This window comes from Enoplosus armatus, chromosome 12 (genome assembly GCF_043641665.1).
Source record: "Enoplosus armatus isolate fEnoArm2 chromosome 12, fEnoArm2.hap1, whole genome shotgun sequence".
NCBI classification, from domain to species: domain Eukaryota; kingdom Metazoa; phylum Chordata; class Actinopteri; order Centrarchiformes; family Enoplosidae; genus Enoplosus; species Enoplosus armatus.
Genome location: NC_092191.1, coordinates 7,464,193 through 7,607,218, shown reverse-complemented (window position 1 = coordinate 7,607,218; position 143,026 = coordinate 7,464,193). Strand labels below are relative to the sequence as shown.

The 143,026-nt window shown below is 40.7% G+C and overlaps 5 protein-coding genes across 8 annotated transcripts; 2 read left to right on the top strand and 3 right to left on the bottom strand.

Annotated features, from left to right (window-relative positions):
* The first annotated feature begins 38,456 nt into the window (after positions 1–38,456).
* Positions 38,457–50,610, top strand: rgs17 (regulator of G protein signaling 17). Its single transcript, XM_070916302.1, has 5 exons — positions 38,457–38,516; positions 44,069–44,199; positions 49,504–49,578; positions 49,677–49,908; positions 50,422–50,610. Exons 1-5 carry the CDS (start codon positions 38,514–38,516, stop codon positions 50,608–50,610), a joined length of 630 nt encoding a protein of 209 aa, XP_070772403.1. The 5' UTR covers positions 38,457–38,513.
* A 10,031-nt stretch (positions 50,611–60,641) lies between these two features.
* Positions 60,642–87,397, bottom strand: pcnx2 (pecanex 2). 4 transcript variants are annotated; one of them, XM_070915501.1, is made up of 40 exons: positions 87,245–87,397; positions 85,624–85,826; positions 84,661–84,778; positions 84,459–84,540; positions 82,265–82,791; positions 81,922–82,116; positions 80,595–81,077; positions 80,316–80,493; positions 79,935–80,085; positions 79,691–79,833; positions 79,306–79,384; positions 78,919–79,054; positions 77,760–77,902; positions 77,086–77,239; positions 76,786–76,818; positions 76,090–76,261; positions 75,800–75,910; positions 75,451–75,542; positions 74,981–75,090; positions 74,377–74,485; positions 73,741–73,833; positions 73,485–73,635; positions 72,740–72,881; positions 72,428–72,605; positions 71,675–71,783; positions 71,458–71,596; positions 70,263–70,321; positions 69,948–70,163; positions 69,602–69,855; positions 68,303–68,536; positions 67,666–67,769; positions 67,020–67,164; positions 66,619–66,849; positions 64,967–65,124; positions 64,628–64,744; positions 63,075–63,253; positions 62,240–62,406; positions 62,074–62,148; positions 61,683–61,859; positions 60,642–60,815 (listed from the first exon to the last, which is right to left on the bottom strand). In XM_070915501.1, exons 1-40 carry the CDS (start codon positions 87,395–87,397, stop codon positions 60,642–60,644), a joined length of 6,474 nt encoding a protein of 2,157 aa, XP_070771602.1. The 4 variants fall into 4 exon arrangements, with proteins under 4 accessions (XP_070771602.1, XP_070771603.1, XP_070771604.1 ...); XM_070915502.1 differs by having other exon boundaries at positions 71,458–71,587; positions 80,298–80,493; positions 80,595–81,068; ... (1 more) ...; positions 82,238–82,791; positions 84,492–84,540; XM_070915503.1 differs by having other exon boundaries at positions 71,458–71,587; positions 79,309–79,384; positions 80,298–80,493; positions 84,501–84,540.
* Positions 87,398–89,423: 2,026 nt separating this feature from the next.
* map3k21 (mitogen-activated protein kinase kinase kinase 21) lies at positions 89,424–111,272 on the top strand. Its single transcript, XM_070915505.1, has 11 exons — positions 89,424–90,216; positions 103,015–103,195; positions 103,310–103,458; positions 103,830–104,005; positions 105,545–105,785; positions 106,624–106,746; positions 107,968–108,063; positions 108,945–109,095; positions 109,707–109,792; positions 109,962–110,804; positions 110,902–111,272. Exons 1-11 carry the CDS (start codon positions 89,424–89,426, stop codon positions 111,270–111,272), a joined length of 3,210 nt encoding a protein of 1,069 aa, XP_070771606.1.
* Positions 111,273–116,610: 5,338 nt separating this feature from the next.
* On the bottom strand, positions 116,611–119,872 carry il22ra2 (interleukin 22 receptor, alpha 2). The gene is made up of 5 exons (XM_070915880.1): positions 119,809–119,872; positions 118,724–118,838; positions 117,871–118,052; positions 117,419–117,561; positions 116,611–116,760 (listed from the first exon to the last, which is right to left on the bottom strand). The coding sequence occupies exons 1-5, from the start codon at positions 119,870–119,872 to the stop codon at positions 116,611–116,613; spliced, it is 654 nt and encodes a 217-aa protein (XP_070771981.1).
* Positions 119,873–122,276: 2,404 nt separating this feature from the next.
* Positions 122,277–135,945, bottom strand: gdf10b (growth differentiation factor 10b). Its single transcript, XM_070915878.1, has 7 exons — positions 135,742–135,945; positions 128,726–128,858; positions 127,867–128,048; positions 126,363–126,559; positions 125,996–126,173; positions 125,040–125,158; positions 122,277–124,883 (listed from the first exon to the last, which is right to left on the bottom strand). Exons 1-7 carry the CDS (start codon positions 135,812–135,814, stop codon positions 124,554–124,556), a joined length of 1,212 nt encoding a protein of 403 aa, XP_070771979.1. The 5' UTR covers positions 135,815–135,945; the 3' UTR covers positions 122,277–124,553.
* Between the last annotated feature and the right edge of the window lie 7,081 nt (positions 135,946–143,026).

Here is a 143,026-nt window from a genome sequence, read left to right as displayed (position 1 = left end):
GGAAAAGTCTGGGTATCACCAGAGTCATTAGGATTCATCCTCTGGTCACCATGAACGTCTGTACAAAATTTCATAGCAATCCATTTGGTAGTTGTTGAGATATTTCACGCTGGACCAAAGTGGACAGTCTGACTAACAGATCGACATTGTAATTAATGTCATGAGAGTAATTGTAATATGTTAGTATTAACCCTTTATAGGTTTTGCACCACCACTCTCAAAAACAGCCTCATAGATAGTGCGAGCGCCATTCATAATCCTCTTGTGATCATGAATCATGTGAATGTCATACATAGCATCGCCACCTCTGCAATACTTCCAACAAGTGTAAACAAATGACACGCAGTTACTTTTTGGTTCCTGCCTACATCAGCCTGTTTACAGTCTTTGTCTTTCTGTGGTGTAAATATTGTCAAACAAAGCGAAGATTGCCGGAGGGGCATCCCGGGGTGCACATGTTGCTCTTCCTCTTCTTTCCATCAGTGTAGTGTTTCCAGTAACATGAAGCAAGACAGCACTCGTCACTTCTTTCCTCTTCACTCCTTTTCATTGGCAATTCAATTCAGGTCATTTCAGCTCACTTTAATTAGCTTCACATCACTTGTTTCTACAATGTTTTTATATTTTCAAGGCCTAATCTGATTTTTTTGACTATATAAATCTGAGATATATTCACAAAGATGATTAAAAGGTTTAAAGCTGCACTAATACATATTTTCATATTAACAATGGAGAAAATGACTGTGTGTGAAAGGGGTAAAACTCACAAAGAATTATCACCCAGCTCTGCCTTTTAGTGTCTTTCAGCTCATTGTTTTAGTTTTACAGCCGGCAACATTGCTGGTTTGGTTCACTTACCACTCTCAACAGCCTTGTTTCCAGTCAAAGCTGGCAGGCTGTTTTTAGCAGAACCTCTTATAAACTCACTGTCTTTGTTATTTGAACAAAAGTGTCAAGCCAAATTAATGTAATGTAATGCTAAGATACTATTCACCCTTCATTTTTTTACGTTGCATATTTTGCATCTTTCCTTTCAGTATACATCAAGGTCAGATCCCGCTGGATTCTTCCTGTCTCAAAACAAATTAAGACACATGATGGCAGCAAAGAAATTGTGGAATGCAAAATATGTGTTTTGACATAAGACTGTGATTTAGAGCTTCCTCTCTAAATAACTTTGTGGTCACCTTGAAGTCACTTTTTGTGAGTTATGGTTCACTTTCTCATTGAATTGCAGTTACTATAGTACACTGAAATAAGAGTCCTGCAGCTCTCCCTCTCTGAAGTAATGGTGCCCTTGATGAAGCCTGTTTCCTTGATGAATATATTTTATTTTATTCTGTGAAACTGCCACAGCCACAAGACCCAAAAGTGAGAATTACGAAGTGTTAAAAGAAGTTTATTTTATTTTATGAAACAACATAAGTCGTAGAGGGATGGTTGCTTGTCTAAAATGTCTTTGACATTTATTGAAACAGATCCCTAAAGTTGATGAAACACAGACGGCAAAATAAAGTTTGACAAAAACAGAAGCACATGAACATAAACATCTGGTGTGAACTGCAGATTGTAAAATTAACTACACCAACAATGGAGCAGTTAAAGGCAACTGAGGGAAACTGAAGATTTACTACCCTTTCATACTCTATTGCTTAAAAAGTACATGTTGGAGGCAGGAATGTGAAGCTTTTATTCCACAAATGTGTCCTTTGTTGCAAAAGAAGCTGTCTGAATCAGTTTCACCAGCTGGTTGGCTGTACAGTAGCCTTAAGGTACACAACATGGTGATGGAATCAGAGTGTAATCTTGTGAGTCCCGCTGCCGTTGTTATTGCAGGTACCTTGTGACCATGTGTCACTATTACAGCAATATTTCACTTGAGAATTACCAGTCTGGATTTAAAGCTCCAGGTAAGACATAGGGAATCTTTCTTCATGTAACAGGTGATGATTTATACAGGGGATTGTTCAATTTTAATTATTTCAGATATCAGTGTAGCCTTCAGCACTATCAGTGACTGAGTTTTAAGCAACTCAGACAAGCATCACCAGCCCTGCTGTTGGCTGTAAGACCACATCTGTCAGTCTTCCCAATTAATCCTCCTCTATGTAACAACCAAGCAATCAATTCCTGGTTCAGATCTTCTCATTCTCATTCTTCATTCTCCCGTGTGTCCACAGAATAACAAAGAAAACAAAACACAATAACACGAACAGTCTTTAGTTTAGTTTGCAGATTAAGAATCTGAGCACTGACAGTAGTAGTTTTGAATATTTTATAGATACGTTTCTGGAGCGCAGACATATAAAGTAATTAAGACCCAACAATGTCTCCTAAAATGATGTTTATGTACAACTAGTTTGCATCAACAAATGCATTTTATGGGAAACGTAATGCCTCTGTTCCCTACCAATGCAAAATGTTCAGACTGACTGCATCTTCAAACTGTTCACTGTCAATATATTTCATTATCAACTCCTCTAACAACTAAAACATGTTTTATTCACCAAATATCTTGGCTATTTGTTGAGTCTGCTGGATTGTATTTGTTCTAAAAGAAAAGGGATTTTTTTGAGAACAATTGGACATTTTGTTAAAGATTGACTTTCAAATTAGGTATACATATTTAGAGATGGAAGAGATCTAAGTGTACTGTGTTTTCAAAAATGAGGTTGAAAGAATACAGAATGTATTGAACAATTAACCATTGATGAGTTAAGGTGAAAGATTGGTTGTAATATTTTATGTTTCGTTTTTATGTGGAAACAGCCTCAGCCACCTCCCTGATGAAGGCAAGAGAGCCAAAAAGGTTTGGTGAATAAAGCATGCTGTTCTGGGAAGAGTTGTGTGACGCACTTCGCTGTGTGTGTGTGTGTGTGTGTGTGTGTGAAACTGAAACTGAAGCATGCTTAACACTGGCAGGTTGATTGGTCCATTGCTTTTTATCCAGACTGAATATACCTCAACAAATGTAAAGTGGATTGCCATGAAACGACGTACAGACGTTCATGTTTCATTCAAGATGAACTTTAACAACTTTGCTGATCTCCAGATTTTTCATCATGTTGAACTATATAATACTGTATGAACAAATACCTCCAAAACTTATGCTAACATGCTAAGATGGTGAACATGATAAACATGGCTCTGTGATGGTACAGTTCCAGGATTGGAAAAATCATAGCCATTGAGCATAATAATAATTACATTTCTACAAAACACATTTGGCAAATCACACATCTGAAACAACTGATTGGGGGGAAAAGTGTAGAGAGACAGACAGAGAGAGAGAACTGCCAATCAGAGAGAAACAAGCTGGACTTGCTCCACTTCTTATTTCAACACTGTTATACAGAGTTACACCATCTGTCTGTATCATCCCTCCATCAATCCACCGATATCATCTAGTATTCCCTCCTCTACCTCGTCCAACCCTCTCTGTATTCATGCCATCACTGCGAGGAAGTACGTTTGTGCTTTTCAGTAGTCTGTCTGTCACTTCACCTCAGCCCTGCCCAGCCCTTTATGTGCAGACACTCCAGTGAAGCCGAAGGAGAAAAAAGGGAGAATGGATGACTAATAGTCTCCATTTACAACACCAGAGCTCAGATATGAGGGGACTTCACTCACCTGATAGAGGACACCCAGTCTGACTGGATGCCTGCAATGCGTACACCTTCCTGATGAAACTTCAGTATCATTAAACAACAACGAATAAAATGGTTGGAGGAAGTCCCCGCTTCAAGTTCTAAAATGTTCATAAAAATATTAGATATTTGTACTGTCTCAGAACTACAGTGTGTTTAGTCAGACAGTGCAAAGTTATAATGGAGAGAGGGCTGGAACTTAAACCGTAGAATACACAACGGTCTTGCGGTATTAGTACAACTTTTTCTCAAATAATTTCAACTTCAACTTCGTGTCTGATTTCCTTTCAGAAAACAGTGGCCCCATCTCTCTGTCAAACCTCACACACATGCTCTTTGAAATCTTTTCATTTTGTGTAACGTAACTGCTCAAATTGTTATAACGTTGTAAAATTGTTTGAGTGTTTGTGACGCTCAGAAAAAGGAGTAGTGTACAGGAATATCCCCCTGATGGAGTCTAGACACTGGAGGTGGTGACGGTGGTGAAGGGGTGAAGAGTAAGGGCTGAAGATCTGGATGGATGAGATGTGGAGCGATCTGACGCTGAAATGACAGCCGAGAGGAACCGTTTTAAAGTTTGACAGCAACGAGATGATTGGCTCAGAGAGGTCGTGGCAAAATCTGATTGGTTTAACTGAAAGAGTGAACGCCCTCAGTCAGCTGATTGAGTTGGAAGCGGGAAAAAGAAGTGAGAGAGAGGAAATATATGAGCATGAAGTCTTCCTGATTGAACTCTCACTAAGCTTCTTGCCCAAAAATGGAAAAGTTAAAGGCAAGCAGCAAATCAGCTCTACCTGAACCAGACCAACAGCAACACCTTGTCTTGGCTATAAGCTGTCGATTCTCCCCTCTTATTCATTCATTCTACAATATGACCTTCATCCCTTCACCCCCCCCCCCCCCCCATGTTACTTCTTTGATGTCAGTCGCTCAGAGCAATAAACCCGGTGTGAGAGCTTTGAACAGCCGGGGCGGCTTGACTTGAGTACACACTAACCTGCCCACACACACACACACACACACACACACACACTCATCCAGACCTTCATCCAGCGTCTGTATTTTATTACTCTCCATACAGACTATTCTTGTCACCTCATTGGTGTTATAATCTGTAATATCTTTTTTTTTTTTTTTATTCTTCAAAAGGGAAAATCTCTGTTTAGCATCAGAGTTTCTGACATTTCAGCATCCTGTTCATCTTGTCACACTTATAACTGGAGAGTTCTTAGTATCCTATCTGACTTTTCCCTGACACGCTCATACAAACTGGGCTCAGCATGCATCCTGTATCTCATCAGTTGTTTTATAGTTTAATGCCACTTAATGAGTTTTAATTAATGACCTTTAAGAGAGTCTGTGTCGTCCTCCCAGACGTGACGCCCGCTGTCCGCAGAGCAGGAAGGACACTGTTAATTAATATCAACTTATTATGAACTCTTCATTTAATTAGTGTTCATTATATGATTCAGTTTAATGCTGGGGTTGTCATCGGGCATTGGTGGACGATGACCACACATCACACAGACCCCAGAGGGACTTCTGCAAGCCAAACAGGCTTACATTTGAAAAATGCTTCTCAAAATGGTTTTAGAAAAGTGGAATCCTCCATGAGCCCTTTAGTCAAGGTCCGCTCAGATCAGTTCATTTATATTCTGGTACACAACAGCTTTCCCAAAGTCTTTCCAAGGTAATTTTCTGCCCCTCCAAACAATTGTGTTGCAGATAAAAAAAAAAAAAACTAAATAAACCATGCCAGTTAAAAAAATCTAACTCACAAAACAAACTCCTGCAGCTCAAGGTGGCACAAAGGAGAAAGACAGAAACAAAAAAAAAGGCATCCAATGTGTCAGTTTGAGGCAATTTGTCATTGGCCAACTGGCATATCCATCTGGACCAATAAGATAATGGAACTGAGTGGCAGGCGAGCAGCTTGGCAGCCGTTTCTGTACACAGAGTAATCAGATTATTATCCACAACAACAATCAGGTGTCTGGTTAGGATTTTTAAATAAACCTTCCTAATCAAGCCTAAGCAGGAGGTCTTCACACCCAGCAGACATGCTCCCCCAAGAGTAGCTGAACAAAGGATGTCATGCTTTAACCGCTATTTATTAAGGTAAATTACAATGTTGTTGTTTTTTTACATCCAATGCTAAAGTTTTTAGCATTCTTGCTTTCTACATTATGAACGTTAATTGCGGGTCTGTGATGGGATGCCAACTCTTGCCTTCTGTGTTGAAGTCTGATCCCCCTGTCCAGCTTTAAAGAGATAGTTAGAAACGCTTATTGACTTGTTATGAGAATATTGATACCAATTTCATATCTGTCCAGCAGCACAGTTAGCTTAGTTTACCATTAAGTTACCAGGCAACCAGCAGAGACTCCAGGAAGTCACTGGCCACGCCAAGGAATAGCCACGTTTATAACCTCCAGTAAAAGCACAACTTGTCATTTTAACATTTGGATTTTTGTTCGGATTAACCGAAGAGATTTAACTTGTCCATTAGTGAGATTTGAAGGTGTTGGTTTGTAGAGGGTAGGCACATTTCTGTTACCTTTATACAAAGCAAAGCTAGCTGTTTCCCCTTGTTTCTAGTCTTTATGCTAAGCTAAGACATGAGAATGGTATTGATCTCCTCATGTAACTCTCGGCAATAAGCATATTTCCCACAATGTCAAACTATTCCCTTCAGCATACAATGACATCTTAGACAATAATGTCTTCGTGGCAACAGTTTGGAAAACGTTCCTATTTCAACATGACAATGCCCCCGTTGAGGTCCATAAAGTTTTAGTTTGAAAGATTTGTGTGGAAAGGCTTGACTGGCCTGCACAGAGCCGGGACCTCAACCCAATCCAATACCTTTGTGGTGACATTTTGACATGTCACAGTAAGACTCACTGTCACACTGTCATGGCTTACTGAGACACATGAAGACAGGTAGGTAGTGTTACTGTATAAGTAAGTAAGTAGTAGTAAGTAAGTATAAGTGTACGCCTGTGCTTGCTAAGTCAGAAATGTCACCCCCATGAATTGGACTGCGAAATCTTTTCACCTAACATCAGCACTTGACCTCACTGCTGCTCTTTAGGATAAATGGGAGCAAATCCCTGCAGCCAAAATCTTGTGGAAAGCCTCAACAAAAGATTATTGTCCATGGTTTTGGAATGACATGTTCAACAATCACATATGGATGTAATGTTTGTAATGTTGGAGTGTATGTTTGTAGTAAAAATCCAGAGAGTGTATACTTTCCTTACATGTACATGTATATTAATATTCTGGATAAATAGAGTACAGTAAATAAATATTCAATTTGTACTATAATTGCCACTTTACTCTTACCAAACCCCATTTATAGAAACCTGCATTTAAACAATGGATTCCATTTTCTGCAAACTGTTTGTCTGAATATGAAATATTCTAATGATTCATTTCTAATATGGGGAGATTTATGTTTATATATTTCTTTTCTAGAATTAATGTTTTCTCATCTGTTATTTTTTTATTGCCACACTTTCAACTTTCATGCTCACTTAATGTCCTCCAATAAGCACTTTTCTTTCCCTTCGCATCTGCAAATTCAATTTCCTCCAGACTCACGACACTGTCTCCTTTCTTTACCAAGGTTAAAGAATGATAATCAGGTATCTTTTCCTTTGAGACAGTGTTTATAAATGTCTCCTCCGAAGCCAATCTGGTGCACACATGTTGATTAATTTGCGTTGAATAACAATGACATCCTCTTTTCTTTCCAGGAATTGAAAAAGCACTTTTGTTGGGCTGAAACACAGGTAACCTTTATTGGTGAATGACTCTGAGTGAAGGAGATAAGAAAGAAATCTATTCTTCAGGTGGCTTACAGAATCAACTAAGATGATGTGGATGAAGGTCTGTCATTGTAAATCTGCTCTCACCCACAGAATGAGAGAACTATGTTAATTTAAACTATTCTGGGATCCCAGTATCTTCTATCAAAATTGAACCGCAGTTTAAGTTCTACCGCCGGTGCTGCTTAAGCCTAATCTTTGTTTAGTTGTGTGAAACCGTAGAACGATACGTCATGGAGCGCTCAGTTTTGCTTCAATCAGAAAACCATTCAACAAATTGCACTATTCTCCACTCAAGAAAATCCCCATCTCTCACCTCTCTTCACACTGATTGAAATCCTAGTGGTGGCCAGCGGATTATCACTGGGAAGGGCACTGGGGAAAATGGAAAAGAGCCGGTGATGAGTGGGTGGGCCAAAGTTATTCAATGTTTCTGGCCTCCATCCACCACCTTTTCACAAAAAAACAACTGTAGGGAAGACGACACAACCATAAAACACCTGTACAATACGATGCTTCTTAATGTAGCATCTACAGTATTTTGTGGTTATTTAAAAACAACATTGTCTGCATGGATACAATTTGAACGTGGAGTTGTTGTTTAACTTTGTGTTTACGGGGGTTCAGACCAAAAACAGCGCGGGGGGCTACGTTTGTGGAGGTGTGTTTTTTAAGGTACCAGTGAGACGATGAGTACGATCCATAAAGTCCAGTTTGAGCAACAGATGAATGCATGTTAAGGTTTATCAGATGCCAAAACACTGCACAACAGTTTGTCATACTCATGAAGTGATTTTACAACTCTGGAACTGCTGCAATTATTTTATCTTTCATCGTGAAAATCACAAGGTAAACAGTAGAAATACCATGTTCATGTTACGAAATTATCGACCAGGAATGTGTACGCTTCCATGTATTTTCCAGATGAAGTCGCTTTGCAGCAAAAGCTAGCAAAAAGGGGCAATCCTGCGTTGTTTTGTGTTGGCACCCCCGCTTTTCACACTTGGCTCAACTCAGTCTGGATGCGGTCTTAGCTTTTGCATTAAGGTGCAGATAAATTAACTCCTCTTGCCTTTGGAATATGCAAGCTTATCTTGCCAGTATGACAAGGTTCTCTTTTAGTTAATGCCGGTTAAAAAATGACTCCTGCGTGACTTTCATTTCCTGGTGGAAGCTAGCTGTACCCACATATGCACAGCGCCATTGTGCACTTCATGCGTATGAATCATTCTGATTACACAGACAAAGACAAATGTCAGGCAGTGAAGGCATCAATAAAACAGAAGATGAACAGAAGATGCCAGTTATACATCAAACCAAAGCCGGAGGTATTGAATATTCATGAACCCCAGTGGTTACAGCATGTGAACATGTATTATTGTTTGTGGAAGTGTATTACAAAAAAGACAAAGAAAAGGACAAAAAGCAGATAACCATTTGATTTCAGGGTTTTGACTTTAGGTTAGGGTGGAGTGTTGGGCATCCAGCAGGTGTTTTTGGTTATTTTGTCTGAGTGGACTTTTGCTTATGTTGGCGTTGGGTGGAGCTGCAGGAAATTACAAAGTCATCAAACTCCAAAGCTGTGTCCCATTTTGACATGTCACAGTAGAAAAATGATAAAAACAGTGGCTGAATTCCATTTAGCTGCTTCAGTTTCAGGGTCCTGGTATTGTGCATGCTGACTTACTGTCACAATGTCATGACTTACTGAGACACTTGAATAGAAAAGAGCTATTGTTTTGTGTTTTTCCTACTATGACAAGCTGAAATGTCTGCTGTGAAAAAATCTATTCGATACTTCACACTAAATGTGAGCAGATTTTGAGTTTGTTGGTTGATCGAGTGATTTGTGTGTGCTGTTGATAAAGATTATTGTCCCGCAGAACAATGCATGAAGGAAATGGCTCACAGCTGCCAAACATTAGCATAGCTTGTGAATGGTGGTGAGACAGCCCCCGAAATAATTTAGAAACAAACAAACAAATAACTACAAAATTGAATCCATAAAAAAAATATTTTGCTTTCTTTTTGTTGAGTTTAATTGACACATTCTACAAAGAAAGGGCATCCAGGAGCAGTGAAAACGCTAACGACACAATAGAAAGTAAGCTCTGGCAGGTAGTGAGAAATTAACTGCGTGTGTCCCAGATAATCAACAGGCCCCCCACTGTGGATATTAGTAACATTAGCATGTATGCTATTCTTGCTGTTTGCAATCAAAATATACCAGACAATAAATATATGCCAGATGTCATATTATTAGATGACTGCAGCTTCTACGTCTCTTATGAGAAACTGTGTCAATACAAGATTCAATAAGTATTATTGATCAGCTACAGGGGATGATAAATCAGCGATATTCTGTACATCTGAAAAATTAGAAGCGTAACACTGTGATGCATTTTCCATTCAAAGCCATCAGTCTGCACCTCTGTGAGCACTTTAAACACATTTTTTAAATTGATCAAAGACCCTGACAAACTGCAGTATTCATTAAACAGCCATAAACACTGTGAGCTATTTTACCTTAAAACACACGTCTCTTCCTCACGTGCAAAAATGTCCATCATCTTATTAAATCCAAGTGCTCTGACAACAAAATTAGATGCATACAGCTGCTAACATTTTCCATCACTTTCCGTTTCCTGCATCTTAGGGCACAAAACCCCATATATAGTAAAAATGACAAAGGTGTGTCCCACCCCCAACAGCTGCAACAAGGCTAACAGGAGAGCGAGAGAGATATAAATGTGCACATGCTCACAGTCATGAGAAGAGCTTTAATCAGCCTGCATTAGTGGAAACACCTGTGTGTGGGTGTCATGGTGGTTGATGTTAGGGTACAGTAAGTGAGAGAAAACAAATGTGTGGTAACAAACCGTGTGTGTGCATGAGTAAATGTGTCTATGCAGTAAAATGATTCCTGTTTCAAAAATAGCATGTGTGGCTGCGTGTTTCTGTCAAGTGTGTTGGGATAATAGCCCCCCTGTAATAGACTTGAAAGCTGATTCCAGCCCCCTCTGATGGTCATTGTATGTAAATAAAACGAAGAAAAAAACAACAGTGTGTTTGGAGGTAAATAAAGGAGGTACCAATCAGTCCCTATACAGAAGAATGTGCAGCTGACTATAGTGATCCTGGCCTCCACAGTGCAAATTCATTTGTCAGTGTGAAATTACAACCTTTGGTGTATGTAGGAGGGTGATAAAATACACAGTATGCATGAGTGCGTATGCATTTATGTTGGTCTTGAAAGGCTAATTTGAATAATAAGCAGTCATACAAAGTGGCTCTGTGAGTTTCAATAAGCTTCCAGTGTTGAAGAAAAATACAAACTCGGTCCTGCAAGGGGTGTAACGTATACATTAGATAGAGACACTGCACAGAAACACACTCTCACAGAGCCATACAGAGCAGCAGACCAGATGTTTTGTCACAAATTAGTGTTTAACACAAAGTCTCTACCTCTTGAGGATCATTTTTCTACAACAGCAAACAACAGATGAGCGAGACTGAACTGTGCATTGTTTAAATACTTAACTCAGCTGTCTTAATTCAGCAGCACAGTTCACTGGAAAGCACCTTATTTTCTAATTTATGATGCAATTAAATAGTAAATCTAACAGTATTTCCACATTAATCTCAGAAAAGCGAAGAGTGGAGCAGACTGGAGAGTGTTTTCCCTCTTCTCACTGGCAATGAACTGTGCTAAAATGTGATTGTGAACATTTTTAAAACTAAATCGAACTCATATTGTGGGGGTTTTCTGTGGCATTGCAAGAAATGTTTCCGGATAATGAGACAGATCAATGCTGCGGCAGGGTGCAGGAACACAAACCAAGAATCAAAGAAAGTGCGCGACTCACATTTTGGACATATTTCTTCTGTGTTTATGAAATCTTTCACAGAGTGAAGGGCAGCCGCGAAAAGTAAGTGCATTTACTTGAGTGCTGTTCTTGTTCTGTACTGTACTCTGTGTTCTGTATTGTTTTCCCCACTACATTTATTTCCCAGCTATAGTTAAGTTTTTACATTAAAAAAAATAGCTTCGGTTAAATCAGCTGGAACAATAAAAGCTTACATTTTATGAAGATTTTGTTGTTAACAATTCTGCACTTTGACTTCAGAGAAATCAGTGAGAGTGAACCAACTAAACAATGAGCTGAAACTCACTATTAAGCTGCATAAAGCTGAGCGGGGCTGCAGATTAGGGGGATAATTCTGTGTCATTACGAGCCCTTTGATTGTTTTTACGTAATTTGATAATTATTATAAAAATATAGATTATAGCCATTTTAAAGAGGAGGCATTATCCTCATTTCCAACTCTATATTTTTATTTTGGGACACTCGCTGATTACTTTACTAAAACACACAACTTTATTCACTGATTGTTGTGAAACTCGATCATATTTTATGGAGATTATTTTCTGGTTTGCCCTCTGACGTCCTCTGACTGCTCTGCCTCAACTCTCTGTGATTTACGGAGTTTCCTGATGGACAGAAAGTTTTATAAAGTAACCGCTAACTGCTGCTAACTGTAGCTGCCATTAGCTCAGTTAGCGCAGAGCAGGGATTACTTTTACATCCATTTAACTTTGGCGACGCTTAATATGTATATCCGACATTATAACATTATATATATGACAGATAATAAGGAATAGCATTATAGGTCCCCTTTAAGCAAAGGATCTGAATAATCCTATTAAACCACTGGCAGAGGATGAGAGTTTGGTAAAACAGTCACCTCTGCTCTCTGGTTCAATCCACAAAGCTACATGTAGTAAATAAGGCTGCAGGAACGCGCTGTACTTTGCACATCTGTATTCCCTGAACCAAAGTAACACTGAATGTGCAAATCTGATCACATATATGGCTGTTTGTCTGCAGACTGTATTTTACATGTGTGCAAAATCTCGTATTTACACCTGCACAGTCAACAGTCATTTTAGTAGAGTCATCAGAGCCAACTTAATTGGCTGGCTTGGCTCCACTTTTGACTGAGTTTGACTTGAGTCCCACAGAGATGTAACTCCTCTCCTCTCCTCTGTTTTATTTAATTCTACATTCCCAGCAGCTCCTGACTGTGGCACAATAACCCTTTGTGTTGTCTAATGATAATACTGTTTACTGCTCTGTGAACTCAAAACTCTCCAGATAATGAGACATACCGACATGGGTCATCTGCCCCAACAACATCCCTTTCAATTTTATGTTTGTGTATCCATGGAAACGACACTCTGCAATCTCTCAAGCTCTTTTCTTCTTTCACTAATATGAGGCTGATATATGACCTGCTTTGTATTGTGAACATGCATGTCATGGGGCGTGTGGCTTGATAAACATGTTTCAGATGGGATTTTTTTTTTTTCATTATTATTAACACACACACACACACACACACACACACACACACACAGAACTGCAAATCAAAAAGATCCCCAAAAGCTGAAAGGAAGCGGTGCTAACACCTCATCTTATTTTGATGGATCTGTGAACATGTCAGCCTGTGCTGATTGGAGCTGACACTGAGGAGAGATAGAAGGCCTGATAGGACGCCTGGTTATATTTCCACCAGGTAGACAAGTCAATTTCAACTTCTCGCAGTTCTTAGTCTGTTATTACTTTGTCACTTTCTCTTTCTTATCCTTTTGTTTTCTTGCTGCATGGACATATATTATTTAAACATAATTTCGAGGAGATGCTGCATTACAACAAAATGTTCTGCCTTTAAAACTTTACCTTGAAGGCACAGTGTGTTTACTGTTGTTATTTTGAAGAATGGTTCCTTTCACATTCTGCATTCTCGTATTAAATAAAAAATGAATAAAAATAATGCACTGTTGTAGCAGTAGCTGCAGCTTAAAGCTGTTACTGTACTACTTTGAGTTCCCTCCATGATGTCTAAAGCATAAACACTGAATTAAAAATCAAGCACATAGAGTTGATGTATTTAAAAAGAAAAGATCTGTATTCTGATGTGCATAATGAAAAGGAAAAATATCTATGAGGCCAACACATTCACACTGATAATGTTTATAATGGAGCCTGTTTGGAGTTCAGGCAGGCACAGAAGTCATTTCACTCTCTGTTCATGTACTGCTTTTGACTCAATAATCATGTGTGGTTGATATGTGCTTCCTTTCTGCTCCAGCATTTTGATTTATGTGAATTCAGATGTTTTGGGGGTTTTTTTTCACAATGTGCCCATTTTCAGTTAAGTAAAGAAAATATTGCACTTGCTCTGATTTGTTGCGTTTTACAAAACTGTTGATGGATATGTTTTATGTTCAGAAAATTGTTTTTACTTTAGTGATGTTAAGGTCAGCAAACTTAAGAGTAAACCCTGTAAAACGCAGGGTAAATGAGCTTGTGTCTGTAGTCACAAGGGCACGCTGACTCATATTTGCATATACTCATAAGATTTATGGAGACATCTGTGCAAAGTTTTATGGTGGTAGGCTTTTTTCCAGCCAGCAGCCCAACTGAAAGTTCACCAATTGATTTTGTTCATTCAGCTTCCTGTGTTTGAATACATTAATGATGATTGATGATAATGAAATATTTGCACTGCTAATATGTGGTGTGTTTGTTAAAGACATTTTAGTGAATCAAGCAAATGTGGTGTCATTTTCTTTAATGCTTGTAAACCGCTTTGCATCCACAACCCCAAGGATTCCCTTTAAGATTGTATTTGGGCAGAAATTGCTGTAAAATAAAAAGACAATACATAAAATTATTAGTGAACATGCAAGTCTGACTAATGTGTGAGGGTTAAATAACACCTAGTGAAGTGATAAACACAACTGTAGCATCATAACATTTCTACAAAATGAAATGCATACAGTAGTTTTTGTCATTAAAAAAGATATATATTAATAAACAGCAACAAACAGCAAACAGACACAGTTAGACACTAGCTGGTGAACATTGTGGAGCATTTAGCAGCTAAAGAACCAGATATTTCACCAAAACAGAGCTAAAAGTAGAGTGAATATTTGACTTAAATCCATCAGGTGTGCAGACACATGACTCCAAATGAACACGGAAATGAATGTTGGTCTTTATCTGCTAGATGTGTAAATAGGCAAAATGTTCACCATATAAACTTTATAAGGTGATAATATGTCAATTTTGTGTTTACAGCTTGCTATGCTGCCCCCAACTCGTGAAAAAACATAAATACAGGTAGATACAGATACAGATGTACACATGTAACATTTGACATTATTCTCTTCTCTGTGGTCTCTCACCATTCAGTCTAAAAAACATTAGAAAGTAAGAGTCATCTTCTCTTTCCTGAACCACTTGGGAGACCCCTTTCACAACTGGCATTTAGGTCAGACTACAGGCTGAGGCCATCAGCGACAGTTGTTATGTTTCATTTTGTACAAAACAACCATTACATGATGTCTGAGAGACGAGAGGACAGAGAGAGAGAGAGAGAGAGAGAGACAGAGCACTCAGAGAATCTGATAGACAGAAAGTGAGAGAGCCAGATGTTTCAGGGAGCTCTAATAGAGTTTTCCTGGCACCTATAACAATGTCATCCCTATATGGACAAACAACAACCCTTCACAGTAGATTTGTGTCCACACACACACACACACAGACTGACTATGTTCCAGGAAAACAGCTTCAGGGAGTCTCTCCTAATCACCTACGCAGCCAAGCCGAAGAGATGAGGGTAATAAACCTCAAAGGATGCTGACTCATTTTATTGATGAGTGTACACACAGAAACACACACACATAGACAAACAATAATAAGTGCTTCTGTCTTTGCTTCTGCTTAATCAAAATGTTTTTGCCTGCTTATCCGAACCGGTGTTGTTGAAGGTATGCAGATTTTCATCGCTGTCCCTGCAGAATTATCTGTGAATTACACTTCGAGCAACACAAATCCTGAAACAAATGGCAGCAAAAACATCCTGGCAATAACCTGCTTCATGCCAGGAAATATTTAAGAATATTTCAGGCCAGATCTTCCACTTTAAACTACTTTTATTGTTAATGAAGTTGAATTTCTGAAAATCAGTGGTGATCAAAACTAACGTTTCCATCAACTTGCAGCTTTTTTTAGTCTTTGAGAGGAAGAAGCATAAACCTTAAGACTGAGTAGATACACTAGACAACACACTGAACATTTAGTGAGTAACGACTGGAGTTCTGGTGGTGGACAACCCCGTAAATCAACAAAAACAAACCTGGACAGCAACAGCTTGCACTGTTTGTATGCAATTTGCACTGAAAATTCCCAAAAAAGGGCTCGCAGCGACTGGATCCAAAGACTTCAGATTACAATCTTTACATATCATACTGACTGTGAACACCAACAGACCCAGACTGGAACAGATCCGGTCCATTTTGGTCTAATCCCTCATCACATCCAAAATCGTACTCATAATCAGCTCAACGGTCATAATGTGTGTCCCCGCCTCAACGAACGATCAGTCGAGGTTGTAATTCAAAACAACAGTCTAAAAAGGAAAAGTTCAACAGTTTGGTAAATACGCTAATTTGCTTTCTTGCCAAGAGTTAGATGAGAAGATCAATACCACTCAGTTAGCTTAGCCTAGCCCAAAGACAGAACAGCTAGCCTGGCACCTTTAAAGCTCACCAATGAACACACTGTCTTCCTTACAAAAACAACATTTTCCAGGGGGATTATGTGCCAGACTATTTCTTGATCAATGGAGACTCCAGGAAGTTTCCAGTCTTTGTGCTATGCTACCTTAGCTGGCTTCTGGCGATAACGCCATAGTTGTTGTGCAGACATGAGAGAAGTATCGATCGTCTCATCTAACTGTTGAACTATTCTTTTAAAGATTCACAGCTCAGTGCAACTACGTAAATCTCCATTGAATCTCCATAAAAGTTCTCACTGAAGTCAGACGTATAATTTTAATAATTTACGTATAATTGTAATAATTTAAATAAAGTGATTTTTTTGAGTGTGTTTTGCGTTTAATTACATATGGAGTCAGATATGACTGAGACCGCTGTTTGTTAATTTCTCCAGTCTTTGCTGAGAGACATTCCCATTATGTACTTTTTTTCTTGATGAATTTATGAGGATTCAAACAACTTTTCTGATCTCATTCTTCTGTGAAATGTGTTGTTTCTTGCATTAAAGATGGTAATTTCAGGAAGCAGGATAAGGAAGTTCCTTTTTCTGAGTTTTCTCCTTGCCACGCTGAAGATACAGAACACATATCCTACTGAACTGCAGTTTTGATAATCCCATCTGATAACTGAACCATTTAAAACTGATTCATGATCCTTTATTTCAGGGTTTCCAGCTGACAGTCACTGACACCAATTAAAGCTCCCCTGTATGAAGAAGATTATGTGAACAAAAATTATTTTCACAGCATGAATGTGCGCGGCAGAGTATCACAGTTCACACCTTCACAAGTCTAATCTTGAGTCAATTATGGATTTCACCGCTCAGCACACACCGTGTTGAAGTTATTCATGATGCTATAGATCTTTAAACATAAATGCATATGCTATATATCACAGGGTTGTGTTGGTGCGTAATGTCTTATCAATGATAATATACTAAATCTGAAGATCTACTCCACCATCCAGATGGCCTGATAAAACTCAATTCTTCCTCCCTTATTTCCTCAGTATTTTGCTCTGTGTCTGGCTTCATGTGCTGCTCGAATAATTCCATCTCAGTTGGACTTTTTTGTCCCTTAAGTAATTTCATATTATGGGCCCATCTTCTGCATCTGCCGCTTCAGGTGACATTTAAAGATGTCCTTCATTGGCATTTAGGAGATTACAGAGGCATTTTCCATGTAGAAAAAGAGTCCCACAGTCGTTCCACCACTTTAGACTGAAATATGTCAGCAACTATTGGATGGCTTGCCATGAAATTTAGTAAATACAGACATTCGTGGTCTCCAGAGGGTGAATCCAAATGACTTATTTAGTGATCCCCTGGCTTTTCCTCTAGCACCACCGAGATGTTGACATTTGGGGTTTATACATATCTATATTGCAGTTCAGCAGGGAGTGATGGAGCTGCAGCCCAGCATGAAGTATTGGATTGACCGAGCTTTCACAGCCTGAACTTATCTGAGCACACTCACCCAGAAGCAGCACTTCAGAAACGCTATGAGCATCTCAAGGGATTCTCCTTGCCATCCATTAGCCGTGCCCGACTCCTCATTGGTTCAGATATAACACACCTGCTGATACCAACACAGCTCAGGTCCTCCAGGCGGACCCACCGCCATCTGCACCAGATTTGGCTGGACTCTCCAAGGTCCCACAGGCTTCATGCAGACATCACCCACACAGCCGTCTTGTCTGCACTTCACTGCTGTGTCTCCAGCCGCAGAGCTTGTCAGGAACGTGGACATGCTTCCCTATGTGAGAGAGTGAGCGTAGGGGTAGAGATTAGGATCAGGATATGAGCCAGCAACAATGAAACAAATGACTGAATGAAAACATAATAAATAAAGCAGATGTATTAATCAACATAATCAAACCAAATAAACTAATCAATAAAGGAGCTCTTCACCTGACTGGTGAGGGAGTGAATGAAGCTCCCTCACAGTGAGTTAATTCAGACAAGAGCAGATCGTAAAATCTGAATGTCAACTGAAATAATAAAGTTCATCAAGGATATAGTTCAACGTGTTGATAAAGTCATTAATAAGGGGTCATAAGTTTTTCGCTTTCTAGTATGCCATCAGCAAACGAGTCCTCGGTAGTTTAATTAAAGAACTTAATAAGTCATTAATAAACAGTTCTTTCAATAATCTTTCATGTCTGCAATTGTAAACGTTAGTTTGTCATTTTACAAACTATCCTTATTCATTTTCTTTCAAAGAGTTTGATGAGAAGAGCGATAACAATCTCATGATTGATAACTATTTCTTTGCTGGGCACAGTGATCAGATGTCGTCACACTGAGGTTGCCCAGGCAACCAGCGGCTAAACTGTTGCCATCAGCAAAACGTTGCATCTTGTAATTCCCTGTAAAACCACATTACATCACTGCTCTGTACAGATGAAACAAATGTATTAATTAGTGAGCTGTTGAAATGCTGGATGTTTTTTTAATAAATTTTTTTACTTTGCAGAGTATCAGGCAGTTTTTATGCTAAGCTAGGCTAATCACCACATCTAGCTCCGTAACAGAGAGAAATTAAAATGGTATTGATCTCCTCGTCTAACTCTAAAGAAAGCAAACAAGCACATTTCCCAAAATATCGAACTGTTCCTCGAATAACATGTTATGGATTGTGATCTAGATTTTCTGCAGCCCTTTTCCTGAAGTCAAGTAGTCAAACTGTCAAGTGTCTTCATAACCATGATGAGTGTCCATGCTGCAGGAGGATAAATAACAGACAAAGAACATTTTCACACCCTGGAAATTCAAATTTGATTTAGATGAATTGCCTATTTCTGATGTACAAAGCATTATGAATGTCTTTAGTTACAACTTATGAACCCTTTATCAATGGTGCCTCATTTGAAAGTGATATTGACATTTTTAGACGCAGTGGAAGGGGCTCTTATTGACGTATTTATCGATGCCCATCCTTGTCTGTTTGGACTCTGAGTGTTTCTACCACCAGAAAATCATTCCAACTTCATGTCATTTCAGGTTGCACAGATGTCTACACTCAGACTCTTGTTTTTTGAGTCCTTCCTCAAAGACTGTGAGCACTGTGACAAACCCAGCAGGTCAGTTTGAAGAGTGTGAAGGGTTTGGTGTACGAACGCGGTTTTGACTTGATTGGGCCTGTGGGAGTTGCTGTGCCGAGAGGCTGCAGCTGGCCTCTGGGAATGATGTACTCATTTCCTTTGCAGGAGATGTTTCCTCCATGAAGAAGTCAATTAGTTTGTTAGGATTTGAAGAGGAAGTTACAGTGAATACAGAGGCAGTCGCAATGACAGCTATCGACTCGGCCCCACCTCGGCTCAGACTCCCGGTGGAACGTCAGTCGGTCACGCTGCCGACAGCCTCGCCACAAGAGGTTTCTCTCGACTGCGTCTCCCTGCCTCCCTCTGCTCTGAGTGGGCAGACGGGACTCAGAGGAAGATTGTCCCTCTGGTTTTAATTAGGCTTTTTAATTACAGAGTGGAGATCCTTTTCACAGAGACTTGCAATGAGGTAACAGTTGAGCAGAGGCGATAGCAAAGGGAGGATGAAAGTGTCACTAAACCAATAGATGATTTTGATGAAAAGCAAGTGGAGTAGATTTTCTATTTCTTCTAGGGACTTTTGAAAAGGTAGAAAAAAATGATTCACTGCAGTCGAGGATGAGTTAGGGTTCATAAGGGTAACAGAAAGGTAGAGGTTATTCTTTTACATAATATCTATGCTACCTGTTTCAGAATGAAAATTCAAGTAAAGTCTCTGAGTGAGCTTACTAAAGGCATTAAACCTTCCCTTTAACACCAACACTGGCAGTGTCAAGGTCCTTTAATCATGTATGAGTCATACCAGTACATACAATTTGTTCTAATCACAAGTAGTACATTGTGTCTGTAATGGACCATGTAATTGAGTGTCCACGAATCAGAAATTGTAGCTGTTAGATACATTTCCTTCTTACTGATGTTATAAATTTTCACATTGCTCTGTGACTAACTAAATCCCTTATTTTGCTTTCACTTTTACTTATACGCAGGCTCAGTCTTTCAGATGATTCATTCAAGTTGACCATAATTCTGTGAAACTGTAGCTGCTTGACATGGCAGTAATTGCACCTGTTTCACAAGATAAAACATAACACAACTACACAGCAGGGGTAACAAACTTGTATGTAAGTGTCACGTATGTTTATGTGAAGGTCTGGCTGATCTGGACTTAAGGTACACCCCTGTGCAGTATACTGCTCACATATGGTGTGAGTGTTACAAAAGTCTACACCCATGCTAGCAGCTCTATGAAGCTGTACTAAACAGGCTGACGCCTGGCAGGTTCACCATCTTAATTTAGGATGATAGGATGCTAACATTTGCTAATTAGCACTAAGCACAAAGTAGAGATAAACTTGGTGGGAATGTTTAAATATTTTCAATCCTGCATACTCCAACACCTCTGCACACCTGGCCAGTCACTGTAAAAAAAAAAGGCAGTGATTGTTAGATTGTCTGTTTTAGAAAATTACAAAGATTTTCAGTTGTTGATTCCACAGTGAAAAGGGGGGTTCAGACGCTGTTGGGCGATTTGGCAAGCACTTTGTTTGAAGAAACGAGGCCTTCTTGATGCTGTTGTTTCTCTTGTGAGGGCAGTCTCAGAGATACTTGTGTGCCATGATTTTGTCATGTTTGTCAACATAAATGCATGCCAGCAATTAAAAGGGAATCTTGTGTATATGTGTCATTTTCATGTTTGAAATCCACTATCGAATATCATAAATTGATTTGAATTGAACACAGTTTCTGATATTCTGCAGGTGTTTTGGTGTTTAGAACAGATGACAAGACGTACAACCGTTACCTCTTCCCACCTGTTTTTTCACCAGCTGTCATTCTGGTTCACTGTCTGGTTTTCACACGTCAACCCCTTTTTGACACAGTCTACACTGTGTTACCTGTACTGTCTCAGCAGCATACATTAACAAGAATTACTTCACAGTTTGTAACAAGGCAGGAAAATGAAGAACACTGGATCTGTGAAAGTGAGAGAAGAAGAGCAGGTTGAGAGGAGAAAAAACATTATACATACAGTCGGTCTAAAAGGAAATTTCTTGTCGTGATGGTTTGTTAGATGATGTCAGAGACGGGAGCCAGAACACCTAGATGTTGAGAAATTAATGCTATCTTAAAAGGAAGGAGGGATGGGATGGAGGAGCTGGGAGAGGAGAGACTTGAAGAAAAGGGCAAAAGGGAATTTGTAAGACAGAAAAGACAAGCACAGAGACAAGAGGAGATGAAAGAGTGTGTGATAAAGGCAAAGGCAGCATCAGGAGCAACAAACAACAAATACAAACTTGCCTAAGAGAAAAAAAACACAGCTCAAACACGATGTCACATATAAATGTGAGTACCACTGAGGCTTTGTATTACATTTATTCTCTACCTCACTGGTGCACACGATGATTGAAGAGGAAACCATAACCCTGAAAAGGAAGAAATGACACTGACAGGACTCGACAACAACAAGGGCGATGAAGAAAATATACAATAACAAAACAAAATCGCCTCCACTTATGAATGTGTTTTGCTTACTGTGACTTGGAGTGTGATGTGCAAACTTGACAGAGGATGGACTTTTCCTTGAAGTAAGACTAGTGGTTACTGGTGGTATCAAGTGTGGTTTAATACTACAACAAACACTCTACAACTGATATACAACAGAAGAGCTACTTGTGTATCCGTTTACAGCTCAGCCAAACAAACTCACGTTGTTTTAATAAAGAATTTACTCAAAAATAATCTGATTTCCTGCTGCCTATGGGTCGACTAACTTTATAGGGCAACTCTTAATCTAACGTCTCACTGAGGCTGCTACTTCCTCCACTGATGGATGAATAGCAAAAAATACCTTATTTTGTTGATTGATGAACGATTGTGGTCAGTGCTAATTGTGGTGAAAAAATACATTGTGTTTCCTGTGGCTGCTTCACAATAAAAGCCAACCCGTGTTCCAACAGTTGAATGCTTTTGATGTGAAGCAGCAGCAGTAGGGTGTTCAGTTTGCATCAGCAGTAACTTAACACAGATCTTATGGAGAGTGAAAAGTAAACAGTGAGGCTGATATCAATAAGATAAAATTGTAAAAACTGTCTGCAAACATGTACAATGGTTTCCTGTCAATCCATCAGGTGTGCGAAGGCAATTTGAATCAAGCACGGGAATTGCGGACTCCACCGCGAACAATGACAACCACTATAGAGAGGTCACTCGTGAAAATCTTAAAGATTATAACTTTAAGGTGATAGTATCTTCAAGTAATTTAATTTGGACCTTGAGATCGTGTGACCAAATACACAGAGGGGGATGATGTGTGAAGGGTTCAGCTACATGATTTCATGTGCTGGATACGAATCTGACGCAGCACCTCCGGCTCCATTTTATATTTGACCTTTTGTTCATATTAACCTGCCAAAATTGATTTCCCGAGCAAGTCATTAGTGTCAGTGGTTTCAGGTGAGGACGAGATGACCTGAGGAGACAAAGGGGGAATGGAAGACTACAGTAGGAAAGGAGGTGAAAAGATAATAAGCAGGAAGAGAGGATGGAGAGGAGAGAGACAATTATTAGTTTATTGACGTGTTGTACCCTCCAGTTGGTGAGATAGACATGAGTGTAGCCATGGAAACCAACAAGGGTATGAGTCATGAGTAGCAACATGAGGGTGGGGGGATGGGCAGAGATTGAATGAGGCTCAAATTATCATCAAAGGCACCATAAAACAAGTCAGAGGGAAATTATTGTAGTTAGAATCACGAGCACCATATTTATTTCCCAAATATTTCGAACTGTGGCTCCACAAAAGTATATTGTTTTTCATCTTATTTGACAGATAAATGTGTCTAATTTTGAAATGAGTGAATTAAAAAATCTCACAAATAGAAGTTCTCACAATTTGGACAAAATGGTCTATTTGGATTCCTGTTGTTGGAGTGTTTGACAGTTTGTTCATAAGAGAGGACAACCAGCCCTCTCTGTAGTCTAATTGACCCTAAACATAAGTAATGTCACTATGCATCAAGATAACATACTGCATTACTTTATTTCCTTTCCTGTTGTCTGCTGGCAAACAAATAGGAGTATATTTGTTCATGCCCATATAAAATGTATATATAATATTTACTTTTTGGTGTTACAACAATGCTCTTTGGTCATTTCTCTATTTGTCACCTTCATCAAATGTTTTTAGAGACAATAATTAATCTCTAGATCTCTCAACCTGGCAGAAAGTAAATGTTACAAGCTGCTGTCACAGCTGCTAAAAAAATGCTGGTAATGTGCTGGAAAGTTATACTGGACACACACTCATACTGGACAATTCTGTTTTCAGGTATTATTCTGGTCTATTGCTAGAAAACATCAGGAAACTCTTGAGGCCTGGTCTTCATCAGCTTCACAGACTTAATATGATATCTGTATTAGCATGTAATTATTATGATCTCTTCTTTGTTTCTTTCTCTTACTCTATCTGAGTTTGAATATGTTTCATGTAGTGTTTTAACTGTATGTGAATATTCTGTTCTCTGCCTGGAGTCTAAATGTATTTTATTTGAGTTTAAGATCATTTCAACATGCTTGCTGTCTGTGCAGTGCTGTATGACCCAGTGCTGTGCTGTATGTTTGTTTATGTGTTACTGTCGTCAATTTCTTCTTCATTCCCCAGATGTAGACGATGATTCGATGATGGAAGGAAACTCCGCTGATACTGACTTTTCACATAATATTCTTTATTTGCATCAAAGATCAGGATCAACAGGCATGCGCATCTTGACCTGTGCAGCACCCGTAGCCGAATCAGTACTGCTGCCTCGAACACTGTTCAAGCTCGTCTTTTATACCTTTAAGCATACATGGGGTTCTACTACAACACATGAGTCTGTAAACTTCTGTTTCCTGTCGAGGGGTCAGGAAAAGAGACCTCTCAGAATGACCTTTCACATACCAAAGAAGACCACTAAACAACAATACATCTTATCTTTATGGGACCCCAACATCTGCTAGTTGTTTACCTGGAACATTGCATACATGGCAACTTTGTACTGCATATCATTTTCTGAAAAGACTACTTTTATGATTAGTATCAAACAATACACATCATTACTAAGAAGACAATGTTGACTTCATTATTTGGAGAACATCTTTTGGTGGGTTTGGGGAGGTTTTGAAAATCAAAGAAACAGTTGATTTGCAATTATGTCATTATTATTTCTACACATACAGAAATGACAAGTGTTGGAACAAGCCACTCACCTTCAAACACTTCACTTTTGACAGTGGTGATGATGACAGTGTGACATCGCTTCGTGAAGTGTGTGATCCAGTGTCACAAAAAAGGAATGCATATATTAACTGATTCCTTTATATTTGTCTCAAGGACCCGCTGCCATTCACCCAATTCAGTTTCCTTTTGTTCACAAAATGGATATGAAGTATTGACTTGAAATCTATGAATACACACTAGACGACGTAAGTAGCAGGTGAGCAAAGTGAGCGATAAAAACACTCTTCTGTCATTATTAGGATGGCTTCTTGGCACAAAATGTGATATACACCTGCTTAAGACTGAGGTGACATAACCGACCTCCGTGCAATATGACAGAAAGCACAGTTTAAAACACACTGGATGCCCAACTGCACAAATAAACACATGCACAGACATATGACGGGTGTTTTCTTGTATTTGTACAGTTTGTTTCTGTTGGTAACACACAACAAGTCTACACTATCCTTCAATATCCTTTTTGTGTCTGAATTTGTTGACACACTAACGCTGGACTTTGAGGATACTTTGAAAAACTTAAACCATTAAAGGCTCAATCGGTAATTTCTAATGACATGAATTTGAGGTATACATCCTAAGTTATAGTTGGAAAGTCTATATTTTCTGTGTTTCTTTATGCTTTTTTTAAATTGTTAATCAAAGCTTTTGAGCCATTTCTACAAAGTTTTTCATCCAGATTCCAATTCACTTTTCCAAAAAGAACATTCAAGGAAACATCAAGTCAATCTTCCAAATCACAACAGATATTGAGGAGCAGTCTTAAAGCAAATGTGTACAGAGGAAAACTAGGGTGTACGTGCAGAGGTCGGTTAAACAATAGATATCACTCAAATGTGATACAAATCAGTTTTTCCTGCACTGTCCTGCTCTCCTTTGATGTATCTGGTTTCCTCCATTTACCCCTGAATATGATATGTGGTATGATATATTCAGGCAGGAGTGCTGTAGGGAGAGCACAAGATGAATGACACAATCCATATTTGCAACGTGACAAAAAAAAATCCTGGTAAGAACTAAAGTGTTTGCAGTTCGAGGGATTGTAGAGGTGGTTAAATCAACCTTTTCAGATTCCAAAGGTCATAAGTCAAGTCAATTCAATGTGATTTATACAGCCCAAAATCAAAAATTTGTCTCAATCTGTGCAACATTTGACATCCTCTGTCCTATAACCCTCAATTCAAATAAGGGAAAACTCCCCAAAAACCTCTTTAATGAGGAAAATGTGTAATAAGTTGAATTGTTAAAGTTTGACAGGTCCAATTTTCAAACTCGTGCAGTCGAGCACTGTTGAGAAGCGTATTTTAAAGGTTTTACATTTTGGGGTATATACTTGTTTGCTTTTTCTGTCCAAATGTCTTGCCAGCCTAGCTGTTTCCCCATGTTTCCAGTCTTCATGCTAAGCAAGGCTAACCGCCTCCTAGCAGCTTCATGCACTATTTAATGGGCAGATATGAGAGTGGTATTAACCGTTTAACATCGATTGTGTCGTCGGCGACACGTTTGCTCAAGCGCACTTTGGATTATCATAATAACGTCACGGTTTGCGCTATCGGAAAAATTCCAACGGTTTCTGAAAGCTGAGACATTGTGCTTTACAGCCAATATGGTGTCATTACGGTAATTTCACTCGCGTCTCTCAGTCAAAATAAGCAAAAAAGTCCAGGCGGACATTTTGAGCCTGGCTGTAAAGTAAAATGTAACTGCTACTACTTTAAATTCTAATCAAAATCTGAAAGTTTCCAGAGATACCAAACAGATAATGCGGAGGAATGTGGATGTCAGGATGCTAAAGAGTGGAAAGTATGTTTTATTTATCTCTGAGGATACTAAATGAATCTCTGGGAAATGTAAAGACAGGCCATCTTGTTGTGTCTGTGTGTTTTTAGTGAGTTTGGAAGCATTCTCAAGGAAAAACAAGTTTCCTACTGCTAAAGCTGAATTTGGTAGAAATTAACATATCTTACATTTTGCATCTGGAAAGGTTAATCAAGAAAACTGAAACATCTCAAGTGGATATCTTCCAAATGTGGTAATCAGCCATGAGCAGATGGAAAGTCTCATTGACTTGGAAAACTGCTGGATATTATTGAGCGTCTCTTGGCTGACTCAATGAATGATGAATTTAAAGCACAGCTTCGCAGCAATGAAGATGAATTATTTAATGTAGTTTTAAGGAGGTTTGACAGGGAGACTCAGAGAGAGAGGGAGGGCCAAATAGACATAGTGTGCACGTGTTCGTTTGCAGCACCCAAACAGCGCTCTGCAGTCGACAGGTTTTGACATTTCACTGATAAATGATGAGAGATGACAGCTCCAGAACACTGACTTCTCCTTTTATAGCAGAACTGAACTTCAGGACCTCTGAAAACCTGCTGCTCTGCGGCGTAGCTGGACATCACTGGTGTCAAATGAAAAAACTCCCATCTTCAAAATGTCAACTTCTCAGAGAAAACAAACTTGTAGTCTAAGAATGATGGCTGGAGAGTATTGGTTTTGGGAAACACGTACACCACCACTGAGTTTTCTCAAATATTTACAACATGAACCGTAAATGTGTGGGTTGGAATTAATTCAGTTGGGTCTTTGTTCACTTATTTCTCAGATTTTTTTTACAAACTAAAATACAAAAAAAGTTAACCCAGCATTTGCTTTTACCTGTACATTTTCACTGTATTTACACTGTAACCTGAACAACAACACTTATGACACATAGAAAATGGTTTAATTTGTTTAAAGGATAAGGCTGAGTGTACAGCCCTATGCAGTTTGCCATAATGGTCATTTCCTACAACATCTGGGCACTGTAGATTTAAGCGAACATTACTCAAACAGGAGGAAATAGTGCATATGTTGGGGACTATTTTCAGCTGTGGATTAATACACATTTAGTGAGCTAATATTTACAGCAGCAGGACGGTGTATTGGGATTGACTCCATATAAACTACGGTGCCCATGTTCATCGTAAGGAAGAATCATGTCACCCAGTGTGGCTCATTAATGTGTTTTTTTTAGTATTTAGTAACATCAGTGTTTGTATACACAGGCAGTGCTTGACAGAAGGATCAATTCATTGTTGGTTTTGGTCTTTTTGTGGACAAGAATAAAAATATAGAAGCCGTATTCTTTAAGCTCTTCATATTTTTGTATATAAAATACATTTTACAACATGATCTTTTATAGCACTTCTGGTCAGTAATGCTCTTTAATTATTTGGACGCGCATTACAAAATAAACTTTACTAAAATGGTGGATAATAAATATGCCACATAAGGCAGATTCTTCACCAATGTTGACAAACATTTACATGTGAAACAGTGCATATTGCATTTTGCTAAACGTTCAACCCTAAATGATTAAATTCCATTAAATCCAATAAAGAAAACAAACACACTGAACTTTCTGTTCATGTTGTTTTACCACCAGCAGTCCTTTATCTGTGTGTCTCTGAACGTATCGTTTTACCAGCAGATCACGTACCTGGTTGTTATAAAGTTATCTGAGTTGAAAGCACCACTTTATTCCAGGCTGGTTGGGCACAACTGAGAGTCTGTTTTAATGGATGTGTTGACTGAGAGCATGAACCTTTAGAGAAATGTGTCCAATTAAATAAGAAACACTGCAAGGATTTATTTCCAGAACAATCAGGACTTGAGCTCTAACTTTAAAACAGCAACTTCAGAAACTCGTTTAATTTTCTAACAGTGATGTATTTTCAGCTCCCTGTACCTCAGAAACGAGATGGCTGAAAAGTGCTGTGTTCTGCCTCAACACCTCTCAGAGTAAAAACTAATTCTCCTGAGGGCTAGACAGTGACCGTGTACCTGCTGGTTCCCCGCACCTCCACATCTCCTGTTTAATTTATTTCAGTTCTACTCTGCACTTTGACAAGTCTCTAGCATCAAAACATAACAATTCCCCATAGTTTGGACACACGCTAATCTTCCTGCTAAACTCATTTTATTACTGCGTGTACTGGGAAATTCTTTGCTGATTATATCAATTAACCATCTGCTCTGCTGTGTAGTTTGATCATCAGTATAACAATAAGCTTCAGTTTAAACATGGTTGTGTCTGAAGCAGAGAAAACCAGGCTTTGTTCCCACTCAGGTTACGTTCTCCAGCAAAGAGAGTCAAGCATTTCACCTCGCTGCCACTTTATATTTTACACCTTCAACTCTTACAATGCAGAAACTTTGTAAAAGAATAATCACTGGAGGAGGACTGGAGGGTGTACGTGGAGGGAAAATGTTTTTCCGTTCCCATTTGAAAATGTGCGATGAGATCTTTTTTGATGTGCAAGACTGTCCTTTTTTATCTCCCTCTGACTGTCTCTCTCAGAAACATACTGCAAATGCATTCATATGGGAAGTATCATTCATTAAAGCCTCCTGCTCTGGGCGAACAGTAAAATAAGAAAGTACAATAAAAATGTGTCTGTACTTCTTTCCAAGCTTTACATGCTCTCTCTTTGTTGAAGAGCGTATTCACAGCAGCTATACAGGCCGTCACCATGACTCTCACATACTATAAAAATAACCTAATCTTTACTTATAAATTATAATGAAGTTTACCCTTCTCGCTGCTAATGGAAGACATGAAATGGATGTGTTGAGTCAAATAACAAAGTATATAGTCTGCAAAGTTGCAATGTAAATGCAAAGTGTTACTGAACCCAGGAAGTGGACTGAGATGTTTGATGTTTTTCTATACTATAAATAAACACCCAGAATGAACACTGATGCTATATCATACCACATCCATCAGATATAATGTAGAAATATAAAATACCAGTAATATTGCACCTGTAGCTTGGCATGCTTTTGACACATCAGCCTCAGGACAGCAGCGTGCAGAGACTCTGTGGTAGGCAGTGGTGAAATCCTGTAAAAGGGCAATTTCAGAGGTGTCACGTTGTCTCACGGAGATAAGATCCCCACCAGGTAACTGCTGCCTTCCCCCACTACCAATCCTTTTTTCTGTGCAGACAGAAGAAAGAAACGCCATGGAAACTGTCTTTAAAAGGACATGAAATTAGTTTTTAATTTCCCTTTGGACATTTGTCTATTAAAATGAAACTCTGACAGATATGAGCGGAACAAATTGTGCCTGTGATTCTAACATGTGATTTAGGATGACAATTGAAATGTAGCAGTCAGCTACTAAAATGCCATAAAACATCACATTAAAAAGAAGAACATTGACGTTTGGATTTATTAAAGATAGAGGATTGTTCAGGAGGAGGTTTAACTGTAAGACTAAGACAAAGGGCCACATTCACAAAGGCTTTTGTGCCTTTTTCAGGTGCAGATGTGACGCATTTGGTCCTGAACACATTAGGTGTGTTTATCAAACAGACGCAGCAGGCTGAAGTCGTAGTTGGCATGTCATTTGTGCGAATGTTTGCATGGTACATCTCTCTCCTTCTTACATATGCAAATAATAGGAGTAAATTAGTCACGCTATTTCCAACAGTGAGTTTTGCATGCATACTATAGAAGATCTATGGTAAACGTCCCAAAATACAACAGAAAAATGTCACAGGAACACAGAAATGACCACAGGAAATTACCAAAGGAACATGCGGTACTAGTACCACAGAAATTGTATGGTATTTTACCAAAAGTAAATGTTGAAAATGGGCAGTACCAGCCAGAAGCTGACTGCTCAATGATGCTAACATCTCTGAGGCTGCACCAAGTCACAGCGGTGTTTTGGGCTAAATTCTGTTCACAGAATATGTTTACTATTTTCACCATTGTAGTTTAGCATATTAGCATGCTAACATTGCAGCTGAGGCTGATCGGGATGTCATTCGTTTTTCAGGTATTTAGTCATTAACCTAAATATTGGACGAATTAAAATTTTGATCTGATGAAAAGTCAGGGAATCACCTAAGTCAGTAGGATTCATTGTCTGGGAAACATGAACCTCAGTACAACATTTAATGGCAATCCATCTGATAGTTGTTGAGATATGACACTACAATCCCTGGAACCACATCGCTCGTGTGGCTAAAAAGATGCACAACGAAAGTTGAATTTGTACGACCTCACGTACAGTAAAAGTCTAAGTTTGCTAAGTCACGACTCAGACAGTAATTTAATGTGCAGAGTGCAGTCTCTATGAGGGTAAATGGGGGAAAGTTGCTCAAAACTTCTTCATATAAGAAAAACTGCAGTTTTACAGCTAGGTCATGGACAGTCGGAGGGGTATTAAGCTTTATTTTATCTACCCTTCTCATGAAAAAAGTATAAAGCCTTCACACTCGCCTGGGCAGGCTTCAAATCCATCACTGAGGAAAAGGGCTGTAGTGACTATACTGAATGCATTACTGAACCGGAGACTTCGAATGTGACAGATTTGGTGGGAGGCAGCTCTTGCATCTTTAACGGCCATCTTATTTCTTTTTCATGAGGTTTTTATTTTTCAGTGTAATTCAAGAAGTTAAAATGTAGAATATGCTCGGATCTCCATGCTGAGCTAGTGAGGGGAGGTAAGACATGTGAACCAGATTTTAACTGCATATAGTGAACGCAAATAAAGTGGTATAAATACTCGTACACACCTGTTTATAGAGTAGGTCTGTGTTAGAGTTTATCAAATTTGTTTTTAAGTGTTTAATGAAGTATTACCCCCCCCCCCCCCCCCCTTTTGACTTGTTTAGTTCTTGATCTAGATTGAACTCCCTGTAATGTTGTTTATGAACTTCAACTCAACCAGGCATAATCATTGTTTTTCCCAGAGTGGCCTGAGAGCACTGGCACAGAAGAAACCAGACACTTGCTGGTGTTGTGAGTCTGTAATGCTTATGTGCATTCAGCCCTCATGATTTGTCTGTGAGACTGTCAGACAACCAGACAGCTACCATAAGTATGACTGCAGCATGTCTGCCCCTCTCTGTACGTCCATCTGTCTTTCACTTCCTGTCTTTGTGTCTGGCTGATCCTCACACACATACATAAGAACAGCCGTCAAATGAATTACCTCCAGAAAAGGCCCAGATGGCTGTCTGAGCTTGGCTCGATAAATCACACAATGACCACAGGGTGAAAGATGACTCCGCAGACACATCTTGGAGCAGAGATGGTAATAAGGTCTGCAGGTTAATGTGTGAATGTGTGATTAGCCATGCCAGCAGTGTGGCTCAAGGGATGGCAATGTCGGTCTGTCAGTTGATCCACCTCGTCGGTCCAAACTGAAATATCTAACTGTATAAAAGTTTGTACAGACATCCATGGTCTTCTGCTAATTGTGTAGTGCCACCAGCAGGTCAAAGTTTTCACTTATTAAATGTAATGTCTCAACATCTACCAGATGGATCGCCACAAAAGTTTGTACATTCATGGTTCCCTGACAATGTACCCTAATGACTTTGGTGAGCCCCTGACTTTTCTTCTTGTGCCATCATCGGGTTAAACATGTCTATGTGTCAAATACTTTGGTTTATGACCAAATACCTGCAAAAATAATGACACTCCCATCAGCCCCACATACAGTATTGTCTTTAGTGGTAATTAGCAAGTGTTAGCATTTAGCATGCTGACGTTAGCATTTATATAGTATAGCCTTACAGAGCTGCTTGCATGGCTGTAGCCTCTAAGGGTTGGGTTATGCTTGAAAGGAATTTGTTCGTAGGAAGTGTCATCCTGTCAGGTCAAAAGTTTAAAGTGTTTATAGCTGCTCCAAATGTCCACACTGGAGGGCGGGGGGGCAGCCGTCACAGAGAGACGTGATAATCGCTTGAATAAGGGGATAACAGAGTACATTTTCACACCCAAAAAGTGGCAGAAATTGTTGTGTAAAGAATGAAAAAAATAGGGCTTAAAAATAAGTTCCACCCCTGGCTCTAATCTCACCTCTGCCCACCTGGTCAATCGCCACATGAAGTGGACGTGAATGCTGGATTGTTGGTTATGGAAAGTTACAGAAATTGTCACAATCATGATTCATTGCACATGCAGAGTATATAAATTCAGATCCACAGAAATGTTAGCACTTGTAGGTTCATCCCTTAGACACACACGCTTCTCTTACCGCATGTTTGAGAGCCACAATGAAGTAGAGTCGTGCTTCTGTAGCTCTTGACCTTTTCACATGCAAATCAGTGCACCACTCGTCAGCACATGAAGAAAACAGGAGTTGATACAGGCCACTTCAGATTCCTATTAAATTAACGGTGTCAAGGAACATACACATGTTCCATCTTCGCTTCCCTCTTATGACCTTTTCACCATCCTCCCTCCAAAGAGTCCCAGATCTTCATATCTAAGCACTGAGTGTGTCGTTTGCTTAAAGATGGGCAACTAGCAGACAGTAAATCAACAGGTTAAACACATCCATTCCAGTAAAGTTTCCACGCAGTGCTCACTTCATTATAAACAGCTCTGCCTCATAAATCGATTTGAAAAGCACCAAACCTGGAGACGGCCATCTTTATGCAAACTGGTCTGTTACTTTTGGAAACAAAATGTTTTATCTGTCAGCTAAAAGCCTCTAATTGTCACTGCAGCAGTGATAATGTCCTTGTCGTTGTCTTTCATGCAGCATTAACAAGTCGATTTACACACACTCAGATATGTCCCTGCTCGAGGTGTGTGTGTGTATGTGTGTGTGTGTGTGTGTGTGTGTGTGTGTGTGTGTGTGTGTGTGTGTGTGAGAGAGAGAGAAAGAGAGAGAGAGAGAGAGAGAGAGAGAGAGAGAGAGCAGAGTTTTGGTGCCCCCCTGTGTTAACGGCGGGGAAATATAGTTTGAGCTATATCGTCACTTATGAGGCTCACAGGAGAAGATTCTCTGCTTCACGCTGCAGATGCACGTCGACTCAGTGAAACATCCAACAAAAAAAACAGAGAGACACTAATTCAAATGTTCTCAGCAATAATGATTTATTCTTGAAAATGTGGCTTCGACTGAATAGATGATACATGACTGTATAAGGTACAGAAAAGTATACTAAAGTCAGGAAAAGATGGTCTGGATCACCTTGATCTCTGATAATAATTCAAGGGGTAACTGAAATCTTGTTGGATAAATCTCTTAATCGTTTTGAATATACCTGTAGCTTGACCTCATACAAAATCATTGCCAATTTAAAACAGATTACAGAGAAGATGTTTTTTGTAATCCGTTTCTGTAGAAGCTTTATTTGACATTTCAGCATTTTCTACTGCATGAAACACAGGTCTCAAAGTGAGTTCAGCTGACTTGTTAGTTTGTGTAACAGTCATGTAAGGAAGATGTTAGAAAACAATCCGCTGTAGATGTAGATGTAGATGGACCAGACTTCCTTTGAAATCGCCTAAAATGTTTCCATATTTCTGGTCATAAATATCTATTAATTTGTAGACAACTACCACACAATATACAATGTATATATATTGAACTATAGGACCATTATACTTTATAGATGTTATAAAATATACCAAGCACATAAACATCATGATAAGCTCTTTATGAACTCACTGAATAGGCACACTATAGCCCACAGCAATGGAAGGCTATATATTAAGAAACAAGAGGAATAATTCAACATATTATATGATCTTATTGGATAAAACTGACACCCACTTTTATAAAATGCTGTAACAAAAATACACTTACGTAACATTACTGAAGTGACTATTTCTTACAGAAATTGCTCTGATGTAACACTACAGGAAGTTGTGTGTGTGAGTGAGTTTGTAGAGGCATTTAATTCTTCTGGTTTATAACCAGAGGACAAATATCCTCTAGTATGAATAGATGGCTGTCTGAGCTTTATTACCACATTATCTTTGTCTAAGACAGACGATAATTTTAAGATCTTATATGGATTTTATATGGATTTGTGTCTTGGAAACGTTTGCTATTGAATAAACTCAACACAGCGCAGTTTTGAGATCTAAATCTCGTATTTTGGAGCTTGGTTGTTGTACAGCAGAGATGTAATGTGACCCTCCGTGCATTATAGACTGTATGTGGAGCCTCAGCAGTGCATCTTCTCACCGACTGCAGCCACAGAGCAGCGGTGGCAGCGCGCCTGCGCAGTGCATCCAGGGGCTCGGCGGCGTTCGGTGCTGAAGTGGGGCGGATGGCAGAAAAACAGCGGCGATGGACATTACACCGCAGGATTCCCATTTACGATGTCGTTAAATAAACATCGGGACGTCGCGTTTTCACACCTATCACCCTAGGACACTGACAGCCCATCAGAAAGGGGTAAGATGCTGATTATTCTGCGCTAATGCTCCACACGGGCTGGCTAGCTGACGTTAGCACGGCGCTAGCTGCTGTTCAGCTGCCACCTTCTCCTCTCGCTGCGAGAGATAGCGGATCTCAGGCTGTCGGCTAAAGCTAGCAAGTAGAAAGTGGGTGGTGTTTGATTTCTGAAAAATTTCGGTGCGACAGTCAGCACTGTGCAACCCTCTCACCAACTGCGTTATCACTCCGTGGTGTCAGCTGGGAGGGGGGTCTCCTCTCCCGGCTGGTCGGACCTGCAGCGGCTGGGCTCAGATGGTTCGGGCAGCTGCAGGAGAAACCATGCAAAACACCCAGCCCAGCAGCTAGCCAGCAGAGCTAGTGCACAGAGGGAGAGGGCAGGGTCCGATGAGCCCGACTACTTCTTATCTGAAGATATGCACGAGGCCTTCAGGCAGATGCAACAGATCCAATGCTGCGACAGCACACTCCATGCATCCACCATAAACTATCTGGTCAACCTCCTCATTTTAAAGTTCATTTTGTCACTGCTTTAGACTTATTTAAACCCTTTCCCCCCTCTATTGTAATGCATTGGAAACAGATCATGTAGTGCACAGCTGAGGGAGCACCCTCACTGCAGTTTCCCATGGGTGTGTTGAGTCAGAGGAGCCCGGGTGATGTTGCTACTACATCCTGGGAGACTTCCTGATTCATCTCATTCAGCTTTTACTCCTCATTCAGAGACGAGCTGTCTTACCATATAACATATTTGAGATTGATGTTACTTGCTTGTAGAGTGGCTATATTGTACTTGAAGATGTGTACTTAAAGCATTGACACTCTACAGAGGCAGAGTTACCCAACACTATAATGATCCCTGAAGACACTGAGTGATATCCTGATTGTTCTCATTGAAACTGCAGAGTTAACTTGGCTAGAGGGCTTATTTCTTTGGTGGATAGTTGTGATGTGATGTGGACTATAAACTGCTTTATGATTCACTCTAGGGCTGCAAATAATGACTACTTTAATTGTAAGTGTGAGATTGTGTGATGGAAACATAATTGTGCAAACATAAATGTCGCATATTCTTATTAAATTACTATCAGCTTGTTTATTGCATATTTAGTGTTTACAGCAATGTTAAGTTGATGTTCCAGAATCCGGTATTTTCAACTAGGCGGCGCTGTTCATGCAGTCAGTAGTTCGACTGAGAAGAAGCCAGAAGAAGAGGAGAGGAGGAGAGGGGAGTTTGCGGGGGATGGAGAGGAGTATAATGGCTTAACGTAACATATAGGTGTTTTTGGGACTTCACTAAAGTTATGAGGAAAACCCAGAACTTGTTGGACTGATTTATTCCTTCTCACACCCACGTCGCTTACATTATTATCGTCTCAATTACTTGATCTCTGGTTCAGCCTTAAAATATCATGCAATAGTAAAAAAAAAAAAAAAAAAAAAAAGAGTCCAAGGTGACATCTTCAAATGTCTTGTTTTGTCTGACCAACAGTTCAAAACCCAAAGATGTTCGTTTATGGTGATATAAAGCAGAGAAAAGCAGCAAATATTCACAATTAAGAAGCTATAACCCATTTTTTTGTACTATTTTTGCTTAAAAAACGATGAATTGATGATCAAAATAGTTCCCAATTATTATTCTGCCCATCGACCGATCGATGAATCGTCTAATTGTTTCGGCTCTAGCTCAGACGTAACGCAGACCGGCATCATAAGGATGCTGCCCCACTGCTGTGTTCGCTCTCCCAGCTCCTCAGCAGTCCAGACACTTTCATAATTCTCTTCTTCTTTTTTTTAGGAAGCAATGTTACTAAAGTTACTCTGTGGCCATCTTCCTCCTGGGAACAGCCGGTTCAAACTCAAAAGTACAACACAAAAGCCTTATCTTTGCACTCAGCTATGCAAAATCATTCTTCATAGACTCTGAATATACAAGGGACACTTTTGTTTTCCAACCATGCTGTGTCATATGGGAGGGATGGTGGATAAATGTGAACTCTTCGTTTTGATTTGTGCTACAAGCTCTCTCACTTGTTCAGGCAAAAAAATAGCTGAATAGACTAAAGACAAAAATCTGTGAAACTCAAGTAAGGTATCACAGAAACATAATAGGCTGAGAACCTCCTATAAATACACATTTTTAATGTAGTTTAATTTTAAATATCACCAAGTTGTTCACTGTTTTTCAGCATCTTTTGCTAATTTTAGTCACTGAGTTGCAATAGACTAGTGATAGTTTACAACATACAGAGTCTCCAGTGTTGAGGTCAGCATGTGAACACTTCTAAGTTGCTGTTTATAAGTGAGCAAGTTGTTAGAACAGTAATTCCTATATGAAAACATGCAGCATGAGAGCAAGCTGGGAGGCTCTGTAGCCTTTAGTTTCCTTCAGGGAGAAAATCCAGCAAACAGCATCTGACTGTGATTGAGCGCCGGGTTGTGGCCCCAATGATGGGTTTAATCCTTTCCATGATGAGTGTTTAAACTAAATGTAATGATGAGGACAGCATCATCAATCATGTACTGCATTTTGTTCATTTCCTGATTTGATTGATTTCATCTTGTATTGACCACATCCCTTAGCTTATCACAGATATCAGCGTATATATGTCGGCCGATAAGTAACGAGAGGCTGCCGTACAGAAATGCTTAAGGTAGTTTAGAAACAGTATAGGGCTGCAACAAATTATTGTTTTCATTTTTGATTATTCTGTCATTTATTTTTCAGATTAATCTATTATACATGTAGTTTAAATTTGAGAAATGCCCAATTACAGTTTTCTGGAGCACTTGGAAATGTCCATTAAAATAAGTTGAACCCAGAGATAAACGAACACATTTTGACAAGCAGGAAACAATGGAGGAAATCCTAATGATTAATCGATTACCTAAATTGTTGAAGATACATTTTTTGTTGATTGTCGACTATTTGATTAACTTATCAATCGTGGCCATCACATAGTTTTTCCACCAGAGAGCACCGACAAGTTTATTTTTCAACTCTAAAGTGTCTCGACCAGTGCAAAGTAGGGTTGAGCGATATGTTAAAATTTCCCAACCGGTATTTGCCTTTATATTCATTCATTTGTGTGTGTGGCGCAGTCCGGGGGGCGGGGGAGTCCCCACTTATTCTGTTTGAATAAATTTGCCTTCACCTTATCCTCTGACATCCACAGTCTTTAATGTGAAAATCGAATTCTACTGAAACGTCAGATGAAGGACGAACAAACAGGTATGGATAACGTAACTATGCTGCTAAATGATCAGTGTGCACAACTGCACATACACAGCCCAACTCCAACTGCCAGTTACTGTTCGTGCACACTTTTAATACCATTAAATTAGTCAAATAAAATGACAAAAAATCAGCTGGCGATGGTCAATATATTCATCAGTCGCCCAACCATACCACATATACAGTTATTCGTCCGTTATTTTACTCGGTGGATAAAATGATTGTGATTTTGACTGTAAAGCCTGTTTGTGTTTGCCCCGTGTGTTTTCCAGATGCCGTACCTTCACCGCTCCCTGTACTCTCAAGTCCATAAATGACCCTTTCACCGACATCCGAGGAAGCCTAGGAGGCGACGGCGAGTGAAGCAAGAGGAGCAAGTGAAATAAGGAAACCAGGACAGGAAGTAGTTACGTTTCACCTCAGCTCTCGTGTCCCTTTCTGTGCCCCGTCAGTCAGGGATGGTGAGAGCAGTAACCTCTCTTCCTTGTGGTGAAAAGAAGCTCCTCGCCTTGCCCCGCATCTCCAGCCAGCCAAACAGACGCTCAGACAGTCCACCAGGCAGTCACTCCGTCAACCAGCCTGCTATCGTCCAGCAACCTATTACCTCACACCATGACTGCTCTGTCTGACCTGTTTTTAGGAACTCACTAATTCATGGTAAGTTTGACAGCCTGTCCAGTATGATTGTGTGCTTTATTGTTATTAGTCTCCAACTTTACGTTGTTTAAATGAGAGGGAAATAATAACTTGTATTCAAGTGGGCCACATGTTGCGTTATTCGACTGGACTGCTCAGGACTACTCTGCACTAAACTAAAGTTTTTGGAGGATGTTCAGAATGTCTAAAACGGCTTGTTTCAGACAGGTTGAACTGAGGGGCTGCATAAAGGGCCAGTATAAGATAAATAAGGACTTTTTTGAAATCGTGAATCATGCAAAGCTACTCTAGTGGAATCCCAGAATAAAACTATTGAGCTAAAATTAGCTAAAATTAGCTTTTACACCCCCGATATAGCCTAAATGATCAGATCCTGTATTATAATAGTCACCCCCCCCCAAATTGCCTCACAACAAAGGGTGACTATTTCTACAACTCTGATGCTCAGTGATGTTTCACTTATTTAAAGTTGAAAGCTTTTGATCCCACAAATGGACAGACATTTGTAAAAAAAAAACAAATGCGTCCGTTAAAGTGCTTCAAAATTATTTTGTTGGAATAAACTGGTCATTCACATTCACTGTTGAGAAGATATACATTATATTTTTTATTCTTTTGTTCTTTTCCACTTCCTAAGTAAAAAAAAGAGAAACAGAAAGAGGGAGTGGATGTTCGTTATCTGCTTAATATCACTTCACTGCAAGTGGAAAATGGGAAAAATTGTCTCAAGTGCGAAAATTCACTCTTGACCTTAACTAGCAATTTACCAATAACTAGCTTTTTTAAGAGCTTTCAACTGCATCTAGCAGTCTTTCTCAGTGGACAAGAGTTGGCTTAGTTGTAGAGATGTTCATCTCCATGACAACTTTATAACATCTCCATGACAACCGAGCAAACTCTTTTACTGTTGCTCAATAGAAAATCCACATGGGGCGTTAGAGTAGCATGTACAGTGCAGACTCAAACATATTCACGTACTTTGACTTTTTTTTTCTTTGTTTGATAAATGTAACCATATTATTTACATTTGTATTCAGACATTTTCAATTGAGATTAGATGCATCCTGTTTCCTCAGATCATCTTTGACACACACTTGGTTGAAGTTGATCTGCATCAAAGTCCATTGATTGGACATGATTTGTAAAGCCTCACATTTCACAAAGATGTCAGCAAAACCCGAGTCATTAAGCACAAGCTATTACATCTGCTGAAAGGTGTAAAATAAGAAAAAACCTGTTGAGCCCCACAGTGCGTCTGCTGTATTCCCCATTAAAGGGCTTTTTTTAAATACACTTGTTCACAAGATTATCTGTCCTCACAGTGGAGCTCATGTTAATTATTTGTACTGAACAATAAACTAAATAAATGATGACTCTAATATTTATGTAACAAATTCAGTAGTTAAGAACCATATGTTTTGCTAAAACAGAAAATCCAACTGAAGAAGCTTCTGTTTTACGTCTCATGCGACTGTTAAAGTAATTATTATTAAGTATAAGTTTTGAATAACTCTTCTTCTTCTGTTATTTCATTCCGTTAGCCGGATGTTTTAGGGTATGGAGTAAAGATATTTCAACAAAAGCCGTCACTATACTCAGCTAATAGATGGTGCCTTATGTTAAACAGATCGTTAAGGCCTTTGAGGCAAACTTGTGCTTTTGAGTGTGTATGAATAAAATCCAAGTACTTTTTTACATGTAGCCTCGTATGCTGCTGCCTATAATGTTTGTCATTTACTGTGATCATGTTGATATGGAATATTGCTGATAAACAAAACAAGTTGGCTGAAAAATTGTGTGATAGTACTTAAAATGGTCATTCTTCTGTCACTTAAATACTCAGCCCTGTTGCTTCAGACAAAGGTTGTACTCAACAACAAAAAAAGAAAAACCCACCAGGTCGTATATTTTCTTTGATAGGGAGATAATCTTTTTAGACTTTTACTTCTCGCCTGTGAGAGAAAACCGTGGCACAAACTGTGTTTTTCTGGTAAAACATGAGACGAGGCAGGTTTCATCGACCAGGAGTCCTGACGACCAGAAGTCCGTAAGTGGGAGACTATAAATGAATGTTCCATCTAACTCCCTTAACTAGTAGCCAGTGTTTTCCGCTGAGTTGAGCTACTTTTTATTTACTTGGACGGGTAAAAACAGTTTTGGGTGGGTTGTGATAATGTGGACTACTTTTTGTGCCATTTTGGGTGTTTTCTGCCTACAAGAAGTTATAGGCTGTATTCCAATCAGTCACTCCTCTCCTCTGATTAGTTTGATCTGAGTTTGGTCTGAAAATTGCTCTGAAAAAAACCTTTTAAAAAGTTCATATAAGTGAAGACTTTTAACTTTTATTGTAATTTGGATTTAATCGTCCAAAAGAATTCGATTCGGTGGATACTAGGCTAATTGTGTGCTAAACAATACAACAGTGTTTTTAGACTGTGTGTAGTTACACTTTAACAGACTTAATATTATTTAGGGCTCATCCCTTGGCTAATAATGTGATGGTGAAGCAAGGTGGAGGCTTCCACCCAGTAGAGCTAGTTAAATACATTGGATTGTTTTTGGCTGACATGACGTCCTTTATTTTGGTAGTTCAAATTTCTGCCTCGTCAAGCATTTTTAATTCATGTCTGAATTAATAAAATGTGTGAGGGGCGTCATCTGAATACTATAATAAGCCAATGCATGTATGGAAGATCTTGTGGCTCTCTTTTTTCGTCATCTCTTTTTCCTCTCATCTCGGTGTATTTGTATTTCCACTCCATATTTGCATGTCCTGTCAATGCGGCCTCCTTCTCCGGGTTTAGAACAAAGCCGTACCCTCGCTGTCGTTTGCATCTAGCCGCCTGTTTTTCCACGGTCGCTGCCTGGTCGCTGAATAACTGATGGCCACTCCACTGGCCAGGCGGCGATATTTGCATATCAGGCAGGTCGTCTCAGCCTTACCTGCCGTGTATCCTGGTTGTAGTAGATCGCATGTGTGCGTATGCAGAGGGAACGAGAGAGAAGAGAGAAGGCTCCTCTGTTGGTACTGGAGCGCAGCTATTTTATTTGGATTTTTAAGTGTTTAATGAGGAGTTTAATTTGAACCATGGCTCTAGAGGTAAGAGTTCTGTTTCATTTATCGTGCTTTCGATTGCCAGACTACAAGACTGCAATTAATTAGTGCATTTTTCACACTACATCCCTTGGTGAAATTAAGCTTAAATGCCCCAAATTGTGAAGTGGAGTCTGTGTTCATTATTATCTCATCTATCTGGTAACAAAAGGAGAATTAGTTCTGACATGGCATCCTCTTCTCAGTTGATCTTCGTAGTGTTGTGAGAGGGCTGTTATACTTTAAGCTTGCTGCACGGTGGGATGAGGGCTTTCCCGGCCTATTTAGCTCATAAGAAACCTGCCTGTGTGGTTTATCTTCCGCTTTGAGGAAGATGAAAAATAGCATTACTAGACAATACTGTATGTTATTACCTCAGGCTTTAGAATGAGTTATTTTTATGTAGAGTAGCCTAAAGGGTTGAAACGCGCTATCGGGGCTGTTGTGTGATGTTAAAGGGGTTCTTCTACCTGCAAGGCAGAAGCCACTGGCACATCCACCTTCAAAGCCTCTCTAAAGGCCAGGGAAGACCCCAGGATTGTCCTCAGTGACTAAGGGAGAACGGAGCGGGACTATGTAGTTGTTAGGTGCACTTGTTACTTGAGGCTTATAGGTAAAATTAAAGCTGTAACGGTTAGCTAGTCAATTTATCGATTAGGCGATTGAAAGAAAATGAATTGCCCACTAGCTTCTTAAATGTAAGGATTTGCTTCTTTTTAATTTATGATAGTAAATGAAGAGTCTTTGGGTTCTAGACTGTTGGTTGGACAAAAGAAGCATCTCTTTGGGCTCTGGGAAGGTGTGATTAATCGATAATGAAATTAATGGTTAGTTGCAGCTCTAGGTAAAAGCATGCTTGAGTGTCACTGCAGTGGCAGAGAAATGGCTCGTGAAGGTCTTGCTAAACTGTTCAAAGAGAAAGTTTTGAAAAGAAACTCAAACTCAATGGCTACAGCTCTGTCTGTTTTAATCAGGAACATTTCTTCAGTAGGAAATAGTCCCAATGAAAAAATGGTGACGATGAGATTAGCCGATTAATCACTTCGACTGAAAAGCTAATCTAACTATTTTGATAATCGATTAATCATTTCAGTCATCTTTTAAGCAAAAATACCAAACATTCTCAGGTTATTTGGCGGTCAATTGAATAGTTTAAGGTTTTAAACTGTTAGTTGGACAAAGCGACTTAATTGAAGACATTACCATGGCCTCTGAGAGATTGTGAATGCCATTTCTTCCCTTTTTTTTACATTTCATTGACTAAACGATTAATGGATTAATCGAGAAACTAACTGGCAGATTAATCGATAGTACAAATAATTGTTAGTTGCAGCCCTAGTAAGATTCATTAGAGCATCAATTAAACTATAGAACATGTTTAGATTAAACCCAAAGGCAGTCAGTTTACAATAATATGGAGACAAACGTCACATTTGAGAAGATTCAACAATCAAATACTTTTAGCCAGGTTAGCAGCTCGGCTCTACGTCAGTCCACGTCTTTGGTCCAGATTGGATGGATTGGCATGAAACTCATGGTCCCCAGATGATGGATCCTAATGACTTTTAATCTAGCACCATCATCGTCATCATCATCATCATCATCTAACATGCTAAACTAAGGAGGTGAACATGGTAAACATTATACCTGCTAAACAGCAGCATGTTAACATCGACACTGCGAGCATGTTAGCATGCTGACGTTAGCAGCAGAGCTGTGTCTAAGTGCAGCCTCACAGCCATGCCGACTTTTGTCTGAGGTGTCACCACATACTGCACATTTTCTTGACATGTTTCATTCATTACAGAGCAACAGAAACATCAAAGCATTAGCAGAAACCACATGACTGTGTATCTGCAATGGAATGATGAGCTGGTCTCGTTTAAAACAAATTGAAGCCCTTCAGACAACAGCAGTACACAGCGGTATAAAAGAAGCACCACATTATTTAGAGGTTTGTGGTGTGTCCCTGTTTAAATCCTCATCTCCTGCCTGTGCAGAGGATGTTGCACGCTCTGAGGCAACAACAAGCCGGACAGAAGACGAATATAAAGAGATCTGGATGGGTTAATACGAGCGTGCGCGTGTGTCTGTCCGTGTATGTGATGTGTAGACCTCGTTTCTCTGTCTGCGCCCATTGAAATGAATGTGTAGTGTCTGTCAAAGCCAAGTGAAAGACTTGGCTTAATGCCAAAAACCTTTGTACCGTAAAAGGAAGGGAAATCCTCTCTGTCCTGCTCGAGTGCTCTCCCTCTCTCTCTCCCTCTCTCGCGTCATCTCTCTTTCTCACACACACACACACACACACACACACACACACACTCTTATAAGATATATTGCCGGTGAGCCACAATTCAAACATGGGGAACAAATTTAAAACGGCACACTCTCTGTTATATTATTATTCATTTGAAGGGTATGTAACTGTGTTTATTTTCTGCGTGTGTCCACTGTGAAGCCCCGTAGTGTGAGTGGAGTGGAGATGAGAAAAAGGCAGGCGGCACACATCGAGGCCCCACCCCAGGCCCCTGGACAGCCCCGACCCAACACCTGCTGCCTCTGCTGGTGTGGCTGCTGCAAGTGTCTCTGGTAAGAAAATACTGTACCACTATACTACATTATACTATACACTCCTGTCTGCAGAGACACATGTCACCTCAGTTTTTTTATCATTTGACTTTCAGGTCGACTGTTACTCGGGATAAGAATACTGTACTTAAAGGGGTAATAATCAATGTTTTTATAAGAAAAATGTATCAAATGACGATGTGAAAACAATGTGAAAGGGGTCGCTCGTAGTGATGAGCCTGAATCTGCAGCTCCCCTCGGCTTTACTGAGCTTTATAATGAGTTTCAGCTCATTGTTTTTCTGTCCGGCTGCAATTTAACTGTTGTGGTTCACTCTCACAGCTCTCATAGTGTCATTAGACAGACACATTTAGTGACCAGCTGCTGAACATAGTGGAGCATTTAGCAGCTGCAGAGCCAGATGTTTCCCTCTGGAGATGGTGGAGACCAAAACAGAGCTAAAGGAGAGTGAATGTTGGACTTGCAATTAATGTTATGCCATGTGATGACTACAGTATAGCTGCTTTATGAAGAGCTTTACAGAAGCAAGGGCTTGCAGGCTGCTGCTGACTTTTCTGGGCCTTTTTTTCCTATCTTTATTCAAGAGCGTGGTCTTTCAATTTGAGAGCATGACTTAATGATTTCACGTTCAGGTTTTGTAATGCTCTCCCTCAAAGCTTTGCCCTCGCACTCAAACAGCCCCTGCTTGCACTTAGATTTGCTCTGCTTCTGCTCAAACTGCGTGCTGTGTGCACACAAAATTCCAACAATTCCCAACCAATAGAATGCCAGATGTAGTTTTGACCAATGAAATGATGCCTGCCTCATTGCAGGCTCGTTCATCCACTCTCACCCCCCACAGCTTTATTATATGTACTTCCCTTCCTTTCTTTACGACTTTTGGAATAAAAGGACAGTTAATATATGTCAGTCTGCAGGTCTTTGAGGGAAAGCATTACAAAATCTGAACCTGAAATCAATAAATTGACCACACTCTTGAATAAAGATTGGAAAAAAGCCTGATCGACTTTAGGCCAGTATTGTTTTTTAATTGGTGAAGAATTGGCAACATTGCTTGTGATGCATTGACTGGAGTTGGTCTGAAGCTGCCTTTAAAAAAGATGGGAAGAACGATCGTTTTTAAAGAGTGTTATTAGGAAACAGAGAAATACCCTCAGTGCCTGAGACAACAAACAGTTGGTCCTGCCCTTAATCCTGTTGTCTAATCTGTGATGTTACACTGAGGTTGAGTTCCCTTGAAATTGGAGACTACAGACTTTATACTGATAGTGACGCTGGTGCCTGATCCAGTGCCTGGCGTGGGGAGCCAGTAAAGCTTTTTCTACAGACCAGTCCATATTTTAATAGAGATGAACAATGAAGCCAGATGACATGGCAATTACATTTTATTCAAATAAGCCAAAATCACAAATTTGCCTAAAAAGACTTCCTCGGTTTAGTTCAGGAAAAAAGCCCAAAATGACGTCGGCGTTCCCTGAACAAAACACAACAATGGCTGTGGTGGATCACGTCATTTGTAATATTAATGTTTACGCAAATAAAACAAAATGATACATGTTGTTAAGACCATAGACATCACCTGATTCCAGCCATTAAAATGGACTTTATTCTTTGTATATCACTTTTCACAGTGCTGTTTTTGTGTTTGCTGCAGTCGCTATATTTTTCTGTCTCATGATGGTAATGGACAATGTTGGGTTAATATAAAATTGACAGTTTAAGGGGCCATGCTGGTGATGTTGCAGGCAGAGAACCAGGTTTTTGGTAGTTGAATGTTTGGAACAGTGTTTGGTACAAGAAACAGCTTGTCTGTGGTAAAGGTGTGTGTGAGAGGTAATTATGGGAATATACAGGATGATTTTAATATTTCACTGGTTGGGGTTTCTCCATTACTGTAGATCAACAATGTTGAAGTACTCAAGCCCAGTGACATTCATTTTAAGAGATGTGCTTTTGGGGGGAGTGAATGGAAATTACTTGAGGTGTAATGCATTTGCCCAGTTGCTTGCAAAAGGAAACTTCAGCAGGGCGGACACACAGGCTTCAACCCAGCACCTTTAGTTCAAGGATTGCCTGTCTCCTCGCTACTCCACCGCTTCGCAATCATTTTAAGTGTTTGAAAATCTTTTCGGCATGGCAGGGTGGTTGGTAATGCAAATTCTATGTGAAAAAATGCAAGGCAGGTATTTCCCTTTTTTATGTCATAATACTGTATTTAAATAACTACAGTTCATGCGTGAATAGTAGGAGAGTGACACACATTTCATTGTTTTAGCTTGAGTCCATTGGCTTTGAAACTGTGACTGGTATGTTCAAGTGCTGACTTTTGGGAAATGTGTGTATTCGCTTTCTTGTTTAGAGTTAGATTAGAAGATAAATACCACTGTTAGCCAATTAAAGACTGGAACCATTGAAGGAGAAACTGTTCGCCTGGCTCTCTCCAGATTTTAAAAATGTCATATCTTTTGTCATATCTTGTTTGTCTAATCTGTGCACAAACAGAAAGGTAAAAACTAGTTTGGGTTTTACAGGGAACCTCTAGCTTCATATTTACCGTACAGATACGAGAGTGGGACCAATCTTTTCTACCTTTTCAGTGTATTTCCCAAAATGTCAAACTATTCCTTTAAGGGTGTCTGAAGTATTTACACCCATACTGGATGATTACTGTACCTGTGGCTGCAGCACAGGTCAGGTGTCTGGTGGCGTTTATGGGTGGTACACTTCAGGCAGTCAATGTGTAAAAAGGGCTGCAATTCCTACTAGAACTGAAAGGACTAGCCAGTTCATTGATTACTGGATTGACAATTTTGATAATCAATTATTCTTTGAATCTTTAAGCAAAATGCCAAAAATTCAGTGGTTACAGCTTCTAAAAATGTGAATATTTGTTGTTTTACTTAGTGCTCTATGATTACAGTATAAACTGAATATCTTTGGGTTTTGGAAGCAAAAGCAAAACGAGCAATTTAAATATGTCAGCTTGGGCATTTGGAACAGTTCATAAACCAGGTCAATTGATAATGAAAAGCTTTAATTCCTTGTTCACCTGATGTGCATGTAGAGTTTACAGCCAACATGACAAAAAAAACTGTGTCCCATATACTTACAGGCTGCACTGTGGGCCAGAAACTTGCACAAAGACTTGCTGCACCACTTTGCCCCTGAGCAAGGCACCAAAACCAGTAACTGCTGCGCGGTTCCTACAGCTGCCTCGCTGTGGCTGCACTCTTGCCGGGAGAGAGGAGTGAATGAAACATTGTTTTCAGGCAGTGAATGGTGAATGTGCTGCTTCTTTCACACCACTTCATCTGAAGTGGTGGCAGCTTGTGGACCGGGCCCGTAGTGAGTGATCTGTGACTCTGCTGTGTGTTTTTCAATCAAACGCTGGTGTCAGATCTCCAGAATGAGCCTTAGAAAGCTGTCTTCAGGAGCCCGATATGTTTATTCATTTTTGGTGTGAAGGCTGGGAGGGATAGTACTCTCTGTGTCACATTTTCTTTTACTATCATGCCGAGTCAAGCGGTAGAGATCTGAGTGTGAGTCACAGGAAATCTCATCTGCCGCTGTGGTCAAGATTTAGAGACTGAGGGTGAGCGTGCACGAAAGTGTTAATGGGTCACGACATACTGTTACATTTTGTTTTTTATCCATCCTCCCTTTCTCTCTTCTGTACTTTATAACTCATACCCTCTAACCCCTCCTCACCCGCCCTCACACAAGGCTCTTATCTAGTTGGGATGCCTTCTATTTCTATCCACGCATCACATGCAAAACAGCTGTGAAGAACAGCCTGTATATTTAGCTGTATTGTGAGGGCGCCGGGAGGCTGTGGCTAGCTTAGCCCATTACTGCCGCACAATGGGGACTTTGACAAGAGACAGCAAGAGGAAGGAAAGATCCTCCATGGTGGGACCAAAATAGACAGCTCAGTGTGTGTTGCTTTGTGGACTCAGCAACTGTGACTGAGCTACGATAGACAGAGAGTCTACCGTGTGTTTCGAGTGTTCACATACAGGCTTTAACTGAAGCTTTATTGTTTCATCAACTTTGAATATGTGGCAACGTTTACTTTACATTATTTTCGTCGGTTGAAGCTGACACTGATGCTTCCCAGTGTGCGTATAGCTGCAACTAACAAAACACTTTCATTATTGATTTATCTGCCCGTCTTGATCAATCGATTAATTGTTTGGGCTACAAAATGTTTGAAAATTGCAGATTGCAATTTCTTTCTGTGACATATGACAAATAGATGCGATAAATCCTCAAATGTAGAATCTGTTACTAGATACTGTTTGTAAAATTGCTTAAACAGTTAATTGATTATCAAAATGGTAGCTGACTTATTTTCCATCTGTCAAATAATAGTGCATATGGGGCTGTGGATCAAAACCTTTTTGGGTTGTGACCCCTTAATTAAATATTGCTGACTTGCGCCCCCCATGACAGGCTGCATATGGTGTCGAACAATTTCAAGGGGTGCTCCAACAATTTATTACTGCACTTTCAGAAAGTTGCCTGTGACCAATGAAAAAGAGGATGGTCAAAATTGAACTGAGATATTTTCACTTTTAGTCTTTAATATGGGTCAAACTCCAAATACACGGGATCCTACATTTCCCATAATGCACCTCAGTAGACCCTGCCCTTTCAAACTTGACATCCCCAGTTTGTAATGCAGTGTTGCAAGCCCAAGCTGAGGAGATGTCACTTGAGTCATTTAGCAATGGTTTCCAATGGCATTTTGTATTTTGAATGATATGAATGGAGAGTGAAGTTACCTGCTGGACCGTGGAATATTTAAAGTTTGTTTATTAACCCACAGCTGCTGTCCTTGCTGACAGTCACTGGTGCATGTTGTCAGTGTGGATAGAATTAATTGAAACCCCTGGCTGACATTTATTTGCTCGTTTGGCTCTGTGGGTCACCTGCTCGCATGCTGGGCATTATGAAGCGATTCCAGGGTTTTAGCATTAGAGTGCAGTCGGGCATTTTGACAGCTGGTGTACACATGGAACTATAGACGATCAGCCCTGATACTGATCTTATTGATTAGCTCTGGACCTCCATAGTGTGAGGAGAAATTAAATTGTTTGGATATAGTGTTTTCTTTCTTTTTTTATTGATTCCAAGTATTGTTGCAGCCTTAAGTCTCCGTAAACAGTGACTTTAATGTCGAATATGAAAATTAATTCTGATGTAACTGGAACTCTTCATCTACAAGTGAATCTAATGGTAACTCAAACGTATCCATTTAAACTGCCAGAAACGTCCACATGTCTAATAATTTTGCCGATCCAGGAATGACGACAGGATGGAGAGGAGTGAACGACAGACGTGCACCAAGATGGACAGTATTGAAGCTGCAGAAGAACAGTGAGTCTTGCATGTTTGTGTCAGTATGAGTGTGTGTTTGTGTGCCACCGTCAATCTCACTCACAACCCTCTTTGGGGGTTTTTATGTCCGCCTGTAGACACCCCAGTCTAGAGGAGTTGCTGTCGTGGTCACGGAGCTTTGAGATGATGCTGCGTTCGTTGGAGGGCCGGGAGATCTTCCGAGAGTTCCTGCGCTCGGAGTACAGCGAGGACAACCTGCTTTTCTGGTTGGCCTGTGAAGAGCTGAAAAAGGAGATGGATCCGACAGTGGTGGAGGAGAAGGCCAGGATCATATACGAAGACTACGTGTCCATATTATCACCCAAAGAGGTACTGGCTGTATTTGTGTTCATTCAGCAGAAGCGAGCCACCACAGAAGTAGAGCAAAATTAATTTAACCTAGTTTTCCTCCTCGAGGACAGACATGACCAAAACACATGAAATCAGGACCTTGCAGGGTCACAGTCCACCATTTTGGTCCAGAATCAAATATCTCAGCAACTATTGGATGGATTGCTGTGAAATGTGGTACAGACATTCATGGTCCTCGGATGATGAATCCTAATGAATTTGGTGATCCCTCAACTGTTCATCTAGCACCATCATAAGGTCAAGTTTTCAATTTGTCCAATACTCACAAAGCTGCTACCTTGGCTGTAGACTCTCAGTCTTTGTAAGAGCCCAAATAGTGATCCGCCAGGCTGTTTCTAGTTTAACCAAATGTATCTGTTAATGTTAGGCACATCTGTAGTTTGTGTAGTGCCTTAATAAAGCCACTGATCTCTACAAACCACTTAAAAAGCCACCGTGGTTTCTAAATCGAATTTGTTTTCCTTACCCCAGGTGAGTCTGGACTCGCGGGTCAGAGAAGGAATAAACCAGACCCTGGTGGAGCCCAGCAACCTGATGTATGAGGAGGCCCAGTTCCAGATCTACACCCTGATGCACCGCGACTCCTACCCCCGTTTCCTCAACTCCTCCGTTTACAGAGACCTCCTGGCCAACAGGAGGCGCACCTGCCTCGACACCTAGACCCCTCCGCCCTCCCTCATCGCCATCGTACGCCAACGAGACTACTACTTAAACTTCAAATACTACTATGGTGCCAGAAGTCGGGTTTGAAAAATCTCTCCCTCTTTTTTGATTGAAAAGACTCAATGACATCCAAGATAGCTGGTTGTTTTTTTTATTTATATTTTTTAAGCAATTTATATCCAGTTCTCCACTGGAGCCAGGTCGGCCTTTACTGGTTGGTTATTGGTCAATTTAAGACCATTAATGCTGGCCAGTGATTGTTTTGCTAGCAATTTGTGCTGTTTGTTGCGGTTGACTGGCCAACCCACGTGTCAGCTATCGGTTGAAGTGGCCAACCTGATGGCCGGTTGTTGGTTAACTGTGGACAAGGACTCCTCAGGCGGTGGGGACAGAAACAGAGAGAGAGAGAGACAAAAAGGACAAGCCAACTGTTCCTGTACTGTAATATTTAGACCTCATGCTTTCTACCCTCACTTTAATGCTCTCTAACTTTAATCACTCTCTTTCATATTTTTTTGTTTTTCTAATTCTGTCCCATTCCTCAAACGTGTTTAATTTTGTTTTGTCATTAATTTCTTTACTGTCCAAACATGACACCTAGTTGTTGGTGGGAGTTGGGGCATCTCTGCCCATTTAACCAGTAGAAGCACTGGCTCTGCATGTAACTCTCTCTCTCTACAGTAGCTTGACGATGTAAGCCGTGGACTGCAACCGTTTTTTGAATATTGAGATGTGTAAAGACAGGGGACCTGTCTCTCTGTCCAGCTGTCTATGTTCAGTGAAGGGAAAAAGTACACTTCTGCCAATTTAAAGCTTACTGCAGTTTTTTTATTGAGGAGATTTGATGGCTTCTGCAGCAGCAGCAGCAGCACCTACCCATCCATCCGTTCATCCGTCCAAGCACTTTCCTTCTTTAGGATTCTTTAACTGGGAGAAGTAAGGGCTAGAATTGTGGTTGGGCAGCTACATGTATTACTATTACTCATGAACTTTAAACAAAAAATCTCTCCACTGAGAAAATCACAATGCCTTTACATGTAAGAAAAGGCAGCACAAGTGCTGCTGGAGTTTTTCTGGAAAGCAACCACAGTTTGTCCAACGATCCCTACCTCCCACCCCCCCACCCCCACCCCCCTCCTCCTCCCTCCAACTCAGACCATCACAGCCTGACAAGCACAGGTGTCCAATGTGGGGGGGGAGAAAACCACCGCTGGAGAAAATAAAAACAAACCCACATTGACTCCAAATAGTAATCTACATTTTGAAATTCTCAAGCAGAAAAAGAGGGTTTACCTTCTAGTGTTTAACAATGAATTGAGCATTATGAAAAGCTGGTTCTGCTCGGAGAACTTAAGCAGATGCGGCAGGCACTGATGTAATTGAAAGGGTTATTGAGCCCTGGCCTTTGTCTGTAAGGCTTTAGCTTTAGATGCTGTAGGTAACATGACTGTCCCTGGAGTTGGATGTCCAATATCACGCTGCAGATTCGTGACCCGGGTGCCAAACATGATGTCAAAGATGCTGTGAAGAGATATTGGATGTGACTTGTCACCAGGCTGTAGAGTCTCGGTCAATCCGGTGCATGTCTGTTTCTCCAGCAGGTGAAGCTGGGAGAGTGTATGGTAGTCCTTCAGTTAGCTACTGCCCATTCAAGACACTTGTTTTTTTTACCAGAGATAGTGAAGAGGGTTGGTATGATAATGCTAACATGCTACCGTAGCGGGCTAGTGAAGAAGTTTGCGTAGTCATGCTACATGCTAGCCCTTTCAATAAGGCTAACTAGGTTTCAGCATGCTGTAGGCAAGCAGTTAGCATGCTTGTGCTAGCCATGCTAACCCTCCATCCCACTGCCAGCCCTCACACACTCTGGTTTGTTTTTCTAATCTGACTTTGACAGCATGCGATGATAATGGCTATGTGTGTGTGTGTGTATGGTACAGTTACACACTTAACAGAACATTTAAAAAAAAAAAAAAAAAAAATTAAAGGGTTCTTGCCAAATGTCCCACTAACATTTTTAGTGTATAAAAGGACATTTTGTTTTTTTGATGATGTGAACATTTGAACATGAACTTTGTTCCTGGCCTGTGGATGTGCAGTAGAAAGTGCATGAGTGCAGTATATGCAATTCATTTTTTTAATTAACTGGGCCTCCAAGTATATTGATTATATCACATGATGGATAGCAGACCTCTTGGTGTGGTGGTTACTGCAGTCTTAAAGTGTCAATATAACAGTGCCACTCCTCACTGATAAATGTAGGCATCCACGTTGCCACCTCCTTTAACTACCTGAAGTTCACGTGCCAAGTTTGGTCTAGATTAAATTTAAGAGTAGACGGTGCAGGATGTCTAGCAGACTATTGAAGTGCAATTGGATGTAGTTAGTGATTATAGATTGGAGTCTATTTGAAGCTGTGTCCCACTATGTTAGATTGGTTTTGAATTGTCAGAAGATTATCTTCTAAATGACTTAAGTACTACTACAACTGCCTCTAGTTAACAACTTTTACTAGAGGAACTAAATGAGGAAACAGGTGATTCAATTTATCTTAAAAAGAAATAAATAAATGCCTCTGCTAGAGCCTAAATGGAAAAGTGCTACCTGGATAAAGCTGCCAGTTCAAAACCAAGCTATCATACGACCACAAAAGCTTTCAGTCGTGAAGTATTACAGGTTACAAATCTGTAGAATTGACACTGTAAAGTCAAGAAGGCAAATCTAAACCAATAATCATGTTCCGTATTGAAAATGTAATATATTTAACATGTGGCAATACAGTACTCACATGCAGACGACATTAACACCTGTAAGGACTTGATTGATATTGCTTAGCTGCTTTAATGAAGAGCTGTGCATGCATGCGTGCAGTTTGTCAGAAGCAGAGGAATACAGAGTAATTAACCTATTCTGATAGTGAAGGATCAATTTCCACACTCACTCCTCGGATTTCCAGGAAACATAAGCATTTTAGACGTTGTATTTGGACAACTCTGTAACTTTTTGACTCAGTAGAAGAATGCCTGTCACTCATAAAGCTCTCTCGCAGACAAATCCCTCCTCTGCACAGTACAGCTATGTTTCCTTGTCGCTGAGTCTATACAGTAATCAACACGAGAATGTTTCACCAAGAACCAGATAATGAAATCATGGTGCAATTAAACCAAGTTTACATTTATAAATTGTGAGATGTGTGTACTTTATTAAATACTCGTAACAGTGGGGAGCTAACTGTCCCCAGTGTGAGCAGAGAAGCCAGCAGGTTTGCGGCTGGCGTGAGACTCTGCCCTGTGCTAACTCTGTTAGCACTTTACAGGGTTTACAGGGAGGACAGACACAGCAGAAACCCAGGTAACAGTGTTTTACAGGGAGGACAGACACCGCAGAAACCCAGGTTCTCTGCTTACGTCCTTTCCTCTTAATTTATTGTGACTTTTACACAGTGGGGAAAAGTACACGGTTGTTTATTTTTAATAACTGCATTTCAAATGTGGATTTTACAAGCAATGATGATGATGTGAAGTGATGTAGTGTCATCGCTGAGTTTAGAGTTTTTGTCTTTAAATTTCCATGGGTACCAAGTGAGTGGGCTTTTGAAACGTGGCTGTGGTTTTATTGACTGAAAAAAACAAAAAAAAAAGGTTGAGAGCTGAAGTGTCCTGATAGGGTGGAGGTTTGCGAAGCTTTGGCCTTACTGACGCGTTTTATTATTATTTTTTTCCTTTGTATAAAAAAACAAAAACAACAACAAACGTCTCTGTAGGCTTTTCACTACCTCTCATGTTGGTTAATTTATTTCACATCTAGTTGTCAATGTACAAGTTGTTTTTAGATCTACTTGAAGCCTAACACTGTAAACAAAAATGTGCACAGAAAAATGACTATGTATATGACCAGAGGGGTTAAAGAGAGCTTGGCCTAGTCGACATTATTATTATTATTTCTTGTTTCTATGTATGTTTGTTTTAATTCTGTTGAGCTGAACTAGATTTTGCATCTCTGTAAAGAATTCAGGAATCCACTGTCTAAGGGCTAATCCCATTTTTGCCTATGCAAATCTGTTACTGTGGGTGAGTTGGGAAAGGGCGAACTACCGCACCTTTCACCTGTGTTAGATGGACCATAGTTTACATTGCCCTTTGCTGATATTCTTCAATCTTATTCAGCAAAAATGTACGCTTATTTTTGTTTCTATATAAATATTATATATATATATATACACATATATATATATAAAACAAGTAATATACAGAGGAAATAGTATATGCCTTCGTGATGATAAAAAAAAAACCTTGCTGAAAACAAATAAATGTGTTGTTGTCTGACATCATGTGGCTGTGTGCTGGAGTCTTGGTGAGATGATATAGACGACTGGAATTCAACTGACGGTTAAGCGACCGACTGAAGAAAACTCTCATTACTCAGGCTACGACACTAGTAGCTGACCCTGTGCAGTATTTCCTAACTGAGGGGAAAACTTTATTTATTTAAGGAGAAACCACATCACGACTTTCTGTGACAAATGTTGTCGTCCAGCCCCAGCCTGGGAAGTAAATGAGGCGTTCGGTCCACCCAGGACGTGTCATTTTTCATTGTAACGTTTGGTCATTTTTAAAGCAAGACTATGTAACTTTTGCCAAACAAAAGTCTTTGTTGCCACCAGAGACAGTTAAGGGATAAGGGCAAATGATAAAATGTGTAGAAGTTGCACAAATAGAAAAGAGACAAGTCATAAAGTCAGCAAATTGATTCAGCAAGTTAGCTAGCATTAGCCACCAGACGCTAAGGCTGCAATGCAAAAACCTTTGAGCATATTGAACTGAGCAAAAGCGCGTCGGACTGTGTTATCTCTTCATTCAAAAGTTACGTAGTCTCACTTTGAAGGGCTGAGTCGGAGCAAACCTGGAAACAAGCTGAGTTATTAATGGTATCCGCCTCTGTGATGTGCACTGTCCATATGTGAGTCACATTTTTATAACCAGTAATTCACTAATGAAATAAAAGAAAAATTCCACTTTTCCATGAAATAGTTAACATCTTATCGTGATTATCTTTCTGTTGTTTGTCAGTGAACACGGCACAGCTGTTGTGAACTTGTAAATTAAATGAGTGCAGTGCCACATCATCAGCGAACAACAGCAACTTATTTTTCTATTCTTGTTCTTTTTGTAGCCACATCCAGTCAGACTATCACTGTGTTAATACAGTAGCGTTGATGCGGAAACACATCAGCAGAAGTGGGTTTTCTGTTTTTTTTTACTTATCTCAATGCAAGATGTAAGAAAAGTCACTAATAAGTTACTTACAAGATCGTTCACTCAGCTCTCAGGAGCCTCTTTTAGCTTTGAGTTGAGGTCTGATTTAGGTCTAATAATTAATTTTTTAACTCTTTATTTGTACAGAAATGACACAATTTAGCTCCTGAACCTGAATAAGAGGGTTGATGTTGTATTGATTTTCCCCCACAATTCCTCACAGTGCTTGATGGCTAAAGAAAAGACAGGTTTATCGACTGATGCTGGTTTGAAACCTGCTTTGTGTGCTCCCTCGGTTGGATTTGGTGCCTCTTTATGCTTCACAACAGACCTCAAGATCTCTCTCTGTCTCTCTTCTCTCTCTCTCTTTCTCGGGCTCTCACTTCCTCTCTCTGTAAAATCACACATTCGACACTGTTAATAGCAGTTAGAGCAGAGACGGCCCCATTTTACAGCAAAAATCTCACTGATGTTTGTTCCTCCTACATGAATACTGACACCCTCATGTTGTCTGTTTTGTACCTCTTCCAGAGGTGTTTGTGCTACTTTGGGAAAGAGGTTATGTTTGTGCAGGTACTGGTTGGTTTTCAACAGTTTTAGGCAATCACTTTTCTCTTTATTGATTTAGATGCCTAAGCCTCTTGGTTTTTGTCATGCCTTTGTAGATAGATCACAGTCGTCGAGAGATGATCCGCAGGTGAAAATAAAAAGAATTTTACTGTCACTTTAGGCGATAAAAAGTGACATTTTTTCTATTCAGCATGCTTTTTGCTAAATAAATGAAATAATTCAGTTATTTGCTATAAACGATACTGTATGAGTATGTATCCAAGTACTGCAGTATGCAGACAATTAAAAATATCAGAAACTCTTTTGAGAGGTTCATATTTTTCTTCTAGTATGTTTCACTAATATTGACGTTATGGGTTCTTAATTCTTGTTTTGAGTGTCTTATGAATTGCCAGAATGACTAAATGACCCTCTTTGTATGAACAAATATAGACTATGGTTGGTTATTTCCACATGCATGACATGCAGAGCAGTTTTACCAGGACAGTGGTAGTGTAGCAGGCTTTTAACCACGAGTTTGGTCAGTTGACCTCAACTTTTCACTGTTTTTCATTGGTTTCTTGACAATTTGTGATGATGACTGAGATGCTGACTGTTTTATTTACATCAAGGCAGGTGACATTTTATCCTTGTGGTCACTAATGGTCAACAAGTCTGTGTGGAGTGAAATATAATTCCTTTGCAGAGCATATATTGCCACACAAAGCAAATGTGACCTCTAGCTTTCAGATTTAAAATGCCGAGATGAGAAGATGTCGAGTTGAGCTTCAGCCAGTAAGAGTGAGGTCAGGAGTTCAATAGATTGTGCAACTTCCTCAAAACATCTCAGAGCACTGTGTCCCTAACCTTCAGCGTCAGGCTGCCCAAGGATCTGATTGCTTTTCATCATGACTTTGAATTTTATCAAAGGAAACTGATCATCAATCCTTGATCAGCAGCCGCTGTCAAAAGCACCCTGAGATGCAGGAATCCCTCAAGTGTAGCATTGAAAAGACTTTCATATCTTATTGGTCCAACCTTGACAAAACAACCTCTGTTGTAGAAAAGCACAGGAGGTGCTCGTCTCATCTAGCCTCGTCTTACAAGGATGTAAATCTGCACTTCAAGACAGAGCTGCTTCAAATTTAACAGCACTGAGCATTAGGGAATTTGTACATTGTGAGAAACGTTTAATTATGTTGGTTTTGGCAATTATAGTACAATACAGTGACTGTAGAATCAAGGTTAAAGAAATATTTTCACCCAAGTCTAGTTTAGAAAATGTGGATTTATTTTCTTAAAGACTCAACTTGGCTCACAAATTTACAGTAACTGTGTAAAACTGAAGTTAAAATGTGGCGGGTGTGGAGAGTTGTTAAAGTAGTTCAACATTTTTGGGAAATACACTTATTCACTTTCTCGCTGAGAGTTACATGAGAAGATCGATACCACTCTCAAATCTGTGCGCTAACTATGAAGCTACAGCCAGCAGCCAGTTAGCCTTAGCTCGGCTAGGACTAGCTTGCTCGTGCTAACAGGGTGAAACTGCTAGCCTGGCTCTGTCCACTTCTAAAACTCACAAATTTTATCTTGTTTGTTTAAGGCATACGACTAACAGTAAAAACAACAATGTATTGTTTTATTGTTTTGCTAAGCTAAGCTAACCGGCTGCTCTGGCTCCAAGCTCATATTTATCATGTAGATGTGAGAGTGGTATCGATCTTCTCATCTAACTCTCAGAAAGTGTCAAACTATTCCATTTTTTTTTTTTTTAAATGATTAAAGAAAAATGTTATCAAAGAAAAAACAAGGGTGAATTTTGCCTGACACAGTGGTCATTGCAACTGTCCCAGTGAGTACAACGATGCTTCTTTGGTGGATAAAATGTGCCAAAATTATAATCTATCTTTTGTTTTAATGTGAAGGGGTCAAAGGAAATGTTGGAATATGAAATCACATGTTCTGTTGGACTCAAACTGTTCCTTATGAAAACACATTTTGTTATTTGTCTTTTCACGTTGCTGTCGTGGGTTTGTGTCATCTCTCTGAATCATCCACATATGATCTACGACGTCATTGACATGTAACTGACCTGAAGACTTTGTAAACAGGCACTGAACATTTTGAAGCGTTACTGATGTGGATTTCTAAGCAACCATATCAGGTCCAATGGAAATTCTAACTGTGTCACAAAACAAAAGCTGTTCACTATTTTTAATTTGTTTTGTACTGTTTTAATTTATTTTAAAAAGACACAAAAATAGTTTATCTTCATATGAGTTACCATCACATTGACGGCGTGTTCAGTCGTGTTACATTTTGATCTACGGTTCAGTCTCGTCTTTGTTTACACGATGACATCTTGCATTAAGAGAAAACTCCAATCTATGGTAACTGCCCTTGAATATCTGTAATTTAAATAGTGCTGCTAGAGAAAGAAAACTAAATGTAACAACTTACAATAAATACTTAATAGATTTTTGCCAAGTGTGACTGTGTCTTTCTTTGACTGGAGGTGTGGGAGATAACCAGCAGATACAACCTTTTTTGCACAGACATTAATGGCCCCCGCAGGACGAATCCTAATGGTGATCCCGACCTTTACCCTGGGAAATATCTCAATATATACTTCATTGATTGGCACAAATCAATAGTACTGCATATATGATAGTGACTTTGATCCTTTGACTTCTCCTGTGGCACCACCATGAGGTTGACATTCATGGCTTTTAGTGAAATCTCAGGAAATATTGGATGGGTTGACATTAAATTTGGTGCAGACATTCATGTTCCCCTCAGGATGAATTGTAATAACTTTTCATCTCGCACCATCATCTGGTCATGATTTTAATCTGTCCAGTACTTTTGACCAAATGCCTGCAAAACTAAAGACACTCCCATCAGCCTCAGCTGTGCTTTGATTAGTGCTATTTAGCAAATGATATCTGCTAACACGTTAAATTAAGATGGTGAAAATGGTAAACATAACACTTTCTAAACATCAGCATGTTAGCAATCAGGACATTTAGCTCAAAGACTCGAGACAAAGACTTGGTCTTGTGAGCAAATATTTGAGAAATGGTAATAATAGATTTTGTTAATAATAGCGAGCATTAAGTGACTTAAATGCCCTGTGTTACGAGTTCAGGGCCAAAGCCAGGATTTTAAAAGTATGAGGTCATAAGTCCACCGCTCAGAAAACTTGATCTTATGGATCTTTTTAAAGTACTTGGATTCTTCATAATTTATTCATTCCGTTACTCATTCAGTTATACTTTGTGTAAATGTTATTTCCTAACTTATTTCAGAACTGATATTTTGTGTAAGGTTTTAATCATACATTTTCTGCAGGCCTGCAGGGGTCGATTAGATTTTTTTTTTGTAGCGGCGACCAGCAGCTCTATCGCTCGCTCTGTCTGACAGATTTCACCCTAGGAGGCATGCATAAACGCGTGGATGCATGTGGTCGCAGCTATTGCAATTCTTTTTCAGTTTCAGTCATCCACAGTGTACATTTATTGATGTTTATATTTGCACTCTTTCCTACTTTGTACTGCAACTGTTGCACAATCCCTCGGGACAAATAAAGTTCTGTCTCATCTTAACTATTCATCACAAGTATGTAGTCATTAACAGTGTTTCCTTTGCCTTGGGTAGAAGTGGTTAGAGGAGACAAGGAGCCCTGAATGCTGACTGGAGAGGCCAAAAGGTCTAAGGGATCACATGCTATTCTCAAATAATATATAGATCATCCTGGAAAGTTCCTGGAAAGCAGAAACATATACAGTCCTGTTTGTGGAGGGTTTGCTTTGTACTCTTTGAAATGATACAGGATGATTTAAAGTGAATTGTCCAGAAATCAATGTGACAATAAGGCATCATCCCAAGTATGAACCTCCCATCACAACACACACATTACCCTTTACCCTTAACCACAGGTGACATCACCAGCCTCATTTAAAAACGTCTTTATTTCATCAACCGGATCCAAGATCATGTTTTCAGACTTGTTTACATTCAGACAACAGGGAGAGACCACATGCTGAGGACAGGAGAGGAGGCAGGTTGGTGTGCATGGGTGCTCTCTCACACAAGCCTCTGTATGTATGTGTATATGTGTAACTTTTCATACAGTCCTCTCTGTATATGGCCATGTGTATGGGCACTCTCGTGTGTGTGTGTGTCTGTGTGTGTGTGTGTGTGTGTGTGTGTTCTCTCTCGCTCTCAGACAGTCTTTTGATCCGTCGCCTCCGGAGCTGTTGAGGCAGATGCTGAGTCCTCCTGGGTCTTGTCTAATCCCTGGCTGCAGCCTCGGTCACCTGACTGCACACCGTCTTTCACCGTGATGGCGGCGTTGGAATAGGTCGCGTCTATGCTCTCATATGGCTCTGATGTCCACTGAGAAAGAGGAAGAGAGAGGAGGCAGAGGAACAGGCTTAGAAGAGGCACATTTGAGCAATATTCTTTGTTTCATAGCCAGTACTTTTCAGTACTTACATCATTCTGCATCCCAAGTCAAATTAAAAGAACAGGGAGGAGGATCTTTTTTTAGATTGTTCCCTTCCCATCTTATCCTCTCTGTTATATAACAACTTTTACTGCTCAAACTTTCAGATGGTGCTATTAATGAGATACAGGTGCCATGTGACATGTCTGAACTTGACAAGACTTTAAAGTCTGAAGCCCCTCCAGTGCCCCCTAGAGGCTGCAATACTAATTACACCTCACTACTAAAATGTTGGCTGGAACTAGTAACGTACTACATATATAAGTATTCATTTAATAATTTAATATTTGAAATATTAAATGTTGTCCTGAGGGTTTATCCCCACTTGCAATTTGATTAAGAGCCACTGTAATGTTGGGTGACATTTTGGCCTCAGAAAATATGAAGCTATAGCCGGGACATGGTTAGCTTAGCTTAGCATAAAGACTGGAAGCAAGGGGAAACAACTAGCCCGACTCTGTTCATAGGTGGTGCTAGAAGAAAGGCCAGGAAGTCACCAAAATCCGAAAAAGATGTTTCCCATAAAAATGGAACAGAGAAAGTCAAGTTTTCATTTCATGGGGACCTTAAATGTGTTTTTAAATTTAATTAAGACTATTTTTTATCAACACATGTGAACTTGCTCTGTATCTCTTAATGCTGGCCTGAGTGAAGGTCATGTTGTAATGAGAGGACCACACTGTATGAGGAGCCTTCAGACAGCACTGTGTATGAAGAGGCAGGGACTACATGTGTCCACCTGTTGACTTGTTCCCTACCTGCGTGGCCCTGCTGCTGGACCTGTGCGAGGGTCCCATGGCGATGTTGACGCTGGACGAGGACTGCGTATCGGTGGTGTTTCCTCCTTCAGCAGCAGACAACCCGGAGATAACCAGGCCACTGGAGAAACTACGCTTCCCAAAAAGCAGGCTGAGAGTGGATGAAGATGAGGAGACCTGGGGAGAGGCACCACAGAGGAAGAAAATGCATATAGTAGTGTACAGTAAACATCTGCATTCTTTATTTGTTTGCTATAAATCAATTATTAAAGAAATATGACAGAAGAGGTTTTCTTAAATCTTCTCAGTTGTCAGTTTTGAGATCTTCATCTGTCAACCATGTGTTGGCCTACATAAAGTGTGTATGTATAAAAGTGTTGCAGGCTCCTACCTGGCTGGAGCGCTGCTGATGCTGCGCTGCCTGGAGCTGCGAGCTGATCCCACCTGCTCCTGAGAGACGAGGGACCTGAAGAGACAGAAAGATCCTCTTATCGCTTTATTCTCCTGGTAACATTGTATGTGTGTGTGTGTGTGTGTGTGCGCGTGTGTGTGTATACCTGGGAGAATATAGAGGCTATGGATGTGTTAAAGGATAGCTGACTGTTGGACAGACGCTGGACAAGCCCGTGGGTGGAGCCTGAGTCCAGGATGGGCCCTGATTGGCTGGTGACGGGGGGACGCTGACTCTGAGGCTGCACTGACCGACTGCGGTACTCTCTCCTGGCTGCTTTTTAAACAAAATTACATGAAATCAGATTAATGTTTAACTTCAATTAAAGGTACTGAAAGTTTTAAAAGTAATTATGGTTCATTGTCTGTCTTACACAGTATCTACTGCAAACATATTCAATACCAAACTGCCTTAAAAATACCACTACAAGTAGCCAAACAAGAACTGAGACATAACGGATAAGTCACATGTTATTCTATGTTTTTCTTACTGTCAGTGAATATGACATGAACAGAAATGTGTCACAAATACATTGTTTTGTTGTTTTTGGTCTTATCGTGGGATTTGTTGAAAAAGAAAGAATATCAGTATCTTTCAAAATGTATGTAGTCTCACTTTAAAAGGTGAATAAAAATGGAAAACGAAACAAAAAACAAATAAAAACACCCAAAGCTAGAATATCCCTGCTTATATCGTAGTACCTGTTCATGTGCCGGCATTGTGTGTTGTGTGTGTGTGTGTGTGTGTGTGTGTGTGTGTGTGTGTGTATTCGCCCTTGTTCATATCCAAAGCTGGTAGCCCACTCACAATGTGGGATTGCGGTTTGAACAACTAGGTTCTGGTTGAGGTCACAATGAGGGACTAGAGAATAGGAACAGAGATTTTCCCACAAGGATAGTGAGATTGTGTGTGTGTGTGTGTGTGTGTGTGTGTGTGTGTACCTGCGTTGTGGTGTCTGTGGCTGTGTGTCGTTCTGGCTCTATGCTGGTAGAGGCTCAGGCTGTTGGATGTGACGGAGGATGGACGGTTGTGGCTCAGCGAGGACGAACCACCGGCACCGCAGTCCACATCCTCCATGTTCACACCACTGTTACAGCTGGTCAGGTTGTCCTTACGCACCCTGCAGAACACACACACACACACACAGCTCTGATTTATTTATTCATGTCCGCATCAGTGCAAGGGACACAAACTGGCAAAGGACCATCAAAAATTTAGCAAGCCTTGACTATTCCAGTTGGTTAAGCACACACACACACACAAACTTACACTGAGAGAGAGAGATGTTACGCAACTGTGCTAGCATATGTGACACACACTAGTGCAGTCTTCCTCTTAAATTAGTTAAATATGTTCTGGCTGACGAGGCACGGTCAGTCTCTGCGGCTCCTCGGCTACTTAGAAAAATTAAGACAACACCTTTAACTCAAGGCCGATGAAACAGGATTAACAATCTAATCTAATTTGAAAGGAAAACTCCCTAAGAAGCTTAGGAGAGAGTCACACAGTCACAAACACACACACACACACACACACACACACACCCCATTAGCTGACCTGCAGAGGTTAATGCAGAGCCTATACGATAAGCTATGCAGAAGGTAATGTGTAAGAGAGAGGATAGAGGGAGAGATGGGAAGAGAGGGAACTCTGCCACTCTCTTTCCCTCAAGTGTGCACTCCCACTGTCGCTGCACATGTATTTAAAACTACATTAAGTTGGCTCTCCCCAGCACTGGCTTCCATCAACTCAATATCTGTAAAAATCCACAGAGAAGCGCTCACTCAGCAGGCAGCCGGAGCATTACACTCGCTTTTGCACCTCATCCAGAGGGATCAAGACCAAATACAACCAGCTGAATAAGTGAACCTGAGAAGTTACCGTCATCTCATGTGTCGCCACAACTTTTTTCCTCTTAACCCTAATGTTGCCTTTTGTCCTTTCTTTAACAGCTCAACAAACATACACAGCATTGTTTTATCTGCTAAACTAACCACTGTGGATGTGAGGGAGATACTGTGCATTACATTGCGTGCAGGAAGTTATATTTTGTCTTCCCCGCTACATCTTAGCTGCACAAGACGAAGGATATTCAGAGCAATAACTCTCAGCTGAAACTGATTACAGATGGCCTCGGAGGCTTGATGATTGTAAGAAGTTTTTTTAGTGTAAGTTTGTGTTCTAAATAATGCCAAATAAATTAAACTGAGCCTCTTATCCAGAGTGAGGATGAGAGGCAAGGACCCCCAGAGACTGATGGTTGCTCCAGGAACTGAACCCACGACCTTTCAGTTACAGCTTCGTCTTTTAACTCACCAGACTGAACTCAACAAGAGGTGATGAGGGAGTCTTTAGCAAGTAAAGAATGTTAATTGAAGAGCACAGGGAGAGTTTAAGCCTGGGGAGGCAAAGAGGAAAAGACTGTACTCTTGACTGAGGTGGGAAAATAACGTACGTTTTTGAATATGCAGAAATGTATTTATTTTAAACTGACCGTAACCATTTAGAGCAGAGCCAGGAACGAATGGCGTCCAGGCTTAAAGCCCCTCCTCCAATGCTGCGGAGCGTACGGTGTGTTCCTGCGTATGATGTTGTTAGTGGTGACACATACCTAAAAAAAAAATAATAGAAGAAATGTCAGCAAGAGGGGACACCTGCAAATAAACAAAACTGTTATGATAAGAAACTTAAATACCTCAATTAAAACAGTGAGTAAAAGGTTTTTCAAGTGAGCAACAACACAGACAAACTTTAAAATCAGTCCTAAAACTTTGAGATGTTAGTGCCATGCTCTACTCATCTGGTCCTGACAATAGCTGTGAATGACACATACATAGGGTAGCCCAGCGGCTGGTCGCAGGACGAGTTGACCATGTTCCTCAGCGCTTGCTTTGAGTTCTGGATGCTGCCGCGTTCCGGGTTTCGGTTCCGTAGAAACACCAACTCTTGCTGCTGGCCGGCCCATAGACCTCGGACGCACTCCTTATTGATCTGCAGGGAGAGACAGATATGAGAGAGGAGATCACATTATGCATGAGTTCATAGTTAAACAAGAGGGAAGAGGAAAGCCCAGGAGAACATGACGGTAAAATTACTTTTTAAAAGACTTTTAAGCCATTTCTGTTTTATCAGTCTCCATTGGAAAAAGAATTATGGCAATTACCCGGTCTCTGGCACAGCTTATGATAGCATGTACAAAACTCCCAATTCTAATAAAGTTACCTAAGAGACTCAGTTGAAGAGGTAACATATATCCGAGAACCAAGCAGAACCACTTTATCATCTGCTTTTTTATCGTCATCCAGGAGGCCGGATGTTTTAGATTTAACATCATCCTGAATCATCACTGAACTACTGCGACTGTGGCAGAGGATGAGCAGGAAATGAGTACACTTAACAAACTAATTGCAGAGTAACAAAGATTGATCAACAGCCCTATTAAAACCCACACAGATAAAATATGGTCACTTTGTGCAATGGGTTGATAAAAACCTTACTTAAAAGAATATTTTATAGAACAGTAATTTGCTCTCTAGTTGAAATATGAAGCTACAGCAAGCAGGGTTTTACCTTAGTTTAGTAAAACTCATTAATTAACACGTTGCATCTCGTTTGTTTAATCTGTACAAAAAGCGATGAAGTGTAAGAATGACACGTTGTGGTGTGGCGTGATAATTAGCCAGCCTAGCTGCTAACCTAAGTTAGCTGGCTGCAGGCAGTATAGCTTCATATTCAGCGAGAGATATGAGAGTCATATTGATCTTCTCATCTAACTCTTGGCGACAAAGCAAAAGAAGCATATGTGGGACTATTCCTTTAACATCTTCCTCTAGTGTTGAATAGTTTGAACTTTAAGTGCTGAGAGTTAAGCGGAGATTTGAGCTCTTAAAGTAACTTCAGAGTCAAAAGTACTGATCAACGACAAACCCTGTTGTGGGCATTTTCTGCCACAGGTTGATAAAAACTTTACTTAAGGCATCTGCTAATGTTAAGAAATTAAAATTCGCAAGCCTGCACTTTTCAGGAGACGCCCTGCTTCACATTTTCAGGCAGGGTGCAGACCCACCATCTTGTATCCAGACATATTCAGTTGAGTTTCCAGTTCACATCAGAAAGCATCTGAACAGGATCTCAGGTGACCACTTTTCACTTTTCTGTTCAGATTTGACTTAGTACTGATGAAACTGCTAACTTCTAAAACAAAAAGACACATTCGTGCTCAGTCACACAGCTAGAAAAGTGACTGTGGTGGTTGTTTGGTACCACGCCTCGAGGATGAGCTTCAAAACCATGTCCAAGTTGGTACAGGCAGGAGGTTTGTCATGCTATATGCACACTACCAAGCTGACTAAACAAACCTCACAGGCAGTCAGAGACACATCTGCATTCAAATTACACCACACATGCGCTCTCTGGCATTTCTCACATTATTCATTAATTTTCCAACATGTTCCGTCTCTGTGCCAAAGCCAAACCCCCTCTTACCTTGATGACCTTGAAGCTGAGGTGACGTTTGTACAGCATGATGATCTTATACTCGTCCGTGCCGTCATCGATCATGTGTCTCAGCGTGAGCAGCGTGTCGCGGCTGGACAGCACCGCCTTACGCCAAGCGGGGTCACTCTCGTGGCAGATGACCAGGCTGCTGCGGTAGTTTGTGATGGCTTCGTACAAGATAGATGCCTCCTCGGTCTCCTCCAGACAGGTGAAGTGATCCTGAAAGGGCAGCAAAGGCATGATGGAGCACTGGAGAATCAATGTCTAGTCCCAGGATGAGAAATGGCCATTATGAAGATATTATTAAAGTATTAAAGTATTTACTGAAGAGTAGAATTAGTTAGACACACGAAGACAGCACAGCCATTTGAAAGCACAGTTCATGTTACCTGATGCAGTTTGAGGCTCATTCTGACTGCAGGAGCCACCACCTTCTGCAGGAGGTCCAGATCAGCAAAAACCCACTCGTCCTTGGTGGCGATGCGGAAGTCGCCTTTAAACAGGGTATTGAAACCGTACAGAAATGATTCCAGACTTTGTGGAGGTAAAAAAAGAGGGATGAAAAGACAGAGAAGAGACGTTTTTAGAATACAGATCACACAAAGACAAAAAGTCATGAGTGCAGAGACAGAAATCTGGATATGGTTTAAGATTTAGCTGCCGATGCCCCCTTCTGGTGTATCTGTCAAACTGCAGGTCAATGTCTACTGTTACTGATAGTTTCACCACCTTTGCTCCCAGTAAAATTGTACAATTATGTGTAATTTTTGCATTTATATAAATAACATGAAACAGAACATATTTCTGAATGCAGAAAAACCTACAGTTATGTCACTGCCCTCCGCCATGAACTTCTCATTAATCTTTTGTTTTACTGATAGAGGGACAAATTAATATTCGTATGATTGCTTACTAGAATTCATTAGTCAATAGTGAGAATTCAACACATGCAGCTGATCTTCCCACATGACTCATTTCAGAGAGCGATTAGAGAACAATCTATTTATATTGCTCTTTGGCTTGAACAAGGTTTACCTGTTGGACATGTTGTGTGACGCCGTGCCGAGGGATCTCCTCCCAAGGACGGAGAGAGCGTAACACAGAGTCACCAAAGGAGAGTCCTCATCACTGTCCACAGGCTGCACGCAGGTACAAACACAAAGACAGGGCAGACATGAAGAGACAAGGATGGCAAATAAGTACAGATTCCCCCGTGATGCTTTTATGGTGATAAAATGTTGAGTTGTTCTTATGAGAAAAGGGTTACAAGAGTGCACTGTAGTGCAACTTTTGCTTTCCTTTTACTCATTTCACATTACTGACTAAATAAAAATATTTATTCTTTCTTTCGTAACAATAATTTGTTACGAAAGAATGTCAGAAATTCTCAAATGTGGATATTTGCTGGTTTTCTTACCCATCTATGACAGTAAAGTAAGTATTTTAAGTTTGAGACTGTTGGTAAGACAAAACAAGCTATCTGAATATGTCAGAAAGGGATCTGGGAAATTCTGATGGGCATTTTTCACTATTTTCCGACACTTTACAGACTTAACGATGAATCCCTAATGAAAATAATTCTCAGTTGCAGCCATGACCAACAGCAGTAGAAAATCCCTCCGCTGCTCCGGCTCATAATGAGGTTTGATAGAATAATCTTTAAGTGATGTACCGTCTCCATCTTCCCAGCGCAGTACTGGATCCACTCCAGGTAGACGTTGCAGAAGCTGGCGCGCGTCACCCCCTGCAGGCAGTGCACGTAGTCTTCATCGATCTTCACACTAAAGACCTGTGGGTCACGCTCGATGTGGTGCCACTTGGTGTAAGACTGCAGCGCCTCCTGAATGGCGTCGTCCTTGAGCCACGTGGACAGTTTGGGAGAGTGGACCAGGTAGTACATAATACTCTGAGAGGAGAGGGGGAGGAGGGGAGGGAAGAAGAGGGACGGTTTGTGAAGGGGGGACAATCAGATGAAAGCAAAACACAAGGACAACAGAAGACAAAGAAATGTGCACTTGTACATGATATAGCTGCTGACCACATCTGGAGTCGCTATTGGCAGGCGGCCATTTGTAATTCTGATTAATGCATAAGATACTTTATCTGGCAATCAAACTGTTTAAGCTTTTGGCAGCAAATCCTTAAGAGCCTGTTGAGACAAGTGGAATATTCAAAGTTCAGTCCGCCGCTGAGGAGAGGGTGACTCAATATATCAAAAGCTTATTAAAGCTGCGTAGGGTGCCTTTCCATACCAGTGACTCTTCATATCAGTGTAATAAAACATCAGCTGGACTGCTCTGTCATGCTTAAAACCAGAAGAACAATATGTACAGTAATAACAGGTTTCTCTGGACTGTGTGAATTACTTGTTGCTGTTTAGTTCTGGTGAGAAAACATATCTCAGGTTCTTCACTAAATTCCAGAAAAACAAGACCAAATGATCTAAATTCAGCCCACTTTTTCTCGGCTATTTTCACAATACAGTCTGGCCTTGAGTAGCTTTATAAGATTAGTGTATACACTATTCTGCCAACAACAATTGCAGCCATTTAAAATACCCTTATATGCAAACGGTGGAATGACGACATGTACAGTAGAGCATGATGATATGGAAAAATATAAATGCTGTGTAAAAAGTCAGACATCTTCTCATACCAATATGCTGTATATCACAATTTCTGTTTCAGTTGTAAAAATGAGATGTCATTTCATCAGTTAATGCTGGACACACTGGAATAACCATGGCAACAATTAATACAAAATAAGACATTCTTCAGTACTTCAATCTGAGTACGTAACCACTTTGCAGCGTTAATTTCAACAACAAAATTGTGATTCACATTGAAAAAAAAGTCCAAGATTGCCCACTTCCCTGGTAAAGAGGAGTTTTGCATACTGTTTACTGCAGTCATACAATTTCATAATCTGTAAAATGGACCTCCATAAACTGATACACACAAATGAAACGTACCTTCAGATAGTAAGTGATGAGTAGCTTTCGGAGGTCGTACACTTGCAGCATCGTGGCGGCGTTGTTCTCACTGATGCTGTAACCTTCCAGCAGGTACTTGGTGGCCATTACCTCCCAGGCCAGCCAGCGCAGGTTGAAGGCCGCATTGCAGGACAACATGTGGGGCAAGTGACCCGGCTCGCAGCAGCAGCACGCGTCGTCTTCCTCCACGCCCTCAGTGATGGCCTCCACCTCTCGCTGCTGGCAGTATGTACCTGGGATGGAGAGAGATGGAGGTGATCAGTCATTCATTCAGAGAGAAGGATGGAAAGAAGGTATGAAGGAGGTAGAGATGGTCGAACCGTACCTCTGAACTCCAGACCCCTCAGCTGGAACGTGACCAACCCGTTGCCGATCTCGATGAGGTGGACCAGGGCATTGAGGTAATCAGAAGCCAGAATGAAACAGTCTCCGGCGCTGTAGTTGCCCCATCGGCCCAGCATAAGGTCTCCACACAGTGAATGCTGCAGCGAGCGAGTCAGATACTCGTAAAAGATAGAGTTCAAGTTGCTATCATCACACCCTGAGAGAAAAAGGGAGAAAAAAAGATTTAGAAAGGACAGGAAATTTAAAAAAACGATGCAGCCTGTAAGAGACGTAAGTGTAGTGAGAAAGAACTCACCAGTCTCCTTGTCCACTTGGGACACCAGTCTGCTGTTCGAGTTGTCAATACGCTTTGTGCTACAAGAGACGGGAGACAAAGACAGTAAAAACCATATAGACTGTTGAAGAAGTGAAAAGGTACCACATTTATGAAATGGAGACAAAGTGTTTGTCATGTAATTTTGTGTCAAGCAATCAGAAATTTGGTAATGGCACCCTGAAAACTGTTAATTCACGATGCATCTTCTTGTAATCCTCCGTGGACTGTATCACCATTGTAAAGTCTCTCAGAAAGACAGCACTGATCCAGAACTAGTCCTCTTGAACATCTACAACTGTATTTTATTCGATGCATACTACAGCTCACTCTAGTTGTAAGTGAACACCTCCACATCCAGCTGACACACTTGAAACTAAATCTTTTAAGGCTGTTGTCTCAGTTGTAGTCCATGTTGTTATTTGTTTTGTTGTCTTGTTGTCTTGGTGTTCACATTGACAACCTGCACAACTACAGCCTACAACACCAAGATCTGACTCCAGCACAGATGATGCTGTCAGTGACTTTAAAGTCCTGAGTTTCAGTTCTAACACAGACAACAGCGTCTAAATATAATCACAGGCTGCTTCACTGAAGTTTGCACAACAAAGCTCCAGGAGTATTTTTGGAGTGCTCTCAGCGAGCCGAAGTACAAACAGTCTCTCACATCAATAAGTAAGAGGGAACAGAGGGTTACGTTGTGTAAGGGTGAACGAGACACAGAGAGAGGAGGAGGAGGAGGAGGAGGAGGAGGAGGAGGAGGGTGCCTTTCTGCTAATCTGCCTCGCTCAGCTCAAAAGGATGGGATTGATTTCTCCTTCAGCAAATTAAAAAACAGAAAATTATACACTCAAAATGTTGATGTTATTGTTACAATTCATAAATGATATGAAAGAGTCATTAGTCCATTTATTCTGGACTATTTTCAGCAATACACATTATTTACAGCACAGGAAGCTTTATCAGACTTACTAACAACTTACTAACTCACATTGCATTGTTGGTTTTAGTCTTTTCGTGGGATTCGTTGACAAATTATCAACCTTTTCTTCTAACTAGCAGCTTTTCAAGATTTCCTCAATCTGGACTCACATTGCAATAAATCATTTTCACACATCTCCAGACTGTTTAACAAACTCACTCCACACTCGCACACTCACTTCGTCGAGGGCCTTACTTGTAGTTTCGCTCCCAGAACTTGATGGGTCGCGGATAGGAGGAAATGAAGATGGCGCTGCCCAGGAAGGGAGCCAGAGGTGTGTAGAAGACGGTGGTGAGCAGAGTCTGGAGCAGCAGCATGGCTGAGTCTGGACACACACACCAGTCAAGGAAAGAAAAGCAGGTGCTGATGCACTCTCACACACACACGAACACAGGTGTTAGAGAAAGGATACGAGGCACAGCGAACGGCTGAGCGAAGGCATGGAAAGCGCTGCCCCAGGCGATCTGCCAGGGAGCGATGTAAACCAGGATGAAATGGAGCTTCAGCAGCAGCTCACGCATCTGGACGGCAGCAGAAACAACACACAGTCAGTCCCCAAATAACAGACCTCAACACAACAGTGGCTCTATTAAAGGGAAAAGTGATACCTATTACATTCCTCCATCACCATAAATGTTAATAAACCCTCTGTGGTCAACTGCTGGCATATTAAATACATTTATTCCACTATGTATGCTAGTGGCACGTACATTCAACAAACAAAACAAAAGGAAATTCAGTTAAAAAAGTCATATTTCATGTTTTTCTACAGTAACATTTCAGTCCAGATCCTCGAAAAAAAGACTTTGGTGTCAAAAATATTCTGTTGCTTTAATCAGCTCACAACAGCAGGCGGTTTTCAGTACTGATCCATTTTGATCCTCCTCAGTGATTCAGTGTGGCACATCCATAAAGTTGAGGTACTCAGCAGGAACAGAAACATGCTGGATCCTACAATTCCCATAATGCAACTGGATAGCATCTTTTTTATGAGACCCTCCCAGACAGTTGACAGTGAAATAATTAAATAACTTGAAAGGTCAGTCAAGTGACATCTGTCTGCTTGTTTGATGGAGTGTTTGTATCCGAGTATACACAGCATACACAGCACATTAGCTTATACACACATACTGTCTCCAGGTATCATCAAACCCCGTTCTCTCACCTTGTGGAAAACAATAGACATGATGAAGAAGTCCAGCAGGAAGCTCTCGGAGGCGCGCGGACAGTCGAAGTGGAAAAAGACGAGCGTGAAGAGCAGAGTGAGGAACTGGAAGCTGGGGTTGCAGAAGGATGAACGCAGGAGTTTCAGACCAGCAACTGTCGTCAGGAGAACGTCACAGCTGGAGGCGACATGAACAAGAGTTCATACAACAGATTCAACGGGTGGTTCACTACACACACTCACGCATGGAGACGCACACTGGCAGATATCTAGAAATGAGGGGTGATGCTGTGTGTTTGCGGCTCCACTCACTGGATTCCCAGCTTCTTGCGGTGACTGAGGGCAAAGCCGTCATTAGTGAGCGCGCTCAGCACGATGGCGGGGTACACCACGTACTTCTCAAAGCACAGGAGCCCCACGTACAGTCGCTCAAACCACATCAGCACAGCGTCCTCTGTAACATCAGCAAGAACAATGACACCACAAAAGCAGATGAGAATCAGAGCTTTCTAGAGCACAGAGAGACCTGGTTCGAGCGCAGTAGTTCCTGTCCTCTCTTAATTTTTTTATTATTAAATCACTATTCAGTCAGGGAAGTCACACCTACATATCATATGTCATAATCTTCATGACAAGATGGACATTTTAGTCATTTAGTATTCTCCAATAAGACTAGAGTCAAGAGTCCACGGCCGTGCTAGCGGCTCTTTGAGACTCTACTTAGTTGCTATGAGCAAAATGCTACTGTAACATGCTCACACTGACAATGTTAACATGCTGATGTTTAGCAGGTATTAGTTTTACCATGTCCTTTAATGTCTTTAGTTCGGAAGGTATTTGGTAAAAAAACAAAGTATTCAACAATCTAGATTGATTAAACATTTCTAATCCAAATACTACATTTAGAGAACTGTATGGCCCTGGCGTGTGTGTGTGAGTGTGTGTGTGTGTGTGTGTGTGTGTGTGTGTGTGTGTGCGCTCTGATAGTTTTGTAGCTGAGTTTTTATACTTAATTATTAACAGACAACTCTGGGCTATACACAGCAGGCGTGCTGACCTCTGGGTTCAAACTGGTGGTACTCCTTGGTCTTGAGGACCGGATGGGAGATCCACAACCAAGGGTGATGCTTCCTCAGCTGGGGGATCAGGTAGTGGGTTACAAACCCCACCGTCCCCGCCAGAGCGTACAGCACGATGGTCACAAAGGGCTGGAAACAAGTTATAATGAAAGAAGACATGATGAAAATTAAAAAAAGGAAAAAAAAAAACGTCAGCGGCTGCGTATATAAAGGGGAGACAATCAAGAATCTCACCTTGAGAGACAGAAACACAGTACTCGCAGTGATGGCGAAGGTTAGGATGTAGGCGACAGAGCACACGACTACATCCGACAGCAGAATCTCCTTCTGCAGAGCACAAGAGGGAGAGAGAGCTGCAATCTTTAATAATCCACACATTGATTTGTCAGACTCGTTTAGGTGTGTGATTATTTCTGTCTAATCATTCTGAGCCTTCAATTTTCAAAACAGCAGCCTGAGAAGAGTTAAGAGCTTCACAATCCCCATTAATACTGTAAAAGGCGGCAGGAGGCTTGTTTTCTCCGATGCATAATTCTCTGTAATCGCACACAATGATCGACAGCAAACACTGTTTTATTAACTCGCTTGCAACACCGAGTTCAAGACTCTCACAAACTGTATGCATGAATTCCACAACTCAGGCGCTCAGCGTTAATGAGTATTGATTTTCTGATGATGATTATTGTGAGCTGACATGAGCTTCAAATAATCCACAGAGGGGTGAAATGAACTCTGGGAAAGTGTGTTTATGCATTCACAGAGGTCAGTTATCCAACTGATAATAACCTGCACCATTACTCATCACCTTCCACTAACAACATTATTGATGAAAACGTCCATTTATTTCTATATATAATCATCTTTAGTCACCATAGAGTTCTGCAGTTTCTCGGGCAGTGGGTCTTTACTCTCCGTGTCTTCCTCCTCCTCTTCCTCGCTCTCAACCAAAGCGGGCATTATCTTTGACTTGATCAGAGATCTGTAAATGAAAATGTGTAGAATGAGAGGATCTTATTTGTTGTCTAAAATAAACAGACTTCCTGTTACAAAACCTAAAGCAACAAGCAAACTGGAAAAACTTGAATATTTTAATAAACTATATTTCTTCCTTACAACAAAAAGATTTTTAGCTTTTTATGTGTTAATTATTTACATTTTCTTTTCTTCTTTATTCAGCTTTTAACAGCTTACTATTTGAGCCGAAAGGGTGAACATGAAAAATAATGTTTATGAAGATTATTTTGACTTTATGTTCACAATTAACAGTCAGCTTGGATGAAAATTACTCAACAAATACTAGAGTATCATCATCTCAAGTAGAGTATATACAGTAGTAACCATCTGCATTTGTTTCCTCACGTCGATGAATTCAGCTCTCTTTTTTCCATGCATCTCTCAAATCTTTAATTTAAAGATTATTGCAGAATATTAAGTGTGTGCATGCAAACACACACACACACACACTGATACTCACAGGAGTACAGAGGGGTCACTGCTCTGTCGGCTGAGGTGGTAGGAGAAGACCACCAAAAGGCCACAGAATCCAGAGAACAGAGCTGGAGTGTGCTGCTCATCCCACGGCTCCTGCAAACACACACACAGACACACATGAAGCGGTGTGAATCACACCATCATGTACCTTTTTAAGCCAGAGTCGGCTGCTTTTAGATCTTCACAGCATAAAAGCTTCTTCCCCGCAGCTGTAATCTTGTAGTGACTTTTGAAGGATGACTAGCTACACTTTGAATTTTGCTGCAGTTCCATCAGTAAAACTGCCCGGCTGCACACTATTTATAACTGAACTCTCCGTCTTCTTCTAATCCTATAACCAGGAGGATGACCATGAACACAAATTCAGTTCAAAACTCTGAGAAAAAAAGAGAGGAGAGGAGAAAGGGCTATATTCACATCTCCTGTTTTGTTTTATATCCAGTTAATTTGTACCTTGAGAGCTCCAAAGCAAAAACCGTAGAGCAGAGACAGAGCGACCAGACTGCGTAGGATGCTGTAGATTGCAGAGATGAGACTCGTAGCAGCTGAGACACACACATTAGAGAGAGAGGGTGAAAATACATGCAGTAGTATTCAACAAGGACAAACAAAGCCAAGCATGCACTGCAGTCTTAGTTTTATGGTTTTTAAATCACTAGGATTGACCTTTACTTAAAGGCCCTGAAAACAAATGCATCCAGAAACGTTTACAGCAACAACAGAAAATTAACATCCATCTAGGATCTGGATTCATGAACACAAGTGTGACTGAAACCAAAAGGTTTGAAGCAGTTTTGCCAACCTGTCCCTCCAAAAAGGTGCATGTCAATCTGCTCCAGCAGGTAGATGGTGAAGGTGTTGATCTGAGGGAAAAGGCCCACCAGGAAGGTGATTGGGAAGCAGTAGGTAAAACCTGTTTTATGCATTAAACAGAAGACATTTCTTAGTATCATTCAGAGACAAATTATTGTTTTGAAAGGGGAAAAACAAATAACAACAAATAAAATAGGTCCTGTCTGAAGCTCAATTGAAGGCCATATGTGTGTCACTGTGCATTTTGTTATGTGTCTCTCCTGGTACATTCATCCCTACCCACTAGCAGGTCTCGTATGAAGTGCACTGCGTCGTGGCAGACGATGGTGACTCCGTACAGGGTGGAGACGGGCAGGTCCTTCCTCCTCAGCAGCTGCTCCAGCACCCAGATCAGAGCGCAGAAGATGCAGAAGTAGGCCGCTCGGCTGTAGGCCACCAGCTGGTTGTGACCCTGGAGACACACACATGAACACACACGGGTTAGGATGTTAGATAAAACAGCAGAGGTTCACCCTGTTGTTAACTGCTAAACACTGCACGATAATACCAACATCTGATGGAATCACAATTACAAACACGACTATAAAGTTGGCTCATATTAGACTGAATGCCTGCATGCACTTTTACGTGTTTTCACAGCAACAGGAATGTGTTTTATCAGTTCACACAGTAACCTCCAAAGAGGTCATATCCTCTGAAGCCACATTGCTGGTGCGCCAGTCAAACCACAGCAAAATGATTAATATGCATAAGGAAACTGACATCATCTGCCAAAGACTGACAGCATGCATAAATTAAGAGGAACAGCTGTCACAAGTTGGAACTGATCAACAGAGATCTCATCGATGTACACAAATATACGTTTACCAAATACTGGTAATTATGCCACATGACATAATCTTTTCGAGGAGTTTGTTTGACTTAACTCTGTAATATTTCCTCTGAGATTCAGTAACAAAGTGACATTAAACTCACATGTGTGGGCGAAGCTGCATCTGGTTGAACACTCTGGAAAACAAAACACACAGAAGCCAATATTGAACCACCTTCTGTAAATTAACACGAGAACAATTGAAAACTGTTGTCGTTACGACTGAGTTCACGGAGAGGAAGCGCATGGGAGCAAATAGTAACTGACAAGTATGAGGTCAGTTTTCCTTTTCACCTACATTATGTCACACTGAGCTCACACATCCTTCATTCCTCAGTGCAAGTTGGTTTTAGTCATGAAATGGTTTTCCTTAGATTCCATTGATCCTTTGATTTTTTTTTTACCTTCAGTAAGGAATACTGGCAGCTGGCGATAACAAGGCAGAACTGGAAGACCCAGAAGTCTTTGAAGCAGCCGTGGTTGAGAAGCACAAAACCCAGGAAGGAAACCAGAAAGGCCATGAAGACTGCAACTAGATTCTCCAGAACATCCTGGTTTCTATACGACAGCAGCACATAGAAAGGCATATACAGGTTACAAATGCATGATTAAACTGATGATTAAATTGAAAGGACATGATATGTTGGATCAAACTGAAAAAAACGACACAAAAAGTGGCCAAATTGACCAATAATTAATAGATATTTTAGATATTGATGAAGGCTTTTTGAGCCGAGCAGTGTTTTAGATTTAAAGAAACAAGACAACAAACATCCAGCGACTGGCAATCTTGTGGGTGAAATCAGCTTGTTTATCCGAATTTGGAGGAAAATGTAGAAAATCATGTAAACCACTAACAACACAAACATGGCAAAATGTAAAACAATGCAGTATCTAAATCTGAAAAATATATCAATGTCTCTAAAACGTTTGTGTTAAATGTAAATAATATAGTGTGAGCTGTGTGTGAATTTCCCAGCTGAATAATGTGTAAGATGTTCGATTTCTAGACTTAGGACTTCCATATGTGTGGGCACAACAGTGGAAAGAGTTTGCAGGCAGGTTTTGTGTGTATTACCTGTCCAAAAGGGCAAGCAGGGTGAGTCGGTCATATAAAATGTTGATCCACTTCCCAGGAAACAGTTTGAGTTTGTAATAAATCTTCCTGGTCGGTTTCTCCTGAGTGGAAGTCTCTGACGACTCATCCAAAGAGTCCTCTTCCTGACACAAACACAAATCATTTATATCTGCATGAATTCAACTGCAATAAACCAGGAAACAAAAATAATCTCACGTTTTATATCCACACGATTTCCCATGTAGTATAATTCAAAATCATCAGATCATTGTTAAGTCCACACACACACACAAAGTGGTGCATTAAGGATTCATGAGATTATCATTTATGTCACCCTCTGGGGACTTGTTGTTTAGCATTTTAATTCCTTGTTTGAAACCTGTAATTTTAAATGTATTTGTGAATTCAACTATTTGTTTAAACTGTGATCTATATTTGATCTATTTATTGTTTGATAATTGGCAGTGGTTTACAATGGTTGTCTATGAATCCTTTTTTAATTTAACCTATTTATTTGATGGATTAATTCATTCATTAAGTCTTCTATTAATCCCTGATTTGTTTTAGTTAAAGGTACCATGTGGAGTTTTTTGGGGGGGTTTGTTTACATTCACTGTTTTTCACCAAACACATCACGTGTATCCTTGAGGTCTAACAAACACGTTTAAATAATGTCCGTCCTCATAAAACACTTGCAAAACCGATTTTTGGGAGAATTTGAGACCTACGTTGTTTACATCCCGTTCACTCCCTGTTGTTGGCACATTGCTACATTTCTTGGCACGTTACCACCACCAACTGTCGATCAGTGAAACAGCATGACACCATCAGGACATCTGGTTATCATGTCACCCGTGTGCATGTGGGTCCTTGTGTGCAAAACGGTGACCCACTCTAAAAAACATTGATCCATAGGACTATTATAGACAATTAGTTGCCCACAGGGTATTATAGACAAATAGAAACCCACAGGGTACCTTTAAATAACAGTTTTACAACCATTTGGAAACCCCCGACTCCATACTTCCAAGCACATGCATATCTTAAGCAAACATAAGCAAATGTACATTTTTATTTTCCTGTCTTTAGTCTTAGCAAATCATGTTTAGTAAATCATGGTATGCGGAGCAAGAAAGAAAAGGTGAAAGCAGACGGACACCTGGAAGATCTCAGGGTGCGTCCTTCGCGGCCGAAGCCTGTGTGCAGGGATGATGCGTCGCTGGAAAGGGCAGTCAGCGTGACCGCCCGCCAGGCCGTCCTGACACTCTGAGTTTGAAGAAGTTGACAGCAGGTCACTGAAGACACACACACACACAGAGGAAACAGGCTGATGTTAATATGTGGATCATACAGGCAGTGATGATAGTTTAGGAGGAGATGGAAAAAGGCAATAAGTTAAGATGAATCACATGGTAGCAGCGGAGGAGAACATGCAGGTAGATGAAGCAGGGAAAGGAGGAACAGGGGATGAAAAAATGGTAGAAAAAGATAACACGTAAAGGAAGAGATGATGAAAGAGAGTGAAATAAAGATTTGACAGCAGTACCACATGTTGCCAGTGATGAGCTCTGCTCCTAGCGGCAGGTTGAGCGCTCTCTCCGCGTACAGCTTACGAGGCCTGTCTCCTGGTGAGACGAACACACACATAAAACTTGTGAGACAAGTAATGTCCAGTAACTGACAACCAGACTGAACTGTAAGAGAACAGCTGAACATCTTGGAGCCATTCCTGAGCCTCCCACACATACTGTATGTTTGTTCAAAAGATCACAATACTACCGGACCGGCCCAGCACAAATAGATTCCTCAAACTGATCAAGGACCCTGCCTCTGACTACATGTGACTTATCTCATTTCCAGGAACCAACGGCAAATATTATGAAAATACTACAAACATGTTTCACTAATTCTATTCAAGGGTAGCTGCTTACTGTGTACAGTGTGGAAGGTGTAGGCCTCTTCTTTGTTGGTAGCCTCTGGTCTGCAGATGACCTGCAGCATGGAGCTCTCGGACTGAGACGTTTGCGAGGGCAAAGAATCATAGTCTGGATCCTTCTCTCTGTCTGTCTGTGGACTGCAGACAGGAAACACAATCATCTGGGGATCCTGGATGCTAGGTGCTCGAATATATGTGGATATTTTTATTGAAGCATGTGGGTGTAGAGGCATGTGTACCTGTCAGGGGAGACTATTGGGATTTGTGTGGGTGGTATAGCCTGTAGTGTGTTGGTAGGCAGACTGGTGGGTGGTTTGGGTCTCTGTGGTTTGTTGTCCGTGTTGGTCTCTGTTATCGTCTCATCTGGTCTGGAAGTCACACTCTGACTCTCTGCAAACAGATCAAATGGAAATGTTTTTTGGTTAATTTTTGTTTTTATAAAATTAAATGTAATTAATTCTTAAAGCCCCAATTCATATTTCTTTGCTCTCATGCAACCACACATGGAGCTTTAACCTTACATAGCTGATGGGACCATGCACCACATATGTATACCCTGCATAGAACATGTAGATAAAGGAGGAGGGGGTAAAGGAACCAACCCTGTCGCTGAGATTCACCTTCCTCTGCAGCTCCCACCTCCTCTTTGCGTTCTAACCTCTCGTCCTCCTGCGTGCTGGCACCTCCCCCTCTGGTACTGAGGGACCCCAATAAGGAAACAAACTCCAAGAAGTTGGATTCGTTGGGAATCTGGCCCTCCTTTGCTTCCAGATCTGATTTGGAACTGGTCATGGTGGTCTGATAAAGAGACAAATGTTTGTATGTATGCATGGGCAGATGGATGGAGATGACGAGAATAAAGATACAGAAATAGAAAGAGAGCTAAACTGCCAACATACTGTGTTATTTGAGCGGTCTGAAAGCAGCACGGCATCTTTCCCACTGTCCATGCTCAGCCCGCGGATGTGAGTCCTTCCCCCGGGCCCGTAGCGGCCCAAAGCTGGCGGCAGACGCAGGAAACCTTGTGAATCCACATTAGGATCCAGAGGATCCGTGTCATCAGGGTGGGAGTTGACATCAATACCTGATGAGCTGTTGTCATTTGTCAGCTGTGGGCTCGGTGTGCTGTCATTAGTCATCTGCAGACCAAGATGTTCCTGGTCTGGATCTGGACACTCTAGTGTGGTGAACTCAGAACTGGTTGTTTCTCTGCACAGGTGAAACTCTTCACTTTGGCTTGTTGTCTGTTGCTGTTTCGGGGTGGGGTCGTCCTCTGAGCCAGTCGCTTCTTCTCCCTCCTCCACCTCCTGCTTCTCCTCCTCAGGGGAGTCGAAGGTGATGACCGGGATCTTGATGTGACACTCTCCTGCATCCTTCTGAGCCTTATAGGACAGACAAAGACATTGTCACACATAGACAAGAGCAGCAGTCACGGAGAAATGCGCTAAACTTCAGGACAGGTGTGCTAATTTCTCCTGCATGGCTACTGTTGGTTCACATATTAGACTCATACACTGCTGATTTCAAATACTGTATGTGGACTTCCACATACACTTGGAGACTGGCAGCCTCATCATGTGCCTGAAGACGTCAGGACCATGCAGCCTACCAGAGTGGCATTCGTCATATCCATGGCAACAAATGAGGACTAAATTCCCCCCTCATTGTACATTTAGAGAGCAGAAATAAAGTAAAAGCTTTGTTAACAATTAACAAATGCTGTCAGATAATCTAACATTATGCATCAGCCATTTTACTTATCTCAGAACTTGTAGTAATTAAAGTAAACCTAGCGTGAAGCTGCAGAGATTTCAGGATTTAGCAATGTAGTCATTGCAAAGCATTTTCAGAAAACAAATGCACATGACAGCTAAACTCATAATAGTAAATACAGATCATATTTCAAGCCTATTAAACCCAACTGACCTGCTGGAGGGTCAGTCATTACAAACTCATGGTGTGCTGCCTGACATTGTTCTAACACACAGAAATGTATAATATATAAATTGTAGTGGAGATACCAAAGTTTCCAAAAATACCAAATATGTCTGGGCAAATTGTGTGGAAATGTGTATAAAATTAGAGAAAAGACATTTGACATTTGATGAGATGATTCAGGCGTAAAAACACAGTCTTGATACAGATATCAGATAACACATATACTGCCAGACTGATTTGATGATGTAAACAGATTTAAAGCCACTTAAAGGGGAAATCAACATCAACCTGTGCATTCTCCAGAAGACTCTGCTTGACGCTCTCCTCCAGCTGAGCAGCAGTCTGAGGGTCACAGCTCATGGTGATGATGATCTTGACCGTGTCGCTGTCGTCCAGGTGAGCCAACACGGGGCCCGGGCCAGAGTTATCAACCAGAACCACTTCAATCTCATCAGAACAGTATGTCTCCTCCACTGGCTCAGCCTGGGAGACAACACAAAGGGACAGACAGAGGGAAGACTCCTGCCTATGATGTTCAAAATAGTTTTGTTGCTTTCTATTAAGATACCCTTCAAATTCAAACCTCCCAAACATAACAAATTACTCCTGTTTCTATATGTGTATGGCTTACCTGTGCAGGAGGTTCTGGGATGTCAATGAAATCATGCTGGTGGTCCTGAGGAGTCTCCAGTGAGTTATTGTTGGCATCTGGGGGCTCTTTTTGCCCTTCACTCTCCTCCTCGCTCTCATCTTCACTTCCCTTGGACGGAGGCAGACCTTCATCAGCTGTTTCCCTGTCTGCAGCCTCTTTATCCTCACAGTCTTTCTCCTCTTCTATTCTGTCCTGCTCTGAGTCCTTCTCTGCTGTTCTGTCCTGCTCCGATGGCTCTCTGTCAGTCCCCGTCAAAGAGCTCTGAACGTCCATTCCTTCTTTCACAGCTCCGGTTTCAATTATTTCCGCATCCATTTTCCCTGTCCCACTTGCAGATCCAGGACGCGTCTCTTCTCTTTCAGCTCGGGATGGGGTTCTCTGCTGGGCCTGCAGCAGGGGGGCGGCCTGGTCGGGATTGGGGCTGGAGAGGTCATCTGGAGAAGGCTCTGGGCTTGGGTGCAGGCCTCCCTCCACTGGCCTCTCCTCTGCAGCACCCTCACCCTGCCCTGAAATGAAATGAAATTCAAATTGTTTATTTATAGTGTAATAATAATAAAACTGCTCTAATTCTAAAATTCCTGCCAGGAAAGTACCTTTTATTTGGCTGCAGGGACAACACACAAAATTAACACTATTGTCTACAGAAGTATTTGCAGTGGCAGATAAATCTTTCCATTGCAATAAAAAGAACTGCAGAATGAGGACCAATCCTACTGCTATTAAAAACACAAACCAACATGTTTTTTGCAATTGTGCAATCATCTGTTGCAACATACCACGGCACAGAAGCTGACTTTGCTCTGACTAAACACCAGTGCATTAGGCCATACATTTACTGGAAGCAGTCATCTTGTTGGCTGGCTGCTGGTTCTGTGCTTGTCTGAGCTTATTTACAACAGTGATGTGTTGCAGAAAAGGAAGTTGTCAGCCTACATTGTCTAAGGAGCCATCGAGTGCATTAGGGAAGAGGAACAGAGTGGGCTTCCAGCACAGACTGATTCGGTCATTACACTAAACAGAACACTTGTTTCCCCAAATTACATGCAAGGCTCATCACTTAGTCATGTTGCCAGTGTCATGTACCATTCATATGTGCCATTGTGCAAGGCTGAATATTTCTGCTGGTTATAAGGAATGCCAGCAGCCAGACTAACTCAATGTCAAAGGAAGATTCTACTTTTACAGGACATCAGTAATCCAATGTTTGAAATACAAATGGGGGGAGGAACTTGTTTCCCTATTTCTCCACTATTTCAAAATAAAAATACACAAAATGTGACCAGATGTTTCTCCAATAGTCAAGCCACTTTAAGCCATAGTAAATTCAACCCCTTCGGTCTGGCATTTCTGTTTTTATTTCTGAGGTCATTACCTCTGATCTAGAGTCAGATCCTTTACTAATCAACCTCAGCTCTTTTGAATCAGTGGTGAACAGCTCAGAAATCATTCTTTCTTATTCCCTCATCTCAGAAGAAGACATTAACACTCATATTGCAAGAAAACTACTGTACCGAGCTAAAAATGTGGCAGACAATTAATACCCTACATTTAGAGAGGATTTGGTATGCTTCAAAAAACAACCTCTCTCAATCTGACAACCCCTAATTAAGTATCTAGAAGCTTGAAATTAGACGACTACACTTTACACCTTCTTTCACAGTATCATACAAATGTGAGTGAAAGATATACAGGGAAAGAGAGATTATCTGGGCTGTTAAATGTACGGATAGGAAATTTCATAAGTAATACAATTAGGTCAATTAACTATTACAAAATGTAAAATGCACTCTTGTTTGCAATTATGAGTAACAGCACCTACAGATGGGTGACAAATTAAAGGAAAAACCAACATAAAGTGTCTTGGGCCACCATGAGCAGCCAGAACAGCTAAAAAAAATTAATTTACCCACAATCATGGCAAATTAGTCCTGTAAGATAGTCAAGAACTGCATTATCTTAAGCTTTGTGCAACATGTGAATTTAGACGTCTATCTGAAGTCTGACTATTAGTTAGATCTAAGCTATAGTCAAGGCCTATCTTTGTCAAACTGGGCCCTGGTAACTTTGAAGGCCCATCATATTCATACTCACATCAGCGCCACCTCATGCCCTGTATAGCAGCATCTGCATTTGTTATGTTTCTGCACGCATTTATTTTCCCTTTAATAGTTACCCATCTGTATCTCAGTCAAACCCAGAGAAAGACCAGCATCACCTTCCACAGTCTTCACCAACTCATCTGACTTCGAACAGTCCTGCATGGAAGAGAATCCAGAAACACGTGATTAAAATTGGGACATAATGTAGGTCAACACAGTGTTTTTCTGCACTGCACGTTTATACTGGCAGGTGTCCATCTTTTAATTGTCACTCACCACCCCGATCAGTCCCGGGTCTGTTTCAGTCTGCTTCACTGTCACCTGGATCACCGGACTGGGGCGCTTTCGAGCCAACATCGTCATGGCAACACTGTCGGGGACTGTACTGCTCTTCCTGTTAGACAAAGACAAGAGACGGGAGAGAAATTAAATGACGAAGAGAAAGAGACAGAGAGATGGGGAGTCTGTGGAAATCCATGCATCAATATGACACATTCAGAAGAAATCACCTGACCCTCATTCCCAGCCTCTCATGTTTTGAATACTAAAATAGTGCTAAAAATACTTGTGTCTGGACTGGCTGTTTCATCTCCCCACAAGAACTTCAAAGATTATAAGAAAGAAATACAGTCGCACGGGGAACAGGAAGTGATGGATTTTTCTTTTATTAGTCTCCGTGCAGATCAAGTGTGTCAGAGCGGAGTGGCCAACTGAAGATCGCTGACCTCCCCTCATTAGCTCGCTCATTCACCAAAGCTGTACTGAGTCTTTGAAATGAAGTGGAAAGAGTCCGTATCCCACTCTGAGACACTTGATCACGAAACCAATCTGAGCTCAAAGAGAGAGAGGACTGGGAAACATACAGATACAGAGAAAGAAAGAAAGAAAGAAAGAAAGAAAGAAAGGAGAGAAAATTGTTAAAAAAAAGATGTCAAGCATGGTAGGACACCTAGTTATACTTAGTATACGTGGCTTTATTCTGAATGGATGTCTCAGGCCTAAATGTACAATTTTGTGTTAATAATTAAATTGTATCATTAGGGATTAAGCCATCTGGCCTAGATTTTGTAATGACTAACCTAACAGGGGAGCTTGAAGCACAACGAGCAATTTGAATATATATATACTGTATACCTCCATGAATGGCCTCCAATACATCCATGAAGTGAGCTACTTCAGATTGACCCATCTGACTGTAGTTTCAGGATTATAAGTGTGTCTGTGGGGGGGGGGGTTTACCTGATGCTGGCGGGCAGGCAGGAGTCCGAGCCATTACTTTTCTTCTCCGGAGCCTTGCTGAGGTCAGAGAGGCTGCTGCGGACCACCGCCTCGCCCTCGTTGAACATCAGGTGCAGCCGATAGTTGGCCAGCTTGATGAGGATGAAGAAGGCGGTGATGGAGGTGCAGTAGATGCTCAAAGCCATGGTGGTAGGGGGCAGGGCCTGTGGAGGGGAGAGGAGAAGAGCTTCGTCATATTCATTCATCTCCTGACTCAACCAGAACAGTGCTTCATTTAATGCTTCACACCGTAGCAGCCGGAAAAAGGGCCAACTATCTCTTCTCATCTTATTGCAAGTAGGTGAAATTCTGCAAGATTTAAAGCTCATTCGGTCACACAGCCACACTGTCCCCCAAGTGTATTACAGGCTCAGTGAACCACAATATCTAATTTGATTAACTGGTGGATGAATGAAGTTTATTGATCCCCAGGGGAGGAACGGCCCATAGCAAGGAACAGGAAGACAGATTAAAGACAAAGCATCTGCATCATGCTGATACATGAGTCATGGACACTTATTAATTAATGTCTCCAAGTACACGTTTGTGCTTATATTTGATTGTTCCTCAACTTCCTGCCATCGTGTACCTCGGGCTGTATGTTGTGTGTGCGACCTTTAGACAAAATGCTAATAAACTTGAAATTCGAAACATCTCTCCCAGAAGGCTGGTGTTGTTTTTGCAGGGGAAGCAGTTGGTGTTTTCAAACAGACTGTGAAAACTGTCGGCAACAACATTTTAATGCAGCTTTAGTGGCAAAGCTCAGAAACGCCTGAGCTGTCACTCTCTCATCAGGATCTGTTACTTTGCCTTACTAACTCTCCTTCATGGACAGCCACCTGAACACACAGTAGACTCACAATTAGCCCTGGTTGTTATGAGATGTGGGGGGGGCAACAATAAGAGAAAAGCTGTCATGCATGCATGTCAGCTGTCTGTGCTTGTAGGGTGTGTGTCCATGATCATATCACAACGTGTCAGCGCTGTGCATGGCTGTTCTTGCCATCGTAACACCTATTAATTTCAAGAAGTAAGAGAATTCAATGTGTTATCATTCATACTTCATCGCTAAGGTCAAGGTGTTCCTCTATTCATGCCACCATCCTGCTGTGTGACTATGCCCGTAACAGAGGTCCTTCCTCCACATCTACTGTGTCTACACATTTACCTACAAGGTAAACAGCTGCAAATAATCCCACATGGAAGTGCCCCAGTCAGGCTATTATCACTGAGCAATGCAGCCTGTGTTGCACCTATTTCAAAGGCCATGACATGAATGAGTGAACCCACAGTTTCACGCTTCCTGGCTCTCCCACTGCCACATCCAGGAGCAGCCATGCGTTCCGTCACTACATGCGAGGAAAAATACTGCGACAGTGCTGCTTTCTCTAGCCCAGTATCTCCCTCTGTAGCACCCAGACAATGAAGGATGTGATGTTGTTGCAGAGCCACTGCACGTTTATCCAAGAAAGGATGAAAAGGGCGCATGACCAACAAAAAAAAAACGTTACCTAAGGTTACCGTGAGCACCTCACACCCCCTTCGCGGCCTTGGACGTCATGTTCCCTAATAAAAGACTCACCAGATGGAGAGACAGGGGCAACATCAGGAGAAATATCCACAGATAGAGGTGGCAGGAGTTGTTGAATTTGTTCTGGTCCGGGTCGTGGTACCAGCCCCCGGTCAGAGATGCCCAGACTCCCTGACGCAGGGTCTGCACAACCTGGGAGCCCATCTCTCCTCCTCCTCCTCCTCCTCCTCCTCCTCTCTCCTCCTCTCCGCTCAGGTTGGACGGACGGATGATGCCGCTGCTGCTAGGCTACAATGAAATGATCTCCTCTAATGCATGCTACTGTCGCTACGCCTCCATGTTGGGGCGATACAGCACGTCTCCTGAGCCTTCTCTTTCATGCTTCATCGGTCTTCCTCGGTGTTGTCCTCTCGTCTGCCTTTTCCCATCCCAATGTCGATTCGTCCATTGCTGCTGCCGTGGTCCTCATCCTGTCCTGTTCGTCTCTCTCCTTCTCCTCCTAGCTGCCTGTACAGATGCGCAGCTCCGACAGCCTCCCCTCCCTTCCCACTCCCCCTCTCCGACTCCCCTCCCTCTCCATCATTTCCTATTATATGATTCCCGCACCTTCAGTGTTTATCTGCGCACAAACGCAACCAAGCGGTTTGCAGGCAAAATCATAGTCATACTATCAAGCCACGTTGTGAATAGTATGTTATATGCAAGCCTATATGTGCATGTGTATACAGTATTTATAGTATATTTAGAGGTAATGTGTACATGCATATGTAGACTATACTCGCATGTATATGGATATATAGCCTAATCCATTATGCATTTGTCAGACATTATGGTATATATATATATATATATATATACACATATAGGCTATATTATTGTTCTTATTGCATTATTATTAGTAGTAGCCTAGTAGTAGTATATGATTATATATGTAAATTCCTTATATGCCTAAATAATTGGTAAAAAATAGTAGTAGTAGAAGTGCTAGCAGTAGGAGTAGTTATATTTTCAGTCTAAAAGTACTTTCTTGATCACATGGCTGGTATTTGGAGAGGAGAAAGAAAGTCCGTGTGTGTGTGTGTGTGTGTGTGTGTGTGTGTTATCCTATATGGTCCACTATTTCCATAATTTCCCTGAAGGCGCGCTCTCCTCACACATTCCTATAGTGGCTCCTCCCCCCTCCCCCCTACTGCTGCGGCGGTCACGTGTCATAGAATTGACCAATCACAGGGCAGCACAGCCAGCAGCGAGAGCAGCAGTAGCGTCCCCCTGATCCTCGGTACAGCCACTGCTGGGTCCGACTTCGTCCGGCGACAACGGCGATGGGGGGGTTGTTTTGATTAAAATTGACGGATTTTTTTTCCCTGTTTTTTAATCCGGCATTTTTGCGTCGAAATCCAGGATGTTTGATGTACTTTGTAAGTGTTCAACCATCGTTTTTTCTTCACGGGCCCGGAGGAGAAACAAACTTGGGAATAACCGATTTTAAAGCTGAGAGGAGCAACTTTTCTAACTGCCTTACTAGTCAACGGGCTGACCTATGCTAAGCTAACCCGCTAGCCAATGCAGTTGAAATTCCTGTTAAAAGTCCACAAACGAGCAAGCGAACTTTACATTTCGGGGTTCGGTGACTAGATGAGTTTTACTGGCGACTCTCAAAGACAAACCTGTCCCTCGGAGCCTCGCTGTATTTGGTCGGAGTGGACGGTGCAGGTGCACCTCTTGCGGCACCTGCGAAAACTTGGTAACTTAGCTCCATCGGTAGAGAGCTAACTTTAGCTTGTTCACGTTAGCATTAAGCAGACGCAGGGACCAAGTTGTGGACTAATGCTTTTCTCGTAACTGAGATTATGTGAGATTTAAAACATTTATTGTTAATTCCCAACTTTATATATAACCGCCAGCCCAGAGAGTGGTGACATTAGCTAAAAAGTATTTCGGCTAATCTTAGCCAGCAACCTCGCTGGCTAGTTATTGACCCTAATACACTTTTACCGGAGTGGCGACGTGGATAACGTCACAGGCTTGTAGACTCTCTCTCTCCCACAGGACTTTGGACACGGTTTTTAACCCTGCCGTGGGCTGTGCGGGGAATTCCCCTCTGTTATCAACAGCAAGTCCCGTAGACGTGACAGCATGAGGATTTCAAAAAGTTACCTTTTACGGTTTTAAAGTTTTCATTTTGTTCTAAAAGCTCTGCACCCTATGGTGCCGCTACGGCCACCGAGAAATGGATGTCTCGCAGGCCGCTTTCCCAAACGGTGAAGGGCGGCCGGGCGGCGGTGGGACCGGGGACCATGCCTGGACAGATTCCCCCACAGTTCGGGCGTGGGCTCACTCTGCCCCGCTGTGCCCGACACGGTCCCTGTGGACAGCCGCGTATGACTACGAGGCAAGCGGCGAGGACGAGCTTAGCCTCAGACGAGGGGACGTGGTGGAGGTTCTGTCCAAGGACGCAGCGATCTCCGGGGACGAGGGATGGTGGACGGGTAAAATCAACCACCGGGTCGGGATTTTCCCCTCCAACTATGTCACCTACCAGCCCGCTATTTACCGTCTGCCCGCTACTAGCGGGTCCGTGGGGGTACCAGAGGGAGTCCCGAGCTCCCCCGTCCCGATTCCCTTCAGTGAACTGGTACTAGAGGAGATCATAGGCGTGGGTGGATTTGGCAAAGTTTACCGGGGCACATGGAACGATCAGGAGGTCGCCGTGAAGGCGGCTCGGCAAGACCCAGACGAGGACATAACAGCCACTGCCGCCAGTGTTAAACAAGAAGCGAAACTTTTCTCCATGCTGCAGCACCCCAACATTATTAAACTGGAAGGAGTGTGTTTGGAGGAGCCCAACCTGTGCCTGGTCATGGAGTATGCCCGAGGCGGGACACTGAACCGGGTGTTGACCGGAAGGCGCATCCCTCCACACATCCTGGTCAACTGGGCCGTGCAGATTGCACGCGGGATGCTCTACCTACACGAGGAGGCCGTGGTACCCATTATCCATCGTGACCTGAAGTCTAGCAACAGTAAGCAAAGATTGAAGTGTGTTTGTTTGAAACAGAGAAGTTAAGATGAACAACCTAACTATTGGAGGACCACGAGAGAGCCATCCACCTGTTGCACATGCAGCCCATCCTCCTTTAGTTATGTATAGTTATGTTTTGGTCGCAGTTCAGGTCTGCTTGAGTAACTGTGTTAGTGTTAAGTAACTCTACATCCTCTCCTAAAACACTTATTTTAAGACTCTTCTACCCCAGACAATCTCTGAATTCAATTGGGCAACTGCACATGTGTCAACCTGTCACACAGATAATGATTGTTTGATATGGGATTAATGAAATTGGGTATTGGGAAATGTTTACCTCATGCTTACAGCTTATTAAGAAAAATAAATTGGCAAAATTGAGGTTGCTGAAAACTCATAATTCACACATATTTCACAACATCACGGATACAGCTCTGCCCTTTACTCAGGATGGATTTAGAGAGGTGTAAAAGGTCTGTGGGTGTATGAAGAGGTGGGGGATACCATCGAGAGGATGTGAAATAAAGTCAGAGTTTGCTCAGCTGGGCTGCCCCCCCCCCCTTCCCTGCACTCACCCCCCTCATCCTTTAAAACACACACACATACACAAACACCTTCCCAGCCCCCTGTCCACCCCAAGCTGAAATGTTGTTCAAATAAAGTCAGTGATTTACCAAACACATAACTAGGCACACTCGGTCCACACTGTCAGGCCATGTGCTTGACCAACCAGAGCTAATACCAGAGGTCAGAGGGTAGAAAGAAGCCAGTCAGAGGACCTATCAAGGTATATTATTAGAGACAACCATTCACTTAGGGGGTCACTTTTGAGTATCTTGGTAACTTTGCATGGTTATATTGTTGGAGTTGGTTCAGTGCAGTAGGCCAACAAATGTGCTAGTTTCTCCACGGGCTCGTAATTGACAACAGGCCAGCAAAGTTTAGTTTCCCAGGAATGAATAATGAATGGACAGGACTCAATGAGAAAAAGTCTGAGTCATGCTGTATACCCACTTACACAGGCTACCCACTCCCACTCAGGTGTGTTTATGTGTGTAATATGACTCGAACACTATTTCTCCCTTTGTGGATGGAGAGTCTTATCAACCGGAGGCCATGTGGGGAGCACCTCTGGCGTACTGATGTCTGTTTATCTCCAGCTGTGAGAGTTAATGTGTGAAAGTAGAGACAAAAAATGTGAAATGTACACAGAGCAGACCCTCCATGACCACCAGAGCAGACCCTCCATGACCACCAGATAAGACCATGAAAGAATCTGTGCATGCAGGTCAAACACACATATTCCTGGTGATCACAACATTTATATGCTGCAAACATGACCTGTATACAGTACGTGGTTATAGTTTCAGTTAAACTGCAGTGATTAGTGTAAAATCTTTTACTATATTTTACTTATATTCACAAGAAAAAAGCAGTATTGTAAGTAGAAATTTAGAATATATTGGTAATACAGTATATCCATTAGAGTAAAAAAACCTTCAGTTGATAAATAGTTTTTCCAGCATAAGAATAGAACTGATTCACTCTCTAAAAGAAAAGAAAAGTCGGAGAGCCCAACCCCCAGTCTTATTTGAGATAGAAGATTTGTGTTAATTATAGGGCAGATGGAGAGAAAGGATTTAACTGTTTCAGCTAATCGGATGTTTGGGGAACATGCACAAACAAACTCCCCCGAACAGGCACAGTGCTGCGAACACAAGTCAATGTGTGTTGTTCTGCCACTTCACTGTGACCTAGAGACAGCATAAGCTTCAAGTAAAGAAGGAGAATTTAAACTTATGAGAGACCATTCACAATGTGCAAGAGAGGCTGTGGGCTCTAATGAAACCTGGGACCTCAACATTTTACTAAAGATAGTAGGCTAGTGGTTTTTCTGAATTAATTCTTGATTTCCAGTGAACTAGAGCCCACTGCTGAGCTGTTAACCACAAAATGAGACCAGGAAATACATGAAGTCTACCAGTTGGCGTTAGCGCTGTTACTAGTTGCAGGTAGTTGGTTGTCCCAGGGTCAGAAGTCTGAACATCTGTAGTCAATATACACTCTTATCTAAATAAAGAGAGAATGAAAGAGCTGTATGTGTTTGCTTTGAACCAGGGCATTGAGTTCACAAAAGACTCTCTCCTACACACAAACACACAAATGGCACCCTGTGGTGTGTTGGGTTGTTTTCCCAGTAAAAACCTAGAATAATGCAGCTTAGAGAAGTTGTTGCATCTGCTAGTGTGGGCCTGTTGTCTGTTTGTCTTGGCGTTGTGTGTGCATCGGTTCAGCCTAAATGGATACAAGCAGTGAGAATTATCTACACAGAGTAAAAAGAAAATGGATACATTGCCATAAGTGGTTGTTAATCAGCAATCTGTCACTTTTTAAATATTTAATGAGTAAAATGTTTGTGGGTGTGGCTGTATCTCTATTTCTGGTACATATATGGTCAAGTTATTTCACTCCAGTTTTTTCCTCTCAGGGTAAACCAGGACATAGGCGGGTATTAAATCAAATCAAATTACTTTATTGCCACCATGTCAACACAGTTGATAGAAATTTGCCTCAGTGCAGCTCTTAAAAACAGACAAAAAACACACATACGTAAATGAAGTATATAAACAAGAATGTTATCACATTTAGATATGCACATTCAGACAGATGCATACAAGTCCTAAATTGCAGTGTAAAGGAAGATACAGAAGTAAACTTCTCCATCTTCACTCAACTGCTCAGCCTGTCATTTATCAACTTGCAGTGTACACATGCTTCACACAGACAAACATACAGCTATTTGATCAATGATTAGCCTGTAAAGTAATATGTTGGAAGTCAGCAAGATTTGTCCAATCTCTTTTGTGTTTTTCAGCCTAATCTGTAAAATCCCAGCCTGCAGGGAGGAATGTTGCTAATGAGGGATAAAAGCTTAACATACGTTTGCACAATGGACTGGTCAAGCAGCGGTTGCTAGGCTACTGTGGCCAGAAGAATGGCTAGGACTCGGAGGGTCTCAAAGCCCTCGTTTTGTTTTGTTTCGTTCATATTTAATCTCCCAGAGAGCAGCGGTACTCTTTTATTGCCACAAACTGAGGGGGTTTCCCTTCTTACTTCGTTATTTTTCTCCTTTCTTACCTTCCCTCCCTTGTTCCTCTCTGCTCCCTCTTGCTCCTTCTATTATTTTTCATGTCTACTTTTTGGCCTATACAATCTTCAAACTTTAAAGGATAATGCTGGAGTTACTTTTTTCTTTTTATTATTAATCAGCAATCTTTCTGAACACATCAAAACCAAATACAGCACATAATTGACCTTGCACGCAAGTATTGTCTGTGTAGCTGCAGCCTGATATAGCATATGCCTGTGTGCAATAGATCTCCATTGTCATCCAAAAACTACAGTTTACTAATACTGCTGTATTGATACATTCATTCATTCATTCATTAAAATAAGTATGGGCAAAATATAGTTTGTTCTGGGACAACCCTGGCTCCATGTCAGGCAGACATCACTATGCATGAGCAGAGCTGTGGTTCCATGTTTACAATGCTTTTGCTAATTTTACAAGCTGAGAGGAATAAACTACACTTGAAATGTTCATTGTGAACGCAATAGCATAGCTCTTATGTGTTTTTAAATGTCCTATGGCATGGATGCATAACTTAAACCAGGCTCTGGGAATGCACACAATACTTGCTAGCAGGATATGTTTATTATTCATTTTGGTCTTTTCAGGGATTTGCTGATAACAGGCTTTTAAGGAATTTGTTGTTTTCTATCTTCCTTTGCTTTATCCACATCCTTTCATTGACCCTTCCTTCTTTCCCATCTTAAAACTTTGATTTAAACGTTCTCCCTCAAGGTAGGAGCGTAGTATTCATAGAGCAGCAGATGAGAGCAAGAAATCACACTGAAACCTGGCCCTGAGCCAGCACGCATAACCCACATTAACTTTGGAGTTTCGCATCTCGGTGCTAGCCACAGTATGCCAGGAATGTGTGCTTGAATGCCGCTGAAACTGATGGAGTTCTGTTTGGAGCGTGTGCAACAGCATTCTCCCATCAATCTTAAGCTATTGTTAGACTTCATCACGCTGTCCCTGTGCTCCCCTCCCTCTCCGTGTCTCTCTCTCGCCATTCACCCGTCATTCTGTAGATCTGTGAAGACCTGGCAAAAGTCATAGAAGCACAGAAGGGATTTCCTTCTATGTCAGTGCACAGAAATTAGTACAGATGAAGATAAATAAGTGGAGAGAGCATGTGTTGTATTCAGAGTTTAGAATGATAATCATCACAACATTAAAGGGCCCTATTTTGACCAAGTAGTCGCAGCAAACAGGGCAACGTGCTAGCATGTGCAGATGACAAGTGCACCTGTTTCCATCTCTATATGTGTGTGCAAAAGTAAGTTTGAATATAAATAGGAGGGTTGTTGTGATGAATCATTGTCTTTTAAAAAAATGAAAATGATCCAAGTAGTCGCAAAATAATATTGTTGTGGAAAGTGACAAATGCACTTTATATAAGTCACTTTGGACAAAAGTGCCATTGTAAAAGTCTACGCGATTATCCACAAAGTTGGATCTCCATCTGCCTTTATTCCTATAATAAGTTTTCTTTCTCACTGTGGCTGAATTAAAACAGTCACACAGCCATGACTTTGTTCCTATTGCAATTCAAAATATGCATTGAAAAGATAAAAATTAGGGGTGCACCTGTCACATATTTTCTGTCCTGATACCCAAATGAAGAGAATAGACAGACACTGACTACCAGTTCAATACCAGTGCTAGCTAATTTGCATGCATCTCCCATTTCATTTTACTGTCTTCCCATCATTGGGTATGAAAATACTAAACATACCTAGTTATCTTTATCAGAATCAGAAATACTTTATTGATCCCCGGGGGGAAATTGTACAATTGCTTATAGATTTGTGTTTCCCTGTGAAGCTCCCTACTTCTGTGGGAACAGCATTGCAAAAGATTACCTCTTAAACCCTGTTTTTCATTACCAGGTCATAACAAGCTAACCATAGGAGAGAAAACTGTTTATAAAAAGTTTCCCTTACAGAATCCTTCTTTTCCTCCTATAATTTTTCCACTTCTGGAATTAGCAGAATCTGAGAGGAAAAGTGACCAAAGCTTGACTAGGTGTTGCAGGGCAACTTTTCTCAGGCTTCCCACAATTACCCCTGGTGACACACAGACAGTTACTGCCTGTCTTTTCTCTGACGAGAGAATGGGCAGAGGGGAGAGAGGAGGAGTGGAGATGCTTTCACTGTGTTTTTTATGACCTCTCCCTGACTGCACCTATTGTTGCAGGGCAGGGTGAAAAGGAAAAGGGCCCACAGCTGAGAAGAGCTGCCTTCCAAATCAACCAATCCGCTCCGTAGCTCCCTAACACATTGATAGATGCTAATACAGCAAAAGGTTAGGGTTAGCTGTACACCTTTTAACATTTCTTATCTTTTAATTAGCCCAGTTATGGGTTAATTTAAGCTTAAACTGACAAAAACTAGGAGAGGAAGAGGACAGACAAAGAGCAAGTGGCCCGGAGAGACGTGACCATGATAGATGGATTTAGCCAGCCATTAGCCCTGATCCTTTTCCCATCAACCAGAATGCCTGGGGGCACTCTCATTTCAACAGGGAGAGACAGACCAGTCGGGGAATGTTTAGCAGCCTTGTTTCTGCTTACTACAGGAAGCCCTCTTGCTCTCATGCTTAGTCTGTTGGCACAGTTACGAAAATACTGCCACGTCAAGTTAGGAGGCTGCAGTTTTACAGAAACCACGTTACATCAATGCTTAGTTATGCCACTAGAAAATAAAAGAGAGCCTCAGGATTCTGCGGGATGGAGGAATGGACTTCTTTAGTTGTAGATTTGTTTACCGCATCTAATTTTGTTTTTAAAAGTTGTATCATATTGTTAGCATCATAAGGAGCCGTGTTGCTGGGGAGACAAAGAAATTAAAAGATTTAACTGGCTTTGTAGTTCATTGCTCTGTACTGCTTCAAGGCTTGCTGTTGTTCTTGGCTGTGTATGTTCAGAATCAGAAATACTTTATTGATCCGCGGGGGGGAAATTATACAGTACCGGTGCTCCCATTCAAGAGTAGAAAGTAGCATACATTTAGAAATGAGAGTATGTACAAGAATAAGATACAAAAAATAAAAAAATATACACAGTTACAATATTTAAGTAAAAAATATATACAATAACAATGTATATGTATGTATGTATATATATATATGTATTGCACTGACATTTAAAGAATAGTGTCTTGACACTCAGAGGGAGGAGTTGAACAGTTTGATGACCACAGGCAGGAATGATTTCCTGTGGCGCTCTGTTGTGCATTTGGGAGGAGTGAGTCTCCCACTGAATGTGCTCTTGTGCCTGACCAGTACATTATGGAGAGGATGTGAGACATTGAATATATATATATATATATATATATATATATATATATATATATATATATATATATATATATATATGTATGTGTATGTATATATATGTGTATGTATAGTATGAATATAGATATATGTATCATGCATGAAATACTATAGGTGTGGATGTAGGCAAATTGTCTCTAATACAGTGTACAAGTACTGAACACCTCATTTTTGTCAGTAAAAAAAATTTAAGACTATTTAATGTCTTACTAATATTATTGAAAGTACAGAAGTTGCTGCAGCTGTGCTTTTCATTTATCATTGGTTTGTAGACTTTCAGCTGCTGCAGAGTTGCAGGGAGTAAAACCTGAGGTATTTTTAGTTTGTTTAAGAGAGAAGAAATGGTCATGTTTGCCCAAAGTCTATTTTTTTTCTTTTTACCTTGAGGGGGGGAAAGCAATGGGAAGAAGCGTGGGACCTGCTTTGAAGGCAGCAGCTCTGCTTCTGATCTTCCCACTGTTCCATCATGAAAGATGGGTCTGCCTGGAGATCCACTGTTGGAAAGGGGAATTAAATGGGGGTTGGACTGAGGGTGGGGTCTGCCTTGGAGGCATGTCCATCTCCAATTGCGTTGCACTGTTGTCCGCTTCAAAACATTTTCTTTTCAAAAGAGTGAGAAAATATAGACTGAGAAAAAGAAGAAAACAACATGCGGTCTGAGTTAGAGCCTTTTCAGACATGACAGGATTTTAGGACAGTGTTTGCAAAGTATGACAGGATGTTTCTAACAGTTGAGCAATTCACAATGAGAAACACAGATTGCAACAGATCAGAGTGTCCATTTAAATGTTTTTTATCTCACCAAACAGGTTTCACACATCACCTGTAGCGTATGTAGCTGGCAAACTTAATAATATAACAGCAATAATAACAATTGTAGGCTACACACAGCTGCATTTATTCATGTGAACTATAGTTTACTGTAAACTGGCTATTTATAGCGGACATAAGCATTTGAAAGCATCAGCTTGATATATTTCCATTTAGTGTCCTTGCTAAATATGTGGACTTGGGGAATAAAGATGATGAGCTTTTTTGAGCCTTCATGTTTCATTCTTTGCCCATAGAAATGACTTTAGTATACCAACAAATTCAAGATGTCATTTTTCATGCATTTGCTGTAACCGTGGTGTATTTTCATTTCATTTTCACTGACATGGCCTTTATAGACGGGATTAAAATCATGAGATGCACAAGTAATAATAAGGTTACCATTACCCCGCCTCCCCATGTTAAACATATCCTATCCAAAGAAACTTTAGATTGTCTGTCAAGACTGACTAGCCACGGCCTGATTCTGTGCATCAGCTCAGCTGTTAAGGTTTTACATTCACTAACTGAACACAAGCACTGGATTTATCTCTCCTGTACAGGATGGGGTTTGCCCTGAGGCTTGACTTTTAGGATGGCCCTAAATAGAAGTCAACCAGAGCATCATCTTCTGCTTTTTGAATGCAAGGTTGAACTATTTAAATACTTTCCTGGTTACAGAAGTACAATGTAAAACATGTCTGAAACCAGAAAAATGTAATGATTCAATGAAACATTTTTTTTTAACATGCAGCTTTTTCCTGTAGGTCAGGCTTATATTACAAGGACCTGCTGAGATTAACCTTTCTTAGAAAACCTTAGAAATTAGAATAGGGTGATGGGGTCGTGGGAGGTGGACTTCAAAGAAGGCCAGATGGCATGTGTTGGCTGGAGGTGAGCCATTAGTCAGTGAAAAGGAGACCATGATAAGTCCTTGCTTAGCTTCTTACTTCCCCACTTAAGTAATTTTTCAGATTAGTCTCTCCTTTACCACCTTTATGTTATTACAGGAGATGTTTAGGTTTTGAATGCATTCAAGCTCAGAAAACATGAGCATAGATATATATATATAGTCACTTAAACATAAGGATAATATACTTTATTTCTATAGTGCAATTTGTGAATAAAATGCAACACTAAGTGGCTTGAACTCCAAAGTCCGAGGCTAAGGTCTAAGCCCTTGGGCTTTAGGCATTTTTACTTTTTTCAGACATTTTATAGACCAAACGATTTATCGAGAAAATAATTGGCAGATTAATCAATAATGAAAGTAATTGTCTGTTGTTTATTTATTATTGAATTATCTATTTTATTTAGTGAGACTATTTGATGTGCATTTATTTAACAGTGGACTCTTGGATAAAAGTGATGAGCCGAAACAACAAAAAGTGTCTAAATTTTCATTGACTGCACTGTATGCTTTGATAGATTTATATAATGATGATGATGATGATGTGTAACACTTGATTAATCACATGACGTAGAATTACAGGTTCAGTGGCTATGTAGTGTGTTTGTGTTGTTAGCTTGGTTGCTAATCGACTCCAGGAGCCAAACAAAATGACTGGCTGTGGTTTAAAGGTGTATTTTTTTTTGTAGCATAACGTCAGCATGGAGTCATGTAGACAGGGGCTAGGTCTTTTATCAGAACATTTCTAGAGGGCTGACACTGAAGTATCATGGAGCTACAAAGAAAGTATTTGGCATGATATTCTATAGGCCAATCAACGCAGACGGGTTTATCCCAAAACCACTGTTCTTCTAGGTTGTGTAACTAACCCATCATAACTCATTATACAGCTACAGAGCCTGCTGGGAGGAATCTATGGAATCACTGAGAGAGGACTTGACAACAGGAAGTCGGAGTATATCATTGGTCTAGTGAAACCTGTTTGTAATGGAATTCCTATTGTTGTAGCCTGGGTAGAGGATCCCCTCTGTGCCCTAGGCTAGTAATGGCACCAATACCCCTGTTATTAGTGGTGACCCATCGGAGTCACACTACGGTTAAAATGCTGCTTCAAATCATTTCGGGCCCATTGGAAATACTTCTGGATGCTTAGAAAAATCTTAACCCTCACTCCCTGTAGCCGTGTCTTCATTGTGTGTAAAGAAAATGCCAAACAACAATTTGTCTTTGATAGGAACTAGTTTATAAGCAGGAATTTCCATTCATGTGTTTCCTGTGTTAATTGGGATGATAGTTGAAGTAAAATCTCTGTTGTGGTAGAATGCGGTTGTGTTTGTGTTGCAGACGAGCCGAATGTACTTCGTGGTTTTAGTCCAAGTGCTACATGTAGCCTATAAATTATGCAAAATGAATGCAGACTTTAAGAATGTACGCACTTGTGAGTTAATATATCAGAGTACTAGAAATGTGATAAAGAAATAAACATAATGAACAAATGGTCTACATCACAGCATATTACATTAAACGTCAAACAGCGTGCTGTAGATTTGTATATAGAATCATGTTTTGGCTAGCATGAATTTTATTCTAATGCAAGTAATATATGTATATATTTCTGTATTTCTATATGTAACAGTGCTGTGGGAATTAGAAAAGTGTACATTGAATTAAAAATTAAGCTTACATTTGGTACATTGACTTAATGATGTGAGACCAGTCAATATACAGCTTCATCATCTTTGGCCGCAAGGAACTCATTTTTATTATGAATTCATCTGGCAATTATTTCCTCGATTTATCAAATAAAATGCCAGAAAATAGTGAAAAATACCCATCACAAGTTCCCTAAAAGCATCAAATACCTTGTTTTGTCTGACCAACATACAACAGTTTATTATCACATAAAAAAAAAAAAGAATCCGCGTGATTTAGAAGCTGGAACCTGCAAATGCATTTATGCTTGAAAACATGACTAAAGATTTGATCAATTATCAAAATATCTGATGAGTATTTTTGCACTAAAACTTTCAGCTGTAGTTGCTTCTTATCCACTGGAACTATAGTAACGATTTGATAAACCTTCTTGATCAATATAATTAAATTTAGCCTCATTAGAGTTTAGTATAGGTGTGGAAAACTGCAGCTGTATAATTTATGGCCAGTTAAGGCAGTGGGTAGTTTTTGTTTTTGTTTGTTAAAGTGCAAGCACTTCGTAAGAAGGAAAGTTTGCATGTTTGTTTCAGTTTTCTTCATAAACAGATTTTCATTGTGGAGTCTGTTGATTTTTATGCTTCTGTTCCAAGGTCTCTCAGCCAATTTCTGACCACACTATCTGTTATTGAAGTCAACAGCTGTCCTCCTCTCCTTCCTTCCTACATCTTTCATTGGATCTGGTCCAGTCTTGACACATTTGCTGTGTAACTGGTCACAATGTATTGTTAGCTAGCTAACTGAAGATCGGTGTGCTTACTGTAGGTAATTCATGTCAACTGGGTCTCAGACGGTTATAAAAGAAGTACATAAGTGTAATGTAGATGTATCTTTGTGTATGACTGTGGTTGAAAATTGCAGAAAAGGTTTGTGTGTATGTGTTTTGGCAGGTTTTAGTGTGGCACAGCTGTGAAGCATTAAGTCCAAGGTCAGTGAGTGATAATACAGCACACACAGTGCAGTGACTTCATTCAAGTAATACCCGCGCACACACACATCAAACAGCCTCAGTCGAAACACTATTTGTTAACAGTTTTCACCAGAGTAACATGTAACATTTCCAAGTGTACATTGTGATACAGTAGGTGAAGAAACTCACATGCCTCTATGTGTTTTTCAACATTGTGTCTTTATCATTACATCCTTTTTTTCCCATGGGAATATTACCAGTGTTTGTGCCAGCAACACACTCGTGTGTAAGAGTTCACACTTACAGCAAGGATTAAAACAAACACCTAAGTGCCTCTGTCAGTCCACCTAAAGGGACATTCAGAGACTCTGCTGGATTTGACACAACTCCAGCTGATAGGACATGTTCACATTGACCTGCAGTGTTGGGACGGCATGTAAATAATGAAATGGGACAGTTTGTAATGTGAGGAGATCTTGGCAGAGGCAGAAACAAATGTTGAAAATAATACCAAGAGGATCAAAGAGTCTGTTTTGGCTGTTGATACACACACTTCATGGAAAAGGCCACTTCTTGTTATCAAAGAGATAACGGGAATATCTGGCAGTTGGTGTATCAGCACACAGAGTAAATTTATTTATGACTTTATTATTGTTATATGTATTACTGTTGAAAGGCAACGGTGGACAGCAGAAAAATAAGAAATGTTACTACTAGAGCTGCAACGATTACTCGATCAAAAGAAAGCTATCAGCTATTTTGATAATCGATGAATCATTTCAGTCATTTTTCAAGCAAAAATGTAAAACATCTACTGGTTCCAGCTTCTTAGATGTGAGGATTTGCTGCTTTTACTTTGTAGCAAATGAAGAGTGTTTGGGTGTTGGGATGTTGGTTGGACAAAAGAAGCAATTTGAAGATGCCACTTTGTTCTCTGGGAAACAATTTTTGGACATTTTATAGACAGTAATCGATAATGAAAATAATCGTTAGTTGCAGCCCTAGTTACTACTCCCCAGTCGTCACCTGGTCATGGGTGGCACAGGTTCAAAAAACTTATGCTATTATTGTGCTTTCTACTTAGCATATTTAACTTTTACTCAGTAGAAACTGGTTTAAAATAGAAATTATATGCATTCCCTTTATATAAGAACATATAAGGATTAGACATGTTACCAGGAACTTTGATATTAAATGGGTGGACCAAAGAACGCTGCAAAATATGAGAGACAATTTTCAACACGATACGGACAAAATAGAACTATATAAGCATCATGTTGTATTAGTATTTATTTTAATGTTTAGAGCCGTGTCCAACATCAGATCCACTTTGACCTGAAAAGCAGAACTGATCCTCTTACAGACAGGACTGAAGAAGTTTGATGAAAATGTCTAAAATCCGGTTCACTCTTCTTGAATTTTTTGTGTAGTTATGATGTGTTTACTGTTTTGTCCTGACCCAGAACCAGTCAGAAAAATGCATGTGCATGTAAGGCATTTTCTTTTTTCAGCACTTGATTGGCGTAGAGGGTCTTTACTTCACACGTCAGTGGGTTGAGTTCGCTGTGGCAGGGCTCTCAGGCCAGGTGTAGTGTTTCAGGCAGGTTTGGAGGGCTCCGGCTGTCTTTAATGTGTTAAACAGTTTTAGGACCTGAGGACAGGTGCTTTGTGGTGCTGTCAACCTTCTGTTTCTACAGTAATAAATGACCTGCATACCTCGGTTGGCCCAGTTGAATATCGACTATCATCTCCTCGCCTGCACGGTTGTCTTTTTCTCTGTCCTCCACTCTTTGTATCTCCCTTTCTCTTTCACTCGTCTTTCTCCTTTCTCTTCTACCCCCCCTCACATTTATCACTTGCATCCCAATCCCGTCTTTCCACTTTTCCTTTTCTCTCTGTCACTCATCGCTTGTTATGCTCTTTCCCTCATGTATCTTTATTTATCTTCCTTTTCTTGCCTTCTAATGTATCCCTTCTCCGGCCTCTTCTCTTTCAGTTTTATTACTTGAAAAGATTGAGAATGACGACATCGGGAGGAAGACCTTGAAGATCACAGATTTCGGCCTGGCCAGAGAGTGGCACAAAACCACAAAAATGTCAGCAGCAGGCACCTACTCCTGGATGGCCCCTGAGGTCATCAAGTCATCTCTCTTCTCCAAAGGCAGTGACGTCTGGGGGTATGACCAATAACACACCGCTCACAGACCCAAGAATAAAATATCTACTCATTTGTCCTACATTATTCCACTTTTCTGTCTTCCTCTTTACTTTCTTTTTATTTAATCGAACAGCTATGGTGTCCTGCTGTGGGAGCTGTTAACAGGGGAGGTGCCATACCGTGGGATAGACGGCCTGGCTGTTGCTTACGGTGTGGCAGTCAATAAGTTAACTCTACCAATCCCCTCCACTTGTCCTGAACCCTTCGCCAAGCTCATGGAAGGTAAATTAACAGAGGAAGGCATACTTTTTATTTATATTTAAGTCATTTCAGGATTTTTTATTATTGTTTCATTTGACCTCTACACTATGACCAAATCATGTGTTGAATTAATATAATTATTAAGAGGGTTTTTATGTGTTAATATCAGTTAAAATGATCGAGAAGTCTTACTCCGAGGAAGAAACAGTACATGATAGACACAGAAATACAGCACAAAAGTTGTAACTGTAAATGGTAATTGATATTTTTATGTATAGTTTTATAGTTGCAGTGGTTGACTATCAAAGCTTAATGTAAATGAAACAATACATATATAAGCTGGTGACTGTTTGTTAATGTGTTAATCTATACATTGCAATGTGTGCGTCCAGAGTGCTGGGACCAGGACCCCCACGTGCGCCCCTCCTTCTCCTGCATCCTGGAGCAGCTGTCGGCCATCGAGGAGGCGGTGATGGCCACCATGCCCCAGGACTCCTTCCACAGCATGCAGGACGACTGGCGCGTGGAGATCCAGGAGATGTTTGATGAGCTCAGGACCAAAGAGAAGGTAGAGTGATGAGACACATAAAAACATCCATATATAGAGCCACTGATGTGACACCGTACACACAATATGAGGGCAGACAGATGTTGGAATGGCAGTTGGAAACCTGACAGTATATGTAACAGACCTTCTCTGCTCTTTTATTTTTTAAGTGATGAGACATGTTGACTAATCTATTATCAGGATTTCTTCTAACAATGCCGAATCGCTTGGGGCAGCTTTTATGGACTAAAAAGTTTAATTGGTTACTTTCAGTGGACAAGCTAATCGCACTTTTAACAAAACGAGTAATTAATGCCGAGATGCTTTAGCGTACTTCCCCTTGTTAAAACCTTAATCTGCTTCCTGTATAAGTCTCCCGTTGCTGGCTTAAAGAGGGGGGTTAATTAGTGTTTGTAGAAAAGGCAGGATCAGCACACTGAGCTGGGTCAACAAATGGTGAACGGAATGACACGGATACTGAAAACCCCACAGGGGTTGTTTTTTGTTTTAAGAGACTTGATTTGCTCCTCATATTTAATCATTTTATTTTCTTTGTATTATATATTTATGTATCCTACCTGGTTCTAGTCTACCAGTTATGCTAAACCATCTTTTTGGTTATGTAACTTCAAATCATCGAAATTAATCCCTTAAACGCTCAACTGACATAATCTGCACCGCCTCACTATGACTACATACTGTGAGTTTGTTTGGTATGTAAAGCTTTCATAAATCAAGAGAAGAAGGAAAAAAAGGATCTAGCTTTGAGCATTAGCTAACATTTTCCCATCGCACATTTCATAAGATTACTTGTAGAATTAGCCACTACATCAGCAGATTTCCTGTAAACATCCCACAGTAATCTGTGTCTAGGTGGGTGGCTGAAGGGGGCTGACTGTAAAGCTGCTTTATGGAAGTCATCCAGTAAGGATTATTATTACTCAGCTGAGTGCAATTAAAGAGAAAACAGAGGGAATGAAGAAAGCTAAACAGTCTTGTCTCCTCCCATGGCTTACTCTATGTAACACAGCCTGAAACAGCAGGCAGTAATCTTCTGAAACCAACTTGTAATAGACTGAGTTATCTAATACACTCCTGGCCGTCTTATAGTCTGCAAGAGCTTTTCTCTTGTTATAAGGGAATTATAAAATGTATTTCTACGTGTTTGTCTTTCTGCAATGCATTTTCTCCTCAGTCTTGAAAGAGAATGACAATTGCACAAATGTAAGACAGAAACATGACCGTAAAAATACCTCACAGATGAATAATAATCCAGAGAAGGTGAGAGTAATAGTAACTTCCTGGATCCATAAGGCACTTTGAGCAACTAAACAAGGTCAATATTATCCTATAAATGTTTGTCTGTTCATTAAACACACATTGTCACTAATGTGGCTAATGTCGGTGTTCAATTCCAGATAAGACAAACCGATGCTCTCTCTTCTCTCTGGTCCTGTGCGTCTGTCTGCCCATTTAATTTTCTTTGTGTAATTTTCTCCCCTGGGATCAATAAAGTATTTCTGATTCTGATAACCGTATCTTAATACCGTGTTCTTCCAGGAGCTACGTTCCAGAGAAGAGGAGCTGACGAGGGCCGCCCTCCAGCAGAAGTCTCAGGAGGAGCTGCTGAAGCGTCGGGAACAGCAGCTGGCAGAGCGGGAGATCAACGTGCTGGAGAGAGAGCTCAACATCCTCATTTTCCAGCTCAACAAAGACAAGCCCAATGTGAAGAAGAGGAAAGGCAAATTCAAACGTTCTCGCCTTAAGCTGAAGGATGGAAACCGCATCAGCCTGCCCTCAGGTGAGACGGAACGGATGTCTTGAGTTCACATTAAAATTGGTGGTCTTCCTCTCTGACCAGTGAAAAGAGCTAAATTGTTCCTGTGTCCAACCTTGAGTTGGAAATTACGGGCGGTTAATGTGAAATGTTCACTGACAAAGCAATGTCTGTTGGGTACCCTATATAAGCAAATAGCATTTTCATACTGCTCTAATTAGCTGGCTGTATTGCTGGCTGCATCCCGTCCCTTGTCAGAGACTGTCTACAGTATATCTACTCTGTTTAGCAGTGTACCAGCTGATTTAGAGCCTGAATAGGAGGAATTTGTAAGTAAATACTTCAATGCTGTTGTAAATGTATATGTGTATGTAAATGTAATGTGAACAGAGGTACTTTCTGGTTTTAACAGCACTGCTGTAACATCTCTGACAGCAACATCAACCCCACAACTGGACAAATCATGTTTTAAGTAGCTAATAACGGTAATAATGAATGAATGAATGAATGAAGTTTTTGTTATTGTATCATGCATACAACAATGCGACAAATGCAAATCCAGAATGCAGTGCAAAGAAATAAATCACTGACAATCCAGGCTTTTGAGACAAGCAGACTTTAACACATCCAAATTAAACAACTTTTCCAATTTTCCATACACCAGAATATTCATTTCATTCATTTCATGGAAAATTGACACTCAAATGATCAAAGTATTTACAAAAATGTAAAAGATAAGTGCTGTGCGCCCTTGTCTGTTGTTTGTGCCAGTGGTGCAACATTTGCTTTGTGTTGAACATTTTACTAAGGATATATGTTGGTGTGTTTTTTCTCTAACTGACACTGTAATGACCTTTTGCAGACTTCCAGCATAAGATTACCGTGCAGGCATCACCTTCCATGGATAAGAGGCGAAGCCTTCATAGCACCAGCTCCTCTCCTCCCAGCAGTCCCACGCTCATCCCCCGTCTACGAGCCATTCAGCGTGAGTTCAGTGTTAATTCGTTTTTCCATATGCAAGTTTTCTTTAGTGCGAGGTCTAATCGTCTCCTCCACCTCTGTGTCAGTATTGTTGTGGTTCTGTACTTGGTCAGGTGTTATTTCTTGGCCTGGATTAAGTCAAATCTAAAATATAATGATTCTGAAAATCTCTCTGAGAGTTTACTGGTGACTGGGAATATGGGAACAGTGTCCTTCACAGTGACAAGAGCCGTGTGAACAAAAGCTCCCGAGCTACAAGCAGTCAGCCAGTTGTTTGAACAGTTTGATAATGTTGTTAGTCACGCACCAACACCCTTGCAATAACTAGAGCAAATTCCTCTTGAGCATTTATGGTAGACGGCACAGATTGTTGCTCAGAATCACTGCATTTGTTATGAATAGCCTTAATGGAGATGATCTTCAAAATGGCCCAAAAATGGCCTTAATATCTGAGAGAAAGCTGCAAAAACTACCATAACATTTACAGAGTCAAAAAACTGTTTTAATGTAGTGTTAGTTTACTTAATGGCATCGGTTTTGCTGGCATGAGGTTAATTAGATAGCTTCTCTATAACATAGGAGGCATAGAAAAGACAGAATACTTTGATAAAGAAATGTATTCTTTATGTATATCTTTTTTAAATATGGACCCCACTATTTATGTCAGACAGATGATTTGAGCTACAAGATCAGATAGATGGTTTTTATTGTCCAAGATGGAAATTTGTTTTCACAGCCTGTATATTTTTCACACAGAAACATACAGATATACACAATACATGAAATATACACTTGATTAGGGATCATGCGTTTTATTGTGGATGTATTCCATGCAGACAAAAGAAAAAATTCTAAAAGATTTTTTTAAATAGACATAGTTTTATTGTCCATGGCAGGATTTATTCATGTGTCTCACATGATAAACATACAGATACATGCAATGCTCACAGAATAGCTGTGAACGTGGACAGATATACACACATACAATTACAATTCAAATCAGTTTTATTTATTTAGCCCAAAATCACAATAGGGCAAGTAGGAGACAAATATGTGCACATGCTCACAGATATATGCATCTATACAAACAACGCTCAACAAGGTATTTTATCAGGCCTTCTTCCATCTTAAGGTACTGTATTAAATCACAGCAGGTACAAGCTAGGAGCATGTCAACTACAATACTTGTGTTGGTTAGAGGTAACATGTATGTTTCCCTCCTCAGTGACGTCCCATATGCAGAGGGACAGTTTGCATGTTTACCAACAGGATGTTGATCTGACCAGCGAGCTCACAGCCTACTGTGGGCTCAGGATGAAAGGCAAGCTATTGGCGACCCACATGCAGCGTGGGTGCGGCTAACGGCACCAAGCGCTACATGTGACGTTTGGCTAACTTTGGCAGTTGAAAGGGTTTGATGCCTAACAGCCTTCCATCAGTGGGGATCATATGTGCTGATTGACAAGGTGTTTCCTGATGTGTGGATTGTAACAAGAATTTGGTGTTTGCTGCTGGTTAAAATTGTCTTACAGGTACTCTACTTAACCTGAAAATCAAACGAGTTATTGACAGTGATTAGGTTTATGCCACAGACTTGGGCCAGTCTGCTGAACCATCTCTATTATTAGGCTTTAATTGAATAATTGACTCTTTTAAAAACATACTGGTAGTGCTTTTAATTAACACATTTTCCTAGTTATGGGAATTGTGGCCCTGGTCTGTTGCCTTGACGTCTTTGCTGGATCTCTCACACCTTCATAACAACTTCACAATGACTAACACACACCTATAAGAAGCTTTTATAACAACAACCTTTGGGGTTTTGGTTTCTGGTTTTACTTTGTGGAAATGAATATACACTGGTGATATTTTCTAGTATGAACAGGTTAAATAGTCACTCTGAATCTTCCTGAATCAAACTCAGTCACTGATATAATTAAAGGCTTATATCCATCCAGTGTTGAATGGCCTTAAAATCCCTCAACTTGTAAGTGAGAACACCCTTGAGATATGTGGTAATTTACACTTTTTGACTACTCTACATACAATAGCCTACCATTCTAGAGAAAGATTACTGCTGGGATTTTACAGATGGCATAACTTTATTAACATGTCTACACCCTGATTTCCTGTCAGCGCTGACAACAGCTTGCTGCAGTAGTTTGAGTGTGTGGTAACACATGTGGTCTCTGTCTCTAACAGTTACTCAAGATGAGAGCAACCGTACGTGGGGCCGCAGCACCCTCTTCAGGCCAGAGGAGTTTGATGACGTGAAAAAGGGAATCAAGAAGAAAGGAAGAACTTGGGGCCCCAGTTCAGTACAGAGCAAAGAAAGGCCTGCTGCTGCTGAGAGGTATACACACACACACACACACACACACACACACACACACACACACACACACTAAAAGCAGGCTTGTAATTTTTCAATCACGCTATCTGGGTGGAGACAACAACATAACCACATCCTCATGAGTGTTGATGTTATTTTTGACTGATCTCTGTTTTATGCAACATATGTATGTACCATGTACCACAAAAAATACTTCACACTTACTACAAGTGGAAATAATTTCAGTACTGAGCGTTTAGTTATTTTCTATTACAATTGGCTACTCCCTCCTACCTTAAAAATTCTAGAAAGGTCTTTGTTCTTGTGCCTCTTTAATATGAGTTTTGTGCATTCAGATTGTTGCCCAGTTAATTGGAGAATCCCTAACGCATACACGTTTGTCTTCCTATACTTGTGAAGACCCTTATTATCAGAATGCATACCTAACCGTACCCATCACAACTAAATGCATTACCTCAGCCCTTAATCATAACCTTCGACTAAAAACAGACGGACATTTGGTTCGAACCAACCTTCAAACAGTCCTTTGAAGGAGGTTTAAAGTTGAAGATAGCAATACAAGCCCACAGACACACACAGGCATTTCATGTTTTCTTGTCTGTCGTTTTCAGAGTGCGTCCTCTGTCAGACGGCAGTAACCCCTGGTCCACCAGCCTGGTGAAGTCTGTCCCCCTCGCTGCCCTGTTTGCTGAACAAGGTGAGCTGAAAATCCATTGTGATGGTGTACACTTAAAAATTTGATTTTGCTGTGGCAGGTATATTTAGATAACCAGTGATGCTGGGATAGAGTATGGTAAAGGGGCCTTGTTTGGAGAGTCCATCAGTCATTTGTATATAAGGTCTTATCTCTGCTTCTGTGTTTTCAGCCGGGGCCGGTAAAGATGAAGCGTTCTCACAGGAATGTCCTGACAGCAGCTCCAAGCCAAAGCAGCTCAAGTTCCCCAACCAGGTGTACATTGATCTACCTCTGTGGAGGGACGAGCAGCAGCCTCAAAGCCCCGGTGGGCATTGTGGGCCGGGAGATGCTGGGGTCGGGGCAGCGGGTCAAAGTGGCCCACCAGAGACCACAGACGACCCCTACACCACCACATCCACCTCGTCCACCTCCACCACCCCACAGCTCACCCCCACCAACAGCCTGAAGCGGACATCAGCTCGCCGCAAGACTGACTCGGTGCTGTATGGCTGCGGCTCGTTGCTGGCTTCAGTTGTGCTCGGTTATGATATTAGGGAGGCTCTCAAAAACTCAGCCCCTGGCGAAGATTGCGAGCCCCAGCGTGAGGAGAAAGAGAAGAAGAAAAAGGAGGGCCTGTTTCAGCGTGCGACACGGTTCCGCCGCAGCACCTCACCACCACCACCACCACCAAGTGGTCGCTCCCGCAAAGACGAGGCATCGTCAAACCACACCTCCACCCAACCTGTCAATCTCATCTCCATGTCAGCCATTATGGAATGCAACTCCACCAAGTGTCTCCTCCAGTCTGAGGCCGTGGTGTCAGAGTCCAGCCCTGGGAAGGTTGAGCTTGTGGCTGTCAATCATCACACAGAGCCAGCCAGACCCGGCCCAGCAGCACCTACAGAGGGCCAGAGTAACAGGACTGCAGCTAACACACAGACACCAGCGCAACCCCAAAGCCAGCCACCAGAGCAGAGCAACCACAACACGGGAACACGTCTACGCAGAAAGAAATACACCACCAACCACAATAGTGAGTAACATAAAACAGGGGCAAGGAAAGTAAGCATATATATACGGTCTAAAAAAATATTTACGCTCCAAAAATCTATCTCCCCATCTGTTTCCAGCCAATGGTCCACCCACTCTGCCTCCTCCAGCCACACAGAAGAAGCAGGAGAAGGACAAGGATGGAGCGTCAGAAAAGTCCTCTGGTGGGGAGGCCTTCTCAAGGCCACGGCCGGTGTCGTTCCGGGCCAAACCCCACGCTTGGGCCCTGCTGCGAGGACGCAACAAGAGCTACTCCCTGGGCCACTACTCCGGAGGGAAGGCGGCACAAAACCTAAGCGTGGTGCTATCTTCAGAGGTGGGGATGGGCTGCTCCCTGCTGGACATGGACACAGAGGGCCAGAAACGAGACTGCACTGTGCCGCTCTGCCGCATTCAGAGTTCCCCGGGACGGGCCTCTGTCTTTGAGCTGGAGAAAGAGTTCCTCTCTTAGGAACCTTGACAAGTGATCTGCAGTGGTCATAGTTCATCCTATACAGTCTAGAGTGTTCCAGAACATACAGACAGAATTTTTGGCCTAAAACTCCTGGAGGGTTTAGAACCAGGCTGCCTTTTTTTTTTTCCTCCATTTTTAAAAAAAAAGGTTCTATAACATATAACCCAGCTTTGTCTTAGTTCTAGAACATAGTGGTGTCAGTGTTCTAGAGCGTAGCCAAGTCTGAGACTTCTAGAAGACATCTGTGTCACGGGAGTTCTAGAATGTTGCACCCTCATCTCAGTTTGAGAATGGTTTCTATGTGTGAGGCCTTACACACTACCTTGTCTCATTCTAGAACACACATACACACACACACACAGTTCTGAAACCTGAGCAGAACATTCCAGAGCCGGAACCAGCAGCTCTTCCTCTGATCCCTCGGTGCTCGACTGCCACCTTTGTTTGCTCATCTCTCTCCCCCTTTGTTACCCTCCTCCTTTCTCGTTCTGTCGGTGCAGCTAAACGTTGACCGCTGCTGCAGCTTTCGCAACACAATACCCTCACCTTTTTATTTATATATATATTTTTATAGGTAATTTAATATGAAGAGACTTTACCTTACCTTAGCAACCAGCAGGACATACATTCCATGTCAGTTTCAAAGTTGTGCGATCACGCTTTTAGATTTTTTTTGACTTGAGAATCATGCATGTACCCTTAAAATGTTGAACAAAAAAAATCATTATGCCTTGTTTGTAAATATTTCTTTTTATCCATTATCAGCCTAATGCTGGCAGTTGTTTTGTATGGCATATGTGCTGTTTTATGACTGTTTTAAAAGTCAGCGATGCTGCAGTACAGTTTGTGTTCTAGGGACAGGTTACACGCTGCATCGCAGCAGGGATGCAAGTATGTTTCCTCTCAGAATGCCCTGAAGATTTTAGAGATACAGGTAGAAACACACTGGAAGTCCTACAAAGAAAACGTGGAATCTTTTCACTTAAAAGTTGGATTCAATTTTAATTGACCGTTGTGGTCATGTGTTGCTCATATGGATTTTTTTAAGAGTATTTATAGAAAAGTTTTTTTTGGTTAATATTTCCCAGCAGAGTGGGGGAACACTTCAGCCACAAATGTTCGTGTCAGGAAAACCTGCCCCAAATTAATGAATTTATAATCCAATCCCCCCCTGATGACAGCTGTAATGACATGTCACAGCATCATTTCAGATTGAAGTCGTGGAAGGATTATTACACAGCTCGGGAGTGACCATACTGGAGAATCTTTATTTTAACACAAAATGGCGATCCTTGTACTGTAAACCAGACAGACCCTGTGCCTTCAAGTACTAAGTCATGTCCTCATTTTTATTTATGCAAACAAAGTTTTTCTTCTTCTTTTTTTTTTTCTTTTTTTTTTTAAAGCTCAACTTTTTCAAGGTTTTATTAGTTTAACATACCGGATTGCACTGTTATGTTTAATTGGTTTGACGTTTAGTTCAGTCGGGTTCTGGTTACATTTTTTAATGCAACATTAACGGTTTCCCCATGTTGCCAAATTTTAATCTCATCAAGCTCAGGAGGCTCTGGAGACATTTGAGGACAGAATTTGGCTAAAGAGAGTGAAGACACGGTTAACCTTTCATTACTATACTGTAAACGTACAGCCAGTTGAATGTCCTCCACAGGATTAGCAAAGGGTTTAATATCCCAGGTCTCCGCCCTCTCTGTGAACTTGACAGTATGGAGGTCTGACTATGCAGGAATATAAACTGTACCTAGTTCCATGGTCACTCCCGGGCCCTCTCCCTAAAAACTGATCAAATTCAAACTCAACATCAAATCTTAATTGTTAATGCTTATATTCCCCCAACTTGTTATCGCTGTCTTACTTCAGTCTGTTTTTGAGAAGTTCATTACAAAATGTGTCCCGCTTGAAGGACGAAACAAGGGCTCATTTACAGTAAGATATGAATTCCCAAATGGTGTAAATATAATTGTGATTCCTGATGTGTGTATCACTGTGGCATCTTATGATGATTTAGAATGTGAAGTCTCCCATGTTCTGTATTTTATGACCACTGACTGTCAAACCAACACTGTAAAGGCCTTACTAATCATGGAGCTGTTAAAGGTGCAGTTTACAAGCCCATTTGTTATGAATGAAGGGTTATCTGTAAATACCATAATGCACTGGTACTGAATATTCCCCTCAAAATATATCAAAGTATTTCAGCGTGAAGCTGAAGTCTGCAGTTTGTCATCACAAAACTTTGTTGGCTGGTGGTTAACAAAAAGGTTTTGTCTATTAAGGTTAACGATGACTCAACGTACCCAAATAAACATTCCACTACATTTGACAAACTGCAGCAAGAATATTTGTGATACTAGTTATTCGTATGGTGCATTTAGGCTTCTGGCTATGGGACCAAATTCAACTCTACCAGCACTAAGGCCTCTGTCTTCAGGACCAAAACCACTAAATGAACTAGCTGCTAGTGAGGAGTTCTTACAAGGAAAGCTACTCCGTACAAAAACTCAAACAACCTCAGAGGCGCAGTGCAGCGGCTGAAAGACCCGTCACCTTCCTGATCAAATAACAACAAGACTTCCTTTGAATCTGAAAGTGTCAGATTTAGCTTTGAGTACATCTGTTTCAGCGAGCGGTTTTTGTTATCATTACAGTATTGGTTATTTCACACCTGATTGATCAAGAGTATCAAGTTTATCAACATTTTGAATAAAGTCTAAATCAAGACTAATGTTGCCTTGTTGTTTTTCTTTTGAGGCTGAATTACCACAATTATTCAATGCTGTTTTCTCTTAAGTTTTAAGCAATGGTGGTAGAAGTATTCGGATCATTTACGTAAATAAAAGTCGCAATACCACAAGGTAGTGTATTAGTATTATGAGCAAAATGTAATGACCCCCGTTACTGATGTGTCATTATTAGATTATTAGTGCTAATGCATCAGTGAGCATGTAGCGTTGTAGCTGGTTTCTGTGTTTTGCTTGCTTGCTAGTAAAAATATCTCACAGTAGATAAAACTGGAGAAATGCTAGATGATTCAAATGAAGCTATTAAACTCATGCTATTTAATGACCACAGTGTTATGTACAATCCGGAGGTCAGCTATGCGTAAAGGATAAGTAATGATATTTCTCTTACTGTTGACGAATCCATTGAGAAGACTGGATCTCTACTATTGTCAGAAACACATCAGTGAGCCACACCATTGCACTTGGTGACATGTTCCTTCATTACCAAGAACACGGGCACTGTCGTTTGTTTTGAGTCAATCCTACATTGACCGCCCAACCTGCCAGAAATGTTAGCTAGCATACCAAATGTGTATTAATCCGCGACTGAAAATAGTCCCCAACAAATACACTATTTAGTCCTGTTTGAGTAACAATTGTTAAAAACGACAGTGCCCAGCTGTCTAAGGGAATTACTGTGACTGTACAGAGTCTTCAGTAGGAACCAACGGGCTTGGAGCAAAGACATGGTAGGTATATAGAGACAGTATAAATACTTAATTGATTTTTAACCTTTCATGGGATTGATTGACAGCAATGTAAACAGCGTCTGTGGCTTTTATTTGAAATGTGACACATGCAACAAATACATTTGGCACGATACATTCTCAAAGTTGTGCATCTGAATAGTGTCAACTCACTGTTACTCACTCACTTTTTAGAGAGCTCTTTGATAAAAGTTAAGATGGCGTCCATTGACCCTCGCGGGTGGATCGGATATAAAACCTGAGCGTGACTGTTAACTTAAACTACATTTGATCTTGTGCGTATGACAGAAAGAGGTGTAGCAAAACCTGCACATACAAAAAGTTATACCCTGGTCATGTATAATGACTTCTGACTAATTAAAATCCGATTTTAGCATTATTGATATCACTTAGCTCTATAGTGACAATATAGAGTGGTAATTATGATTATCCAAGTATCAGTAGACAATCCCTTAGCCATTCCCATTCAAGACATTGTTACTTTAAACTTAATTAGAAGGAAATTGTAAATCATTTTTTGGGAAAACTACACTTGTCACATTAGCCTAAATCAGCAGATGAGACTGCACAGCGTCCCCATCACCTCTGAATTCACTTGTCTCTGAACAAATGAAACTCTGGCATTGGGAATGTTCACTGGCATAACATTTTCTCCATTCACAGTAAATAAACACAAGTGTTAAGACAAAAAAAAAAAACCAAAGTAGCTGAATAGCCTCAGAGAAAGCTAAACTAGATATTAGTTAGTGTTTTGGTTTGTGTAATTCACTGATGTCTTCTCATATGATCTCTGGTTACTGAAGTCAGTTGCACTTCACTGTGCTTGTAGTGTGTCTAAAGTTCAGTTTACCACAAAACAAACTAAATCATTTTAACTCAAGGTCCACTCACTAGCTTTTTCCAGAGCTTTGAACCACATCTCATAGTCTTCATCGGCAGGTGGAGTTTTCTCACTGAGGAAAAAAGCTGCTAAGTGGACTGTGAGTTAAGACTAATTTGTCATTTTCACAAACAACATGTTTTTAAAAAGCTCTTCCTGAGTGAAACAATGCAGTTACAGCATCCTGGAGGCTCATTCAAGTCAAATATTCTGTACGCTCAGAGTTTAAACCACATGTCAGATCCTTAATGTGTTTAATATTAAAGTGCATCACTTTTATTGGCATGGATGTTTATGGCTGCAGCTGTCGAGGTAGCGATGGATAATTAAAGCTGAACTGATGGATGACGAGTCCAGTCATTCAGTGTATCATGTTGGTAGAGTTTGTCTACAGCACAATAGAAGAAGAGGGAGAGAAAGATGGAGGAGGTTAATGAACTGCACTATACATCCGTCGCAGATCTAAAAATAGTGAGAAGGGTGGGGTGAGCAGAGGTAATTATAGTCATTGTGGAGAAACTCTCCTGCTAAGATTTCTCCTCCAGGAGTTTCATTTTCCCTCCCTCTTTCTGTCTCACTGCCTCGGGCGATTGTTCTGCGACAGCTGATACTTGACTTCTCATTTGGTAATCTTTTGTTACAGCAGAGAGGTTACCTTTCACTCGCCAACGATACCGTCCAGCTGGTCTGTGTGCAGCACAGACACAATCACACAAAGCAGACACTTGTAACATACTCTCACGGACAAGGTAGCTGTTTTTTTTACTACAGCAGGACTCTGCATTTAGTCTGCGATCTGCACTGTAGTGGTCTTACTAAATCTACTTATCTTAACAAAGTCTTGCTAGAAATAATGAGAAAGAGGAGTTTATGTGTCGATGTTTCGTAGCTACAGGACACCTCAACACCATGTGTAGATACGAGTGTGTGTGTTCATACCTGTGTGATCAGAGCGTAGTGACACATTTCACAGAGCCACGATCGCTACTCCTGGTCTGGAGGGGGATCATGGTCTGGGCTTGGAGGCAGTATTTGGCCTTGTGGTTCAGATCTTTCAGAGTCACCTTGTTAGAGTCGTATTCCATCTCAAACACCTCCTGAAGAGGACAGAATAAGACAGAGGATCGGTTAAACCCTCAAACTGAGCCTGAAAGGAGGAAGAACAGTGTGTAGTTGTTATTGTTTTTTGTTGTTGTTGTTGTTCATGTTGTTCTTGATGTTATTCTTCTTTGTTTATTGTTATTGTTTTTGTACTTCTTCCTCTTCTTCCCCTTCTATTTTATAATGGTAGTTTAAATGTCATTTGTTTCTAACGTACACATTGAATAATTTTTTCCAGGCTCTAGGGATGTTAGCGCGTCTGTGATTCTTTTAGTGCTGAAAGTGTTAATCTATTAGTCGATCGACATAAAATGAATCGTATCTCGTATCATCAAGAATTCTGATCAGGCAAAAACCACCATCATTTTCTGATTCCAGCTCCTCCAAAGTGATTATTTGCTGTTTTTTTCTGTTGCACATCACAAAGTGAATATCTTTGGGTCGTGGACCGTCACCTCGGACTCATGTGATCGCAGTTTTTCATAGACTAAACAATTAATCGATTGATCAAAAACAACTGACAAACTAATCAATAATGAAAATAATTGTTAGTGGCAGCCCTAAAATTTCAATTTTACAGGTTTGTAATTTCCTAGGGAAGCTTTCGTGTTTGTGTGTGTGTGTGTGTGTGTGTGTGTGTGTGTGTGTGTGTACCTCCTCTCCACTGGTGTGTATGAGGTAGATCTTGTAGAGCAGACTGCTGCGCATCTTCTGGACGAGCAGCCTGGGGGGCTTCAAGCGAACCACAATCCCTTTCTCAGTGAGGTTCAGCCTCAGAACAGGAGGGCTGATTTTGGCTGCAAATAAGAGGATCTACTTTAGTTATTTTGTTTTTTTGCACAATGACGAAGCACAAAATCGAAGTTATTTTGTAGTTGTTAACTAAAAGAAGGAAGTTGAAGTTTTACTATGTATAGCAGAGAAATACAATCATGTAACAGTGTTTTGTTTCGTAAGAAAGACATCTTGTGACTTTGCATTGTAGCTTGGGGGGGTTGAAGTACCAGGCAGCATCTATTCTTCTGTGTGTCGTTGCATCACTTTGGGGAAGCTAGTAGACAAAGAGGAGGAGGATGAGGAGGAAGAGGAGAAGTGTAAACACTCACTGTCCCAGCGTGGGCTGAATCGCGGGGAGAGGGCCCAGGCTGATTTGCTGGAGGACAGAGAGGAAGCGTGCACTCTGGCGTAGTACCACTCTCTGGGGTCAGAGGTCACGCCGCTGAGGTCACACTGGTGCTTGTGGATCCCCTGACAGCCGTCCACATCCAACCACTGAGGCTCGCCATAACTGTCGAGCACAGCGAGGAGCGGTGTTACAAGACATCAACAGGTGAGCGTTTATTTTTCCGTGTAAGCATCACTTTAATGTTGCAGCTGGTAAACGTGGGGCTAATTTTAATTACTTTACATGCTGCTGGGTAGCTTGTGAATTTACTTATACTTAACTTATACATCGTAATGAATTGTTGATTATATTTCATATTATCAATCTGAATTTGCAGAGTAACAAGTAATTTAAGTTATCAAATACATGTAGTGCAGTAAAAAGTACAATGTTTCCCACTGAATAGTAAAAATACTTAAGTAAAGTACTTGAGGAGTAAATGTACTTTTCCTTTCCACCACTGCTTACTGATGATCTAGACTCAAATACACGTCTTAACAAGTAGTTCAGTCTCTTGTTCAACATTCAGCCCATTACGTTGAAATGATATCACTCCATTGGTAGATTTTTCTTTTTAAAAACTTGTTTAAAGAAAAGATCTCAACAACAGACTTAATGATGAAATATATATATTTTTGCAGGAATCTTTCCTATCTAAAGTCTGACACTTGTTTAATAGATTCTTCTTTGGATGAGTTCATGCATCAACAGGAAAAAGAAAGAAAAAAACACTGAAAGTTTGCACTGTTAGCTGTAGCTCTACTTCACATGTGTGTGTGTGTGTAATGTCTCACATCTTCCACTGGATGTAGTACTGCAGGGAGGTGCTGTTGGTGGGCGGAGTCCAGCGCAGGATGTTTTTGTAGTCCACAGAGTGAAACCTCACCTGAGTGGGTGGAACGAGCACATCTGGAACTGAGGAAGTTATTGATTACGAGTGGAGAAGAGCATCAATTAAGTTCATGAAAAAGAAGTGATCTGTTGTGTGTTTGGTTGGTTAGTAAAGTAATAATGGTGGTTATTATACAGCAGCTCCTTAGTAAAGATATATATACTGTATGTATATATGGTATATGAAAATAAAAATGGAGTAAAACCCATTAAGAGTTAGGAAAAAAGTGTGTTACAGCCAGTGCTCCAGCAGAAGAATACAGAAGGTGTAGTCACAGCCCAGCATTTATGCTATAAATATATAAATATACATATACACCTACATACAGCATATCTTGTAATGGTCAATCACAACTAATTTGGATTCAATAGCATCTTAAGGCTAAAATGCCTCCAAAATTTTAAACAAACTACAGTTAAATAAGTTTATAAGTTAAAGCGGATCAAATCCACATTTTCCTTGTGAAGATTTTTCAAGAACTCAGTCATTTTTTGAGACTTTGAGACTTTGACCCTGCTGCCTCATTTTAGACACAATTTAGTCCCGTCACACACCCACACTCATCACTCTCTTTATTTGATCTCTTTCCCCTTCTGTTGACTGGTGATTACTGATGACTTACAACATCTAACACCACGTGTGAGTCTTTCATTTGCTGCTTAATAAAAGTTATTCTGTTGACTTTCACGTCGCCCGGTTGCAACGTAACATCAGTAAACAAGATGTTCAGATAAGGCAGTGGATCAGAGTGTCTATCTCTTTATAAGGTCTGTCATTGGTTGGCTTTTATTAGAGACCAATACATTTAAAGTTGCACTCCTTTATTTTCTTACAGCATAAATCTGTGAGTCTCCTGTCAGCTGAGTGTCAGGGTGGACAGATGGGACAGAACTAAATCAGCGTGTCTCTGAAATCAAATCAGTCAAATCAGTCAGACAATAACAGCTAATCATCGATGCCATTAAACATGAACATATGAGAGGTTACCTTGCGCTGCGACACAGACGCCCAGGTTCCCCAGCAGCACGGCTCCGAGCAGCAGGTGAGTCATGGCGCTGATGCTGCTGCTGGTGGACGACAGACGAGCCAACAAACACAACGAGCCACACTGGCATGATGCTGCAGACAAGCCCGCCGCCTTTAACACGCCATAAACTTCCTCTTTTAAATTCCGTGATGCATTTATGGCATTTCTGACACTGCGACAGAGTTACACGGTTTGACACAGTCATTATACTTTTTTTACAGAAGTACATTTTTATGCAATTTACACGTGACAGGCTCCGTAACAAAGCACGGAGGGACCACTTATCACTGATGTCAGTAGGAAACTCTAGACTCTGCAGGCCGTTGGCAAACCTCCAACCTTACATCTCCACCTGCTTCTGGATTCAGACTCAAGTTTTATCTGGTGGAGATGGTTTGAATGAGTCTTTGTTTGTGCTCGGCTCGTCCTTTTTTTAATCTTTTTAAAAAGATTAAAAACACAAAGAGTACTGACATGTGTAAAGGTATAAATATTTGAGAATAAGCAAGAAATAAATGTGACTCTCCCTCGTTCAACACACTGAAAGAAAAAGCACGCCCCCCTCCACCACGTAAAGTAAATCCATTTTTATTAACCATTCACACGGGAAAGTAGTAGATAAAGAGCCTACTTATAATTCCATTTCCTTTCAATGCTCTCATCAGTTTCTCTGTTGTGCAAATGGAACAAAATGCGAGTAAAACCTTGCCCACATTGCCGAAGCAGCTCCTGCTACAAAGGCCTTTTTCACAGCTCATATTTTGACGTGTCATAGTAGGAAAAACGCAGGTGTTACTAATAAGATTATTCTCTGTTCAAGTGTCACAGTGAGCCAACATGAACAATACCAGGACCTTGAGATTTAAGCAGCTAAATAGAATTCAGCCATTACTAATTTTATTATTCAACCTATTTATATTAAGACGTATTTATAACAGCCCTTTGTTTGTTCTCCGAAGGTACAAATAATTACCACACTGTAGTTGTTCCAGGAAGGAGTGATAACACTCAGCTGACCACACATTTTACTGGGAACATCAACAGGTTACTGGAAACGTGTTACATAATGAACGGTTCTCCCCAGTGCATCAACCAGCTGTAAATGTGTGAGAGAGGAGGGGTGGCATCTTATCTACTTCTTTTCTCACACCTCATGTTTCCACTTTGCGTTAATTATTAATAGTATTGTTAATGGGTTTATAAATATATACAGAAGCTGCTGAGATTATATTGTTGTTGTGTCCTGCAGACCATTAACTTAACTCACGACTGTGCAATTTAAAATTCATATTATACGTTAGAGTTGGACCGTACTTTACCAAGTGTGCAATTGTTTTGAATCTAATTTATCAACTTTAATCAGATTTATTTTACTAAATAACCTAAAAGGGGGAGAAAGGAGTGCGTGAAAACTTGCCAAGTGAGCATAGAAGTCTAAACAGTTAGTTAAATGGATAGATGGTTGAGATAAATAGCTGAGAGTATTGCATAACTGTATAAAATAAAAGTAGTGGATAAACTTTTACAATAGTTATGGATGAAGTTGAAGCCGTTATGTAATAGATAGCTACAATAAACTGGTTGAAATTGTTGGCTAAAAGTCGTCTAAAAATTATAAAACAAAATAACCAAAAGTAACATAAATGCTGAAAGGTAATGGATGAATGGTTAAAAGCTACAAGTAGTGAACAAATGGTTGAAATTGTTGGCTACGAGTAGGGGATCAATACTTAAATCTATTTTAACAATATCCATCTTTACATAATTAATAGTGTTAACCTCCAGCTTAAATTCAGTTCAAATAAACGATGGGGTACTTGAGTCCGTCTGACAGTGCGGTGGGTGGGGGCCTATCAGGGAACCACCGCTGTCGATGATTGGAAACCTTGAGCTCTTACTTGCAAACCAAATAGCAATAATCAGTTGAGGACGCACACCTAATAGTGAAGTCTGTTATCGACTGACACAAAAGGTTTCCGTAAAAAAAAGGCCTCCCTACTCCCACACACATACAAAGCAAAGAGGAAGGAAACATAACCAACAGACATCTATGCAAACACACACACAAAAGAGGTCTCCCTTTTTGCTCAAATTACTGGTTTCAGAGGAAGGAAAGTGGATTGCTCAAATGTCATGAAACATCAGGACATGTGTGCTTCTTCCCTTATATAGTAACACTACATGACAGAATCTGACAGTGATTTAAATAGTGGGACAGTAATCACTCTGCTGATATTTGACTGCTTGACTACACTGAAATACCAACTTCCCTTCCTTTTATGGGTAGCATTTCACACACAATAACACAATATAGAATTTGGGACTCTGTATTTGGGGCGCAGGATGTTTTACACAAACTTCAGTTTATCACAAGATCTCTTCTTGTTTCATTAGAAGAGGACACGAAAAAAAATGCAGAAAGTACATAATAAATCAATGAATCTTTATTGAAATGGTGTAATGTTGAAAAAATGACTAAAAGGTAATATACAACCGGAAACATGCTGAGAGAGGAAAACAAGCGGCTAGGGTGGCAATGATCAAATTAGAGAACCGAGTGTTTGAGTTTAATGAGTTGGCTGCAATTCAAAATCTAAATATTAACTAAACAACATAGTGAAGCATTATTACACCCAGACAATCACTCAGTTTTCCCCCCATTTGAAATTGGTGGACTGAAACATTTTGCACAAATAAAAGCAACTTGTTTTCAGTTATTTAAGGCAAAGAAAAAACTATATACAAAACAAAAATAAGTTGTCCATATGTAGCTCAAAAACTGACACCAAGAAAAGGCACAACAAAGTCTAAAAGGACTGCGTAATGTTACCTCACTTTATCCTCCAGTGCAAGATAAATGAATGAATCCCAGGCCTCAAACTGCACTAAAAGCATTTAAAAGACGTTTTCAAAATCCTAAGCCCATGTCTGTGTGTTAATTGTTCAATTAATTTTTTTAAAATAAGCCTTGTTCTCCTTCTGATCAACCAGCTGGTAAAAGGGGGTGACGGAGGGGTCAAACAATCCTCTGCAGACCGTACTGCTCTGTATTCGATAAACCATGCTGAGTTTTTTAGTGATTCAGTCACATCTGAAGGACTTCATCAAATCACTCTTGTAACTATACCCGTCCAAATATTCCGTTTCACTTCGAAAAATGTCATATTACAAAAGTTAAAGACCATTTAACTTCCGTTTCGCCGCTTTTCCTTATCGTCATATACATAATGTTATAATATAGGATATTCATATAAACCTTTGCCAAATAATGAGGTAAATGTATCCCTGTGAACCAAAACCTGTCTTCAGACTGCTCTGAACGCTCCGTTTCCGTCTCCATTTCTACTTCTGATTCTGTCTGACGCCTCAGAGCGAACTGAGCTAACGGCAGCTACAGTTAGCAGCAGTTAGCAGTTACTTTATAAAGCTTTCTGTCCATCAGGAAACTCCGTAAATCACAGAGAGCTGAGGCAGAGCAGCCGGGGGACATCAGAGGGAAAACAAGAAAACATTTCCTCCACAAAATGATCGAGTTTCACCAAAATCAGCGAATACAGTTGTGTGTTTTAGTACAGTAATCAGTGAGGCCCCGTCCCCAGAAACACTCAGCTAACTTACTTCTTGGTCTGATAAAAAGTAAGTTCATCAAATTCAGTGCCCCTTATCTCTATTTTCCAAGCTGAGTTAATATAGCCGCCATATGCCGTCAAGCACAGCGGCTCAGTATGAAGCCGTGCGCTGTGCTCAGAGGCGTCTCCCTGCCCCTCATGGGCTGCAGGGATCTGGCCAATCGGAAGAAAGTGGGCTTTTAGGGAGGTGGGCCTTGAAGAGACGGGATCTCACACGGCTTGAGTCAGACAGAGGGTGAACTGGGGGGCTGTATTCAGTAGAAAACACACAAGTGCAAATAAGCAAGAGGAAATTCGCAGTATTTGTTAAGATGCACTATTCCAAAGTGAATACAGTATTTTGGCCTACCGCCTCAGGTGGATATGGGAATGCTTGCTTGCATGAAACAAATGCAAATATATATGTTCCTGTATGAGGGGAGAGAGGGAAGCACAGTCTCTTTGAATCACTGTATAGGATTCATCGCAGTGAAGTCTTGAAAGTTGAAAGTTTACATGATGAAGCCAACAGGTAACTATTTAGTGGTTTCTCAGTTACAATCCTGGCCACTACTTGAAGAACAGTCTTTTAACAGTGCAACAGTCGAGTCAGATGTAACAACGTCTCGGGAGGCAGTTTCTAGATTTGCTGCCGAGAAAAATGCTTTACTCCACATTTCTTTCCAATATGGCTGCTAGTATATAACAAGGCCAGTTATATGTTGATAATACCATTAAAGATTACAGATTTTATAAACAGTACACCCCATGCTGAAACTTAGCATGAACACTCCTTGATGTCTATTGTACACAAACTGAAGAAGCTTCTTCTTGTTTGTTGGGTTATTTTAAGTCACTTTGGACTAAAAAGCCTGTCACATCAATGTAATGTACCATGCTGTCATTTATCACGTTAATATGAGGCGCTCTGTCACAATTACGCCTGCAAACTTAATGACTGCAGCAGAATCATTGGCTTCAAATGAAGTGCGTAATAGATGGACAACATTACTACACTGTTAACATTTTGGTGACTGATTTGATTTTGCAATTACTTTTATCTATTAGTCATTCGACTGGTGTAACTCTAGTTGTCCTTACTCAACCACCACCGGACGTCTCTCATAACCAGAGGAAGGCTCGCTGCAGTACAGTGTCTCCTCTTCATCCAAGTTGTTGCCTTGCGTGTACCCAGATCCTTCATTATTCTCTACCTCCAGGACGTCACACACACCTTCGTCCTCGGTCGATAACGGCCCGATGCGCAGACGGAGGTCAGGCTCAGAAGGGGAGGGAACATCAAACGGACATTCTTTCCCTTCTGTGGTTGACAGTAGAGGTGTGGGTGATTTAGGCCCTAGTTCTGGCACAACGACTGGGTCTCGAACCACTCCCAGGGTCCACTGCTTCAGTCGACTCGTGAATGCCTTAAAAAAAAGAACACAATGAAGAATTGTTAGATTAGTGTTTTAAAAATTTTAAAACCTGTTCCTTCAGTGGGGATAAATTTGTCTAGCATATTCAAACCGAATAATTTAAATGAGGCTCATTGTATAAAACCAAAGTTGGTAGGATGAACATACCATAGAGCTTGGTAAAGAACTTTGGGGTTTGGTCTTTTTTCGGTACGCCATGAAGAGGACGAAAGTAATTGTAATGACGGCAAACACGCTGACCATGGTGATGTAGATGTACATGTAATCTGGACAAAACAGAAAAGTAAATGCATTAATTGACTAATAGCCCACACACACACACACACACACAGTCTGGCTTTGTTAATAAAAGCATGAACAAGTTTGATCCAATGATGAGGCTCGATAAAGACTCTGCAGGGTAAAACGTGTCCAGCTGCTGATTATTACTCCTCCAGCCTGGTGACCTGCTTTCACCTGCTAGTGTGGCGAGTTCTCATCCACACACCTGACTGTACCCTTATCCTCCACTCGTCTCTACCTTTCCCACCTTTAAAAAAAACGCAGACCCACAGTCTTGACTTTGCAATGCGCTGCACTGATTAATTACCACAAAGTGAATGCACAATGTGATTAGAGCTGCAGCGATCACTCGATTTATCGATAGAAAGAAAATTAGTTGCCAATTAATAAATGATTTTGGTCATTTTTCAAGCAAAAATGTAAAAGGCTTGCTGGTTCCAGCTTCTTAAATGTGAGGATTGGCTGCTTTTCTTTGTCTTTTGCATCCAACTTTCAAAAATAGTAACTTGCTTATTTCCAGCAGAAACCCAGAATCATGGTGGATACCAGGAGAGCTGAGGTTTACTGTTGAGGAGGCGTGTATATAAAAAGGAAAAATCCACCTTAAAGAACAGTCTTGTGGTGATGTACCTTGCTTTTCTGCCGTGTCTTCTGTTTACACAAGTTATACGTCAGGTTTCGGCTTCAAACCCTTCAAAGAGCAAGCGCTTTCTTCTAAACTCATCATTTTCCAGTGACTATCAACAAACCACATGTTACTCCAACGTCGTGCATCCAAACAATCCAGACAGGAAAAACAAACAAAACTAATTTTACTCAACTGTTTGGCTCAAGTGGTGTTTGTTCTAAAGGCAGGGCGCAGTACTCTTGTGCGGCTTTAACGAATATTTTCTGCAGCTCCCCCTTGATCTTCAGACAGTGTTTCTCCTGTGTAGAGTTCACTGAAAGCGTTTGCTCACACACACTCTCCACACAGTAGAATCTGTGGGATGGCTTCCGCTGCACACACAACAAACAGTGAGGGTCATTCTCAACAAATCTTCACAGTGATACAGACAATAGTGTTGAGTGTATGATGCAAAATGTGTAAATAATTACACGAGGAAACTTCCTCTGCTGTTATTGTTTCATCAATGTCTTAACAAACTTTAGAAGGTGCAGAAGATGTGAGACTGTGTGCTGTCTGACCTGGTTGATGATCTCAACGTCGTATTTAAATGTAGGTAGCTTTCTGCTCGACAGTGCGTTGTGGCTTTTCTTCTCCCCATTTTTGGGATTTGGATGGCCAGTCAGCTTTGGGTACAACAACCCGGGATGCGTGAAGCGGAACAGGACTTTGTTATCCTGTTGGGCAGTGACGTTGACTGATGGGAAGTCCACAAAACCTGGAAACCAACATGAACATGGCTTAATCGTTAGTTGAATCTCCATTTCACGTAGGTGACTGAGGAATACTGAGATGATGAACAGTTACCTTTACTCTGACATTTTATGGTCTGAATAACTTATCCAGATAATAACCAGATATATCATGTTATAAACGTTAAAGTCATAATTTCTCACTAAAATGCATTGTATGCATCCTTGAGGCCTAACAAACACACAGAATGTATTTCCTCCTCATACGACATTGTCAAAGCGTGTTGTTTACAGCCATATTAACATCAACTAGCAGTCTTCTTCTTCCCTGCCTCTGCGTGTTATCGCCACCAACTGTTGATCAGTGGAATAGTGTGAAACTATCATGTTACTCCATAGCTGTACCTGTGGTTAAAACCTGCACAGGGTACTTTTAAGTGTTTTAGCCCACTTTTTTATTCAATGCAACAAATTCCAGTAATGTTGGCAAGATATTTTTTTGTGGCTTTTCTTGCAACTCACATTAATATTTAGAAAGGGACGGCAAATGGCTGATGTTTTAGTGGCTGGTCCACCACTTTGGTCCAGACTGAAATATCCCAACAATAACTGGATGGATTACCATGAAAGTTTGTACAGACATTCATGGTGCCTAGAGGATCAGTCCTATTAACTTTGGTGATCCCTGACTTTTCCTCTAGTGCCACCAGCACGTCAAAGTTCACTTATCCAGCGAAATATCTCAACATCTACTTGATGGATTGGAACACAATTCTGTACAGACATTCATGGTTCCCAAATTACTTTAGGGATCCTTTTCCTGTTGCGTCACCATGAGGTTGACATTTGTGGCTTTGCGTGAAATGTCTCAACAGCTATTGTTACACACATTCATGTTCCCCTCAGGAAGGATACAATCCTTTAAGTATCTTAAGGAAACTTTAGTGATGCCTTAACTTTTCATCTACTGTCATGATCAGGTCAAAGTTTTAATTTGTCCAATAGTTTGGTTCATGACTAAATACCTGCAAAACAAATGAAACTCCCATCATCCTCAACTGTACTTTGTGTTTTAGTGCTAATTAGAAAGTGTTATTATGCTAACACTTAACTAAGTCGGTGAACATGGTAAACTGGTAAATATCAGGGTGTTAGCAGTGTCATTGTTTTAACATGCTGATGTTAGCATTTAGCTCAAAGCACCACTGTGCCCGCGTACAGCCTCACAGAGCTGCTAGCGTGGCTGTGGACTCTGTGGATTGGGTTATGCTCGAAATGTCAAAAGTTAAATGTCCGCATTGTAAGCTCAGTGAATACTGACGTCACTACTCACATTTCTGTTTTGCTGGAGAGTCCATGAAATAGCTGAAAACGATTCCATCAGGAGGGGTGTCAGCAGACTCATTTGGTCCAATCACAGCGGTTATGGTAAGGAAGTATGCATCATTTGGATCAGAGAGAAATGACACATCAGCTTGTAGAGTTGGTGGCTCCACCCAAAGCTCATTAGAAGAACTGGGGAAACAGATAAGACAAGAGAAACTTTGTCAGACAGAAAGGCCGCATTACAAACTGGGGGTAGGGAATTTGAAAGACGTGTTAACCAGCAAGAAATGAAAATTATGGGAAATGTAGGAGATCAGCTTTTTTGGAGCTTGACGCACACTAGAGACTGAAGGTATATGTTATAATCACGTCTTCAGTAGTTTTAAACACATCTATAAATCGTTTTAAGCCTGCTGTACATGTGTGTAAAAGATCAAAGAACGCTTTAAAACACACTGTAAATTATTAGGAGCCAATAATAAATATCTTGTTAAATATCTAATCAAGAATGTATGTCGGTCCATCCATGTAACCCCTGGTTTTTAAAAGAGCGCTTCACTGATTTGTCCACATCCTGAATTACTTTCCAGCAGGGTGCTGTTCGACATTGATGATCTAAACAACAAAGTCAGTGTGTATTTTCTGATGGGCATAACTGGGTATTTTATATTAAGAACCAAGGCCTGATCAAGGATTATTAAACTATATTATATGATAAATGTTTTAAAATAAAGTTTTAACACTTAGTGTAGCATACAAACCACATGATTGTATGCCGTTTGTTTGTACAGTTTAAAGCAGGGTTCATCTTATAAAATATGGATTTAAACTGGCAGCAGGTAATGTGTATAACTACAAACACAAACCTATTTATGTCAAAATTTGACACAGAACCATAGTCGATCCTGAATTTCAGCTCTGGCAAGAGCGGCTCGTAACTCCACTCCAGGAGGTTTTTCATGTTGCGACATTGCAGGGTCACGTTGGTTGGCGGCTTCACTGTGGAAACAGACACACAGATATCAGACTGCAAACACCAAAACAAAAGCATTATATTAATATCAGACAGTCAAATTATGCCGTAGGTGGACCACTCTTTCCCTGACAGAAATATTTTACCCAGAAAGATACTAGCAGCAAAATATTGTCTAAAAATGTGTTCTTTGGAAAGCCATAGTCTGAGGAGAGGAGGAGAAATCCCTCCTCTGTACAGAAGAGTTTTCATGATCATTTACAGACGCTCAGCTCAACCCTCACACAGCCCCCTTCTTGTTGATGAGTTTCAGTCTGTAAAGTAGTACCATAAACTTCCCACCAGAGGGCACTGCATGAAAACTAATACATAATATACTCCTGGTGAACCTCTGCCAGTGTATCTACGTGTTTTTCCACACACAGTCGCCAACATGAGCAAAATGTCAGGAAATATATTTTGGCTTTCTGTACAGACAAAGTGCAGATACGTATCAATCCCTTTAAACTTTGCAGTGGGGAGACAGAGGGCAGAAACTTTATGTAATGACTCTTCTGACCCTTACTTAAAGACCGAGAAACTGAGAACAAAAGACATTTCCCAACAGCCTTCTCCGTGCACATACTTCCTCAATTCCAAAGTACCTCAAGTTCCTCAAAGCAAAGCACAAAAACAGGGACTGTTTTTCCTTTTGTCCCCTTGTTACCTGATCCTGGCTTCAGTGCTGTGACTTACAGTTTAATTTAATTTTAGAAGCACTACAAGAAAATGGTTTTAATAGCAGGAAGTTATCTATCCAGTGCTCTTTTACGTAACAGGAAGGACATGCTTCATAGCACTGCACAGTTAATCTGTCACACACACGATTCTTCTGCTTGCTTTTAGTTTTCTTTAAAAAAAAAAACACTCCCACTTATATCAACTTTTTGTTTCAGAGATAAATCACAATAAAAACAAAACAAAACTAATTCATACTATATTATATAACCATAATTGTCATTGTTTTGTTGTGGTTTACTGAAGCAATACTGGCAATGCCCATCATGTTTGCACATTTATCATGCATGTAGGTGCTGTGGGACAGGCTCTCTCTTCAAATCTCATACATCTTTTAGAATACATTTCAGTTTCATTTCCTCTGTGAGCTAACATTTATGTGCCTGAGATGTGATAAGAAACACCCACGCCAACACAGAGAGGCTCAAAAACAAATTGACACGTGAGAAGAGCGAAAGAGAAATCTCAGATGGATGCATATGTAGTGTAAAAGAAGTGATAACCGCAACAGTAACGTTGGTCGCTGAGGGCTGTCACCACAAGGTAGCTCTAGACACACACACACACACACACACACACACACACACACACACACACACACACACACACACACACACACACACACACACACACACACACACACACACACACACACACACACAATGCCCCATCTGTCAAATAATTTAGAAATACTGGAGAAAACTTTTACAGCAAGGACATATTCCTGAGCGAAACTGTAGTTAAATCGACAGTTCACAATGCTCCATTACAGTTTTTATCTTAAGTTTACACATTTAAAATTAAAGTTGGGGGACTGATTTCAATCAACCAATTTCAAAAAGGTCAGAATGTCAACTTTGGGAACAAACTAGAAATGATTTACTAAACACAGAGCATGTTTATAAGTTTATAGGAGTGAAGCAGATTGTAAGTGTCACCATATAGAGACAGAAAACAGAAGCAACAGCAGCAGATGAGGCTGACAGATTTGTGCGCACAAAGCAAAAACCTTTTTCAGAAGCAGGAAGAGAGATCAGATGCAATCAGACTTAAAAAGAAGGTCACTGGTGTGCGTGACTAAAAGTTACTGAAAGAGTGCTGCTACAAATCACTTTCAAACACAAACATATACAGTGAGGTCCAAAAGCCTGAGACCACATTGAAAATCTCAAATATTTTCACATAAACCTGGAAATAATCACAAACCATTTAAAAACACAAGAGGAAGAAATATTTTGATTCTGCACTATTTTTAGGTCAGCAGTCAAATTTAAGCAAATTTGTGGCATTGACCAACTTAACTCCTTCCATCGAAGCATGCGTTCAGATGATGAATTTGATCATCATCGGAGGCTCGTTGAACTAACTCAGCTTGCAGCCGTTGTTCAGCTGTTATAAATATGGCTGTGCCTCAAGTTTCCAGCAGATCATTGCCTACTAAGTAGCATTGTGATAGTGGGAAACATGGCATCAGAACTAAGTGAAAGTGTCAGAAGTCAACTTGTTATTCTGGGCAAAGAGGGGCTTTCTCAGCGTCAAATCATGGCTAGACTAAAGGTTTCTAAGGGGGCAGTGCATGAAACTCTAAAACGCTCTGCAGAAACGGGATCAGTTGTAGCCACAGATTGATCGGGCAGACCAAAGGTGACCACACAATCAGAAGATCAATACATCAAGTTTAGTTCCCTGAGAGATAAAAAAAAAGCAACTTCATCAAAGATACAGAATTTGCTAAACAAACACCGCCAGACTCCAATCAGCAAAAGTCCTGTCAAACGCAGGTAGTGGTCTCAGAGGATGAGTAGCAGTTTCTAACCCACTTCTCAGAAGGGGAAACAAGGCCAAACTCTTGGGGTGGGCTAAGAAATACCAACATTTTACTGTGGATGACTGGAAAAAGTCATATTTACTGATGAACCCAAGTTTGAGATTTATGGCACTACCAGACGGGTGTATGTAAGGAGACGAACAGGAGAGAGAACGATACCGCAGTGTATCAAACCAACAGTGAGACGTGGTGGTGGGAATATTCAAGTCTGGGGGTGTTTTGCCCACTCTGGAGTTGGACGCCTGCACCGAATCAACTACACCCCGACCAAGGAGAAGTACCACTCCATTCTTCAGAGACATGCTAGACCCTCTGGTTTGCATCTTTGTGGAGAGGGATTCATACTGCAGCAGGATAATGACCCCAAACATATCTCAAAGCTTTGCAAGAACTACTTGAAGACCAAAGATGACCACGGAGTCCTGACTGTCATGGACTTTCCTCCACAGTCACCTGACCTCAATCCCATTGAACTATTTATGGGGGCACTTGAAGACTCAAAGCCAATCATTCTGTGAAATCACAAGAAGCCCTTGGAAACATTGTCAAATCATGCTGGGATAACATGGGTCATCAGGTTTTGCACAAACTTGTCCATGCCAGCTCGAGTGCATGCAGTCAGGAAAAGGGGGACATACCAAATACTAAGATTTTCTGAAATCCCTGTACTTTTTTCAAAGATTAAACCTTTCACTCAAAGTGTTATATTATCATTTGTAATGAAAAAAATAGTATTACATTTGAAACAAATGCAAAATAGAAGTATTTGAACTAGTTGTCTCAGACTTTTGGACCCCACTGTATATACTGTAGGTGCCCAGAGAAACGTTTAGCTATTGTGCAATGCAAAAATTATATGCAATAAAATGAGCATAAATGGTAGTATGCAATACAATAAGTTTATATTATCCCACACTTAAAAACCTGTGGTGTTTCCATGTTTTTATTCAAAGTCTGTCTTTCTTGTTAAATGTTACTGTAAATTCTTATTCTATATTGTATATTTTGGTACCTTTATATTGTTATTTTTATATTTGTGATTGACTTTGCAACTAATTGGAGATGCTTACTGCAATTTTGTTGAGAGACAGTGACAGTTAAAGCTCTCTTGATACCTGCAGTCAGAATGAGAATTCAGCTTAACCACAGCCACAGACGCTGACGACAGAAGGCTTTACAGAGGGAGTGAAAAGGAAGAACGTAGAAGAGATGGACTGGACGATATAGACATGGGCACGTACACTGTACAAAGCACAAATATATAAAGGTCACACACACAACAAGAACACTGTAGAACATCAAAGACAAAGTAAATCATGCATCAACTATTTAACCACACAGAACAGTGAGACATACAACCCAGATGTCTTTCCTGTCACTACAGTGTCTCATAGACTATTTTCAAAGCAGACATTTGGACCTAACTGACGAATAACATCAATAATGGCTGCACTCTATTTAGGTGCTCCAGGGCTCTAATGATGGCTCAGTTCCATGAAGTGTCCCAGTAAGCCATGACAGTGAGCCAATCATTATTAATGTTATTAATTACACCTGTGCTTTCTCTGCAAAATACAAACATGTTTTTTCTTTTTCCATTTAACTGACAAAACCAATGTTCTCCATTGTTACCTGTCTGAACTCAAGCAGTCACACAATAACTTTGCATAAACAAATTTAGTCTAAATCAGATAAGATTTAAATTTAAATTAGGGACTCTGTGACCAAAGAGAGTACCAACAACATTACGAATCTAACCAGACATTTGATGCCGGCTTTCAGTACTTGACAGTAGGGCTGCAACTAACAATTATTTTTTCTTTGATCTATAAACTGCCACAAAATTGATAAAGATTCCCACCATTATTTCCTAAAACTCAAGCTGACATCTTAAGATTTCTTGTTTTGTCCAATCAATAGTCTATAACTCAATAATATTCAAATTAAAATGATAAAAAAAAGAGAAAATAAGCACATCCGCACCACTGAAAAGCTGGAATTTGGTAATGTTTGGCATTTTTATTTGAAAAAAATGTTCAACTAATCATTTCAGTTCTACTTGACCGATTTCATTTTTACTCTGTGCTATGGACACGTCAGTCTTTACCGAAAAAGTAGAGCTTCGATACCCAACCTTAATTACATGTCTTGTTAACCATCAAGCTGGTAAACTGATAACTGCTCATTATTTGTTTTTTTCGTGATGAACTATTAGGTGAGACGCGACACATCTACTCCAAGGCATAAACAAAAGCAAACTCAAAGGTAAGGTGTGCGTTTTCTCAGAAAGCCCCGGTCATAATGCCACAATTTGTGCTATTGTATGCAGTGACTCATAACTATGTACAGGGCTTCAGGGGGATTTAACTCAAACATTAAAAGCATCTCAGTACTTTGGCCCCAACTACACAACATGACTCATATGTCAAGACTCTACACAAGATAATAGGAGACCATCCCAATCCAGTCCTGTTCAATGAAACTACAACTTGTGGAAGCCGCAGTGGCAAGATCAAACCCATACAGCTTGTCATCACATAGGCCTGCAGATATAGGATACAAGTATACACGACCTCACCACAATACTCAATATCATGTCTCTGAATGACAGGATGTTGATGAGCGCTCAGTCTCGCAAATTGTGTTTAGTTTCCAATCCCTCATCATGTAGCTACAGCAGTCAGCATCTGACCTAGCATCTTGTGTCCAGGGCCCGTATCTATCAAGCTTCTCAGAGTAGGAGATCACTCCTATCTGACCAAGAAATTCTCAGGGACATATTTTGGTGACACTTTTAGGATTAGGAGTAAAAGCAATATAAACTTGCCTAACATAAAGCATTTAGGAGAGCTCCAGGGGTGTCCAAACCTGCCTTATTATCTCAGATCCATATTCAAATAAATCAATGTTTACATCCTGTAATTGTGTTAGAATATGAAGAAATGTCTTAACAGTTTTGCATTTTTTTATTATTGCTATTAGTGTTATTAGAAAAAGGGCTGCAAACTAAATATTATTTTCATTAACTATTAATAAGACAAAGACGAGCAACAAATACTTGAGAAGCTGGAATGTTTGTATAGTTTGAAAATTACTTTAATTATTAATCAGTTTATCAGAATAGTTGTTGATAATTTCTCTGTCAATTAACTAACTTGAAGTCAGGGACAACTTTGTGCACACTAGACTGCTGAGCACATACAGACTGTGTGGTCTGCAAGTCAATAAATTCTTTATACAGTCTGGGTGCATTAATGCTTGTACTTAGAGCTGTTCACTTCTGATTTCATCACCAGAGATGCATTTTAGCATGAAGTCCACAGACTGCAGAGGATCAATACAAACTCACTTGATGCCTCCTTATATGATAATTGGTTATGTTCCAAAATTGGTCATTAAGGTTTTTCAATGACATTAGTACACTAGCCAAGGCACAACATCAGACCTTCTGCTGGGTTGGATTCCTATATGTGTTACTATATAATGAATCTGCTTACATCTTCATATAAAGAAAAACTGGAAAACTTTGCAGAAATACATCACGTACAACGTGCATTGGGTAATACTGAAAACTACAAAGAGGAAATAAAGAAAACCCCCAAAAAAACAGAAAATGAAGCAGTAGGCTTTGTTCAAGTAATAAGCCATATATGAGTATTTCTAATTTCACACATAATGACAATGTTTGACAGTTAATTAATAATTTTGTGGCATGTTAAAGAGTTTTCTGTAGAGGTAAACAGTGGTTTAAGAGTTAGTCTAGCCAAGATGTGAATCTCGTCCCTACAGCTCCTCTCATATCAAATTAAACCTTTTCTAGTTGTTTACATGCTCAGACATACTGTACAGTAACAGTGGGCAACGTTGGTCTTCACAATACCAGTCTTGTTGCCTGTAGCGTCTTCACATAAAACCTAGACAGAGGTTGCCAATGACACAAAATATTGATTTAAACTTCAGATACTCTTAACACAGTAGAATCAGTCCGTGTGTTGATAATTTCATGGAAAAATCCCCCACTCCCTGATAGCAGGCAGAGCGCTGTTAGCTAACTTAGCAGGGATTTACCTTTTTTTTTCCTGTGAGGCCAGTGATCCGTCCTCATTTCGCCTATTTAATACAAAACAGCAATGACATGCCGCATGCAACCCGATATTCAAATTGAATAACCATTTCTTGAGTCGTGTGACAAACTCTGATTTATTCGGCGATTCACAGCTGTGGAACCAAGCTAGCATTACGATTTTAACACAGGTTGAATTTAGCTAGGTTAGTCCATAGAGTAAATTAACGTAGGGACTTACCGTGGGCCGCTAACGTAACCGCTTGCATGCAGGCGAGAAAGAAGAAAACAGGGTGGCAACTATCCACAGCCATAACGTTACTCAACTCTGGCGACACAGTGCTCGTTGTCTGTATGAAAGTCTGTGTCACAGAGAGACTCTAACTAATCAAACATTTGATTGCGAAGAGAACAACGTCACTTCTCCCGAAACCAGCCGCCTCTCGCGCTGAGGTCCGTTGGGCCATATGCGGATACGCACTTCCCTGCTGCCTCCTTTGTCGATTACTGCATCTCCTTTCAGTGTTGTGTTTAAGATCATTCCCTCAAACGATATAACAACATTGTATACCCTTATTTAATGAATCCCCTCAAATGTATATATATATATATATATTTCGATTCGTTTGTTCGTTTATTTTGATCTTGACCTGAAAGAAACAAAACATTTAACAGTAATTTGAGTTTTTACTCATTTGAGAGGGGACGTCTTTCGCCCTGACTATTTCTATCCGTGAGATACAACATATAAAAGTAAAACAACTTCATTCTGGATGAATAATGACATAGACGTCAATATCATATTTGGTATTGGCTGAAAAGTAAAAACAACATCGAGTAGAATACTTGAAACACAAAACACGTCGTTTCAAACATCAATTGTTGACACGGCTTCTCCATTAAAGTCCTACTGTAGTTTTCAAGTAAGTTCTTCAGTATTTTTGCGTCCCTCATTCGAGCTCTCGTCTAAATGCAGATATGTCCGATAGCACTTGAATGCAGCAAAAGTAGGCACGTGTTTATATCACGGTATCGGGAAATGACCAGTTTTTTCAAGGACTTTTCCTGTCAGGACAGGCATTATTAAATTGAATTAATAAAATAATGTGTTAACGTTACTCATAGATAGATTATAAAAGATGTTCTATGCAGTCATTATGGTAAACAGGACTTTCACATACAATTTACAAAATATGCTTCTGGTTGTTTTGTGAGGATGAACATACCTGTACGGGATTTGGAAATATACATGAAATTGAGTCTGTATGTGCGAGCTGCGGTATGACAATACTTGATGTGAGCTTCAGATTCCTCTGTGGGATACTTCCCCCATCCTGACGTCAGCTGGATGTGGGATTTTTGCTCCACATCCCAGCCTCTCCAAGACGCACTCACATATCAGCTCCTCGGCAGCAACTTGAGGTGAGTTACACACCAGAAATCTGGGTAACTTTTCGGTGTATCGGTGTGGTAGCACTGATGACCATGTAGTGTACTTTATCAGCTGTCATAAATGTATGTCTGTGTCCTGCCGTTAACTCCTGTAGTCCGTAAAAGGAGGAGAAAGCCAAGCCTGCTGTATATTCTCATATTACACATAGCTTATGCATTCCTGTGTCAGTGTTATGTAATAGAAACATTCTCGCAAATCTGTTCTTATGAGAAACTGTAAAATATGTCACAGAGAAACGCTACAATTGTTTATGATGCGAGATGGACAACTGACAGATCCTCATTTCACTGTCCCTTGCCACCCTGCTGTGAACGTCTGACTTTATCCTTAGTATAAATGAGACGGAAGAAGTGGTGAACGTACTCATTTCAGTGAGTTTTAACAGGACCAGCTTCACCCCTGACCCACAAAAAGGATTCGAAAGCCTAATATTTGAGGTTTGAGTCACCTCAAGTCCAGGTCGGTGATTCGCAGCTAAGCCAGATGTGTGGTCAGACTCATTCATTTTGATCTTAGTGGGTGGAAAGTCTTCACAGCCAGGACACAGAAAGAAATGTCCTGCAGGACTGCGATATGGTCTGGACACAAGGACGTGTGGACTGAACAATTTTGAGGCCTGGCTTGAACTGTATGTTATTATCATATCAGCTCTCAGTTGGCACAGCAACATAACATCATTTATACTGCTGTTGTTGGTGGTGAAGCTATGAGCTTTGTTTCAATAGAAACTCCTTGCAAACACTAGAAGCAGTTGAGTTTTTTTTCTTAATGAAAAACAGCATATTCATCTTAAATTCTTTTCTTCTTTTTGCGCTACTTGGATACATTTTGCTTCTTGTCTTACCTCTTACAGCAACAACTGCAGCGTCAAAGAGATTATTAAAGTCATGTGCTTTTACAAGGAATAGCTCAACATTAGTAAGCTTTTTTGTTTTCTTGTCGAGAGGATGAGATGGTCGATGCCACGCTCATATCTCTCTGTAAAGGGAGCAGCCTGTTAGCTTAGCTTAGCATAATGATTAGAAACAGGTGGAAACAAAGTTGTGGTTTTACTGGCCGTCATGAGCCGGACTATTTCTTGGCTGGTAGCAGTATCAGAATCAGAATCAGAATCAGAATCAGAAATACTTTATTGATCCCCAGGGGGAAATTGTACAGTACCGGTGCTCCCATTCCAGAGTAGGAAAATAGCATAATTTAGAACTAAAGGTATGTACAAAATATAAAAATAAGAAATAGAAAATAAAAAATATACACATTTACAGTATTTAACTTCCTGAATTCTCCACTGGATATTTTTAAATATCACGTGTTATTAGTGAGCTTTAGAGGTGCTGGTGGAGTGATATTGTTACCTTTGGACAGAGCCAGGCTAGCTGTTTCCCCCTGCTTCCAGTTTTTGTGCTAAGCTAAGCTAATCGCCTCCTGGGCAGTTTGTTTACCGTACAGACCTGAGATTGACATCTCTTGTCATCTAACTCTCAGCGAGAAAGCCAAGACGAGTATTTCCCAAAATATCAAACTATTGCTTTAAAGTAACAAGTCTGCCAATGACAAAACATGCTTCTACATGTCCACGACACACAGAAGCGTTTTCTGATCTGACACCTTTATCGTCAGGAAAACATCATCTGTCACTACTGAAAACAGCATTAGTTTAATGATGTGACAATATGGTTGACTTTTTGTTAGGTTTAGGCACAAAAACGACTTGGTGATACTATTTTCAGCTGCGGATTTGTGTACTAGTGAGCATTTAAGGCAGCAGGGTGGTGAATGTGGCATTGACTCAAAATTTGATCAGATTGAAGAATTGTATTTGAATCATGTGTTTTTAATAGCTCTATGGCACATGAAGAAATAAGCTTTGGGAACACAGATAATACTTATTAGTATGATCAAGTCATTGATGTTTCTGTCTTTTCATGGGATTTGTTAACAATAAGAAAAATGCAGATTACCATTAGATTTGTCCTTTACACAACTGACCACCTAATGCACATAACATTGCATTATCATTATCTTCATCTTGTGAATTTAATAAGTTTAATAGCTTCTTTTTCGTCATTAAAAATAGTTCATCACTAACCCTAACCCTTCATACAGTATTTTATATACTGCAAGATATTTTTATTAGCAAGCAAACAAAACACAGAAAAGTAAAGAACCCTAAAAGCCTCACTGGTGGGTCAGTAAGTACAAACTCATGCACTGCAGCCCAACAATGTTCAAAACCCACAAAACTGAGTTTTGTGTATAAATGATGCACAAACCATCTATAACAGTTTCCATCTCAGGGAGCGGTGCAGCAATGAAAATCATGGCTTCTTAAATATCAGCGTAAACGTCATAGAGCTTCAATGAAGAGCTGAAACTCATACAGAATACATATGATACTCTCAGACAATGTGGAATAAGAGGATTATTCCAACTGTAAGAGGGGATGTTTAATATACTGTAGATGATAACTCACTTCTGTTTAATGTCACATAAGGCCAAAAGAAGAATGTAGTGGTCAACTCTGTCCTGGCTTCAAAATGACCCAGAAAGTCACATTCCTGGGCTGATGTTGTTGCCAAACCAGAAAATGTACCCCGACCTTTGTAAAAGCCAAGATTTCAAAACAATGTTTTCCCTGGAACCTCAAAGCGAGATCTCCACAGTTATAATTTTCTAGATTTGTGTGTGTGTGTGTGTGTGTGTGTGTGTGTGTGTGTGTGTGTGTGTGAAATTCAATGTGGCTGCCCAGTGCCAAACAATGTATCCCTAACTGTAGTGCAGGAAGAACACACCCATCCCAGTGTGTGTGTGTGTGTGTGTGTGTGTGTGTGTGTGTGTGAGAGACAAAGTACTGATCCAAACCAGCTGTCAGTATGTCAGCAGTGTGTCCACATTCCCTCTCTTCACGTCTTGGTAAGAAAATACTTACTAAATAATTTTACAAGAATGTCCTGTATGAAAGTTGACCTGAACTGAAGGAGGGTTGGGTTTGTTTTCATGAGCTGTACATTTTATGTTCATATAAACAGTGTTGGAGGAAGTATTCAGATCCTTTACTTAAGTAAAAGTATTCTGTGAAAATACTCCACTGCTGTACAAGGAAAAGTCCTGCATTCAGAGCTTTACTTAAGTAAAAGTATGTAAGTATTATCAGCAAGTATCAAAAGTAAAAGTACTCATTCTGCAGTAAAATGTTCCCTGTCAGTGTTTTACTTAAATAAATGATTTAAGTATTATAAATTATAAATGAAGTGGAGTAAAAAGTACAACATTTCCCTCTAAGATGTAGTGGAGTAGAAGTATAAAGTTGCATAAAATGGAAATACTCAAGTGAATTTGTCCTTCAGTATTGATGAATATTGAAACAATAGTGGTACCAGGAAACAGACCCCACACAATAGTGGTGACATGGAGTTTGCTTAAAGAAACAATCTTTCCAAATTTCCAAGAATTATTATACTTGAGTAAATGTACTTTGTTACGTTCCACCATTGCATATAAACGGTTCGCTCAGTCATGCTAGATTTAACCTTTAGTTGGACTTTTGGCACAAAAATGTCAAGCTATTAAGCGAACCTCACATTACTGTATGTGTTGATTTACAACAACCCTCAGCAACATGGAACAAGTTCACACCTGCTCCCTGGGGTTAGTCAAAACCTTTTGTTGTGAAAGTGGCTGAGACATGGTGAGGACAAATGCGTTACCAAAAGATAAAGTTACAACATAAAGTCCCTGAACAGCAGCGGAAGAAAGATCCTTTACTTACAGGGGAACTCCACTGATTTACACATTAAAATCTGTTTATAGGTGAGAGTACTACTGCATACGTGAAAACAGTTGTCTAAATCCTTTTGTGGCTCCAGAGGGAGCTGCACACATTTCCTCAAGTTGACTACTTCCTCATCTCTGCTGGTGGCTTGAGGCTACATTAGCCGCTACTAGCATAACGCACCTGAATCTTTGACCAAACTGTCGGTGGTCGAGTTGCATTGTGGGTAATGTAGGTGGCAGGTTGAGACTGCCAGCAGTGGCGTAAAGCATACAATATTTGACTTTATGTATAAAGTAGCATAAAATGGAAATACTCAAAGTATCTCAAAGCTGTACTTCATTACAGTACTTCCACATATGTGGCATTCAGCATCTCATGCTGATGATATATACAGTTAAAGTGTATCCAAGAGTGACAAAGGGTCAAACATCAACACAGAGACAAGAAACTAAAAACATTTACATTTGAAAGTCAGTCAGGCATCAGACAGGCAGTCTGAACTAATGAAGACAAATCCTGCCAGTCTGTACAACCGACGCCATGTCAGTATCCCTTAAAGAGCTGGAGGCTTTGGCTGATATAAAACGAGGCCTTTTATCATCCTGCCATGGACAAATGTCAAATCTCTAAGAAACTGCCAAGAAAAGGCCACTGAGAACAGTAAATAGCAGTCTCTGTCAAGCAGGATTTAAACAGGGCTGCAACTGCAAAAACCAAAGAAAGACTCATTTAGTAAACTTGTCCACACCAACATCTTACATGATAGATTTCTCAACTCCACATATGAAGTGGGCGTTTGTATTTGCAGCTGTGGCGGGCATAATAGAACAATACGATAATTCATTTGAGTGTCTGTCTGCTTCTGTCCCTTAATTAATTGAATGGGAAATTGTGTATCCAGAACATGAGCATCCTTAGCCTTTGAGAGACTGAGAGAACTGCTTGGGAAACCGCCAGTGGAGTCGTATATATGGATTTGCTTGGAAATGTTAACGTCATATCCTTGACAGAGTCAACAAAATACCTGTTAAAAACATTTGACAAGAGCCTGCAGTCTCCAGGCTCCATTTATATACTAATATAACACTCTGAAAGGAATTATTCTGCATGATGACTTTACTTTAGATACTTAAATTCTGTTTTGCTGCAATACTTTTGTACTTAGACTTAAGACTTAAACTTAAATGCAGGACCTTTACTTGTAACAGGGTATTTTTACATTGTGCCATTACTACTTTTACAAGTACTGAGTACTTCTTCCACTGCTGGTTGTCTTTGCACACAAAACTTGCCAAACTTGACATACAGTAAATGCAGTGTGATGAAAGTTTGTATCTATGAGTTTAGTGGTTTGATCATGAAGGTAGTGGGTTTGATCTTTATCTATTTTTTTCTGATATTGAATGTGTGTGTTGTCTTTTCTATAGGCTCGGGTATATGTACCTGAAGACCCCACACACACACACACACACACACACACAAATCCACACATGAACACCACTCAGCATGCTTCCTGAGACACTCCTGCTGCAGTGATGCCTGCCTTCAGCCCTCCAGCTCCTCTCCTCTGTGTGCTGCTGTGTGTGTCGGTGGCTCTGCAGCGTTCTGACCTGCGCCTGGCTTACGTGACCCACAACAGCTTTTTCTACTACTCCTGCAGCCAGGACCCACAACCCTGCAGCGTCTCATCCCTTGCAGACTGCAGATGCAAGGACATCCAGCTTTCCACGCTGCACCGCCCCCAGTCGCACTCGTCTCCTGTTTTCCGGATGAGACGTTTAACTGTTTGGTTCACGTCGCCGTTAAACACGGCACGTCTGCTCAACAACTCTGAGGTGAGGCACCTCACCCTGATCCACTGTGGCCCTGGAGGATCCAGAGGGACACCTTTTTCTTCCCTGGAGGGACATTTTGCTGTGCAGCACCTGGAGAGGCTGACGGTGGTGAACCTGTCCCAGAGGCCGGTTCCCTACTGTCCAGATGCAAACAGACCCAGGAACACGGACTCAAACTCTGACCCAGACAGAGGTAATGGTGCTCATCTTGACACAAATAGATACAGGGATAGAGACACAAACCTGGACCTGCTTCCGGACATGAAGGGAGATTCCTTGTTTTTGTCCTCATCCCAGATCCAAGACATCTTCCTGGGCAGGGAGCTGGGAGCAGCGTATCACGAACAGGCCAGACTGGGAATCATCCACAGCTCCGTGCTGGAGTGGGGAGCAGCGGTCAAAGCCTACACAGTCCAGACTCACATAGACAATGACGGCGTGCTGCCCTTCCCTGACCTCCACC

Bases quoted from the DNA above. Each gene is read 5' to 3' on its own strand.
- rgs17 (XM_070916302.1), top strand. The intron at 49,579-49,676 runs GTGAGTCTTGCA...GTCCGCCTGTAG, and splicing joins ATTGAAGCTGCAGAAGAACA to ACACCCCAGTCTAGAGGAGT. The intron at 49,909-50,421 runs GTACTGGCTGTA...TCCTTACCCCAG, and splicing joins CCATATTATCACCCAAAGAG to GTGAGTCTGGACTCGCGGGT.
- pcnx2 (XM_070915501.1), bottom strand. From the start codon at position 87,397: ATGGGCTCCCAGGTTGTGCAGACCCTGCGTCAGGGAGTCTGGGCATCT. The intron at 81,078-81,921 runs GTTGATGTTGAT...CTGTCCTATAAG, and splicing joins GTCTTCTGGAGAATGCACAG to GCTCAGAAGGATGCAGGAGA. The intron at 75,543-75,799 runs GTTGGCAAAACT...TGTGTGTCTCAG, and splicing joins GCACCTTTTTGGAGGGACAG to CTGCTACGAGTCTCATCTCT.
- map3k21 (XM_070915505.1), top strand. From the start codon at position 89,424: ATGGATGTCTCGCAGGCCGCTTTCCCAAACGGTGAAGGGCGGCCGGGC. The intron at 103,196-103,309 runs GTATGACCAATA...TTAATCGAACAG, and splicing joins AAAGGCAGTGACGTCTGGGG to CTATGGTGTCCTGCTGTGGG. The intron at 106,747-107,967 runs GTGAGTTCAGTG...TTCCCTCCTCAG, and splicing joins CCGTCTACGAGCCATTCAGC to TGACGTCCCATATGCAGAGG.
- il22ra2 (XM_070915880.1), bottom strand. From the start codon at position 119,872: ATGACTCACCTGCTGCTCGGAGCCGTGCTGCTGGGGAACCTGGGCGTC. The intron at 117,562-117,870 runs GTGAGTGTTTAC...TCTTATTTGCAG, and splicing joins ATTCAGCCCACGCTGGGACA to CCAAAATCAGCCCTCCTGTT. The intron at 116,761-117,418 runs GTACACACACAC...TGTCCTCTTCAG, and splicing joins TACACACCAGTGGAGAGGAG to GAGGTGTTTGAGATGGAATA.
- gdf10b (XM_070915878.1), bottom strand. From the start codon at position 135,814: ATGGCTGTGGATAGTTGCCACCCTGTTTTCTTCTTTCTCGCCTGCATG. The intron at 126,174-126,362 runs GTCAGACAGCAC...TTGTGTGTGCAG, and splicing joins ACGTTGAGATCATCAACCAG to CGGAAGCCATCCCACAGATT. The intron at 125,159-125,995 runs GTTGAGTAAAAT...TGTTTTGTCCAG, and splicing joins AACACCACTTGAGCCAAACA to ATTACATGTACATCTACATC.